The sequence below is a fragment of the Haemaphysalis longicornis genome, unplaced genomic scaffold (genome assembly GCF_048455015.1).
Source record: "Haemaphysalis longicornis isolate Haplotype H1 unplaced genomic scaffold, Haemaphysalis longicornis Haplotype H1 scaffold_216, whole genome shotgun sequence".
In the NCBI taxonomy this organism is placed as follows: Eukaryota; Metazoa; Arthropoda; class Arachnida; order Ixodida; family Ixodidae; genus Haemaphysalis; species Haemaphysalis longicornis.
Window position 1 is genome coordinate 79,627 of NW_027526301.1, and position 121,896 is coordinate 201,522.

At 46.9% G+C, this 121,896-nt stretch overlaps 1 long non-coding RNA gene and 1 other non-coding gene across 2 annotated transcripts; both read right to left on the reverse strand.

Annotated features, from left to right (window-relative positions):
- Positions 1-37,394: 37,394 nt before the first annotated feature.
- On the reverse strand, positions 37,395-37,553 carry LOC144172469 (U1 spliceosomal RNA). The gene has a single exon (XR_013323018.1). It is a non-coding gene; the product is annotated as a U1 spliceosomal RNA (small nuclear RNA).
- Positions 37,554-52,776: 15,223 nt separating this feature from the next.
- Positions 52,777-118,688, reverse strand: LOC144172464 (uncharacterized). Its single transcript, XR_013323014.1, has 4 exons — positions 118,528-118,688; positions 107,881-107,907; positions 73,368-73,429; positions 52,777-53,088 (listed from the first exon to the last, which is right to left on the reverse strand). It is a non-coding gene; the product is annotated as an uncharacterized LOC144172464 (long non-coding RNA).
- Between the last annotated feature and the right edge of the window lie 3,208 nt (positions 118,689-121,896).

Consider the following 121,896-nt stretch of genomic DNA (forward strand, 5'->3'; position numbering starts at 1 on the left):
GAGAACTGCGTCGCCTTTGGCTACGTGACAAGATCGCAGTGATACGTCATTTTCTGCAACTTTCTTTCACCCGGGTCCTTACCTTAATGCTCAAGTTGACCAAGCGCATAGGGTGAATTCAATACACTGATGTGCCAATAAATATTAAGTTTTATCTCTTCTGTTGTGAACAAAGAAGTGGAATACTGTACCTTCAAAGATCCATTATATTGCCAATCTGCCTTAATAACACACTTAGGAGAATGTGTTTTGTAGCCACCGTTGGCATTCGTAGTGTATTAAGTGCGTCGACATTGTTTATTGCTATTTTTGGAAATGTGTCCTGTTGCCTATGACAGGTCATTGTGTGGATCGTCACAGTGTTATCAGTATGGTTGCTTGTGTTATAGGCGACTTTGGAATTACTATTTTTCCCTTTCATGCTGTTACAATGATTCTATTGTAACTACATTGGTGCAACCTCCTTATGTAATGTTGTCTGGGAACGTATCTCTGAGAAACGACTATGGTATATAATTCCCTGACTTAACGCAGCATAAATGCGGTAACTGATCTCCATACACATGGATAACTGAGGGAAGATTAATGTTCTCCAGCGACAGACTTCGGGTGGTTTGTAGCCCAAGATGAAATCGAGACACACCGAATGGCCGACTGTACCTTAAAACGTCGTGCACACAGATATATTTTTATGCATGCTCATGTAAAATATATTTTTCATGCAAAATATGTAAAAGGGTATGTAAAATATTTTTGTGGATACCAGCCACTGACATCGTTCTGGTTTTTCTGTGCCACAATAAAGGATTCTACTTCCGACAGTAATCTTTTTTGAGTAATGGTGGCAACTTCGTCCTTCGTTAACTGAAATTCCTGTATCCGACCCGAAGCCGGAAGTAAATGATCTTTGCAGGAGATAGAAGGCAGTATGTTGAAGGGAAAACCGACGACTAACCCCAGTTTTAAGAAAAATAACAAAGGAACTTATACGATATTGAAACAGTTATGCTCACCAAGGAAATATTTTGGCAGATAGTTTTTCTGCCGAACAGATAAAAAAGAATTGCTTCTTTTTTTACACCGGAGTACAAGATATTTCTTAAGGGTGCCGAAAGAAGTGGTCTCCTAATCCGAGTCTAGAAGGGCCCTCCGGATAACGGAGGGAAATTTCTGCTCCCAGGTGTGGAACTACGTAAACACAAGGTTTTGCATTCACCCTTACACTAGCAGAAAAGCAGCTACTGTCAAGTATTTTTGCAGCTGCGGTCCTCTACGCAGCATTGGGGAGCTCCCCGCAACTGCGCCGTGAGGCATTGTTTTGTTGTTGCTTATTCGTGTGGGAGGAATGGAAAGGTTGGACGGAAGCCGCAACTTTCTTTTTCGCTGACGTAAAAAGATGTATCATGCCTAAAAGAAAGCACAATACTCGGCAAGCATTTCTTTTGGCATGTTTGTCATCGCCAAAAGAGAAAAGAGTGTGGGAAAACTCGAACTATCAATGTCAAACCGAAGTCTAAAAAAATTAGTAGTGGCTTACCAATGCTATGCCAGGATATAAGATTCAGCAATCCAGTCTAATCCAGTCCAGTCCAGTCCAGTCTAATTCAGTCTAATCCAGTCCAGTTCAGTCCAGTCCTGTCCAGTCACTGCTCCTCGCGCATGCTCAGTACGGCTCTTCAGGAGCCAACCAAAAGGGCTATCAAGCGGCTCCGGTGCAGCGTAAGACTTGGATACTGCGCAATTGAGGCACACACCTGGGCACGCGCCGGCACCAGTGCGTCTGCCGCGGCTATGACGCAACAAAATCTAACACAATCCACTTTAATTCAATCCAATCCGAAGCCAATCCAATCCAATACAATCTAATCTAATCCAAGCCAAGCCAAGCCAATTCAATCCAATGTCCCTTGCGCTTGCGCAGAACGGCCCTTCACAGCACCCGCGAAACAGCTCAACCTCGGCCAGTGTAGCTTACGCTACAAAACCACACAAACCTTTTAAAATACTACGAGTTCACACATTACGCGGGCCTCAAATAAGCGATTGTGTTTCGCAAACGTAAAAAACCCTATGCCATAGTAAACAATTTGTGCCCACCACAATTCATTCACTACGGAACTAAACAAGTGCTTTTAACTAGGTTTTAGGGTTTTTAATTGTTTCCTATTGATATTTGCTACATTTGTGTATAAAAGTCCACACCCTAGTAACTTGCAACTGAAAGGTATTTTCTCTGATATTGTACGTTAAAGTGCGTTTTCTAACGCAGTCGTGTTACATTGCGAACAAGAAGCTCTCGGGTTTCCACGTGTACTTACCTGAAGCGCGAGGTGTTTTATAGTGAGCTTCTTTCGAAAACGACTGTCTCGGAGTGTGCTATATTAGCCGCGCTCACCCAAAACCGCCCATCGTTCAAAACGTGATTTGGACGTAAAGCTTAAAGGTTTCATCACTTGCATATACATATTGAGTATTTTAATTATCAGTTGGTATCAATTTCAAAATCAGTAAATAAAAAAAAGTGTGTACGTGTGTGTACGCGCCTTTTTTAATAATGACCGCCCTCTACGATCACGACAAAAAAATTTTTTCTCGTCTTTCACCTAATTTTTTTGTCTCTTCAAGGTCGTGGGATAAAAAGCTTTCGTGGACATCCACCTAGTCAGCGTAGAATCACCCATATTTGCTTAATTTGGGCACATATTTTCATAGGCCGGAAATGTTGAATGACAGGTTCTCGACACTACCGGTATTGAGGAATTTTGGTTTCAAGTTCCACCACTTTATTTTTATTGTTTATGGTTGCCGAAAAAAACTCTGCTTGAACTGCTAAATGTGTTATCACTACTGTTTTGGTAACGGGTCAAAGTAAGCATTTACTAAGTGCTACTGAGTACTTTTTATCCCATAGCAGTGGATGGGGTAATTTGGCAAAATTTTCACGTCGACTCGCGTCGGTGTAACAACAGACTGAAAGCTACTGGAACACAGGGCGATGGAGAGGACAGAGCTCGGGGAATGAACTGTCATCGAATAAGGAGAACGCTACCTTCGGAACACTTGCAAACATCACAACGGTAACGCCATGTCACAGCGGCCCTCGCCACCAGCCTCTCCAAAGGACGCCAAAAAAGGATTCCCTACCAGGGCATGCTCAACGAGATGACCATTATGTTTGCCAACGACAGGGGTGAGATCCCCTGGTATTCTAAGATTCACCAATACACTTTCAGTTATATTTTTTCATCGAAACAGTTTATAGTATGTAGGCCTAACAAGAAACTGTATTCCCGATTCGTTTGCAAAGATTTTCATGTGAAGTACTCGTGACATTCAGCTTGATACTGTTGCGTCGTTCGCCATATCTTCCATCCTAAGCGCCTTTATGAGGAGTTAAACAGTATACCCGTCTTTCTGCCGGTCATCTTTATCGGTTGCCCTTTTATCGGATAAGAACGAGTGGCGCTTTGTTGTCCACACTTTGATTTTATACTCCTTAATTACCCCTGGAAAAAAAGTCTTACAATTGCAATTGTACATAGAAGTAGTGCTCACCTAAAACTGGCTACTATAGGGCTGAATAAGAATACATGGGTTTAGTGGGGCTCGTATTATAAATTCCCAGTGCTTGATATTTTCATACCGAATCACCCGTTTGCCTACAAATCTGCGTTTACCCACAGCAATTGTGTAAAGTCGACTTTAAATTTAAGGGGATCGGCGTACAGCTCTTAGAAATAGGGTGGTTTTTATCACAGTATTTGCTATAAGTTCGTATGACTGCTGTGGTTACATAAATGACCTACATTAGTGCTAATAATAAAGGCATTCGTAGCAACTCACCTGTGCATAGAAGCTGTGGGGCTGACTCTAAGTAGGTTTACTGTGTGGTGCACAATGAGGGATGCATGCCCACTTGGTAGATGTAATATTAGTAGGCTCTTAGTACCCCCTAGCGCCTTATTGTTTCAATGTAAGAGCGCCTTACTACCATAAAAAACGCATTTGCAGCAAAGAGTGTGCATGACAGTTAAGACAAAATTAAAGAACTCGAAGCAGGGGCGTAGCCAGGGGGTGTTTCAGTGCGGACTGTTATCCTATGTATAACCGTCTACAAGTAGACTGTTATCATTCTTCTTCTGTGATTTATACTGATGCATCTCAAAATGGCAACAACGCTGGAAATATTTTTGTGACAATCTCTAGATTGGAGTTATTTGCTACGAATCCGAGACTACACACCCATTTTTAAGGCGGAATTTTTAGCAATAGCCCTCGCACATGTACACTACCGCAGCATCTAACAGAAATCGTCGTATTTTTCGATTCGATGGCAGTTATACCCTAATTAACTTTCTGTTCAGATATTCCTTTGTAGCCGTATGGCTGCATTAAGGTGGATGTCATATTTTTATTCACAGAAGTCTGATTTTATGTTGTTCAATCGAAATAAATTAGTTTTTTCAGGTCCTCACGAATTTCAACAAGTGAGTTAGCCCTGACCAATCCCCCCTTGTGGGTACGTGTTAAAAACTTTGAGGGCATTATCATCATCATCAGCACCAGCAACAACAACAATAACAACGTGCGGAGATAGCACATTTCGGTATTAGAACAGCCTGGAAAAGTATTATCTCCACACGTTGGCAGCGCTAGAACAAATGTTTTGTCGAAGTAATCATCCCACTAAACTTTGTAAACAACCATGACATCCTCCGATTTTTATGCAGTGCATTTCTATACAATTTGCTAAAACATTGGCTAACCACCTGCAAAATGGGATTGAGCTCCTAGTTGAGGACCATCAGACAGGTGGCAATCGCGGCTAGTGAACATTGGCATTGCAAGGTCCATACCTGATTGGGTTTATATTACTTCAGCGCAAATGGACCGAGTAGAACTAGATTGGTAAAGGGCTATGGATCGTGGGTGTCACTAGTTCCTGTATTGTGCTATATTGTACAGCATGTGAACGTACAGCATGTGTCCTATATTGTACAGCATGTGAACCTAGGCTCATGGCTGAGCGATGGTATTATCCCACCCAATTCACCTTTTATCACTTCTCCAAATATTCCTTTTGCCGACAATCCGGTTTTGCTTATGCATTAAACCATTAAATATGCGTATTATGAGGAACAATATTTTCCGTGTTTTACGCAATCATCGAGATGAGAATCCTAGCATATACTGATGACGTAGCTTTATTTTGCACTGACAAGCCCAGGCTAGCAGAATGCTCATGCCATTAGACAAGAATTCCGCAAGCTTTCAAGTACTGCCTTAAAATGTCTGAACAGTTGTGGCTTTTAGTTTTGTGGAATTAGGAATGACAACCGATCATTTCGCAGGACTGCATTAGAATAGTGACCTGACGTATTCAGTCATTCCCGTCTTACAGTTTCGCAATACCGAGTGGCATTTGTTGGAGCACGCTGTGAAAGATACAGCGCCAACCGAATAATTGGCTCGGATAACAGCTGTTCATTTTTTCTCGTGCTCGGGCATGACATATTTTTTTGGCACCCGTCTTACTTAAGTCATACAAGCTTTGCATTGCGCTGGCATTGGGATACTGGCTTTTTACCGGATTTTCGCAACCTTCCTATGGTGTTCACGTAGTGAGCCCATGTTTTGTGATAACCTCTATTCTGGTTTTACGAGGGTGCATTAGGCTTGTTCATCTCTTTGTCAGGCAGCGCGTTTCTCGCTTATTGTACTTTCGAGATGTTGAGCCTCCCTTTAGAGAGTTGTACAGCAAACACGTCTTGCCACTTTCTGCCTGACATTGTGTCTTCGATGTCGGTGGAAGCCCCCCCGAATACCCCGACGATTTTTTAAACAAGAGGGGACACTTTTCGCTTCTTGAAGACTTGTTTTAGCCTTGAGTACATATTTAATCCTTCGTGTGAATCTATTGCGAGGCGGTAATATAGCCCGTATCCCATTTATTATAGCGCGTAACTAAACCATAAAATCGGGCTGATTGGTTCTGTATCAAATAGCGAGAAAACTCCTATAAACAAGGACCAAGAAAAAAAGCAAATACACAGACACTAGCGCTGGATAGCAACTAAAAGCACGGTGATGACTCAGTGGTTGCGCATGCACCTCCGACGATTGTATGCGTTTTTATTGTGTTTTTTCACTGACGCGGTGTTCCGTGATTTATGTCTCGCTTTATAATGCCTGGACAATAAAAAGTAGTCAGTGCTCGTGAATGTTTTTTTTTCTTGGTCCTTGCTTAGCGCAGTTTTTTCACCATATTTATATTGTTTCCCGTACTCCCATTGCTGACACCAGGACGTTCTTAATATAGTGTGCAATATGTGTGTTCCGCTAGGTGTTGAACATTTTTCTTGAAAACACACTGCTAGGCTTCCTGTAAAAACTTCGATGCAGTACCCTGGTATCTTATAGCTTGGTGGACCGAATCCCGCCTTTGTTCACGAGCAGAGACAATTGATCCCTGCTTTGTAGACTGCAGGGATATTGTCGGTTAGTTTCTGGTACCTGCTTAGGGGTACGGGCTGTCGGCGCCTCATGTCGTCGTCGTCTCATGCTGTATCATGTAGTCGCGGTTCTAAAAGTGCGGGGCACTCGCTTTGCAACGCCTGGCGCTAGAATGGAACTCGTACTCAACGAACACAACCGGACTAGTCGTTATCCATCGCCTCGACCTAGAACGCTTTGTGCTTCAAAGACACTAAACTTACACCAAAGCTGTATACCTCTACCTCTAACGGTTTCATCTCCATGGGCAAAAACGCCAAAGTGCACAGAATACACTTTTACGCTGCAGGCTTCGCCCGTCCCCAGGGTGAAAGTTAGAGGAGATGAACCGGGATTATTTGATAGAACGCACTCTTCCCGCGGACTCTACCCCTCCCAAATTTCACACTGTACTTAAGGAATAGTCGTTTCTACGGTTTTCTCTTTGGCGTCCAGCTTGTAAGTTCTAGGACAAAGTTCTATATCACAATATGTGCTTCAAAATGTCGACCATTTACATGTTTTTTTACATTGTCACGTGAACACTGTCAAAAATAGACCTTAACTGGGACAATAAAAAATGGCTCCAATCCACACTGTGAAGGTGGTTGGAAAGCAAAGCTTATAAGGACACCCACAACAATTACCCATGTGACATCAATTGAATTCACACACGTGGCTCGACATAGAGTGAAACCAGACATTCTCCCAGCCGTTACCTGGAATTCGCGGGGGCGGCGTCCCGAACCCAGCAGCAGCATCGGCCATGGCTGAAAGAAAACCTAGAGGAGCGTCTTTCGAACGGTGAGACAGCGGAACCTAGCCATCCTAATGTCCTAGTTAGGGGCTATACCACCGCGCTTCACAAGCGCAGACACTGAAACTCCGTTTTCAATTTTAAACTCTACGCGCGCGCAGTACTTCTATTAGAAGCGTTCCAAAACACGTCACTTCAGCCGAAGCAGCGCCTAGCGGGTGTCCCCACAACTGGTTGCTACTGCGGCGAACTTCCCGATGTGATGTTCACATGAATCGCTGTGCTTCTGTCGTCTCTCCTCAGTAGCCCTTTTACGTGCGGCCTTACGCGAGTGAGCAGCGCAATTTGTGCATCTTCCATGAATAACTGTTCACCCGCATTTTCGTAATGAAAGACGATTAGGAATCTCTGGGTACCCAAGAGAACAAGAGCAAACTCGAGCCAGTGAGACGCGAAGCGATACGCCATAGGCGGGTGGGCACGGGAGTTGCGCAACGGCGGATTTCGGCAGTTTGGCAGCGGACGTCATGGTATGCGGGCGTGTTTTGCGTTCGCTGTCTCGCGGCTGCAGCGGTTAGCGATCTTCGTCGGACACACGTCACTGCCGTGGGTGTTTATTGCAGGCGATGGGTGCTCTGCTGCGTCGGGCCGTCCAGCCGAGCACCCATCCCCCAGTCCCGTCCCCCAGTACACGCTTGTCCCCTTGTACCTGCATCCAGCAAACTCTGAAAGCTCGGTACTGTCACGGATACCTCTTCACACTTCAGCCTCGCCTCTACGCTTCACCAAACCCGTCGAGTTTTTTCTCCCGGACGCAGCGATGACGCCAGGATTGTGATTAGTTGTGGTTTGTGCCCTGTGGTCCCAGTCATAGTGGCAACCCCCATCTCGCTCCTGTCTATCCTTTCTTTACCTCTATCTACGTTTCTTTACCCTAACCTGTTCACCCACACTGTTTTCCCAAACTATTCGCCTGAATCTTCTTGAAATGGGCAGCCAGCCTCTTTGCAGGCTACCTATTGCCCTGTCCTACTAAGCAGACGACCCGATCGTCCACAATCGGTTTCTGGTACCCTTGAGTGTCGCCGTGGCAGAGAAGTTTGCGTCTCTTCTCCACCCCCCCCCCTCCTCGCGCACTGACTGCCGACCCATCGTCCCCAAAGCACGCATCTTCACCGGAAACCTCTGCCTGGCAGGCAGGCAGGTAGGCCGGCTGGTAGTTTACTGGCAAGCGGACAGTCTCTTTGGTTTGCATGAGAGTCTGCACCTGCCATCTTATTTAGTCTACGTACGCCCACGCGCACGCAACCGTATTTTCACACAATGAGGCAAAAAATGTCGAATTGGAAATAAATTGGTTAGTCAGCAACGCTTTCTTGCCCCCATAGTTTCAACGGCGTTTTACCTCTAACACGACATCATTAGCAGTGTTAGAAGTTGAAAACTGTCCTGCGTCAGCGTCAGCAACCACCTGTATAGCTGGCCGAGTTAGACCGAGTTTGTTCTGGTCATCCTCCATATGCTAATACACCGGTTAGAAGGAAGGAACGGCTATAATGATTCATTGAATACAGGGAAAAACCGGTGATAGCAACTTGCTAATGGCACTTCAGCGACAGCTGACAGCGATTGGGTTCTAGCGAAGATAATAGCTCTGTGAAGTCACAAGCAGCGCTAATGGTCACTCGTAGAGAGAGAGAAAATGAACTTTATTAAACTTGAGGAAAACTTTTAGAGAGGCGTCCTCATTCAAGGTTGCCTTGAGATCGGGCCAGTCGGCAGCCCCTTCCATCAATTCGAAGCTGGAGCAGGCCAAGGCTTTCTCCCAAATCTCTCTAGAATGGGTTTTTTTAGTTTTGGGAGGTGGGGTGGAATGTAAAAAGAATTGGCAGAATTGGAGGTTGGATGGATCTAGGGTAGACTTGTCGCAGTCGCCTACAAAGTACTCGGGCTCGGCTTCATCAGCGCTGGCTAAGTAGGTCAAATCTTAACCCACGAGGTTCGCGATCCTGTTTGCCGTTATGAGCTGAGGATACCGCTATGAGCTGGTGCCCATACAATCCTGACTGGTCTCGTTCCTGTCACTGATTGATTATTCGAATTGTTGTAACAAGCAATTAACCGTTGGAAAAGTTGCGCCCCGCCTGCTTAGAGTTTGTTACCATAGTTTAGGCGCCGCTTTGGCTAAGCGCACGTTCTATCGCCACTTCTTTGCCTTGGAAGGAACTGTGTACCGGGATTGAGATGCTACACCAGTCAAATGCTGCAGAATGATAGCACAAAGAGAAGGTATTAAAGAAAGCTACCGAATGTCTTTCGCATTAAACCAGTTGATAACCCCTGATTTTTTTTTCTTTCAGTTTAGTTGCTTCCTATAGTCTTACCGCATATATATACAAGTTTCGAAAATCCTTATAATAATATAAAATAGGCATTAGGCAATTAGTTATTGCTTCAGGGTGAGATGTCGATCTTACGCTAGAAACAACACAACAGCACAATACGTGCATAAAAAAGACATTTTATACCATTCCGGTGGTCACCACATTATTTCCTGATTGGTCGAGAAGGAGAGTGCTTCAAAATTTCCAAATCCCAAGGAGACCAAAAATATCTTGGCTGGTCCAAACCTCGAATTACCCTTAACCGTCTCGCTAATTCCTCTAAATCAAATAAATCAACACTCCAGTCCCACTAATTCGCATTAGCTCATCCACTCATCTCACTTGTCTACCTCAGTCTACCTGCTAATACACAATAATCGACTTTTATCCATGCAACGCATAATTTGGAGGTTGAGCAGATTCAAGATAACAGGAAAATGCTGTCTCATCTACTTCGAAAGTGAAAATGAGAAGGCCCCAGAATTTTTTGTGAATTCTCATGTTCTCTTTGAGCAGTCACCTAGGTACACAACGGCACTCTACGAGAAAAAGCGCCGGTGACGTAGAGAACTGGGAGTGTTTGTCTCACGGTTGTTTGTATATTAGTGTCCATTCAAACTAAAATAAGTGGAAGTTAAGGATTTATTGTTAATGGTGTCCCCGAAGGCCTTCACAAGGAGACCAGGATGCATTCAAATTAACAACACATTGAACAATTTAAACAATATTAAACACAATGTAAAATATTTTATGATTTGTTGCCTCGTTTTAATGTAACTTACTCTACATGTGATAGATAATTAGGGGGGGATCGGCAGTACCTAATGCAAAGGTTAGTATAAGAGGACACAGTAACATTAAACAAGGGTACTTATAAGAAGAGAACCTGAGGTGGTAGGGCACTGCAGACTGGGCAAAATATTTTGTGTTGCTATCCGGCGAGTGGTAAAAATATCTCCAGACGCAAGGTAAGACATCACAGTAGAAAACTGGAAAATACAGTTTTTCAAGCCCCGGTAATGGTTGGGAATGGTTCTTACCATTCGATCCGGTTCGAGTTCAATTACAAAATGGCCGAAAAGATACGGTTTCGGTTCAGTTCTGTTTCCGGGCGAAAATTCTGGTTCGGTTCCGGTTTTTGGTTCGGTTTTGCTTTCGGTTCGACACCCTTGCAGCAGGTTGACTGTGCCCACCGTGCCAGCCACAGCGGACTGAAGTAGGCCAGTTGCTCGCTACCCCCTCTCTGAGTATTGTATGTAGTGTTTTCTCCGCTTTTTCTTCCTGCCCGTTAACACTTGCTGCGAATATGATGCGTGTGTTTCTGTAGAAGCCGTAGCACAGCTGATTCTCCACGTGCTCCTGCCCATGCCTTCATAACAGTTTTCTGTCAACACAGTGGCATGAATGAGGAATCAAAAGTTTTTACCCGTGTGTAATCCTTTCAGTCAGTATACAGCCCTAGCTACCTCGCCTAGCCTCTTGTAAAAGACTGTAGAGACTGCAGCCAGCTACACATAGTTCCTGCACTGATAGTATGTTGAGGAGCTCACACTATTCATTGTAATGCATAAAAAGGTTTGTTCTAGCCTCTTACGTGTTCAGCCTTTGCTTCCCAAGTTGTCTTTTTTAGCAATGATTTAGACGCTTTGTACGCAATAAAGCAAAAGCAATCCCATTAAAAAAACCCGGTTCAGCTTGCAGACAGCTTTTAGTAGTTCTATTCAGCAATACTGAATTTGATTACGAGCAAGTTTAAAAGCAACGCTTTTTGAGGATCTTCTGTCAGTCTTTGAAGAGGTTGATTCTGCAACTTTATGGCTTGTGCACCGCTGGGTTTATTCTTAACCCGACAACATCAGCTAGCTTCCGCGTATGGTTTCCGTGGGGCCTGGCAAGGAAAGCGCGAAGGAGGGGGCTATCTCGCGAAGTTACAAGTGCTAACGCTCGTTGCCTCGGGGGGTCGGCGTGCTTGGGGGTCGGCGAAGTAAGCGATTTGCGGAGGGGGTGGGTAGTCAAGGAGATAACGGTAACAGGGATAATTCTAGTGACCTGTTACAGGAATAATTCAAAGTGAGAATAAACGCTTCAAAGAGCAGAAAAGACCATGTCCGGATGCATTGTCGGTACGAGTGCAAAAAGCTTCTAGAATGAAAGAAGGCACAATGCCTTACAAGGAATATAGTTTGATATCGGAAGTCTCATTTTTATCAATGCTATTAGGTCATTCAAAACGCTGCAACCACGCCATCATTAGAAGTCTATGATAGGCAAAGCGCATTTGAATCCCCACTGGTTCTAATACCTCATGTGGTCGTTGTTGCTAAACACGTTAATTTCGCATTTTTAAAGGAGCCATGAAGAGAAAATACAACTTCGTTTAATTTGAAAGAACTAGGATTCAGTATCTCACTCAGCACCATTAGAGCCACAAAAGATGTTTTTAACGAAAAAACAGCAAGAAGTATTTAAAAACTTTCAAATTTTGCGCCACAGTGACGTGTTATGAGCAAGAATGACGTCATACGGGCCAACAATAAAACATAATTTTCAGTGCGTTAACTGCAGGTTAGCATTGAAGTGATGCGGTCAAATGGAACTAGAGGCCCCATTACAGAAGTCCAGTCATGTGTCGTCACGACAGGTCAGTTAGGCGTCCGCCAATCGCGCAAACAAGGTTCCGTGACGTCATAGAAAAGTTGCGGGAAATTGGCTAGGGGGTCGCGACAGCTTCACACGTTTTCTTCAATATCTCTGTTATTTGTTCGAAGATTGCGATGATATTGGTATCATTGTTATCGGGACTAAGCAGTCTTTGTAATAAACCCAACTTGTATTTTGTCTTCATGGCTCCTTTAAGCCAATCAAAAATTGCTGTGATAGAATGAATCGTGCAGCGCTCCCTCTAACAATGACGATGGTTGAACACGATGCTTTCTTGTGAATGATTCTTTCGTTGTCATGTGAGTTTGAACTGGGTTTGCGCCATGTCGAAAAGGAAAGACGCGGGCTTCATAACGCGACAGACGCAGAGTTGATTCCGGCCGCTGAAGCATTCTTTTCTTTCACTTCACCCACAATCACTCATAATCATCGTCACAGAAAGTTGGCTTCCCTGCAGGGCGTCTTTGGTTTACAGACACCATCGGTGAGAACGCCAAAGTTCCGCTCTAAATGAAAAAAAAACACTAAAAATTTGAACAATTACCAAGAAGGTAATATTCTGTCGTTACACCACTGGCTTTGGCCGTGACAGGCTGTAGTTGTGAGTGTGTCACCTCCGCTTTACAAAAATGAAAACAATCTAAATTAAAAATACGAAGAAGGTAACGTTCTGTCGTTTCATCACAGGCTTCCGCCGTGACATGCTGTATTTTTGACAGTATGTCCGATTGGACAACCGGAGGAACGAGCGTCTGAGTCATCCATAAACTGGTTTGACGACCTCATATGGATGCACTCGCGCGGCCTTGCACCGGCTGCCTATATGGCGCAAGCTGGATTTAAGGCAGTTTTAACTTGAAGTGTAAAAGCATGGCGCTATACACGTAGTCAGGGGCTACCGCACAGGTAATTCTCTTGGTGATGCAAGGTTGGGCAAGGTATATAAATTTACTTAAAAAAAGCTTGGATTCTGGCTAGCTGGGATTCCTTGTTTCTTATATTTTTAGTTTCAGCGCACAAGAAAACACACGGACAAAAATAAACAGGGTAAGGTACTGGACTTTGTTGCATAAGGGTGAAATATACGACTAAAAAATTAGCTCAGCTTCTCTGACCTAACTTCGCGGGCGCTGATGTTCAGAGCCAAGCTGCCTGGCGCTCCCTAAATGCAAGGCTAATGCTAATGGAAGTCAAAGCAGGCAGACTGATCCTCGTTCACGGACCAACTATTGCTGGCGCTCCCGAGAAGCGGGTTCTTCATCTGGAGAGTATTCGACTTTACCCAATTTCGAATCATTCGAGAAACGACCGCCAAGCACAAATCCTCCGAACCATCTGTTGGGAGCGCATCCTATAACCTGTGTCCTCTTCGCTTGCAACCCGCTACCTCATTACCACTGTAATCCACTGTAATTTGCACTTGCTCTCCCCATCGACAGCTATAACCTCTCCACAACGCTGCGTCCATGTTACCACGCCCGGTACCATAAACCATCAGCCAAAAACCACTTCGCTGTAAAAGACAGCAGTCAAGAGACGTACATAACAAAGTTATATGGACAAACTTCGGCTACTTTATCTGCCCCACTGAAACATGCGCAGCTGTGCGAAGTCTCATATCCAGTCGAAAAACAAAAGACGGGCTGTAACGTGGGTTACCAAGAGATGTACGTCGGCAGTGATGATGGGGTTGCGTACGGTGTTCCGTTTACCTAAATAAGGATATACGTAAGACAGACAGTACGGTGCGTAGAATTGATTCTACGCGAGCACCAAAACAACGTGCACGAAATTAACATCGAGCACCTCTCTACACACTGCGGCAAATGCGATTACGTGCCATACTTTAGAAACTCCGCCTTATTGTTGCACGATTCAGATCAACGCATGCGCAGGAGCACGCTGGCGGCTGAAATGCAAATACGTGATTTCGAGATTTCAGTGCGCGACATCCCTTAGCCAAAACAGGCCATACGTTAATGTATTTTGAATCTTTTTATACATGTATTACTTTGAATTTATTTTGCAATATTTCGTCCGCATTTATTACGCATTTAGAATACTTTAATAATGTATTCTAAAGTTATCGCTTAATGCAGTAGGAGTGCCGAGGAAATATACATTCAATGAAATTTAAATTTATTGAAAATGCACAGAAAATGCCATGTTAAATACGTACAAAATCTACTAGTAACGCATTTTGAATGCTCAAAAGATACTGTTGCAAATATATTCAAAATGTCTTACTAGTGTTCGCATAGCACCACTGGAAACACATTGACAAAATTATATTGCAATATAATTCTGGATGATTCGTTAACTTCCACGCCAGGAAATTTTGTTTTGGTGTTTCCAAAATTTTAATAGGCTCAAGCCTACCGATATACTCAAATGTGTAAAGCTAAACCACCCCTTCAGTGATTGGGGCCAGCAAACGACTATGCACAAAGTGGAGCTTTGACATTTTTTTGGTGGACAATTTGGCCATTGAAATCAGCAACTTGGCATGAATGCTGTTTAGCCACCACTGTATCCAGCGTAGATGCAGCATTATGTAGTAGACTTCCCCGTGGTTCTGTGTCTCCCAAGCGGGGTATTTCGCCGGCACCGGGAGTAAAAAGAGAAGAAAAGAGAAAAAATATGACTGAAAGAGTGCTTTTTTAAGGCGAAATGCATGATAAATCAGTAAGGCTTTTCCCCTAGCTGGACCAATGTTTTTCAAGGATAAATATTTATTACTTGCCCATTCAAAAGAAAACACAAAAATTTGATACAAAAAAAAATACACCTTCGAAGGACGTAGAGAATGGATTTAGTGTCAAGCATATTTTATATTGCCATATGCCACTACTTCTTCAAGAGCTTAACAACAGCAGACGGCAGGTATGTTTACAGGTCATGCAGGGATGAAAATTAGCGCTAATTAGAAAAAAGGTGCCACTCGACAGTAATAGGAACGTTATCAAACATGCAACAGGATTCTTATTATTTTTGGGCACTTCAGTTATTATTTTGAAATAGCGGTAACTGTATTTTTTGAACTAACTTGGACAAACCTGGTATGTGAACCGACGCAGGCTAAGAAAATGACATTAGTAATAATAATAATAAATAATATTATTATTATGTGTTCCGTGTTTTGTCGTCGTTCTTTCAGAGATGACGTTCTGAAAAATATTTCGCAACACAACACTTTGAAATCTAAGGGGCAGGAAGGTTGTAGACGGCTTACATATAAATCAAGGATTGGTATGTCTTCTAAACAATGCCTTTTGAGGCGTTGACGGCACAGTCAAGGTGCTGTGGGTGGGGCGGTGGCGGCTACCACCGCGCGTTCTGTTCAGCTGCTGCCACCCACAGCACTATCTGTAGTGCAAAACACACTGTGGACAACCCACTGTGCCCACGCTGGCAGCAGGAGCGTCAAGTGGCAACGGTGCTTCTGCATTCAACGTAAAGGAGTGTAGGCTGGCAGTGCGTGCAAACATTCGGGCGAAGGAAGCTGTAACAGCCCATGATTGCAACAGCAAGCAACAGGTAAAGAAGAGGCTATGCTGATGCCGCCAAGCAACGCAGGATCCTTAAACCGCAGTCTATGAATGCCGAAAACCGGGGTACCGAGCCGACAATGGGCACCACTAATGCAAGCCAAGGCGTGGTTTCAACGTTTGCTGCCAGAAAGCGTTTTGTGTAAGCAGTGCCAATTATGCCAATAACCATCTTTAGTCTTCTATGGTTATCGTGTTGTAAACCGTCACCGATGAACAATGTTCAACAACAGACGATTTAGTGTTCGTCAAAAAACAAAGATACGCGGCAAAGACAAGCAGAAAAGGCCTTAAGCAAGTGTCCAAATTTTTAGCAGGTGCAAGGAAGCTGTTCTCTACCCTCAAGGTTATACGATTGTGATACGGCCACATCTGATTTAGAGTTCCTGGAATACTGTAGAAGCCAGGAATAAATTTGCTTTTCTCACAAAAGAATACAATTTCCTGCGTGAGCAATGATATATGGGGTGCGCAGGCTTACATTGTACCCATTTGCAAACTCCTGGAAGCTTTAATTGGTTGAAAATTGATTGGCTTGCTATTCCTGCAGATGACATAGGTATGATCAAAGCAATATTTTCTAGTTTTGTATCGCCACAAGACCACGAACTTAGGAATGAAGAGCGCATCATCCTGCAGTCACAATGGCACTGCAAGCTCAGTTCTACATAAAACGGATTTTCTTAAGACTACATTGGAAAAGGGGAGTGCATAAAAAATAGACTAGCACAATATACAGTCCTTAGGCTTAGCGTCCACTGAATGCAGACCGACGTTGACTTGTCGAAGCCCAACCACGCAGAACGTGGTTTAACCTAAGGGAACTACTTTTGCGTCGAACCACAAAAATCCTTTTCGGAGCTCTTAGGCTCCGTCGGATGAGTTGCTAGGTAGGTCCCACAGTGACCAGAAAATATTTCACCGAGTTGTACTTGTTTTCGTTCACTGCACATTAACGATTAGCTCGGGTCATCTCAGAAAGGTGTGCCGAACGTGAAGAAGTCGCTTCCTAACTAAGGAGGAGGAATTACTCTATTGAAAAAAAAAATTGTTTCTGTCAAGCGTAAAATACTGTAATAACGGCGAATTTTCGGTCTTCTGGACAAGTAGCCTTAGCAAGCTGAAACCGCCCACAAAAACAGGGCAGTAAATTTCTTGTTGTACGGTTTAACGCGCGGACGCAACGCAGGCGATCAGGCGCGCCGCATTGCAGGGCTCCAGATTAATTTTGGCCACAAGGGGATCTTTAACCCTTTGAGGGTCGAATTGTTTCTCCAAATTGAACCCTCCAGGGTCGATATGTTTTATTGCTGATTGAAATTCCTCGGATGAACCTATTTCGAGAAAAAATTATCGGAATTTTTTAGGTTGACCATAAAGTGACAAAAAATCGTTTGTGTTGTCACATATGTGGTTTATTCATGAGTAATACAAGAAAAATTCTAAATCAAAACGAAAGAGTAAGAAGCCGGCTTGTTTTCAGTGGTTAAAAATTAGATACACATCAGTTTCGTGGGCGAAAAAAGCGGGCAGCACCCGGAGTACTATACCAAAACCAGCCGCTACGCGCGCGCGTGCGCGCGCGGCTAGATCTGGTAGCGATAGACAGCGCACCGCTCATAAAATACAAAAAAGAAGAATAGAGCCCCATCCGTTTTGGCAGGCGACCTTGGTCTGTGGCAGGCGCAAGAAGCGAGAGGCGCGCAGGTGCCCGGTTGGCGATACCCAGCGCGCCCACTCGTTAGCGCAACGCAAGCGATAGCTGGCACGCCGCTGAAGTAACTCATAAAAAAAAGAGCCAATGGCGCAAGAAAAAATTTGACGTATTTCCGAAGTGTGGCAGCACATGTCAAGCAAGAGAAGATGGAGAAAAAGGCGCGCTTTTTAAAGGTACAAGCAATGCCCTACATGTACATCATTGACCATTTTGAAAGGGTTTGACGATGCCGTACATGTACAGCCATGACCGTCAAAAGGTTAACGCGTGCCTAAATCTCGCACACATGGGCGTTATGGGTTTTGGCCTTCATAAGAAAAGCGGCCGCCGTAGTTGGGAACCAAACTCGCGTCCTCGTGAGCAGCAGCACAACGCTTTGTTAAATGTGAACTAACGCACCAGAGCATTTCGATGTGGACAAAGACATTACCTTTGCTTGCACATGCCGCTTGTCACGAATGCGCGGGAGATATGTGGGCTATTATGCTTTTCAAAGCTGCCTTTTGGAAGCGTGGCAGGGCATAACAACCTCGTCCTTGCTTTCTAACAAATATACAATTCCTAACTGTCCACAAAGTAATTTAGTGTATTACGAGAAAACAAAGCGTTTACAGCTTTCTCTTTCGACATGAAAGAATTGTATTGCTGGGTAACCCCTCTCCGATATTGAACATACTTTTTACCAAAGGAGGCATTGACAACTATTGTGAAGGAAAAGTTTTATTTATATAATGGTGCCTGTCCAAGCATAGTCGATTGTCTGGCCGTGCAGTTCAATTCCCTTTTAACGCATTTGAATAGCAACAATATTTTGCAGAAAGAAAGCACGTCGATTTGGCCTTGTATGTGGTCAATCTAAAGCGTGTGTTTGGCCTTCGTAGACTACTATATAGTATACTATGTAACCCTAGGCGCTTTTCCTATAATTAGCATCTCCCGTAGCACCATGTGAAGGACCCACTGGCTACAATGACTTGCGTTTTGGAAACATAAAACTGCTCACAGACATATGCGCGAAATGGCAACGACGACGCTATTACAGGAGAATAACAACGTAGCAAAGAGACTAAATGCCCGGGTTTCGGCTTCCTGTGATTTGGCCGAACGGCATTAGTGAAGAACGTCGACAGCAGCATTGCCAATTTATATGGTGCTGGGCTGCTCATTCTGGACATTGCTGCTCGCAGCAGCATTTTTTCGTACGGCCTGGATCAAAGTACCTCCGTTGGCACGTCACGGTGAACTTTCTGTCTGCTACTGTGACGTTTCTGCAGTCACCAGTCGTGAATTGGATCACCGCCCCGCGCCAGGTGTATATAATCTCTGGACAATGGCTTCACCGGTTACTTGGCAGACCGGCAGCAGTGAAGAATGTCGACTGAAGCATTTTCAACTTATCTGGCGCAGGTTTGTGTAAAATTGCTGCATTACTTCCTGTCGATTGTGTTGCTGCTGCTGTTGATGCCAAAATTGAACTGTTTTTTGGTTGATGGGCCTTTTTTTGAACCATGGCCAAGGACCTGAGAGCCCCGTTTGATTAACTTAAGCGTGACCTTCTAGCTGATTTCAAGGAGGTAAGGGAATGGTTCGATCGGGACGTCCGTAAAAAACTGAGAGAAATAAATATATTCATAGCTTTTGCAAACAAACACTACGAAGAGAATAAGGCTGAAAACCAGGTAATCAAAAATCAAGCGCAAATCTTGAAGAACAGTGCGCAGAACGTGCACGACAATTTAAATACCACGAAGTGGGAATTCTTCAAGCCGAGCAGTACTCGCGTAGTGCGAATGTAAAAATAAAAGGATTTCCAGACAATGTTTCAGAGGACCTAACCGACCTACTCATCAGAATTGGTAAAAAAGTGGAAGTATCGCTTGCTGCAGCTGATTTAGAAGCTGTTCATAGAGTACCAACTGCAAAAAAAAAGACACCCAACAGACCATTGTGGTTAAGTTCGCACGACGACAGCAACGGGACAACTTTCTACAGAAAGCCCGGTTTGCTCGTCTGAAATGTTCCGACTTGGGACTTGGCTCAGAGGAACAGGTATTCGTAAATGCATATCTTTGCCCTGAACTGAAACGCCTGTTTGGCCAGGTTACTGCGCGTAAGTGGGAAACGGGCTGGAAGTATGTCTGGGTGCAGAATGGCAAGATTTGGCAAGCATCTTAGGTCATCTGCTATTTAATGCCTACATAAATGATATCATAATTATATATCAATCGACATATATATTATCTATGCTGACGTCTCCAGTATATTTTGTACCGGTAGTGAATGCAATGAACTGGTACAGAAAGCGAACCAAACATCACGTGAACTACACAAATGGGCCACCAAAATTCTCAACTCATAAGCAGCACAAAACCTAAGGCGATCTTTTTTTCGTGGTAAAACTAAAAATGTAAAATCTCGAGTAAACTTCACCTAATCAATGCTGAAATTCAGCTGTCCCAAACTGCTAAGACTTAAGGAGATGGTTTTCATGAATATATGCTATGAAACTCTCAAACCGAAGCTGCGTGCAGCAAATTAAGTAAGTCTCTGGGTATGCTGAGAAGGTGCCAGTCGCTTTTAGCAACTCCCCATAAACTTCTCCTTTTTTATAGGAATTTCACATCACATTTACGTTATTGCCAACTAATACGGGCATCCGTATCAGAGTCCTCAAAAAACAAAATATACATACTCCAAAAAAATGCTATGGGTGCTGTTACAATGCCCATACATCCCATTTATTCGCTAAATTTAAAGACCTAAGGTTTAACTCGGTTGATGAATGTCAGCTTTTATGTCCTTAAAATCTGAAATCCGCACAAACATTACTATACTGAAAATCTCAGCTCACCTGCAGCTAAAAGTTTCAGCTCGCTGTAATCGCCACAGCAAACTCTGGCACATACCTACACCGAGAACAAATTACGGCGTTCAAATGCTGAAATTTGCCATTCCGCATGTGCTAAATAAATATAAGCTTACACTAAAACAATTGCACTCACTTTCTGCAGGCGCTGTCTTTACTCTATTCAGTTGTGGACAGCAACCTATTCCTCCTTCAGTCATAGTCGTACAAAAACACGGACAATAGAAGACCTGTGTCTGTCACACACAGATTATAATATCATTTTGTCTGTCTGATATATTTTATGGTAAAATTAGTATTTTCCCATAAAAATTGTTTTACAAATTTAGTCTGCGGCCATAACAAAGTAGTGTTTTGAATGTGTTGTTATATGCAGAAACATGTGCATCTGATACAAACCGCGGAAGCCTTATTTGCTAAGAAATAATTGCATTGCTCACCTGCTGTCACCCTTCTTGTTTTGTTTTGGTGTTTTTTATTTTTCTTTTTTTTGGAAGGTGGGGCTTCGTCAAGCTGCATTTGCGCAGCTTTCTGCTCATTTTCACACCACTTTGCGTTGCTATTATCTTTGTAATTTCTTTGTATGCACACGCACTGCTTTGTGGTCAATTAAAGAAACTTCAACTTCAACTTCTTATAGATCGGCGGGGACGAACATTTAGTGCGCATTTCTGCACACGGCACACACACTGCCACCGATACTCCCCTTGAGGATGAAACGTTGCCCGCGAAGACTAATGGTTGTATTTTAGTCCCTATCTTAGTCATTTTTGCCTAAACATGTGTGTACTCTTTTTGTCACTTGTAGCGTAAGGAAAAAACCCTAGAGAAGCCACGCAAATGCTAGCTGTGAATTTGATTGTTTGGCCACCTAGGATAATTTGTTAGCAGTCAACGTCTCGAGGAGGGGATATGCAATTTTGGTAAAAGGGAGCTGTACCTAACGCACAGAATTTAATCGTCCTGACCACTAGAATGAATTTTACGATTGTTATTACGGATGTGTGCTCACGTTGAATACGTTTCAGTTCCGCCGGACCACCGCCCTCCTTAGGTCCGCTATGATGAGCAGAGTATGGCTAACAGATTATGCGGTTACAAACTGAAGTGGGATTGGACGCGTGAAGCACGAGTTGTAATTCTTTTGTGGCAATGCTTTTTAACTTGTTGACGGTACCATTTCCCGTCCAGAACCAGTAGCAGTAGCAGCAGAATAGCGAGATGAAATAGTATTTTAAAGTTCATCCTGCATACCTGAAACGGACAAAGCAGCACAACAAATGCGATGCATAAGCGTTTGGCAAATAGGATAGTGCGGGGCCGACCTGCTTTTCTGCATGTATGATCTACTTCTTTGTTGCCGTTTTTAATCCAAGAAATACCTACAGCCTGCTAAAACCGGGCATTCAGTTTCTAGCAACAGGAGAAAGTGCGTACCATATCATAACAGTTTTCTCTGCTGTATCTTCTATTATATTTGGATATTGTTAAGAATGCGGAGTTATAGGCTCCACGCGTCATAAAAAACTGGCTATTACAAAAGGCACCAATGTGCTCGCTACTTTCGCTCTGAGGGCGCGTTTAGATGCGTTAAACGGTGGACACACGAATGGATATCTATATATAGATTCTGCCTTTTGGTTTTTTGTGAATTCCATATTTGAGTGCAGCAAAATAGAGCCGATATTGTTTGTGTAGGAATTCGGAACAGCATATTGAAAACCACGTGCTGGGCCCTTTTTTGTTTTGTTTTCCCGGACGAACACACTAATGAAGAAATATTGGGGTGTTTGGTGTCCTGAAGCTACTCCACACCTTATATAGCCAGCCGGAAGAGAAATCTATACCCCCTTGGATTCCTTAAAATGCGTCGAAATGTTAGAACATAGAAGTCAGCATTTTTAGTTAGAAGTTTTAAGTTTTTGGTGCGTTATTCGAACCAGTATCCGTGTGGTCAGCACCCAATGGCTCTGCCAACGAACCACTTCGATCGTGATACTTGACAAGTGTTTACACCATCCATGTGTGCGACATTTGTTAATCAAATTAATAAATCCAACAAGCATGTACATTTCTATTGTGGACCTTCGGCATTGCGGGAGACTGAAATCATGATGCCCGATTATCACTACACAGACACAGCGAGTAAAGGACAACTGGGTAGGTCACGTCACCTGAAGGTTTACGAGAAAGCTATTCCGTTTGGTCAGCCTTGCACTCTGCTCACGCTACCAGCAGGAGCATTGGTGTGCGCGCCCCTCCTCCTGACGAGGCAACGACTACAGCGTTGATAGTGGTGTTACTGGTGTGAAAGGGAAAGTGGGTGAGAAGTTGTGAAGTTGATGGTTCGTGAAAGAAAAAAAGCTCCGAATCACGTTGACCGCGTATTATCAACAGCGAATGGTTGAAGCGTTTCCCCGTGAACCGGCAACCGTGATTTATTTTTTGGGTTGAGCTCCGGTCCGGGTCAGCAGCCTTAAAAAATGACGCTTCAGGTTCGGGTTCAGTTTTAGCAAAAATACCCTACCGGTTTTGAATTTCGGTTCAGTTTTGTTACGGTTCAACCTGTTGCTTTAAAGAGAATAGTGTGGGGATTCTTTAGCCATACACCTCGTACAGGCGTAGCATAAAAACTTTGTTTTGCGGTTGTTATTAATGAGAAGAAAACTTTTCCTCGTTCATTTGGTGCACCATTCAACAAGGCAGAAAAACCGATGTTGCCGTAGGGGTCTTTACAATATTTTAAGGATATCAAAATGGTGGCAGAGATGCAGAGAGAGTTGGTTAGCAATTAGAAAGGAGCATACAGAATACTTCTTTCAGTAAATTGATTCTAAAATATCGGTGGCCACTTAATCCAGCGTGGAAAAAATGTATATATCCTACCTCTCGCCTCAAGCAAATGTTCTTGGCCTGTTAAAGGCCGAAATGTATTTAAAATAACTCCCAACTTTTTCCCACTTTCTGAGCAAATAACCAAAGCATCTATTAAACATGGGATCAATTTCGTTCGTATAGCGAAGATAACTTGTAGTTAGTACTTTGTCACATAAAAATATATCAACAATTTTCTGTCCAGAAATTTCAAGTCTTCTTTTTGAGCTGCTGAAGCAGTTGACTTTTAATATAGTTCTCCAGGGTACCAAGGACTAACGCCGGGCAGTTTTGGCTTTCTGGTTTCGAAATAACCGTGAAAGAACATGGTTTTGTGGTCACCCTTGCCACTGAAAAAAAGTGCGACCATACATTATTTTCCGATTTGCATTCTTTCAGACGTCCGGAGAGAATGCCCAAACACCGTCACTTCAGGTGTTTTTTTTATTTTTTTTGGGGGGGGGACGCGGTGGTCGCTTTTTTTTTCGCTGACGCAAAGATTCTCTATGCCGAATTTTCAGTTTATATTTCTTGATGCATATTCTCCATGTAAATGAAACAACAGTTACGCGAAAATGTAATACTGCCGCGGAAAATGGAACACTTTTTCATAGTTGCAGATAAAAGAAGACGCGGCCAATCATGCATGTTCAAATTTAGATAATCTACCGAAGCAGTGGCAGCACTATTGTGTATGCGTCATGGAAGGCATCGAACAACGTCAGATAAATGGATGAGTGTAGCGTGCACGACATCTGTAAACGTGCCCATTTTGTTTTATTGCTCACCAGCACAAAAACCACCACCACGGTCACATAAAACCGACTAACTCGCGCTCAGTACGAGGGTTAAATTTAAAATTGGTGCTTATTGTTGCTTTTGCTTAATGTTTATTAATGAGCGCTACAGGATGTCACTAGTATTGACCGCTAAAGGAGAGATCTTGAAATGCGCGATCTTTGTCCACAACGAAGATTCTAAATTTTTTATATGTTTTGAAAGCTAAATGTCGTTCGCTTAGTTTTGCTGCTTAGCCTTCACAGCAGTTAGTTTTGGCTGTGCATAGAAAGTTCGATAGCAACAATGAAATCATTACGACATAGGGCACTAACTTTTTAGCGAAAGCACGTGACCTCGCTGATGGCGTAATTTTCGAATTAGTAAGCGCCTTCACATATTATTACGCAAGATGATGTTCGTAGATTTGTGAAACAAAGCAGCTTAAAAACTTCGCTGGAAGGGCCACAATTTTCGGTACACCTTTTTTGTGCAGGCTCTGCGGCGCTTTTGATAAGACAGACACTGAGAGAGAGAGAGAGAGAGAGAGAGAGAGAGAGAGAGAGAGAGAGAGAGAGAGAGAGAGAGAGAGAGAGAGAGAGAGAGAGAGAGAGAGAGAGAGAGAGAGAGAATTTTATGACTTCATGGTTTGCCCAGGATGACTTCAGCAGTAGGAAAGGCTTGGAGCCAATTCACCCTCTCTTCTGTCATTGCTCTCTGGCGGCGGCCTCGGCCACCCAGACAGCCCATAGCTGATACTCGGCGTCTGACCTGAGCAGTATCAGCTCTAATTGGTCTGGTTTATTTATCATTTTCCTTCCGTTGTCTTTGGCAGTGATAGCCGGGCAGGCCAAGGGCATGTGTTTTATCCTCAGCACTTCCTGGTCCCTTTGTACATTGTTCGCTGTGTAGTTCTGGATATCAGAGACTATACAGTACCGGGTGGGCGTACATTTCTGTCTGGTGTAGTCCGCAACGGGTTGTTATTGTCTGATGTTTTGTGTGGCTGTGGATATTTTGGCCTCGGCAATCGATAATGAGTTGTGACCCCTCTGTGTGTGACCGTACATTCACTGCTGGTTCTTCAGTTTGAGGGATGATTGGTAGTGCTTATTACACTAGCTCGACCAGTTAGTCGTCAACCTAGGTTGTGAGCGTACCAGAGAGGGCTGTTTCCGCAGGTGCAAATATTCGTAGTTTTCTGAGCCTTGCACCACTGTATCCCTTCTTGCTTTTTAGCTCTTCAGATGATATGCGTACCCCGCTAACTTTGCCGTCTCGGAATTACTCACATGTCTTGATTGGGTTGGTGATAGTGCAAAGGCAAATAGCGCTTACCCGCCGGGGTGGCTCAGTGGCAAAGGCGCTGTGCTGCTGATCTCAAGGAGGCGAGTTGGTTTCCCGGCCTCGGCAGGCGCTTCTCTGATGGAGGTGAAACGCGAGAACGCGCGAGTGTTCGAGATTTCAGCGCACGTTAAATATCCCCACTGAGTGAAAATTAATCTCCAGCCCTCTACTAAAGCGCACCTCATCACCTGTGTAGCGTCGGCGCGTTAAACCTCATATCATTCAAGCAATGGCAGCTTCTTGTACAGCCTCGTGTTTGGTTAGGTGAATTGAGCGTGAAGTAATTGGGTAGACGTGCTTGTCGACCGCAGTAATTATCATGGCTGTGCGCTCAATCAACCGGGTTTAACTCTGGATGCAGCTTCCCGCGTAAAGGATGAATGTGCATACGTGCTTGTGCATCGGGAAACATATCAGCTTTATTCCCTGGCCGCTAATGATATCCAAGGTTTAGGGATCTGGGCACGTATCTTCCAGCAAGAAATTTTGTCAGCCACACCATTTAAGAGACTGGGTGGGCTTGGAATACCTCGTCCAATGCATTGTGCACCCCAAACGCCCCAAATGTGTTGCTCGCCGTTGCCATGGGCATGCCTTAGGCTTGTCTGTATGCATTTCGAATCATGTGTTTTGTATTTGTCCTTTCGTCTCCTTGACTGAGAGAAAAGGTGCTACGCGCAACATTCTACTCTGTACAAAGACCGCGATCAACCTGAGTAGATTGGCTTCTGTGATTAATTGGTGTAAAATGGCTACTCTGAAAAGGAATGCGGTCCTTTGAAGTAGGCTTCGCTTTGAGAATTGCCATGGCTTTGGTGTTATGACCATTCGCTTGAATTTGCAGTGCCAGGACTTTGATGATCGGCACTATTGGTACGAGCCCACATTTTGCTTGTGGTTCGATTCCCAAAGATTTATAGGAGCATTTGCTTCTCTCCCTGTTGGCCTGATACACAAGTATTGCTGATTTTTTGGCGAGGACGGGAGAACCCTTTGTTTTGACGTAGGTCTCTATTATAATGTTTACTGCTTCTTGTAAGGTGTCTTGTTGCCCCATTACTGGTGCCGGTTACCCAGGGTCTGAGGTAATCTGCGTATAAGCTATCGTGTAGCCTTCTAATATTGTTACTTCTCCCCGAAGTCCCATCTCGGCTATATTGATCAAGAATGGGAGAGAACAGATCACTGCGATGTGACCCTGACTGGCAGTTTGAATTCTTTCGATTTATTTGTGCCTATTTAAAGTTTTCCTTTTCGCAGGGAAATCTTCTCACGTAACTATACGTTCGAGAGGGCATTTCGAGCATTCCGCGTTTTTCTAGGATGGCACTGAGGCGCACGATACCGAAGGCCTTTGTAAGGTTACTGCGGAGTATGGCTGTTTATCGATGTATTACCCTTTCTGCCTATGGTCTCACGTCTTAGTTGTAATAGGCCGTCTTGAGTTGATACCATCGGTATAAATTCGAAAATACTGGGAGGCTATAAATTCTTGCCTTCTGGGTATTCACTAATATTCTTCAGCTCTCTCTACGTGCTCCACGAGCTTTCCGATGAACAAAGGGAGGGAAATGTGTTTTTACGTTCTATAGCCGCTTCTTTTCTGGCTTGGGAATCATGATGGGGTCAACCCTTTCCCATTGTTTCGGTATGCTTTCCATTCCTAATATTGCATTAACATACTGTGCTAGTGCTCCTACGGTATAGCCATAAAGATTTCTTATACTTTTGTTTGTAATCCCAGCCTGGCGCGGTAAAGATTTGGTATACAGGTCCTGGATATGTGCCCGTACTTCCACTTTTATTATGGGAAGGTCTAGTTTGGGTTTTGGAGTTCCGGTGTATGCTTTGGGCTTTGTGTTCCGGTGCTTGTGTTCCTTTATGCTTTGTGTTCCGGTGTATGCTTTGTCCTGTCTTCCGGTTTGTGCTACTTTGAGTTTGGTACAAAGTACCCCTTTTGATTTCGTCTATAATAAACTTGTCTGATCTTGAATATTTATGTATGGTCTTCCTATTGTGTCTGTGTTTGGCCTTGCAGGGGGGGGGGGGTCTAGTAAGTAGCAAAGTGAACTTCGGGTTTTCAGAATCCTCATATATACACCTAATGTATTGCAAGCGCTTACCCATTCTTTCGGGTCAGTTTGTTTGCATACTCTTTTATTTTTCTGTTTCAGTAGATGATTTGCCTTCGTAGGTTGCGATTTATTCTGTAAGTGCTTAACCGCCTTTGAAGGCTCTGTTTTGCCTCTCGCATTCATAATAAGTGGCCATCTGCTTGTTTCAACTATGCTGATTCAGGTATCATCGTCATGGTTTTTTTTCTTTCCTAAGATTCTTGTCCCTGATCATATTTCCCGTTGGGCTGCCGTGATGTTTCGCATTTAATTCCATTCAGTATTTCCAATAAAAAACGAAGGGCACAAGGGTCAGCTTTTCCCAAGACTGATTAATGTATTGATAGTTTGCTTTTTTATATTTTAGCGACAGTTGCTTCGATTTTTGAAGAACCGTGAACGCTATGCGAAGTAAATGCTGTTTTGTTGGGTTGTAGGAGCTTGCTTGTGTTTGGCTGTACAGTACCTTGTCAAAATTTTGGAGGCCACCATGCCTATTGCCGCAGCGGGCGCGTGCCAAAGAAGGGTCACTGCTATTTTCTCTGTTGGCTGGGTGCGTGGATAAAGATGGCGAGAACTTTTGCTCCTGTCTTCGTAGTGCGGCTGGCGAAACAAGTGCTGCCCGAAGCTGGTTTCGCAACGAAATCACTTCATTGTAGGACGCGGCCAGGATGCTTCAGGTTGACTTCGGTATCTCGGTATTTCACACAATGCCGCTCGCTGCTCGAGCTTTTTTTTTGCCGCAGACGGTCCGCGCACAGTTGTTTGTGAATCCTGGGTTCAGAATTCTTGTAGTTTTTTCTATAGGCCCGACATACTCTTTGCAGCATCCGCCTGGAAATCTTTTTGCTCGGAACACACATTACAGAACAAGCGCGCATGCAAATTAATACAGCTAGTTGATACGCGGTCGTGCATACCCGTGTGCATTAGGTTAAAACATTTGCTGGGTATTTCACAGATTAGTCACCCGTATCGAAAGGACCATAGGTAAGGTCACCGGAGTAAATTGCTGGGCTACTGCTTAACTACTGGCGGTTGTGAAGACTCTCAGTAATGCTGCGAATAACTAATACTACTTATAAATTCTTACGCTTCACTGCCCTTTACAAAATGCGAAAAGGTTTTTACAACTTTGCCACTTCAAGATAGAAGAACGAAATAACTAGTGCGGTGTCTGTTGCGAGGAGGGAATATTTTATTAATACAAACCTTATGTGCTGATGCCCGGGCCTCCGCCTGGTGGAGGGTTTTCTCTAGTCCGGGATACTGTGGTCTGCGCTGGCCACGCCGACGCTGTCCTCCAGGCTACCCTGGGAAGCGAGGTCCTAGCTGGTTGGCCGTACGACCTCCTGTTCGTTTGTAGGTTGGCGATTAGGAGTAAGGGACGGGGATTGTTGACACCCCCGTACCAGATGGTGTAGAATGCCAGGTAGAAGGCAGTGTCTGCCACAGACGGGTAAACTGTAGGGCTACATGATAGGAAGTAAGCTATTTTGTGGTACGAGTTTTTCTGCAGTCATCGGAATGTGGTAGCTTGGGTTCTGGATAGCTGTTGCAGTCATCGGAAATGTGGTAGCTTGGGTTCTGGATAGGTGTTTGTTAGGAGCTTGGCTATGTTGGCACCCGTTCCGGTAGTTAGGGACTATTCCGACGTATTTTCGCAGGGGCATGGGCTCAAAGATGTCTTTAGGTTGTAAGTTTACTCCCTCTTGGGAAAGGGCCCGGTAGGAATGGGTGCGGGATTCGGCGTGCGCCCACTCATTTTCCTTGAGGTATTCGTACCCAGGTGACCAGAGAGTGTCTGTTTATGGAAGCTGATAATTTGCTTTAGAATAGGCAATGCATGTAAAGGTATTCCTCTGATCAAAAAATTGCAGAAAGCAGCTGTTGGAGCTTCAAATGTTTATTTTAAAAATATACTGCTCCTTTTGTGTCCTGCAATTTTAATCCTGCAGTTGACCTTTCTGAGCACAACTGGCAAAGCATGCTCTGCAATTTCCGACTGATTTGACTGAACAAGACCACGTCTTCTTCAAACCGCAGGTGGTGCAGATATTCCCAATTTATTCGCACCCTTGTTTTCCTCAACTTGGGCCTTCTGACCACGCCGCTCAGACAGGCTGTAAATAATTGTGAAAATAGTGTCCCTTTGCCGGACACCCTCTTCTGCGGCAAGCTTACGAGTTCTTTGATGGAGCCGCATAGTTCCCGTACATCCGTCGCAGATATCTATGAAGTGCGCAATGTATGATTTGTCGACCCCTGTCAGCACGCAACGCCTTAATTTACCCTGAAGTTGGCACTGGGTCTAATACTTTTTCGTAATCTTTAAATGCCATGTACAACGGTGTATTATAGTCTGAAGATCTTCCTATAACCTGATTGATAGCGTGAATATGGTCTAAAGTATAGAAACCTATGTGAAAACCGACATGTTCTTGTGGCGGTTGAAGGTCAACTGTCACACATATGCGGTTGAAAATGAAGATGTAAATACCTTGCCGGTAATTGAGAGCTGGTTGTTAGGCCTGTAGTTTTTAAGCGCTTTGGCATCACCTTTATTAGGTAGAAACACAAATTCACGTTGTTTTACGCATTAGCCACCTTGGAAATCCTCAGACACTCCGAGGATAGGTGTGCAAGCTTTGCTTGCAAAATGTCTCCACCAAGGTGCAATATGTCGGCCGTAATACCTTCATTGCCTGTAGCTTTGCTCTTGTTCTTTGCTTTCAGCGGCGTTGCTACTTGATCTCTGCTAACCAGCGGAACGTGCCCGACATCAGTAATCGCTAAAACTGTGTGTGAGTAATGCTCCCAAACTGGTTCTAGTACATGATCCATTGTGTTTGTTATTTTGTCGTTCTCAACCCGGAGTGCATACACTCTTGTTTTGCAATAGCGAGATTCCTATAAGTTGCTTTCAAACTTCCCCCGTGGTTCATTGTTGCGTCAACTGTTGCAACGTCGAATGGGCGGATGTCGGAAGTCACTTTTGTTGGTCAGTTAAAATTTCACAGTACCCATGTTACTCAAGGCATGGCAGAGGTTAGTGGTTGTCAACTGCCGGAGCGTTGGCGCTGTAACTACGCGATTCATTGATACCTTTTCAGTACCAACCAAGAACGAAGCTTTCAAACCACAGGCCAATAACGTATTTGGGGTACGTACTACTTTATGATATGTAGTAGCTTGCAGAACCACAAGCGCACACTGTCGGGCAACATCGGCTTAGGTCTAACGATTTGCGTTGTGGCCTTACTACATTAATCGGTGCCAGCACCTTAACCGTACTTCAAGTGCTTTAGCAAGTTGCACTCCTTGACGACGATAAACCCCACAGCATGACATTAGGGGTAACGTAATTTACTCTGCGAACTTATGTATGATACTGTGCAGGTTAATTTAATGATGTATAAAGCTGTGAGACCATGCTTCATTAACGCCTAACGTTTTCCTTGTATAGGTGTGATAAACACGCATTTTTCAGCTGTCATTGTACTCAGCTCTGGCATTTCGTTTGCTGTATGTGTTTAATTTTTTTCCCTTACTTGGATCACGGCTCCGATTTAAACACAAGGTGATATATGAATTTGGTTACATGATTTGATGTCTGATCAGTAAATATAGCACAGAAACAGTGCGTGTATTTAAAAAAGTCAAATATCTCAAAGTGAGTGTGTTTTTTTAATTTTAAATTTTATTTGCTTGGTGTTGAAGAAGTGCTGTTTGCCGACGTTGCATGACATATACCTGTGCAGAGGCTTTCTTCAAGTGAAGCAGTTCACTTTTCGTCCGGATCTAAAGCGTTGTAAGGATGCAAAGAAATATAACGAACCTAATTAGGGCGTACTGTAGAGAAATCTTCAACGTGGTCCTTGCTAAGGGCCAAGTAACGTCGGACGAATTTTACGTTTATCTGTGCACTTCTTATGCACGTTGTAGCTCAGAGCGTGACCATAGGCCTTACGACGGGTGGTCGCATGCCTGCGTAGCCTCCTCCGGTGGCATCTCATAGACCTTCCTGCAAGAAAGTTAAAAACTCAAAATTCTAGGAGGCTTCACACAGCAGATTCCCCTAAATAGGCTCCGAGAAAGCGGCTGCATGAATTAGGCTGCTCAAACGAGGCCTTATGACACAGGCTTCACACAGTTATCAAAAGAGCGACACGAGGAAAGCAGTCGCATTGTTCTTTCGTAATGAACTGAACACTTCCCCTTGACGATCCCCTTGCGGCAGTTGCCGAAAGCCGTCTTGGAATCTGTGACGATCGTATGCATGCCTCCGTGCGTAAGGGCGAGAGCGATGGCCAGCTCTTCTGCTTGGCTGGCGTCTGTCGTCCGTAATGACGCACTGGTCACCAGCTTGTCGATGGTCGTGACGGCGGCCACTGCTTTGCTGCTGTGCTGGGGAAGTGAGTTGTCCACGTAGAGGACCCGGAGTCTGCTTCCAGCTGTCGGGCGAGTGCCTGTGCCCCCGCGGCACGCCACTCGTCGTTCCTGCCTGCCTGCATATTGCGCGGCGGGGGCTTTGTCTTGAGCGCTTCCCTCCACGACGGAGGTAGAGGGTGCTTGGGTATCTGTGGTTCGATGGGCCAACCAATCTTCTGGAGGACTGCTCGGCCGTGCTCAGTCTGGCTCAGTCGCACTGTCTGGTTAGACCAGTGAGCCTCTTGAGCTCGTCTACCGTATTATGTACTCCCACGTCCAGCAGCTTCTGCGTAGACGAGTACTGGGGCAGGCCCATAGCCGTCTTGATGGCTTTCTTTACGATCCTGTCTAGCGTGTTGCTGTTCGCCTTCGTTAGCTAGAGATACGTATCCGAGTAGGTGATGCGAGACACGATGAACGCTGTGACCAGGCGGAAGGCGTCGTCTTTTTTACGTCCTCTTTTCCGGTTCGCAACGCGTCGGATCATTCCGGTGACCTGTTCGGAGGCCATCTTGATCTTAGCAATGGCCGCTGCAGCCTTGCCGTCTCGTTGTAACAAAAGACCGAGGATGCGCAGATGCTGCGTGGGCTTGATGTCTACGCCGTCGATTGTAACGAGCACATTCGGCTCGGCATTGTTCTTGCGTCTTCTGGGCGGCACGATGAGGAGCGGCGACTTCTGGGGTGCGCAGCAAAACCCGCAGGTCTTGGCGTATTCGAGGACCGACGTTGCCACCCTCTGCAGGACCTCCTCCGTCCAGGCTTCGGATCCCGCACGACTCGTCCACACCGTGATGTCTTCGGCGTAGATCGCGTGGTCCACGTCTTCGATCTGTTCGAGTAGATTTGGCAGCGAGAGGACGGCCAGGTTGAGTAGCAGGCGCGACAGGACGGAACTCTATGGGGTGCCGCAGTCCCCAGTTCTATCGGGTCCGACTTCTCTCCTCCAATCTGTATGATCGCCATGCGCTTGCTCAGGATATCCTTAACGTAGCCGAACGTGCGTTAGTCACACCACGAGGGCCAGTATTCCGAGCGGCGAACTCCGAGTGGCTTTCTTCATCACAAGCTCCTGCAGTTGCCCCAGGACGTTATGCATGCCGAGGTGCTGCAGGAAGCCGTACATCGTTTCGGGCATTTGGTTGGTATCTTCTGGGTAGGTTTGGAGTCTACGGAGCACCATGCGCTCCATTACCTTCACTACGCACGACGTGAGGGAGATGAGTCGCATCTTCTCAATTGTGAGGGCTTTGCTCGGCTTGGGGATGAACCGTGCGCCTCTTTCCATTCCATCGGCAGCAGCGAGGTCTCCCAGGTCCTGTTGATATGGCCGAGGAGCCTCTTGGCCGCCCCGTCGCTCAGTCATCTTCGACAGGCCTTGGTTTGCGATGACTTGGAGGCGGAATTTACTCGATGGGCGTCAAGGACAAAGTGTTGTGCTGCGATTTTACGCGACAGGGGGCTTCGACGAAGCGCTGGTAGTGGCCTCACCACTAAACGCCGCCAATCGACAGTCAGCCGGTGTGTGCGCAGTATGATCGCTGGAAACGTGTTTCCCTGACCTAGCCGGACAAATATTCTGCGGGTTCTAGCGCTCCTCTACCCGTCTGCAGCAGGAGTGTGTTCATCAGTTATCGTCTACTCGCAAAACAGTTTCGAACGAGGGGTTGCATGACCATGCTTTCATTTATCGTCATCGTGGGAGACAGTTGCGCTTCAGGCGGTGCGTGGAGCACACTTCTTGTGAATAGATTAGAGGCGCGATAGCTTACACGTACGTACCTATACAAGACACGGCGCGTGTTTATTTTCAGAGGTGATATCCACACAATTAACAGGTATTTTTCAGAGTCACCCTCGTATGGCTGGAAGCAGAGCATGGAAAGCGAGTAAAGGGGAGAATGGCGGAATAAAGTACCTTGTGACACCAGATGAAGGGTAAGCGAGACCGGGAACGGCGCGAAGGAAGAGAGGGGAGTGAGGGATTGAACTCAATGAAAATAAATTCAAGGAAGTTCATATTAACGCGTAAGACTTGAAGGTAGCGAAGTTGTACGCAACGTTCACGGGAATCACGACTATTTAACTCCACGATTTCAGCCGATTTGGCCCTTCTTCGCTGCCGCAAATGCTTTACTTTTTATCCTTTACTATAGGAAAGCTTACTGTAACGCATAACGTATTACGATTGAACAATGAACGTTCTGTATACCATAGGACTTTTCACCACACTGACCCCGTTGAGTCACGGGTGCGTTCATAACCATCATCAAGTGTAGGTGAGTACTGTTCGTCTCTATTGAAGACTTTAACTAACGCCTCTTCTTCTCCCTCGGTTACCACTTTCAAAGCCTGTGGTGGGGGTGGTAGATTCAATATTGGAAGTACATCGTCGTGTTGGGTATCATTACAGGTAGGCGTTCTCTTCATCTTCACTAGTAGTGCGTTGTGTTGGATATGGTAGACAAGCTCTGGCTGACATATTTTGATCAATTTGAGACGTGCCGAAGTTCGCAAAAAAAAACAGATCGATGCAAGTTCCACGAACCGTAGTAGGTATATTACCCCACTTCTTGCTAAGGCAAGTCATGCGGAATGTATCCATCATGTAGTCATCCTGCCGCACCTCCTGCTGGTCGTTCACGCTAAAGGATCCATGAAGACAAAATACAAGTTTGTGTTATTTGAAAGATTTCGTCTTTCATATATCCCCCAGTGCTTGTCCGAATGCAAACGATGCTTTATTAACTGAGAAATTATTTCATCTAAGTTGAATTTTTGATTTCCCCACTAAATTCTGCGTTTTCTAGGCCTGAAATGACATCGCCGGAACCGACCGCTGTGCAGCCGATTGGTAAACCTTGTTTACCGTTAGTGAACCCAGACAGCGACACCATACCGTGGCAAGCCGTTTTATGACTTTGCTTTGTTTTTGACCGTATTTAAACCTGACTTGTTTTTCATCAGAGAGAAAATAACCGTTTCGTGAAACATAGCGCTCACAGACAAATATGGTCACGTAAGACACCGTTGCATGCTTCAATCGGCCAGTGTCCTCTGAGACAACCCCAAAGCCCCGCAGTCCTGTGCAGATAAACCAAGCATAGTGCGGGCATTGCCAACAGCAGTACGCATCGTCACTTCTATGTTTACGTGTGCTTTCGGAACTTCCATTGTTTGTCCCACAATTCTTACGGCTTTAAAGAGAATGTGCTGTAAATTTAAGCGCAAATATCTCGTTCGGCAAGCTTATAAGCTCTGCCTAATTTGCGTATGCTTTTGCCGCCCTCCGCCAATGGCAGAGCTAGTTGGTATGACATCGTAGGCTCTGTTGCGGAAAATGAGATAGGGGATCGCATGGCCATTCCCTTTTTTCATAATTATGTAGCTTATTTGAGCGAAGTTTACGCTACGAGTGATCTTAATATAATTCTAACAATACAATCTTTTTGAATGAGCTAAACTTTAAACTTGTGTTTTCTCTTCATGGCTCCTTTAAGGTTTCCCAATACCAGAAAAGGTCTGCGTTCCTGTTCGTACATACATTTAGGTGTCAATCGAATGAATCCCTTGAAATTCTATTGAGTAGCGTTATGTGCGACGTACAGTATGACCACTCTAAAGCTGCCGACATTCCAGTTCATTGCCCAAGCTTCGCCTGGCTCGAAGAAGCCGGCTCTTCGTAGGTTCACTTTTTGTTGTTCCAGTAGAAGGGCTTCGGTCGTTTTTACGTAGACGCTCACTCCTCCCGCGTTTCTGTGCATGTTCGTGTCGTACCCGACGCAAGTGCAATCATTGATGTGAATTCGTGCATCGTTCCGGGTTTCCGTGAAGCATATCACGTGTGCCTTGCATAGGAGTTCGTAGTGATTGATGTGTGTTGCGCGACACTGAAGTGATGGAGCTGTTAGCATGGTCGCGGGAATTAGTCTTTTATGAGACGGACTTTTGTACTACCTCCTAGCGCATGCGAAGGACGGAAGCACAGCCATATATTGAGGGCAGAGCCATAACTATCGAGTGACGTAAGCAGTGTGATTGCGATAGCGAAACTGTTGCCACAACTGCAGTGAACGCTGAAGCTTTTGTCATTCTTGGCCAATCTCGTTAATCAGTTATGCGGGGCTTGGAAAACGTGCGCCGGGGACACTGGGCGGTCGCCATGTGGCAGGCACACACCAGCTTTTGGCGTTTTCTTGTTTTTTTAACTGCCTGGGGTTCACCGCAAGGCAAGCGGTCATGTGCTCTTCCCATTTTGCATCGTACGTTTATCTGCAAATAGAGAAGATAATGATTTTCTTAATAGCTGCGCAGTTAAAACGAATGTGGATCAGTTCGTCGAACAAGAGCGTAAAAAAAACCACAAAAACGTACAAATAATTTATTAACAACGTATATGAGGTGCGCGCCTCAAAAAAGACAGAATTTCCAGCTAGAAGTTCAGTTTCTAGCTCATTTGTAGCTGGATTGAGATTTTTTTCTGCCTGGCAGCTATTCCTTCAAGTCAGTCCAGCCGGAAGAAATGTCGTTTCAAATCGCGCGCCATCAGCCGCGAAGGGTTCGCACAACATTCGACAGATGGCGACGAGTGTACTGGCCAGTAGGAAGACGCAGTGAAACATCCCCCTCGCGAGGGGCACGATCAAATGCAGAGCATTTCCGGGGGCGCACGACGTTAAGTAGTTTGCGTTACGTTAATGTTTTTGCACTTGTGGCCACTGCTGACAAAAGAGCGCTCTTCAGCAGTAATTTGAATGAGTCAAGGATATCAGGCGCGTTAGTAGCGTCCCATTCTGTGTCGGCTTTGTGGCGCAGTGGGAAGAGTACCATGTACATTGCGTTCCGTCCGCAGGGTCGAGGGATCGAAACCTGGCGCCGGATAGTATTCTTTTTTATATAGTAAGGGCAACGACGGTGCGGACTACGGACGTCAACGGGGGTGACATCGTGAGTTACTGAAGTGCTCTGCATTTAAAAGGGAAATAAAACCAACAAATCGGGAAAGTTGTGGCTGTTTTTGCTCTTTCTTTCGTAGCACATGGTCACTTGTAGGACAGGCCCGCTTTTGGGAGCTTTGAACAGCTAATGTTCCCGGTTCACAAAATTCATACCACTGTGAAACTCAAAAGTAATATTTGTAGAATAGTGCATGCCGCGTGACACCCTAGTGTGGTGTCACGGGAGTAGGACAGGTGTATACATCCTCGCAGAATCCCGATTCTAGGGAGGCTGTGGTGTGTTCCAATCTGCGTGCTGACGTAATTAAACCACTAAGATGTAGAAATGAAAGCGACCAAAAAAAGAAACCCTGGAAATCTCCACAAAGGTGAAACCTGGGGAGGAGCGAAGCATGCAGTGTGTAAAGGTATTCAAAGATTGTGAGTCTCCCTCTTGCCACAAATTGCGCGCTTGCTGAGGGGGTGGCACCCCCGTCTTGCGCACAACCGGAGTTTAGCAAATTGCTTGCTCCATCTTATCCCATTTGGAGTAGTGGCAGGGGTCAACGCGACCGCAGCGCAATACCCACGCCTCACCCTGGGTGCTCGTCTTGAGTGATCAACGAGACTCCGGAACCAGGTAAGTGTGCCTTTTCTTGGTTCAACCGACCACCTGACCCGATCAGGCCTAGCGTCGAAAGCCGGTCAGTTTTGAGTGTAGCACAAATTACAATCCGTCTACAAAGAGCGTCTGCTTGTGCTTGACGATTGCGGAAGTGGACAGGGAGCGTTCGACAAATCTTTAAATAACATTACTTTGTTTTGAAGCGGTGTTATCCATTATATAATTTTACTACGCGTTACGTTCTAGCGCAAAGCGTGGAAAAACGAGTGTCAAGGTGTTTTAGTACCGTGACTACATGATACTATGACGACGACAGGAGGCTCCGACTGCCCAAGCGCTTGTAATCACTGCCCAAGGGGCGAAGCTTGCAGTGCCTAAGTGTACTCGTGGCACCTTGGTGTATTTGCCCATGGAGATGACACCTTTCAGGGGTAGAGGCATACAGCTTTGCTGCAAAAGTCTCGTGCCTTTTAAGCACGAAGCGTTCTAGAGCGAAGCGTTGGAAAACAAGCGTTCCAGTGCGTTCTCTTAGTACGCGTTACGTTCCAGCACGATGCGTTTGAAAAAGAGTGTCCCGGTATTTTATCACCGTGACTAAAAGAGAAGACTACGACGACAGGAGACGCCGACAGCCCGAGCCCACCAGGACCTTGGCTCTGAAAAGCGCAAGTGCAAGTTATTTTTAAAGAAATTATTATTAATTATTGCCAGGCTTTCGCCCTCAAAGCAAGTAAGCAAAGTTCAGTGCTCCGAGGAAAGTTTGTATCAAAAAGCGGACGCAGGGTTTCCATAACGGTACACCAAACATCAACTACTAAAAATATGGCGCTCTTCCATCACCCCCTTTATTTTATTGCCAGTTGGGCGCCGTCACGTGATTGCATTTTTTTTGCCACCAACGGGAGAAAGTTCTTCTTAGAACAAAACATTTCTGAACACCAGGAATAAAATGTAAACTTTGCATTGAAACACATATTAATGCACATTAGTAAAAGCACAATAAAGTAAAGTTGCTTGATTTGATTGCCCCAGTAGCCACTGGCGCTGCAGTGGCGCGAGAGAACGCAATGAAAAATGCGAAACGCCCTCTTCGTTCGTCCTTGGAGCGTGCTGCCCTGGACCGGTAAAGTCACCTTAATGTTATCCAAATAGCATGAACAGCATTTTTATGGCGTTTTAACCTCATCTCATAATACTATGTTGACCTTATCGTTATTAGCGCAGCTCTTCTCTGCCCCAGCTGTTTATAAGCTCGGGCATCCTGGAGTAGCACCCCAGAACACGAAAAAGCGTCCAAGAAGCGTGCTTTACAACATTGTAACCTTTCTAGTCAGGTAGCAAAAATCTATACTCGGTGACAACTTAAGAACGGCACCGGAAGTTGCCGCTGTGCCTTATCACCGTAGCCGGATGTTTCTCCGCGCGGAGCAAGTAGAGCGTTACTGGGAATATTTTGAACATGGCGTGAGCCGTTGCCGTGATTTTTTGGACTTAATATGCTTATAAATGAATCCAGTGGCGACAAACAAACTGCGTGAGACAAGGCAGACGATATCACGCATTCATAGCAAACCCATTTCAAAACCCGCGCGCACTGATGTCACGGGTCCGGCGCTTTGGCGGAGTGATACACTACATGAGGTGGTGCCGTTGTTGAGTTGTAACCCAGTATAGGTAAATGTGAGGCGTTGACCGTAGTGGGTGTGTTAGTAATTCCATTCGCTACCTTATTTGCGACTGATGCCCTAGATAACTGACACGACAGCGTTATTCACCAAACCTGCCTTCAATGTCGCTATAATAAGACCTGATTATAGCTCCACGTAAAAGACGGGTTTGAATGTTTCAAAATATATCTTTGCGCTCGTTACAATTCAGAAATTGTATAGTGTATTCCCAAAGCGAAAAAAAGAATATTGCACGTTCTTATAAAAATTGTGGGATCAGCGAAGCCCTCTTACCTTTCCAGGGCATCCAACAAATGCAGTTATCCTTCGTGTTAACATTAAAAGCGACCAAAACTGCTTTCGTATACTGGATTTCCTAGATTGGGGCTTCCTTATTTTGCCCGTTTCTATTTTTATTCAGTGCTCAATGTAATGCTCGGGAAACCGCGTACTAAAAACCACGGCATACAGGTTCCGTCTCGTTGTTTTCACCGGTCAGTGATTCCCGGCGCGTCGCCGCTTTTTCAGCGTCGCAAAGAAAATTTATTGCCGCTGTTATTCAATATGTTGAACGCTGAATACCCAAACTTCAGCATACCACCGTTATCTACACGTTTCAGTTACACATACGGCGGAAATTGGGCACGAAACGAGACCACAGCGTGCATTCTCCCGCTACAGCTCCGCGGAGCGAGCTTCAAGAAAGGCTGAAGAAGAAGAAGCTTCAAGAGAACAGGCGATGTGTCTGTCAGCGTGGTCGTTGGTCTGAGTTGGTGACCCCCTGGCATACCTAGGCGGGAAGGTGCATTTCGTGGCAAGAGGTGGACAAATACCCTCCCCCGTGGGGGGTATGTTCAAGAAGAGCACGGAATTGTAGTAGAGTGTTGGGAAGTATTATAAACAGGGTGGGCAGGGACTAAAACGGGAATATATCAACCCGGGCTGGCCACTCAGGAGGGCACAATTACAATTGAGTACCTATTGGTGTTTTAGTGCTCTTATAACAAAAATAGAAGACCAAGTAAAAAGATGCACACAGGAAATTAGGAAGGGTTACAAAGGGGATAGGAAAAAAAATATTGTGAAAGGTTACAACTGTATATGTACAGTAAGGTCTAAGGAACAGAGGAAGAGATGTAGTGGCCGCACCCGCTTGAAAATATCTGAGGTTAGGTGGCAGATATAATCGCGTAACGGGGTGCAAGAAATCATATATTACTGAAAATGAGCGATAAAGACGACATAAGACCAATAGGGTGAAATAAAGTAGGCAGTACAAATTATAAAGTGAGTATAAGTTGAAGGAGTGGGAAGCAGTGGAAGTCTAACAAATTTTCGTAAAAAACGAGTTGCAACAACAATCAAGATAGCTCAGGTAGGGATATCAGTAACAGAAACAAGGTGAAACCACAACCAAGATAGTTCAGGTTGGAACATCAGTAACAGCAAGATTCAATATGATGTAAAGGGGATGAAAAATACGGGGAAGGGGGGTCGGGGGAAGTAATCAGTTTCTGAGTTTTACAGAAGGGCTACCAGGACACAAGGGACAGCAGGACAGGGGAAGATGAAGATCGGATCACGGCAGAGAACGAAGACGGCAGATCAAGACAGAAGATCAAGAAGAGTCAACGTTGAGCATGAAATTTCACCATCGAGGAAGCACTTAAACTGCAGTGGTGTTTGCATATCAAGATCACATGTATGAAGACCGACATGTTGACCCATGACCTAGCTTCCACATAATAGTTTAAAAATACCACTGATTGCCTCCCGTCCCCTCCCTTGACTTGGTTTCGCGTGATAGATCTCTCTTCTTTTTTCTTTCTTTCTTCTTTTCCTCTCGTAAAAACACTCTTTGACTTCGGTCCAGTTTGTTTATTTTTAATTGGCGTCACCCATGAGACGTATGTGGTACGGGTTGGGCTTTTATTTTATTTTATAGCCCTTTATTTTGTCTGTCTGTCTGTCTGTCAGTGTGGTCGCTTGCTTCTGAGCTGCTTGGTTTTTCACTTTCCTGGTTCAGGTGATCGGCCAACTTCAGGCGGATTAGCGGTTGTTTCCCGTCATTCTTTTGGTCTTTTCTTTTCTTCCAGGTTGCTGGTTTCCGCGCCTGGATGTCATTTGAGTCTCCTGGACGGGGGAGTTCCCCCTGGGCGGCCTCTATTTGTCCGCAGGACGTTCAATTGGAAGCCGTAAAGCGCAGTGGGGTGGGCAGCATCCCCGTGGCCCTGGTGCCAGTAAGTGGCGGATTCATCCGGCTGAAAAACCCGCGGGCTGTACAGGCGGCACTTCGAGCGGCTACTGAGAAGTTCGAGCACATTACGGAGGCTCGCCCGTTTGGCAAAGGTGGAGTCTTGTGCCGATCGTCAGACGAGACCTGTGTCGCTGACCTCTTGAAATGTAGAATGTTTACCTCTGTTCGGGTGAGTGCATTTATCCCCCCTCACCTTGCTTGCGTGAAGGGCATCCTTCGAGGTGTTGATGTTCAGATGACACCTCATGAGGTACTAGAGAAGTTTTCGGTAGCGGGAGTCACCTCAGTTTACCGTTGCAGCCGTGTTGCAGGGAAAAACAGGGTGCCAACAGAATCTGTCATTGCTACATTTGTTGGGACGCAATGTCCATCGGAGATTAAAGTATGGCCACTCATTTGCGTGTGGAACCTGTCTCTCCCCGGCCTCTTCAGTGCCACAGCTGTTGGCGATTTGGCCACACATCCAAGGCATGCAAATCGTCTCCCCGGTGTCGCGCATGCGGTGAGAGCCATTTTGTCGAGCTATGCACTGCCCAAGATGCCAAATGTTGTTTGTGTGGAGCGGCACACACAGCTTACTATTCTAATTGCCCTGCGAGAGCTGAAGAAGTCCAAGTTGTCGAGGTCATGGGTAAGCGTCGCTGCTCGCGCGGGGATGCTGTTACAATTGTCAAAGAAAGGACACATGGTTACCCTAGAATTACGGCCAAACAGTCTCCATCACTCGCTGATGCAGCCGTTGTGAGTAGCATTGTTGCAGCGGTTGAAGAAGCCGTTGCCAAGCTCCAACAGCCTTCCCTCGCTGACCCAGCTTTTGCTTCCGTCATAGCCGCGGCTGTTGAGAAGGGTGTCTCTTCAGTAATCACCCAGTTAACTTCCACCATAATCGAGTGCGTGTCTCGCACATTGGTGACTCAGCTGGCACCACATTTGCAGCCCGCTTCCCTTTTGTGTACCTCTTCTCCCCAAGTGATACAGCAAGTTTCCACCGCCCCTGAAGGTCCGCAGCTCTCAGCAGCTAATATTTCCTCGAATTTTGTTAAAGGCTCGTCTACTCTCGCTACTTCGGTGCGTGGATTGGAACATCCTAGTTACGCTGAGGCTGGTACTTCGTCTGTTCGTGGTCCTACGGCCGACACAGAGTATTTGCCTCCCCTTTCGCCCTCTTCAGACTCGGACATGGAGCTTCAGGCTTGGCCTATGGAGACTGTTCATCAGTATAGTAAACGTTCCGGATCACCTAGTATCGAAACTCTGGAAGTGCAGCCAAAAGCAAAATCCAAGAAAGGTAAATCTGTTTGAAAGCCCAAGGATCAGATATTAGAGGCTGCAGTTGCTGCAGCTGGTCTCTCTAAATCATAGGGGTTCTAAACGTAATTCAGTGGAATTGTCGCTCTGTTTCGGCAGGCTTTGCGGATTTACTTTGTTTGCGCTCCCAATTTTCCCCAGACGTAATTTTGCTACAGGAAACCTGGCTTAATAGCAACAAAAAATTTGGTCTTTATAATTACCGCACCTTTCGAATAGACAGGCCAACCCGAGGTGGCGGTATGTTAAGTTCGATATCAACAAAGTTTGCCCACAACGCGAAGGTGTTCTTCCAACTTCAACGCCCAGACTGTGAAATTTTAGTGCTGGAGTTGAAGCTACCTGGTTGCCTCCCCTTCTCATTGGCCAACGTGTACTTTTCTAGTGGCGTCGTTGATTCCGAACCACTTGATTTGGCTATTGCTTCGGCTGTACCTCCTATTATCTTTGCAAGAGACTTTAATTCACACCACGTTACTTGGGGCTTCCGGACGGATTCTTGCGGTAATCGCTTGTTGGATTGGATTACAGATAGCAACTTAACATGCATAAATTTGAATTCTCCAACCTACCATAAAGGACCAACGCAATCTGTTTTGGATTTAACTATATCTTCTCGAGGTGTTTCAGTTTCTTCTTGGTCGACCGTTGATGGCGGGTCGAGTAGTGACCACATCCCAATAGTTTTTGACATCGGGTATCCCATCTGTTTAGTTAACCGCCAGAGCCGTTCTTTTGTTAGCTATCAAAGTTTTCAAACCTCTCTGAAGGAGTACCTGTCCTCCATGGTCACACAAAATGAAGCTGAATGTGCGACAGGCCTTTGTTCCGCCCTTTCACTTCAGCTCAGTCGTCATTATTTGAAGTGAGTCGAAGAAGTCAGTATTGCCTAGTCCCTGGTGGGACGAAGAATGTTCGCGCAGCTTTAGACGTAGAAAGGCGGCCTGGAAGAAACTTTGCCAGAACCTATCCCCGCTTAACTGGTGCAAGTACAAATATTTTTCAGCGGTATTCAAACGCGCTGTTTCTAATGATAAGCAGACTTATGACGCAGATCGATCTTTGTGTCTCTCCAAGCCTAACAATAAGCTAGCGCTTTTTCGCTTTCTTCGATCACGGAAAGCAGTACCCTCTCCAGATAATACAGACTCTGTGGTGCTATCTTCAGGTGAACTCTCAGAGTCCTTAGAGTCGATAGCTGATGTGCTTCAAGCTCATTTGTCGTCTTCCTTAGCGATGTCATTTACTCCGCCAGACGTGGTAGACGACTTCATAGAGGTAACGCTCTCAGAGCTCGCTGACGTCATGACTAAATTGACTGCTGCAGCTCCTGGCCCAGATGGCATTACAACTGAAATGCTGAAATTATTATTTGACGAGGCTCCCAATCATTTACTTAACATGATCAATTATTCTGTTAGACATGCATGGATCCTCGAGGTCTGGCGTCTCGCCAAAATACTTCCGGTACTTAAGAATGCTGGTCAGAGCCTCTTGATTGAAAACGTCAGGCCTATTGCGTTGACATCTAACGTGGTTAAATTAATCGAGCGGATTTTGCAGCAGCGCATAATGCAATTGGTGTCCAGTTCTAGAATCTTTAGCCCAAGACAAATTGGTTTCCGCCCTGGGTGTTCGATTTGGAGTGGCATATGGACCTTGAAAGCGGATTAAACTAGCCCGTCGCACTAACCAGTTTTCGGCCCTAGTTGCCCTAGATGTAGCAAAAGCTTTTGATAGCGTTGAATACCCTGTGTTGTTGTCGCGGTTACAACTCTTAAACTTCCCAAGGTACATCATAGCTTAGATTTGTGAATTTTTGAGAGACAGGCAGTTCAGTTGTGTAAAATTTAATGTTACCTCCTCACAGCGGCCACCGTCTAGGGGCGTACCGTAAGGGGCGGTCCTTTCCCCTGTTCTTTTTAACATCCTTGTAAGCGCTATTCTGGTGGTTTCTGGTGTCTCTACATATGTATATGCCGACGATATTGCGTTTTTTGCCTCACCACCTGACATTCAATCTCTTTACGAATTATTGCAGTCTTATCTTAACATTATTGCCTCCTGGTTGGACAGTATCTGTCTCTGTATGAATGTGAATAAATGTTCCTTATTAGTTTTTCCAATCTCAGGTCCTGTTAACATTACTCTCAGTTACGAACAGTGCATAATTCCTCAGGTTTCTTCATTAAAGTACCTCGGGAATATTTACACCAGTGAACTTGACTGGATCTCACATATAGCCCTCATTGAGGCCAAAGGTGCACGTGCTGTTGGGATGTTGAGAAGTCTCAGTCATAGAAAGAAGGGCATGCGCAGAGAGACCCTTCTTATGATATACAGAATGTACTTTCGCCCCATTTTAGAGTTTGGGTGCGTGTTATTCTTTGGGTGAGCCGCGTATAAGCTTCATCGTCTGGTTATTCTGGAGCGCCAGGCTCTTCGCTGCTGCTTAGGGTTGCCTAAGAATGCAGCAAATGCAGTAGTTTACTTGGAAGCGCGCGTTCCTCCTCTGCTTAATAGGTTCCGGATACTGACTGTTGAAACTTTTCTGAGAGCTTATAGGTCTGAGGTGAACAGGGAGCAGTTTATCTTTATTGCAGAACCAAGTGCGTTTATGGTGCACCAATGGCCTAGGTCCTTATGTCCACAAAGCACTTTGGTACAGAGCTTCCTTTCTCCATTGGGTGTAGCAATAAATCAGATTATTCCATATACTCACAGAAGTTCATCTCTTTCTATCAATTTCCGGAACATTTTCCCCAAAAATGCTAAACTTTTGCCAGCCCAGCTGCTCAATCGTCTTCTCGAAGATTATTTGGCCTCCATGCAGCCAGGTGCTATAATATATACAGATGCCTCTCAACGAGAAGAAAAATCCGGTATAAGAATTTTCTCTTTCTCTTAACTGGACCTTTTCGGTTCGTCTGGATGATTTTATCCCCATATTCTTTGCGGAATTCCTGGTAATTGTCCTGGCGCTACGAAAGCTGCATGTATCAATTACATTAACAATGATAATTTCCCATTCTTTTTCTGTATGCTTAGCCCTTTCTTCCCCTAAAGACACTACCCTTCTGAGGACGTTTCGGTCACTCCTGCCACTTCACTTCACTGAAATTTACCTTCTTTGGGTTCCTGGTCATGCAGGGATCACATTCAAATAGACAGCCGACTCTGTAGCAGGGATAGCACTTTCTGGGCCTGTAGTAGACGTCGTAGAGCCGACACCTTTAATAACAGCAGCTAGGTACCGTAGGATGCTGAAACTCCAAGTACAGCAAGAATCGGTTTTATTATCATTGAGAGATTTTAATCGTCTTAAATTCTCATGGATACCTGAATGGTGCCCTTCACGTAACTTAGAGGTGGTTATTACAGCCTTACGTTGTCGAGTACCCAAGTAAATAGGTATTTACACAGGTCTCGTCTGGCGCCAACAGCTCTGTGCAGCTATTGCAACGAAGACGAGTCTGTCGAACACTACCTTTTGATATGCCGACGTTTTTCCCGACTGAGACGTCACTCCCTGGAGGGGCCGCTTTACAGTTTGGGGATATCCCTAACAGTGCCGGCTATACTATCGTTCGGGGCATCCGACACGGAGTTCTGCCGCCGGGATGTATGCTCTGCCCTCCTGCGCTACATTGAAAATTCAAAACGATTCTCTTTATGATTGCGATTGGTCACCCTCGCTTTGATTTTTCAAGATTTTTATTTTATTTTTTTCCTTTTTCTCAAAACTTTTTCCAACCGGTCTAAATTATCTTTCCTAAGCGTCTCGTGATTAGATTAGAATTCCTTTTATTTTAACCAACCTCTGTTGATTGGCCGATCCCCTGATTGGGTATGTGCCATACCTAAAGGCGCAACAACAACAACAACAGGCGTGTATCATATAAGCTTCTCGGATTTCTGCCCAAGTGGACGGAAATTCTTGGTTTTCGGCAGCGATGACAAGAAGAAGGTTTTTGCGAAGCGGCAAGGATCACGCAGAATCAATTCTGAAGTTCGTGAGTGCATTATTTGCCGTTTAACAACGATTTGAAAATCCGAAGCGGACGCAGCCGATCTAACCCTAACCCCCGTGGTCGGCGCCTACTACGGGTATGGAGCGCGGAGCTGCAACGGGCGCGGCAGCAGAAGCTGTCAGCTCCATCCCCGGTGAGGACAGGACCCAAGACGACGAGATTGAGACGCAAGACCGCTGCGACGGAGGAGAGAATTCCAATTACGATGAAAGGTGGGAAAGCGGATGCAAGTAATGAGCAAGTCGGAGAGACGATGAAACAAGGCGAACACTTCGGCTGCTCAGCAACCGCTGAACCCAATCCCAAAGAAGTAAACCTTGAAACCACGGCGGGAAGAGTCTAGACCTAAACCGCCGCCACTGCCGGAGGAAGACTACAAGCTGGTGATGCGACCAAAGAACGGGCTCGGCCTCGGCTCGGTCAGTCCGGCACTTCTGGCCGAGAGCATCCTCAACGCGGCCCGCCTGTCATGGAGGGACGCTGAAATTCTTGTCCGCATTGACGCAACGCAGAACATCCCCACCGTCAGCACTCCACACGAACAAGCAGCGAGAGCCCTCAGCCAAATTACTCAGCTTAACGTCCAAGGAACGGTCCACCCGGTGAATCTCTACGGACTCTCACCTTACGACTCGTGCAAAGGAGTTATTCATGGCATCTCGACGCATTACACGATAGAGCAAGTGTTGGAGGACATTTGGCTACCAGAATATGGATTCCTAAGCTGCCGCCGCCTGGGAATGTCAGGCTCTGTTCTCGTTACGATACAAGGTCACAAGGTACCCTTCTACATTTATTATAAGGGCGTTGAGATTAAATGTTTCATCTATAAGAAGACCATCTCATGCTGCACAAACTGCCACTGTACGGGACACAGGCCTGACGTCTGCGTGAACGTCGGAATCCGCGCCTGTGAAAGGTGCCGCGTGAGAGACCCAGCGCCGGACCACCCATGCGCCCCGAAATGCGACCTCTGGAATGGCAAGCACATCACGGCATGTAGAGAATGCCCAAAACGTTTCCGGGAACCGTACATCATCCGCCGCAAGGCTTGGGAGAAAAGTACGGAACACTCAAGTGGCAGAATAGAACCATCCAAGGACAGATTGAACCGCTCGGCTAAACACTTCATCTCGTGGGACGACGGGTCAAGACGAAAACGATCATCCCGCTCCAATTCCTGCAGCCGCTGGCTATCTCTACAGAGATGTACGGGGGCAGCTGCGAGGCGATCCACGTCCCGCTCCAGATCGCGAACCGACCTGAGACCTAATGGCTCAGAATCGGAAGCCAAATGCGAAACCCGAGCTCGTTTCAAGTCCCGCTCCAGACCCAGCTACCGGTTCGGACTAGGTGCGGACGGCAACAGCGGCGGAGGCAAAGTGACGACCCCGTCTTCCGCGGCGCCACAGGTGAGCTGGCCTCAAGTTCTCCTTCCCACTGCTCAACCCCCTAAACATCAATGCGAGGAATGCAACAAGCTGCAATTGCAGATCGAAGACCTAAAGAAAGAAATGGCCATCCTGAGATTTACAATAGCGCAGGTTGCCTCGCAGGCTAAGCTAAACCCTCAGCAAACGAACAGGGAAACGGAGAAACGGCGTAAAATAAACGATCAAAATGAGCAGACTGACTCCCCAAGGTGTACTGAGGCCCTAGAGTTGCGGACAAAGGAGGCAGATGACAAGCTGACGGAACAGCTAAATGTAATGGCGCAAAACATGACGGCTGGCATAGCTCAACTCCAACAGTCTGTCACCCTTATGTTAGGCAGACTCGATGCACTCGAAAGGCAAAATGCGGCAGCTGGCAGAACACCACGTAGAGACAAGCCATGCCTTGGGCCGTCCTCTCTAGATAACCACGACCAGGCAGACCCCACCCGAGCTGACCATGGCTAGCCGCGGGGGGAAGCAAGAGAAAAAGCTAATAGTGTGGCAATGGAACGCAAGAGGCGTCAAAGGGAAACTTGGGTCACTCTCACAATATATTGATTCATACACGGACACACCGGATGTACTCGCGCTTCAGGAGGTAAACTCCTATGCACGACTACCAGGCTACATCACACAAGGTGACCCGGAATGCGGAGACACTACCACGCTCATCAGCAAGAGAGTAACGGTAGTGCAACACACGCTACAGCTACTTAGAACAGAAGGGACTCTCACAGAGCTTATACCTCGGAAACCTGGGAAAGGAAAGAGCGTTTTTATCCTTAACGTGTACTGCAGGCCTAAAAGGAAGCAGTCGGAATTAAGGAGTCCGATACAGCAAGCAGTACAGGTGGCTGATGCCTGTCCCTTGCTTGTGTTGGGTGATTTCAATGCGGCCCACCTCGTATGGGGATACCATTGCTCAAATATGCGAGGAAACGAACTAAGGGCTCCCTCTGAAGAGCACGAGCTCACGCTCCTCACCGACTGGACGGCACCGACCAGAATGGGAAATAGTGTTTCCAGAGACACGTGCCCGGATCTCACGTTCGGGCGAAACATCTCTCAAGCCACGTGGGAAAACACCGGGGAATATCTAGGTAGCGACCACGCTGATATAGCTACCACTATCGTTGGGGAGGAGTGCAGAGCACATACTGGCGTAGCCCGCATCGTGGACTTGGCTACGTTCCGAGAGCAGCAAGAGATCAAGTCCGCCGCAGAAATCAACGACATTAGTGACTGGGCTTCCTCGATACTAACAGACACCAAGTCGGCAACACAAGAAGTCAAGACCACTGTTCAGACTCCAAGTGTCGATCCCAAGCTGTTACACCTGTGGGAGGCTCGCCGCAGCCTCATCAGGAGGTGGAAGCGTCAGCGCCACAACAGAAAACTCAAGAAGAGAATAGCCAAACTCTCTGAGCAGTCTGCAAAATACGCAGCAGAGCTCTGCAGTCAGAACTGGCTCCAGCTCTGCGACGGGCTCCGCGGTACCCTCAGCGCATCCTAAAAATGGAAACTGCTCAGATACCTCAATGATCCGAGAAATTACAAAAGCGCAGCCTGCAAGAAAATTAACACCATTATTCACAAGTTTGAGGAATCCCAAGAAGATCTGCTCAGGAAACTGCGTCAGAAATACCTGCCCATGCACCCACCTTATGCGGTCCCTGACTACAAGGGAGATCCAAACCCGAAATTGGATGCACCCATTACCACGGCTGAGGTGAAAGCTTCGCTTCAGAAGATCCGCCGAAATACCGCGCCAGGTCAGGACCAAATCACAAACAAAGCATTGGCCAACCTTGACGAACCCTCTATAGCATCCCTCACAAGCTACTACAATCAGTGCTGGGAGAGTGGAGCCATACCACTTGAATGGAAATCCGCTGAGGTGCGCCTAATACCTAAACCAAACAAACACCTCGGCATCGAAAACCTACGGCCGATATCCCTCACGTCATGTATCGGGAAGCTGCTCGAACACGTCAACATCTCGGCATCGAAAACCTACGGCCAATATCCCTCACGTCGTGTATCGGGAAGCTGCTCAAACACGTCGTGCACAACCGCCTGCAGCACTTCCTCGAAGACACAAAGCAGTTCCCACCGACCATGTACGGGTTCCGACAGCACCTGTCGATGCAAGATGTGTTGTTGCAACTGGAAGAGGACATCATAGAACGGCCCAACACCCACACACCTAAGGCCATCCTGGCTCTAGATTTAAAAGGGGCCTTTGACAACATCAGCCATGAAGCCATACTCACTAATCTGAACGAACTCGGGTGTGGCAGTCGCACATACACCTACGTCAGAGACTTTCTCTCCTGGCGCCAAGCCACCCTCAAGATTGGAGACAGTTAAACACAACCCACTCGCACCGACGGACGCGGCACGCCACAAGGAGCGGTCCTGTCCCCCCTCCTATTCAACATTGCCCTCATCGGCCTGTCTTAACAACTGGCGTCAATTCCGGGCTTACACCACGGGCTTTACGCCGACGATATCACGGTGTGGACCAGTATGGGCTCGGTCGGGGAGATGCAGGACCATCTCCAATTGGCGGCTGATACCGTGAAAGAGTATGCCAAGAACTGTGGACTCTCGTGCACCCCAGAAAAATCTGAGCTGCTTCTAGTGCGCAGAAAGGGCGGTAGGCAAACAGATGTCCCTTCGATGGAGATCACGCTGCACGGTGCTACTATCACTCCGACTCCGCAAGTGAAGATTCTAGGTATGATACTTCAAGCAGATTGCTCAAACACCACTATGATAAGGAGATTGGAACACACGACTTGTCAGATTGCCCACATGCTCCGTCGGATCACGACCAAGGGAAGAGGTATGAAGGAGGCGGATACGCTTCGCCTCGTCCAGGCGTTCGTCATGTCGAGAATCTGCTATGTGATACCCTATGCACTACTAAACAAGGCAGAGAAGAACAAGTTAGATACGCTCTTGTGAAAGGCGTATAAACAAGCCCTGGGTCTGCCCCCCTACACCTCCACGGATCGTATCCTCAAGCTTGAGGTGCACAATACTGTGGACGAGCTGATTGAGGGCCACCTGCTCAGTCAGCGCTACCGGCTAGCAGAGACGGATGCAGGCAGGGTCCTTCTGCTAAGACTGGGCATAAACATCCCTGATCGCCCTCTTAAAACCACAGTAGACATCCCTCGCGAACTACTCCAAAACATCAGAATGGCCCCGTTGCCCAGAAACATGCACCCACAGTTCCACGAGGGTCGGAGAGAGGCGCCAGTTAGAGCCCTGGAGAAAAACTACGGCTCAAACGATATGGTTGATTATACGGACGCCGCAGATTATGCAAGACGAGGAGCCATGGCAGCGACTTTAACGAAGAAGGATAGCCCTCCACGAGCCTCACTCTCAACAAAGTCTCGACGCTACAGGCCGAAGACGTAGCTATTGCGCTGGCAATAACGCAGACCCCAGCGGAAGTGATAATCACGGATTCACAGTCAGCGTGTAGGAGCTACCTCCAAGGCCGCATCTCGTGCGTCGCCATGAAGATCCTCGGCCAGAACCCGCCGAACAAAAGGGTGTCCATTGTCTGGACACCAGCTCACGCTTACCTCTGCGGTAATGTCTTTGCTCATGAGACTGCTCGAGGTCTAACCAGCCGAGCGCAGCGAGAAAGTTGGCTAGAGACAGCGACCCCCGTAACTTCATACCAGGAGGTGACCCAATTCTACAAGCTCACCAGGCTTATGCTACCCGCTGGCCACCCCTCCCTCAACAAGGCAGAGGAGCGCTCCTGGCGTCTCCTCTAAACCAACACGTACCCCCACCCGACCACACTCCACTTATTCTGGCCAACAATATACTACTCACAGTGCCAATTCTGCAACGCGCCCTGCACCCTGTATCACATGGTGTGGGAGTGCCAGCTTAACCCCTCACTTTCCCCGATATCTAATCCCTCGATTGAGCAGTGGGAGGAAGTGCTGGCCAGCTCAAGCCTCGAAGAGCAGCTTCGGCTGATCCACCGGACTGAGGCGGCTGGACACTCCAACGGGGTCCTGAACTGAGGAAACCGCCCGCTTGACTCCTCTCATTAAATAAAGTTTATTCTCTCTCTCCACACTACCAGAGCTTCGATTCCCGGCCATGGCGGCCACTTTTCTGATGGAGGCAAAAGCAAAAACGCCCGCCTGTTTGTGATGTCGGCACCGGTTAGAGATCCCCAGATTGTCAAAAGTCATCCTAATCTCCCCACTGCGGCGCGCCTCATCGACTGTGTAGCGCCGGCGCGTTAAACCCCACAATCAATCAATCAATCAATCAATCAATCAATCAATCAATCAATCAATCAATCAATCAATCAATCAATCAATCAATCAATCAATAAATAAATCAAAAAATCAATCGATCTATCTATTTATCAATCAATCAATCAAATAATCAATCAATCACACTGCAGCGCGATGAGTTCGCCACCTATGCGCAGAACTCGCGACCAATAAGAATCTCTTTTTCTTTTAATGATATGCCACCCAAGAAATCAACATATTTAATTCTTTTGGAATTTTCTGCACTAGCAAGAGCTGCTATTGATATGGGTGGTACGTTTTATTCGAAGTCACTCTAATCATTTGGTATAGACCGGGCAGTATGTACACTTTGCCTTCTGTTTTATTTGGAGCATAGTTTGCGCTTGCTGTATTCATTTTTATAATTTTGTATCGTTGGTTCGGTTCTCAAACCGACGTTTTAAAAATAACATCGAAATTTTAACAAGGCACTACGCAGTAACTATTCCGCTCTGTTGCTGCTCATAACCTTGACGAATGGGTTGACGCATCCGCAGTACTGTCTTGCCTTCCAATGACCTGTAATACGGAAGAAAATTAAATCACGGTTGGTAAATTTTACTGTACACGTTACCACTCATAGCGAGAATAAAGTCACACAAATAATTCTTTGCGTGCATAACCATAACTCATTTTTACGAAGGGTTCTTATATTAGTTGGCGAGGTTCCTCCGATGGTCACCAAAGGAGGGAAATAATAGATAAGAAATCACAGAACTATTTATTTATTTATTTGAAGTGCTCACCAACAGCACAGGGCCTTCTCGGGTGATGCACCGCATACATAGGTACAAAGAATACGAACAGGCAACATACATGGATACAAGGAATACAAACAAGGAATACAAAGGAATACATGGATACAAGGAATACAAACAGTACAAATATGGGCAGCGTATAAATCAGAAATTGGTAAATGTGGAAGTGCAGATAGATATATACAAAAGTGTAGTGTTATCGAAAGGAGACGCAAACATTTTCAACGGTAAAGGCTCGGAGGATGTGCCTGGAGTATGCACAGGATAACGTACGAACATGGCAAGGAACGTACGAACACGTACGAAGATAGGCAAGGTAGTGCTGTATGTGAGGAAACACGAGAGCAGGGAGAGAAGTGCAGGAGAGACCTCTCCACAGCATGCGTATTCAAAATATCATACATTTCAGAGAGCGCTTAAATAGTACCAAATCGCTGCAAAAAACGTCTATGGGAGATGGAAACAGAGTGTTATAGGTGAGCTGGCACCGGCTGGCTGGTACCAAACTCATTGATCTGTCTACATCAAAGCATCCATGCGGCCGTAGTGGTCTGCTTGGCACTCGCAGATGGACAGAGCTTACGAGGCAAGGGCCGTCGAACTTCGAGTGAATACAATTAAACAGAAAAGCCAGGTCGCGCCTGGAGCGCCTCGCTGATAGCTCAATTAAATTCAGGATCTTCAGAAGCCCACCATGCTCATATCGGCTCATAGGTGAGTGGCGAGAAAACACGGTTCTAATAGTAAAGCGCTTCTGAATCCTTTCTTGTCGAAGGGAGGACGAAGGGCTTAAACAATTCCAAATTGCACTAGCAAAGTCGAGCTTGGGCAAAATGAGAGCGCGATACACTGAAACAAAGCATGAACGGTCGGTGAAATCCCTGGTCGCGCGGGAAATTACGCCAAGCGTACGGAGACAGGAGTTGGTCAGATAGTTCACATGCGCGTTAAAGAGCAGTTTCGCATCCATCATTACGCCCAAATCGCGCACTACGGTAGCGCGTTTTACAGGTTCACCAAGCAGCAAGTACGTAAAAGTGAGCGGGGAAGACTTGCGAGTGTATGAAATTACGATGGTTTTCGAGAGGTTAAGTTTTAGATAGTTGCAGTCACACCATGCAAAAACTGCGTTGATATCATTTTGCAGCAGTACATGATCGTAAGGTGAAGAAATAGTGCGATAGAGCTTCATATCGTCGGCATACTGGTAGAGCGAACAGTGCTTAATAGCGGGGTGTATGTCATTAACAAAAATGTTAAAAAGGAGAGGGCCCAGTGTCGAGCCTTGAGGTACCCCTGAGGTCATCGGGAAGGGCCGGGAAGTAGCGCCTTCGTAACTAACACAATTGCACCTGCCTTTTAAGTAGCTGCCGAAACACTGGCATAACTCAAGGGAAAGACCGTATGCGGACAATTTGCGAAGTAGTAGATCGTGATTAACAATGTCGAAGGCCTTGCTACAGTCAAAATATACTGTATCTACCTGTTGGCGAGACAGTACTGGAGGGCCGATGTCGTTTAGAAAACAGGCAAGATTTGAATCTACCGACGTTCCGGGCATGAAGCCGTGTTGGTTGAAATGAATTAGTGGATGCATAGCTGATAAAAGGTATCGATGCAAGACCTTTTCGAAGACTTTGGAAAATGAGGACAGAAGAGAGATTGGCCTATAGTTTGCTGGGATTGTGGCACTTCCGGATTTGTGCAAAGGGAAGATGGAACCAATTTTCCAGTCAGTTCGAAAATGTTGCTCAACCAGTGACATACGTATGATGTGACAGAGCAAAGGGGCAAAAACAGCACAACAGCCCTTCACGATGAAGCAAGGGATGCTGTCACAACCTGCCGACTTTTTCGATGGGAGTTTGCGGATGGCGGACACAACATCATTTTCGGTTACGTTGGGGATTGGCAATACAGGACCGTGAGAATCGAAATCCAATTCGCTGCCGCTGTCGTGAGAGGTCAAGTATGTCGAAGAAAAATGACGTGCGAAAAGTTCACACACGCCTTCAGGGTCGGACACAATCTTGTCACCATCCTGAAGGGTTATGCTTTCGCGTGCATGACGTGTGCGGAATTTGACGTTGCGTTGCGTTCTCACATTTCTACTTGTTGCTGTTTGAAACCAAGTAAGTATATTTGATATAAGTAGAAGAATATTTTTCACAGGCTTCGAACGCCTGTGGCAACAAAAGAGATGTATAGAAGTGTTGGTGTTGTCTTTTATATGCAAAGTAGTATTTGACCTGGGAATTAAGGCTTTCCAACGTAATGATGTCACTATAGTTTTATATACTTGCAGGATGTTACTATAAAATGAAGGACACGTTATGGTTTACAGTAAGTTAACCGAGTTGGGACAATTGTTTACAACTGTTAACCACGCTTCTTGTTTTTACAGCAGTATAGCTGCGAAGGATTGCAATGCAGTCATGTGTGACTGCTACGACACCTATACTCGTTGTAGTTCACAAACAACTCAGTATGCGGCTCGCTGGGCCATGCGTTTTGCGCATGGTTGAAACGATGGTTTTATTATAGAGGATTGGGCGCTAAGGCTTTAAGAGGCAGGGTCAAGAAACAGTCCTCAGTGACACTAACGCAGCGCATGGTAACTGGAGGAGCGCGTGGTAGCCGATGGTACAGCGGGGCTTATGAAATGATCGACCTGGCCGAAGCGATCTGCACACCGCCACTGTCCGTAATTAACTGTCTTTATTCGTAAGCCGATTATGCCGGTACTTCTAATGAGCAGGTCCTCTTCTTCTTGCTGGGCAATAATGTTGCCTCAAATGAGATCAGTGTTCTTTGGCTTTCAAGAATTTTTGCAGAAATTCAGAGAAGTGTCGATTAATGCGTAGCATTCTTATGCCGCTTGTCAAGATGTAAGCCACATTTGGCTCTGAGTAGCAAAAGACGTTGGATAATTTTATTCGTCTTAAGTTTTGTTTTATTCCTTTTCGCCGATGATGTAAATTTATGACATTACATCGTATAAATGTATTTACTTTGTTAATTACGTTTTTCTTCGAAGATGGAAGGGGTACTGCGGGGATGGTCGTTTTTAGCTATATTTTATTCATATTTTTAAGATTGTATTGTTGAATTTTTTTGCACAGTATTAGGTTTATGGGGGAGATGGATAACATGCATATTTTTGATATCGCCAAGTCCCTATTGGGAAACCTTTATTTCGCAGTTTATCTCGTTTTCTGGTTTTTTAAGGCCAATGATATCCATTTAGTCTAGCGTAAGATTTAAAGGCATTACTTCCGCCAAATCTGCATTTTTGTGGAAATGCATGGGGTTACGTGGTTCACCCATTTTCGATAGTGTTATGCGTAGGTTGAACTTTTTTCACTATTTTTTTGTTTTTGGTTTAGGGGCAGATGTAAAAGATGCCTTTTTTTGGTTTTGTCACGCCATTTTTGTGAAAATTATAATTTTATATTTCGGTTTATCTTTGGTTTTTCAAACTTCTGCTCCACCAATTACCTCCGTTAACCCTAAAATAATAATTGAAGGTGCTACTTGCGCCTATTTGTACTTTTATGGAAATGCAAGGTGTTACAAGCCACGCTCGCTTTCTACATTTTTTCGTATTTCGAACGTGTTTTTGTGAACTTTATTTATTTAGTCTTGAGTTCTTTGAACAGATGTATCAGATGCATGTTATAATTTTGTCAACTCGCTTTTGTAAAAGTATTATCCTTTATTTTTCTTGATTTTTCCAAACTTCTGTTCGACCAGTTATACATATTAACGCAATTGCAACAAATAAAGTTGTTGCTTTTCCAAATTCCTATTGTGCAAATGCAGGCCTTTTTGATGCAAGAAACGTCGGACTTGGAGCCGTTCCCATACAGCTACAGGACGGCGTCGAGAGAGCGGTTTCTTCCGCAAGTAGGTGTCGGTCCCATGCGGAGATAAACTATTCAACAACTGAGAAAGTATGTCTATCCGTTGTTTGGGCCACAAGCAAATTCCGTTCAAACATATACGGCCGGCCATTCAGTGTTGTGAGCGATCACAACTCGCACAGCTGCCTAGGAAATTTGAAAAACCCTTGTGGACGTCTCGCACGCTGGAGTCTGAGGGTGCAAGAATTGGACATGGTTATTCAATACCAATCTGGAATGCAGCACAGCGATGCTCACTGTCTGTCACGAGCCCCCGTTGAGCCTGCACGTGGAGAAGACGATTCATTTGTGCGTGAAGTAAAGGCGACAACCGTTGCAGAGCAACAGCGGCATAACCAAGAACTGTGGCCGCTCATTGATTTCTTGGAGGGACACACTTCCACTTCCCCTAGGGTATTCTCCAGGGGGCTTTCCTCCTTTTGCTTGAATAAAATGTATTAAACACGAAACACTTTACCCCGAACGGTAGAAGCATCTTGCTTGTAGTTCCCACTCCCCTGTGAGAAGACGTTTTGCCGGCCTGCCATGACGAACCCTCGGCCGGTCACTTTGGCTACACTCGAACACTAGCAAGGGCCGAACGAATCAATACTGGCCTAGACTGTCCAGTGTTGTCAGAGAGTACGTCCGTACCTGCAGGGATTGCCAGCGACGCAAAATGCCACCGATCCGACGTGCCGGCTTGCTCCAGCCCAATCAAATACCTTCTAGACCATTAGAACAATTTGGAATAGATCTGCTGGGCCCCTTCCCAACAACTTTGCAAGGTAACAAATGTATTATCGTGGCTACAGATTATTTGACCCCGTCTGCGGCAACAAAGGCAGTCTCGAGGGGAAGTAGCAGTAGAAGTAGCCCAATTTTTTATTGAAAACATCGTGCTTCGACACCGTGCTCCTGCTTGCGTTATCACAGATAGAGAAACAGCCTTTACAGACAAGCTGGTGAATACCATCATGACGCTGAGTGGCGCACCTCACCGACGAACGACTGCCTACCACCCTTAAACCAACGGGCTTACGGAGCGCAAAACTAAAACAATTGCTGACATGCTAAGCATGTACGTCGATGACGAACACAAGATATTGGACGTCGTTCTACCTTACGTCACGTTCACCTACAACAAGGCACAACAGGAAACGACGCGGATGACACCTTGCCGACTTCACCCAGTGCACCGATGAAGTACCACAGCTTGCGCGTCAGAGGATGAGCAACAACAGCTACTTTGACGCTGCATGTTACAATCTCAGGTATAGACACGTGGAGTTTGGAGAAGGCGACAGTCTGGATATGGACGCTGTTTCGTAGAACGGGCCTATCGGAAAAGCTCCTCCTGCAATTTTTGGGGCATTATACAATGCAGAGGAACTTAAGCAACGTGTCTTATCAAGTTGTTCCGTCCTGCCCTTTTTCTCTAGCACGCCGCCAGCCGCAACCTGAAGTAGTTCACGTCGTACGCGTGAAGCCGTACTTTTCGCGATGACGACTTTCGGGAACTCAGCGCGAAGTAACCCCGCCATTTACGCTGCATACCATTTGGTGACTACGCATCGGGGCGATGCTTTCTTAGGAGGGGGCAAATGCCGCGTACTCCCCCGAAGTTTGAAGAAGACGGCGAAGTAGGGAACGCCTCCAGCCACTTCTCTTCAGTGCGTGCTGATGGACTGACGACGCGGACGACTAGGAGAGTGTCTCGGGCAGTTGTGCGGGAGAGCACGTGCAGCGAGCTGTGGGAGCAAGAACGCCAGTCTCACGCGTGGCGAGCGAGAGCAAGGAACTGCTTCGCCGAGTTGTTTGAGGAACAAGTTCACCTTAATAGCTTACAGTGACTGACCCGGACTACTTACTCCTCATTTTTGCCATGTGGCAGTATAGAAAAAGACTGGTGTTGAAGAAAGTTTCGGGTAAATTCACACACTTTCTGGGAGGCGAAAGCAACTTAGGATTTGTAATATTGCGGCGTGGCTAACGTTGTCATACCCCTTGCATATGTCCATGGCTAGTACAGTTCTCACACGGCGAAAACAGCCTCCCACCAAAACCATAAATGACAGGTGTTGCAAGCCATCCTCAGTACCAAGATGAGGCTTGAATCCAACTTACGCCGGGTGATACCATTTAAATGTATGACGCCACCACTGAAGACGTGGGGCAAGCATCTACTCCAACAGCTTGCACAGTGCGGCTGTCAAAGCGATTGGACGCAAGTTGCGAAGTTCGTTTGGTAGTTTCCTGGGCTTTTGTATCGGAACAATATCCGCCCGAAGCCAGGACTCAGGGAGTTAACCAGACAGCCACACCTGATTTACGGGGTCCAGATGCACCGAGAGAGCTGCGTCCTCAGTATTTTTGTATACCTCATAAGTAATGGCATGGGGACCCGGAGCAGTCCGCAGTTTAGCTCGATCGATCGCGGCCAAGAATTTAGCCATTGTGAGTGGTAACTGAATTCCAGAAATGGCTTCATGACTTGGCGGTAAGCCCACACTGCTCGGAAGGGGGAACGGAACAAGCATTGCCATCAGCACAGTATCAAAGGCAGGATACAAGGCCCAAGAAACGTCAAGGGCGAATTGTGCCGGATCCTTGTTTGAAGCAAGGCACGCACTGGCTGCTGCTTCCGGGGGCGACTGCAGGATTCCATGGCCCGAAAGGTGCGCGAGACGGACACCGTAGAAGATGACGGACGAAGAGAAGCGCAACAGTCAATCCAGCGCTGCCTGGACAGTCTTCCCTGGTGCCGTTTAGGAGCAGCGGTGAGGCGCTGATTTATGCAGCTTGGCAGGTATCGACGGAGGGTTCATGGTGACAATTACTTCAGTTTTCTAATGTTCGGCCCAGAGCTGCAGGAGCCGGAGATCAGGCTTTGGGCGGGTCTCCTTCACCCACGTATGCTGGGAGGCATCCGCAAGGACACGGCGAAGCAGATCGGCGGGGTCTGAGATGGTCGCTGAGATGTATGCGTTGAAGGTAGATCGGAAGGTATCCCAGTTCACCAATGTGCCCCTGCGACAAAGGCGACCAGTTCACGCGGGGATGAGACCGATGTGAATTTGGGGGGTGATCGCTGCCCCAACAGTCCGCTTCGCATTGCCAAAGGACCATTTGCGTACCCAGCCACCTCGACAAGTCAGGTGAACAGGGGGGCATCTGTACGTGCGTACACAGGCGTGTTGGGCTAGTAATGTAATTCAGAAGTGTAAAGCTGGCATCGGTGAAGTGCTCTAAGCGACTCGACCACGCTCACTTAAAAACGGGTATCCCCAGTCACTGTGCGGAGCATTGAAGTCCCCCGATACCAGAATCTGGCACTCAGGGTTACTTCGCCGTATTTGGGAAAGCCAACGCAGACGCAGGCGGGGAGCACGACCACTATAAGGGCGCACGTAGCACGACACCAATATTGCCATACAACGCGTAAGCTGCCCTTTTACCACCACCACTTCCTGCCAGTCTGTACACCACAAGTTTAGAGGGATGGAGCTTTGAGGAAACCGAAATAGAATATAAATGGCCGCCTTGTCTGGAGGAGTAAAACTTGAGCTGCACCGCCGAGCGGGAATGGGCGCTCCACCTTTTGCCGTAAATTGAAGCAAGCGGTGGAGGGAGTTCATCTCCTCAAGCAAGAAAGCCCAGACATGGAGCTTTTTTAGACGTAGCGTTTCACGCACCTCTCCACATTTTGTAGAGAGACCCCGACAGTTTCACTGAACAATATATTGTTGTGGTTCAGCCATGGTAGCGGACTGGTTAGCGAAGTTCTGCGGCGAGTACCGGTACCAGTGTCTGTAGCTGATGCACCACAAACTGTAGAATCTCCTTGTGGGTCAGAGTAGACAAGGCAGGCTGTGAGGCAAGGTCAGTCGTAGACGGGGCGTGATGATGACACTTGGATAAAGGACAAGGTGGACGGGGTGGGTCTTGAATCGACTGATGCAAATTCTGCCCCCTGCGTGTTAATTCATACCTTCGTGTGTTGAGGTTCTTAATTTCAACATGCAGCAACGCCAGCTGTTGGTCTATGGCCACAAGCTCATCCTCCGCAGAAAACAAGGGCTTCTCAGAAGCAGCTTTCTGGCGACGGCGGAAACCACGAACAGCGTCTCGATATGTTGGCTGTGAGGGAGGCTCTGTAGCTTCCTCCTCCTCCACTGCATCCTCATCCTTTTCCGCCAAACAGTGAAAACAGTCAAACGTTGAGGTTGGGTCTGGCTGGGAACGTGCCTGCCATGCACGGCGCTCTGCACACACTGCCTTGCCCTTGGTGGGGCAGCCTTTATCTGTTATCGTATGGTCGTTAAACTTTGGCTGTCGAGGTAGAGTGGTTTTGACATGACTAGAATTCGGTGTTTGGCATGGACATGAAGAGCTCTTATGGCCACGGCGAAATTAATGGTAGCAGTGCACTATTCCTGCTAAGAATGGACGGGGATGAGGACACAACCATAAAAAACCACCGGTTTGAGGGCTCCAGCGGGCCCCATAGCGTCCCGATACAGGTGCTGCGGATCCCGTATACCCCACGAAAAGCCCTTGTCGTCAGAGCGACAAAGGCCACACTTAAACTTTGGCTATCGAGGTAGAGTGGTTTTGACATGACTGGAATTCGGTGTTTGGCATGGACATGAAGAGCTCTTATGGCCACGGCGAAATTAACGGTAGCAGTGCACTATTCCTACTACGAATGGACGGGGATGAGGACACAACCATAAAAAACCGCCGTTTTGAGGGCTCCAGCGGGCCGCATAGCGTCCCGATACAGGTGCGGCCGGATCCCGTATACCCCACGAAAAGCCCTTGTCGTCAGAGCGACAAAGGCCACACTTTAACTTTGGCTGTCGAGGTAGAGTGGTTTTGACATGACTGGAATTCGGTGTTTGGCATGGACATGAAGAGCTCTTATGGCCACGGCGAAATTAACGGTAGCAGTGCACTATTCCTACTACGAATGGACGGGGATGAGGACACAACCATAAAAAACCGCCGTTTTGAGGGCTCCAGCGGGCCGCATAGCGTCCCGATACAGGTGCGGCCGGATCCCGTATACCCCACGAAAAGCCCTTGTCGTCAGAGCGACTAAGGCCACACTTTAACTTTGGTTGTCGAGGTAGAGTGGTTTTGACATGACTGGAATTCGGTGTTTTGTATGGACATGAAGAGCTCTAATGGCCACGGCGAAATTAACGGTAGCAGTGCACTATTCCTGCTAAGAATGGACGGGGATGAGGACACAACCATAAAAAACCGCCGGTTTGAGGGCTCCAGCGGGCCGCATAGCGTCCCGATACAGGTGCGGCCGAATCCCGTACACCCCACGAAAAGCCCTTGTCGTCAGAGCGACAAAGGCCACACTTTAACTTTGGCTGTCGAGGTAGAGTGGTTTTGACATGACTGGAATTCGGTGTTTGGCATGGACATGAAGAGCTCTTATGGCCACGGCGAAATTAACGGTAGCAGTGCACTATTCCTACTAAGAATGGACGGGGATGAGGACACAACCATAAAAAACCGCCGGTTTGAGGGCTCCAGCGGGCCGCATAGCGTCCCGATACAGGTGCGGCCGGATCCCGTATACCCCACGAAAAGCCCTTGTCGTCAGAGCGACTAAGGCCACACTAACTTTGGCTGTCGAGGTAGAGTGGTTTTGACATGACTGGAATTCGGTGTTTGGTATGGACATGAAGAGCTCTAATGGCCACGGCGAAATTAACGGTAGCAGTGCACTATTCCTGCTAAGAATGGACGGGGATGAGGACACAACCATAAAAAACCGCCGGTTTGAGGGCTCCAGCGGGCCGCATAGCGTCCCGATACAGGTGCGGCCGGATCCCGTATACCCCACGAAAAGCCCTTGTCGTCAGAGCGACTAAGGCCACTCTTTAACTTTGGCTGTCGAGGTAGAGTGGTTTTGACATGACTGGAATTCGGTGTTTGGCATGGACATGAAGAGCTCTTATGGCCACGGTGAAATTAACGGTAGCAGTGCACTATTCCTACTAAGAATGGACGGGGATGAGGACACAACCATAAAAAACCGCCGGTTTGAGGGCTCCAGCGGGCCGCATAGCGTTCCGATACAGGTGCGGCCGGATCCCGTATACCCCACGAAAAGCCCTTGTCGTCAGAGCGACTAAGGCCACACTTTAACTTTGGCTGTCGAGGTAGAGTGGTTTTGACATGACTGGAATTCGGTGTTTGGCATGGACATGAAGAGCTCTTATGGCCACGGCGAAATTAACGGTAGCAGTGCACTATTCCTGCTAAGAATGGACGGGGATGAGGACACAACCATAAAAAACCGCCGGTTTGAGGGCTCCAGCGGGCCGCATAGCGTCCCGATACAGGTGCGGCCGGATCCCGTATACCCCACAAAAAGCCCTTGTCGTCAGAGCGACTAAGGCCACACTTTAACTTTGGCTGTCGAGGTAGAGTGGTTTTGACATGACTGGAATTCGGTGTTTGACATGGACATGAAGAGCTCTTATGGCCACGGCGAAATTAACGGTAGCAGTGCACTATTCCTGCTAAGAATGGACGGGGATGAGGAAACAACCATAAAAAACCACCGGTTTGAGGGCTCCAGCGGGCCGCATAGCGTCCCGATACAGGTGCGGCCGGATCCCGTATACCACACGAAAAGCCCTTTATGCGTGTCACACCTGACGTTGTCACAAAGGTAGTATGGATGTTCTACGGGATCCATACCTGGGACAACATAACTGCGATTGCCAATTCCTGATACCAGGTACGCTTGCACCTTAAGAATTGTGTCAGCAGAAAAAGCTATGTGCTGCAGAGAGCAGAACTTAGCCACAGCATTTAGAGATGTCACCCACACTGACACAGGGTTCATAGCTCGGTCATAAGCGTATCCATTAAATCAAGTTGTTTCAAAACGGTCATTAAGCAATTTGTGCAAAGTCGTCGTGGGTAGACTCATTATGTTAAAGTGCTGCCGAGGCTTGATGAAAACTCTGTACCTGGCGTGTGGCTAGGGGCTTCAGAGGGTAGGGGTCACAGGAGCTTTCGCGAGAGTCGGAACCGAAGCAGAAGTTTGGGTGTGCCAGCTGCACAAGCCCGCTTTGCTCCAGGTGGTGAAGTCCCTCCGTCCTTAATACCAGTATGGGGTCGTCTGCAGATCGCTTCGTGGCCGGGTCGGCGGTTACCTTCATCCGTGAAGGAAAGTCATCACAGGTTCCGGCAGCAACATAATCCGCAGCAGACGCTCCAGGTAGCTGCGTTTTTTTTCGGTCGGTGATATTGTGTCCAGCCCGTTTGCCATGGCAGGGCCATGTCTTGATTGCAAGGAGTTCAGATGATGCTGGGCTAAGCCCGGCGGCCAGCGGTAGGAATCCGAGCTTGCGGACGACCCCCGGGGGTCATCCTTGAACTTGCCGTTTTGTCACATCGGTGCCAGGTAGAGTTCCTGTATATAGCTCAACTAAGCGATATACAGGAACTCTAGTGCCAGGAATCGTGCAGCGACGTTAGAAACGAGGTACTCGATGTCGAGCAATGGCCAGCGGAGCTCGTAGAGATTCCGGTGTCCTGTGAGGCTCAGCCGTCTTATAAAACTGGGCAGCACGGATCTAATGTAGCCCTAAAAGACGGAAAGGAGAACGATAACACGCTGAAGTGTTTGCTTGCCGAGGGTGTAGCTAAAAGGCGATAGACGACAGGAGAGGCATAGCTTCCGTGTATACTGGCACCGCATCTTCCCGTGTGAACACGCCGAGTGGCAGCGCTGTACGCTGGCGTTGCGTCGTGCCTCCGAGGTGTACGAATTGCAGGCGCCCTGCTCGCGCGGTAGAAACTAGGGCAGTTTTCTCAGCGCGCCACAGATGCGTCTCGGAAAATGAACGATGTCCTCTCAACCGGTCGCCGCAGTCTTCATAAAACAGCCGCACCTAAGGTGTTTTACACCAAAGCTGTAAATGGCTAGGATGCAGCAGATCGTCTCCGCTCCCGGAGCGATGTAGACAGGAATCGCTAGCGAGCGTAGCGCCACGTTGCGGAGCCCACTCAAATCCCCGAAATCGTAAAACTTCACACCCCACCCCCGGGGCATGGAAAAAATCATACAAAATTAAAAAGGTCCTAGGGCCTTCATAGAGCATGCGCCGTGATTACCATACCCGCGCTATAATAAATTTCTACCCACGATTCCTGTGTGTTTTGTAGCGTAAGCTACACTGGCCGAGGTTGAGCAGTTACGCGTGTGCCGTGAAGGGCCGTTCTGCTCAAGCGCGAGGGGCATTGAATTGGATCGATTCGATTGGCTTGCCTTGGCTTGGCTTGGATTGTATCTGATTTGGATTGGATTGGATTAAAGTGGGTTGTGTTGCGTCATAGCCGCGGCACACGCACTAGTGCCGGCGCGTGCCCAGGTGTGGCCCTCAATTGCGCTGTATCCAAGTCTGACGCGCTTGATAGCCGTTTCACGTGGCTCGTGAAGAGGCGTGCTGAGCATGAGCGAGGAGCAGTGATTCGACAGGGCTGGACTTTCAGTTAATAACCAGGAACAATGCTCACTCGCAAATTACAAAAAAACGGTTTTTGCTTCATGCACCCCTTGGACTACGACCCAGGCAAACCTCACGTGGGAGCTGGGCACCGCAGCTTTGCTGGCCAGCCCTCTTCACGGGGTGGAAGGGCTCTGAATTTTTCAAAAAGGTTAAAGCACAGGCAAATTCTGAGACCTCAAGTCCAAGCTCTAGTAGGATTCACTGCATTAAAAACCATACATTACTAGATAATAGAACCCTACTGTTTTATAGAGATGTCTCTAGCACTGGCAGAATCATACCTGTCAGTTTGCCAATAACCTGCCTTTACAATCAGGTTTTGCTGTTTAGAGCCAATAAGCGTGGTTTACCTCCAGGAAGTATCCTAAGGCCGTTTTTAATAGCGACTGTACCAACATTCACGACACTTCAATACAGTTTATTCAATGGAACTACACGGATAGTAGGTATAGTTAATTCGGTTGTGAACAGACTATATACATGGGGTATATTTAATTGCAAACATCTTCGATACAACAATGTATGGTTCGACAGTCCATAGGTTTCCGAAAAAGTCTCAATAAACAGCCTTGGTTGCATATTTGCTTCTTTTTCGAGTTTAACCGAACCAGACAGGGTTCAGACGAAACTCAGCCAAGAAGCAGCAGCGCCGGAAAAACGTTATGTCAGCGTCCGCCGGAGCATACTATCCTTCAAGAACCATCTCACCTTTACCAAGACCTGCTATTACTTGGACGTAGCACCATCGACCCTCCAGCTCAAGCGCCTGCTGCACACTCCTGAAGGAAACATCGTAGCGCCAACTGAACGGCGTTTGCTGGGCGTCAGAATCAACGAGTGCCAAGTAATGCTAAGAAGCAAGGAATTGGACTCTTTCTTTCGGCACAGAAAACTGGAGCATCTTATGTAACGCAAGTTTGACTTATTCGATTGCTTTCTAAAACGTGGCGCTTCGTCGGCATCTGCGAAACATCCGGCATCCCAATGAAGTGAACTTGTAGTGCCAAAGAAAAAAAAATTCATAGCCCTTACACCCCGTGAAGAGGGCTGGCCAGAAAAGCTGCGGTGCCCAGCTTCCACGTGAGGTTTGACTGGGTCGTAGTACAAATGATGCATGAAGCAAAAAACGTTTGTTTGTAATTTGCAATTGAGCATTGTTCCTGGTTACTAACTGAACAGGTTACTAACCTGGTTATTCAACAATGGACCATATTCACACGATCAATCAGGTGATAGAGAAATGCGCTAAGTACACTCAACCCCTATATATAGCCTTCATAGATTATGAGAAAGCATTTGACTCGGTCGAAACCCTAGCAGTCATTCAGGCATTACGGAACCAGGGGGTAGATGAGCATTATGTAAGAATACTAGAGGATATCTATAATGGGTCTACAGCTACCATCATCCTCCATAGGGACAGCAGTAAAATACCTATAAGGAAGGGTGTCAGACAAGGAGACACAATCTCTCCAATGTTATTCACAGCATGCTTACAAGAAGTATTCAGAACGTTGGATTGGGAACAGGTGGGAGTAAGGGTTAATGGAGAATACCCCAGTAACCTCACATTCGCTGATGACGTTGCCTTGCTAAGTAACTCTGGGGACGAATTGCAAAGCATGCTTTCCGCAATGGGGGAACAGAGTAGAACCGTGGGCCTGAAAATTAATATGCAGAAAACTAAACTAATGTTCAATAACCTCGGGACAGCACAGCAGTTTGAGATAGATGGCGAGGCAGTGGAAGTGGTAAGCGAATATATATACGTAGGCAAAGTTGTGACCCCAGATCCCAACCATGAGGCAGAGATAATTAGAAGGATCAGAATGGGGTGGGGTGCATATGGCAGACATTCTCAGATAATGAATAGCAGCCTACCATTGTCGTTGAAGAAGAAAGTGTATGACAGCTGCATCTTACCGGTCTGCATCTTAGCTGCATCTTACATCTTAACTCTGGGGACGAATTGCAAAGCATGCTTTCCGCAATGGGGGAACAGAGTAGAACCGTGGGCCTGAAAATTAATATGCAGAAAACTAAACTAATGTTCAATAACCTCGGGACAGCACAGCAGTTTGAGATAGATGGCGAGGCAGTGGAAGTGGTAAGCGAATATATATACGTAGGCAAAGTTGTGACCCCAGATCCCAACCATGAGGCAGAGATAATTAGAAGGATCAGAATGGGGTGGGGTGCATATGGCAGACATTCTCAGATAATGAATAGCAGCCTACCATTGTCGTTGAAGAAGAAAGTGTATGACAGCTGCATCTTACCGGTACTCACCTACGGGGCAGAAACTTGGAGGCTCACTAAGAGGGTTCAACTGAAATTGAGAACGACTCAGCGGGCAATGGAGCGGAAAATGGTAGGTGTAACATTAAGGGACAAGAAGAGAGCGGAGTGGGTCAGGGAGCAAACTGGTGTTAAAGACATATTAGTAGAAATTAAGAAGAAGATATGGACGTGGGCAGGGCATGTAATGCGAAGGCAAGATATCCGCTGGTCATTAAGGGTAACAGAGTGGATCTCTAGAGAAGGCAAGCGCTGTAGGGGGCGGCAGAAAGTTAGATGGGCAGATGAGATCAAGAAGTTTGCGGGGATAAATTGGTCACAGTTGGCACAGGACCGAGGTAATTGGAGAATAATGGGAGAGGCCTTTGCCCTGCAGTGGGCGTAGATAGGCTGGTGATGATGATGATGACTAACTGAAAGTCCAGTCCTGTCCAATCACTGCTCCTCGCGCATGCTCAACACACCTCTTCACGAGCCACGTGAAACGGCTATCAAGCGGCGCCGACACAGCGTCGGACTTGGCTACTGCACAATTGAGGGGCACACCTGGGCACGCGCAGGCGCCAGTGCGTCTGCCGCGACTATGAGGCAACACAATCAACTTTAATCCAATCCAATCAAAATCCAAATCCAATCCAATCCATTCCAATACAATCTAAACCAAGCCAAGCCAATCGAGTCGATCCAATCCAATGCCCCTCGCGCTTGAGCAGAACGGCCCTTCACGGCACACGCGAAACTGCTAAACCTCGGCCAGTGTAGCTTACGCTACAAAACACACAGGAATCGTGCGTATAAATTTATTATATCGCCGGTATGGTAATCACGGCGCACGCTCTATAAAAGCCGTAGGACCCTGTTAATTTTGTATGATTTTTTCTATGCACCGGGGGTGGGGCGCGCAGTTTTACGATTCCGGGGATTTGAGTAGGCTCCGCAACGTGGCAATCTCGCTAGCGATTCCTGTCTACATCGCTCTGGGACTGGAGCCGATCTTCTGGATCCTAGCGATTTACATCTTTGCTGTAAGAGAAGCCAAATCCGCGGACTGTGCAAGCTTTCTTGTTAATTTATCATTGAGACCACTATCTCCTTCCGAACGGGCGTTTTAGCAAAAGTCATGGTTTTAATTTAACAAAAACCTGGCCCTCTCTGCCAAAAATGGTCACGGCCAGCGGGTATGAGATGATGCGCCTTGACGCCGTCATCTGTGGGGAAGTCTGAATCGAGGCAATTGGCGCTCTATTAAACACTCCCCGAAAGTGCCAACATTCCTTCAAACCAGATGAAGCCGCAGATATCCTTGGCCTACGGGAGGATGATAACATAGTTATCTTTCCTGCTGACGAAAGAAATATTACAAACGTAAGTGACCAGCAAGCGTACGAAAACAAACTTCACAACCTTCCCGATTGCTCAACGTACGAAAAACTGAAGAATGACCCACCCACGCAAGTTCAGATGGATCTAAACAAACTATCAGGCAACATTTTCAAGAAACACCCTGATTTCAGAAGCTTGTACTGTCGACTCATTTGCAGTAATGGCTGAGCGACCGATTTTTATGGGCAGCTCAAAATTCATAGGTCCGATGTTCCGCTTTGCGAATTGCGGTCTTTACGACTTGAACACTGCGGGAAATGTTCAGCTTGCCTTATCAGACTATGTTCCATCTCGTCGGCCAAACCTCCACCCATACCAAGAACGCCAGCAACTTCGTCGAAATTGTTTCAGAAGTAGTGATCGACCCAGACGACAGACTCGTCTCTTTCAACGTCTTCTCGCTCTTCACCCGCGTTCCGGCTTGAACTGGCCGCCGCAACAGCCGCAACCACCCTGGAAAATGACGACCGCCTGAGCTTGAGGACCTGCCTCAGCATAGGTGAAATAGCGGTTATTCTTCAGTTCGGCCGACAGAGCGCATTTTTTGGCGCAAGCAGAAATATTTCAAGAAAGCGAGCGGAACGGTGATTCAGGCTGCTATTTCCGTAACTACAGTGAATCTGGTAATGGTGGACGTTGAAAGAACCGCTATCAATAATTTATCCAGAAAATCCAAAGTGTTTCTCCGTCACGTGGACGACTGTTTTTGTATCCCCAAAGAAACAATAGCAGAAAACTTTCTGTTGCAGCTAAATTCTATCGAACCAGTCACCCAGTTCACCATGGAAAGGGAACTAGACAACATCTTACTATTCCCTCGCGCTTTGGTCAAAAGACAGCCAGATCAACTCAACTTGACAGTGTACAGGAAACCTACACATAACAAACGCTACCCACACTTCTATTCTTACGAACCAATATCCCACACGTGTTCTTAGTGTCAGCTCTCTTACTTAAGGGATTCGAACATTTTGGTGGACGACATTCCGGTGTAGTACGTTCTGGTGCCGACATTTTCGGGCACGGACAGTTTGTGGCATGTATATTTCGGTGCGGTACATCACCCTGCAGACATTTGTAGACACAGAATGTCCCTTGCATTCTTATAACATTTTAGCATTTGTATTTCAAAATTCGTTAGACGATATGATTTTAACATTCGCGGGTAGTGTGTGGGCTGCAGTTCGAGGAAACGAACAGGTAATGTAGCGGGAATTCAGCGCACAAGACTCCATTATGATGGTAGATGTTAAAAACTTACGCGATTAATTTATTTCCAGTCAACTTCTACAAATTTTGTTGTTCATGTGAACAGCCCCGGACTTTTAATCTAAAGGTTACTAAAACGCTCTGATTAACCTTGACGCTGCTTCTCATAGTCAAATCGTGAATTCTCGTGCCCCGACGCTTAAACCGTGCCGAAAAAAACAAAAAGGAAAGAAACGAGCCAACTTTGGCAAGTGGGCATTCGCTTTCATGATTTTTTCTATCATCCTCGTCGTCATTGCGTTCGGTGGCGGTTGTACTTAATAAAAACAGCGATGGCACTTATAGTGGCATCACTAGGGTCTCTGACATTTCGTTGCGGACATCGCGGTGTACGGACATATCGGTGCACATACGTTACGGTGCGCAGACATTTCGGTACACAACATTTTCGGCGAACGTGTGCTTGCTTCTTTGAAACAAGCGTTATATTTTTATTTCTGCAATCGTGGGGTATGGACAAAAACCTAGCGCAGTGATTTCATTTTTCGATTGATTCCGTGTTTGATTTATTCAAGGTATTTTTAATAATTGAGAATTTTTATGTATTTGCTAATACGTTTTTTCGGGAACACCTGTTGTGCAGCCAAGTAATTCAGTTCTTGTGCTGAGGTTTTTTTTATTTATGAGAAGACGTTAATTTATATTCGCTCTTTTTTGCAGATCCCCTATTACAACTAGCCGGCTTTTAGGATGCTATAACGCATTCTTCAAATAATGTTTTTAAACTGCATACTACCATTACCCAAAAGTTTGCGAACAATTAATTGCCACCCATTCCCCTAAATGCACAGAAGCTACTGAACAATGTTATATAGGCTGCGCCGCCATTCCAAAATGAATTTGCGAACACTGTTCTCACCAGCTTTTTTTGCGTACAAGTCTACAATATTCTTGTGGCGGAAGAACGTGCCTTTTTCAAAACAGCGTCAGCTTCTGTATGTCCTCAATGCTGATAAAGCGCGGACGAGTTGTGCGTACAAATACCCCCTCCCCCCCATTATGTTCCGGCAAATCATCTTTCATTTTATGTTACATGCTTACTTTCATCTCATTTTAATTCTTTATCCCAGCCGCCCGCCCCTTCCCCACCCCCGGCTTTACGTTTCAATCTCCCACACGTTTGTTTTTCAATCACATTATTTTCGGTTTCCCCTGAAAACCTTCCCCTGAAACCTGGCCACACGGTGTCTGCCACTGAGGGAGACACCGGTCTGCCATTGCCGCCACGGACTGTTGTACAAAGATAGCTACGCCTCAAAAAGCCTGCTGAAGCACGGAGAGCGGACCTAACGGCTCCACCGGCCAGACACGCTCGCGCTGCTCGAAGTTCAATTTCCACGCGCTGCGGCAGGCTGTGGGGATTCAGTTACAGCAGATGCCGGCTATGCTTTCTCGTTTTCATCGCCGGTGCTCCCTTTGAGATATAGAGGTGCAGTCGTCGCTACAGACTAATTAAGTTGCCGGAAGGCGCCAGCAATCGTGACACCAGCATCTAAAAATCTCCATTCCATTCCCATTCCATTACGGGCAAAAGGTGCTTAATTCCATTCCCATTCCATTCCTCCAAGTGTTGTCCTCATTCCATTCCCATTCCGTTTCGGCATCTCTAACATGCGCAATGAATCCGGAGTCATTCGAATGCCGGAATGGTAATTCCGCAACACTGCGCCCCACTGTGTCTCATAACTGATAAAAAAAAGCTTATTAGTCCCTTTCCTAAAGTATAATTTAAAACACGCGGATCCTGAAATTAAACAGCCAGTGTTGGCCTCCTCTTCCGCCTGACGAATTACGGGGACCGCCTGCCACTCACGAGCACTTTCATGATCACGCTCACGAGCGCGCGCCCGCATTACCGCCTGCTCTATACGGACGAACGAATCACCCGTGTCTACCCATTTTTGCCTACGACATATTGAAAGAGACAGCTCTACGTTTGTCCGCTAGGATCGAGCTTGGGTCTTTCCGAATAGCATCATTGTGAATAACTAGGAAGTATGCTAGGAAGTATATGCTCAGTCGTAAATTACGAACAAACGTGTTTTGCTTCGTGCACTCCGTGGAGGGCGTGCAGCTTCGAAGGTCATCCTTTTTTACAGGTGGAATGGCACTAAATGTTTTATCAGCAATAACGATGTTACACCTCATCTTGTATCCAAAATGATCCCAACCTGGCCCTTTACACTAGCCAACCTCACTGTCTTTAATTGATTTTACTTCGGTCCTTGCAACCAATTTTAGTAGTCGCCTTTTTATCTCAGTTATCTAATCACTCATTTCATGGCGCTCTTTGCTCCAGCTCGCCTTGCGCCACTAACATCCAAACATCATCGTCATCATCAGCCTTAGCTGTACCATGTTTTAAACTCATATTCTTGTTGACAACTCAGATGTTTTCAGTGTGCTTCAAGGAGGAAGGACAAATTTTTTGTTGCGACAAGGAGGAAACAAACAAGACAGACGCCTAAATACGTCATATAAAGATATTGATGTAGCTTTAGGAGACGTAAAGTTTGCCACATACCAGTGCAATGCCTCATGCATCCATAGCAGGTTTTATAATTGTTGTCGTTGCCGCCACATCCCCCGTATATGAACGGTAAACAAAGACCAAATTTGCCGTCAAAGTACCACCTTACATGGATTGCCCTGCAGGGGCCAGCTTCCGGACGACCTTTGCATCCATGGGGCAGAGAAGTACCTAAAAAAAAAAACACGAGGAAATGCCGTTAGGTACTGCCAAATACAAATAAAGGGAACTTTCCTACGTTAAGATATTGCTCTGATTACCGAACGAGGTGAAATATGCGATTCTTTCCTAATTAGCATTAATATTACTTTTTGTCCTTAGGGCGATTTCTCGTGTGGACCAAGAATTGGCAATCGGCAATGAAGGAAAAGATTCTTGCAGAAAATGTGGAATGAGATACATTTATCTGAAAAAATTCACAACAGTTCAATAAGATAGTGCCCACATAATATAGGATTGTATAAAGTAGCACCTTATAAGGATTAGGCTTGCACAATAGATGTGACAATACATTTAGCGGTGTTTTGTGGATTACACGTAGCAGGTTACACTTCAGCAAACTGTGTTCGAAATACTCATAAATTCAGATAATTGTCTGCTAAGACGCAGCATTCTTGCGCTGCCTTTTTTACTGTGATGTGTAGAGCCAGGTTTCACTGTGAAATGCAACACAAAAAGCTTGGTTTTAGTTAATTTGAAGGTTTAGTTTTTTTTTACCTCTAATACGCTGAAATATGCCTTTCTGTATCAAATGCCATATTTTTTTACGCAGATGCAAGGCAGAGTGCACGGTTAGTCTGTTTCACAAGATTTTATTTGAGTTGTTTTTGTTCTTCCTTGGGATTACCAATTTTCTCCGTCGTTTTTTGGAAGGTCGTTTAGATGCAGATTGCTTGATTTCTGTAGTTCATTGTGCAACCCTCTATTTTTTCTCTTGAATCTTGAACTTCCTGTTCACCCATTTATCTAAATTTCCGCTATTATACCAATAACAAATTTTACTCCAAAAATAGTACGTTTATTTGCAAAAGCAGTCCGATTCAGTGCTGGCCCACTTCCGCCATTTATCTATTCATGTCTCCAACGGTCTTTCCCAGGAATTCCTCATTATATTCTTTGTTTTTGGATACACGCATGTAATACATTTCTATATTGCTAGATAATTTTTGTACAATCCTTATGTTTTTGCTTTTTTCCATGGCATCGTTTTTTATATAAATCTTCGTTCTTTCTTTTGTCTGATGCTTTTCTGACAAATAATTTTGTTGGTTTCTGGAATTCTGTATTTCGAAGTAAGTACAATGACTTGTGGGGCTGGCTCATTTTTGTTACTCTTTAGTTCTCACTTCCAATGTTCCTTTTTTTGGATATTTTTTCTGTAGTCTCTGCTTTTTTTTTGAAAAAAGGTAAAGATGCATTTTCATGCAGCTCATATTTCCAAAACTGTTCTTGCCCCTTTCGTTTTATTTAAATTCTCCTCAACCAGTTGTCTACAGAAGCTACAATACCGACTCCATTTTACTTCCGCAAGCTGTGCGTTTCTGTGCGTATTCTGGGCATTAAGCAGTGGCCACCTTTTCAGCACTTTACATCCTGCATACCTAACCACTGTTTTGGCGCTCTTTGACCTAGATGGATTTGCGCCATAAACATTCAACCATCATCATCATCACCTTTTCAACACTTTTATGCATGTTTTTATTTTAATCCAAGCTTTTCACCTCCAGCCCTCAAGGTTTATATCGCGACCATTGGTGTCAACAGAACACTCCCGCGAGCAAATAAAAAAAGTTACTTGCACTGCCTGGAATCGAACCTTGAATAAATAGAGATACGGAGTGAGAGCCCTTTATCTTACCGATTGAACTAAGCGCCCACGCGGACACCGGTGAAACGGGCGGTGCACTCATCGAGCACATCTGCGGGTTCACCCCGTGCGTTCTGGCTGAATGGCGGCACGTGGTAGCATTCCGCGACCTCTGGCACTGCTGTGCGCTCCGCCCACGGCGCGTGTAGCGCCCGTGTGCGTGCTTTGCGCATGCGCTAGGAGATAGTAAAAAAGTGCTGGGCCGTCTGCACGGACGTGAAACCTGGGGTGGGGCGCAGAATGCAGTGTATAACTGCATTCTTGGCGCCTTGCCGTTTTTTCCAACGGAGATGAAACCATTTGGGGGTAAAGGAACACAGCGTTGCTGTAAAAGCCTTGGATCTTTTAGGCTGAATTGAGTATTGATTAGAGGCTGTGGCCATTACTACACCACGGTGGCCAATCCTGCTCCAGTGAGGGAGTGCGTTGGCGGCAATCGTCACCGGGATCCGGCCGCATCCGGGCCTCCTCCAATTCCAGGAAAAAGGCCGCTAGGGGGCCAAGCGATGCATACGCGTGTGACATCGGCTCCGTGTTCGACCCTTCTGTTCAGCGGCTAAAACCATCTACCGCTGGCCTGACCAGCGCCACGGGATCCGCGACGTTCCAGGGAACCTCGCGATACCACCTTCATCGGTTTTGGCGCACCGCAAGGTCAGTTACCAATCGTTGAACGTTTCCCCCCGCCGAACTCTTGGCCAAGCCTACCTAGGCTTGCCACGCCGGCGATCAGCCGCCGGCGGCCGACCAGCACGTGCTCCTCTCGCCGGTTACAAGACTGCACGTGACCGCGCGCCGGCTCTGGCGCACCGCTCTGGATAATACCCCGACATGGAGTACGCCGTTCAAGGAGAGGAAATTTCTCCTGAAGAATTGCAAGAACCCGGATGGGCCGCCGTTCGACGACGACAAGCCGCTCTGCACGCCACCACTGGATCAGCCGAACCTGCCGGCTCACTGAATCGGAAAAAAAGTCAACGCCCCTTCCACCGGCAACCACCTGCCCTTCCGTTGCCAAGCACTGACATCAAGATCGTTCTTCGCCCTCATGGCGGACTCGACCTCAAGTCTGTCTCCCAAGTTACTCTGGCCGACACCGTGATGCATCAAGCGGGTATTGCGCCAAACCCCATGGACCAAATCCGCATTCATCACGTATCGAACTATGTTCTGGTAAGCACCCCTTCGGAAGAACGAGCCCACAAGTACGCTGCAATTAATTTCCTTGCGCTCCGAGGGAAGCGCTACGAAGTCGCAGCCCACGTTTCAGCGCCTGCTAACACGGTCACAGGCGTAATATTCAACATTCCGGAAGAAGACACGCCCGAGCAAATATTCGACAGTGTCCACAACTACAACCCCGACTTGAAGATCCTCAGTGCTAAACGTCTAAACACTTCAAACATTGTGCAAATCTTGTTTGATGGCCAGAAAGTTCCTTTTTGGGTCCGCTATCGTTCTGCCGTCTACCGATGCAAGCCTTTCCGTCGTAAAACAGAAGCGTGCTCCCTCTGCTGACAAGCCGGTCACAGGCCGGATGTGTGTCCCAGTTCCCAGTCAACCACCCGGTGTTCCACGTGCGGTACTGTGAACCCGCCAGACCCCCACGAGTGTTTCCCTCGCTGCATTGTGTGTGAGGGTCCGCACCTGACGGGCTCAGCAGACTGTCCTCGCCGTTTCCAACCGCGCAAACGGAATCCCACCTACGCCCAGATGGCAGCAAAAGACCAGGGCCACGGACCCACCGGCAGCAGCAAACCCGCTACCCCTCCGAACTCCCGACAAGAGGGGCTCGCAGACACCCCTCGATCACAACCCCGAGAGGTTCGGGACTCGACCTACAGCCCGCCTGGGAGCTCCAAGGTCCGGAAACAGCCACCACCAGAGCAAGCGAACTCCGACAAAGAACTCAAGAAGCTGAGCTACTCTAGCGCACTCTCTCAGAGCTCGTCACAATCAGCCTTCCCGCCCCTTGCCCCCTCTACCGATATACTAAAGGAACTTGCTGCCATACGTGCAGAAATCACCATACTCCGCCAGGAAAATGCGGCGCTTCGCCGAGAAAATGCATCCCTCCGACTTAAGCTCGACACTAACGCCGCTGAATCCTCAATCAGTAACCCACCGCCGCCGAAACGCAAGGCGACAACGGAAGAATCTCATTCCGCCCCTGCGATCCCTCGCCAAGACGAGCAAATAGATGCCCGATTTGAAGCTATCGAGAATTCTTGCAGGGCGGCGTTACTCGAGCAAAAAACTGAGTACACCAATATCTGTCAAACCCTCCAGACCAGCTTCTCGACGCTGCAGGCGAACATCGAAGAAATGCGCTCATACATTCGCGGGATGGTCACTGGAGTTAATAATCCAATTCCGTATGCCCCCGTTGTCGCCCAGCAGTATGACGAGACCCTTCAATAACACCACAGAGTCCCTACGCGTCTGGCAGTGGAACTGCAGGGGCTATAAACAAAAGCGCAGTACCTTGCAAATGCATTCCCAAACGCTAGAGAAACCCCCAGACATCATAGCATTGCAGGAAACCGGCACGAACGTTAAACTACCCGGGTACAAAGCTTTTCAAAGCTCTCATGACCCTAAAACGGCAGTTTTAATTCAACGAAATATCCCAGCCGAAAGGCTTGAATTCGAGAGTATTAATATCCCTCATGATTTTGTTGTTCTGTACCCCACTAAGCGTTCCGCAACCAGAGTTTACATACTGAACGTATACAGCAATCCTAAGGCCCACAGCCACAATTTTAATCTCCTATTTTCCCTTGCTAAAAAAGAATCTCAAAAACATATGCTCCTAATCGTGGGTGATTTCAACGCGCCTCATACTGCATGGGGATACTCGCACTGCACCAAGAAAGGCCGCCTCTTGTGGGATCAAGTACAAGCGCATCGTCTCACTCTAGAAACGGATCCCCTCGTCCCGACCAGGGTCGGAAACAGCGTCCAACGCGATTCCACTCCTGACCTCACCTTCACTCATCACGTCACCAATGTTAATTGGCACTGCACGGACCATTCGCTTGGTAGTGATCATTATATTATTCAGATTGAGCTCACTCTCGCTCAGCGTATGAAGCCGCACCCCAAGCAGTCATATATCACCGACTGGGATGAATTCAGGCATATTCGCACTCAAGATCAGAATACCGTACTTGAAATAGATACTAATAACCTCGAAGGCTGGGTTCACCAGTTACTGACGGACGCGCGCAATGCCAGCAAACAGGTGGATCCTGACCTTCCATCAGACGCTGTGGACTCCCGTCTGCAACACTTGTGGGCGGCATACGGAAGCATACAGCGCCGGTGGAAAGCAAGAAAGCACAATCGCAAACTTCGCCGCAAATTGGCAGAATTAGATAACAAAATCCGCGATCACGCTGACCGTCTCGCCCGCGATCAGTGGGGACAAGTATGTGACCAAATGAGAGGGAACCTAGGCATGAAGAGAACATGGGCCCTACTTAAACACCTGCTTGACCCCGGTCGTTCTAAAACAGAACAAAATCACCGCCTCACCACAATCATCCACAACTTTCCCGGCACGGATGAGGAACTCGTAGACAAAATTTGTTCCCTATACGTACCTACCGGTCAAAAACAGCCCCTACCAGAGTATAAAGGTCTCACCAATGACAGTCTGGACTCTGATATTACTGAGTCGGAGGTGCGGGGGGCTCTCCTCCAACTCAGACCCGGCTCGGCACCGGGGCCGGACTGTATCACTAATAAAATGCTTCGCAACCTTGACGATAGTTCAATTTCGGCCCTTACAGCGTACTTTAATCATTGCTGGAAGCAGGGAACCCTGCCTCGGGATTGGAAGCATGCTAAAATCACCCTCATCCCCAAGCCAGGAAAGCCACTTTCCATCGAACATCTCCGGCCCATTTCCCTTACCTCCTGTTTGGGAAAAGTCCTCGAACACGTCATCCTCACGCGTCTCACCAATCATCTCACTTCCACAGACGCGCTTCCGCATTCTATGATTGGATTTCGCCCCGGCTTATCCCCACAGGACGTCCTCTTTCAGCTATCCCGCGAGGTGATAACTCCCCCCAGTAGGCTCGATTCGGCCGCCATCCTGGCCTTGGATCTCACTAAGGCTTTTGATAGAGTTTCGCACACCGCCATTCTGCGCGGATTAGAATCTGTAAACCCGGGACAGCGCACATACAACTACGTTCGCAGCTTTCTCACGGAACGCACGGCAATCCTCCAAATCGGACACATCACATCAGACACCTTGAATTTGCCATCGATAGGTACGCCGCAAGGGGCTGTGTTATCACCCATACTCTTTAATCTGGCCTTGCTAAATATCCCCAAAGAATTACAGAAAGTTCCCCGTCTACGCTTCAGTATGTACGCCGATGACATCACTCTCTGGGTGACAGGTGGCAGTGATGCGCACATTGAAGAGACCTTACAAATAGGTGCAAATATTGTAGTTAAACAAGCAGAGTTAGCAGGCCTTACATGTTCTCCTAACAAGTCCGAGCTGCTCGTTCTGCCACCCAAAAGAGCAGCCCGCACAACGTCAGATATCTCTATCTCTATTAGTGGTTATTCGGTCCCGGAAGTTCAAACACTAAAAGTTCTCGGGCTCCTTATACAACGGAATCGATCCAATACACAATTCGTTACCCAGTTAACTAAGCATGTTGTCCAAACAATTGGTCTCATAAAAAGGATTGCCAACCGCCGGCATGGGCTCTGTGAGAGTGAGAGATCGCGACTCATTCAGGCCTTCGTGATCAGCAGAATAACATACTCCCTCCCCTACCTTCATGCCAGTGATGCTGAGTTTCAAAAAATCAATTGCCTTATCAGAAAAGCCTACAAAGCGGCACTTCAAATACCCCTGTACTCTTCCACTGCCAGATTAGACCGTCTGGGTATCCATAATAATGCCGAGGAGCTTGTGGAGGCGCACCTGACAGGACAAATAGCCCGCCTATCCACTACCTCAACCGGGCTGCACATCCTAGACCGACTCGGGATTCGTGCCCCTACTTTGCCCGCTCATAAATACCCCATTCCTCGCGCTATTCACGCTCGACTTGTAGTCCGTCCTGTACCACGCAACATGCACCCCGCGTATCATGCGGGACGCAGAATGCAACGAGCGCAGGCTCTTCAGCGACGCCTCCCTGGAAGACCAGATATTTTATACGTGGACGCGGCAGAATACCGTCACCGCGATGCTTATGCTCTGGCCATTGTGAATCGGCCGGACGACCCCCCGTTATGCTCCCTTACAGTTCGCACCCCTTGCCCTGCCACGGCGGAGGAGGCGGCAATTGCGCTCGCCCTGTCACAAAGGCCGACCCCCACGATTGTAATCTCTGATTCAAAGACGGCCGTTCAAAATTTCGCCCGTGGTCTCATTTCGCCACTGGCACTCAAAATTATCTCTCAAAATCCTCCAACTTCCCCGGTAGAACTGCTATGGACCCCGGCACACTCGGGACTCGGGGGGAACGAGGCGGCCCATGACGCGGCTCGAGGATTCACAATCCGAGCGGGAGCCAGCCTAGTTCCTTACCACGGGGCCCGATCCGCCAGAGACCGCCTAATTGCGTATCATGACATACTCACACATTACCGCCTCGCCCGCCGAAAATACCCCCCTGCGCATCCCCAGCTCAGCAATGAGCAAGCGCGTACCTGGCGACTTCTGCAGGTTCAATCCTTTCCCTGTAGGGCGGTGCTCCATCACATCCACCCTTCCCTCTACCCCTCACCTCATTGCCCCGCATGTGGCCAGCGCGCCACACTTCCCCACTCTATGTGGGCCTGTCCATCCAATCCCTTCCCTTTAATCACCCGTGACGAGCAATGGGAGGGTGCGCTGGGTAGCTCCGACCCAGGCGTTCAGATCGCCTTGGTGGAACGAGCTGCCATCGTCGCCGCCGACCTCCAACCGGCGGCCACCACGCTTCCCTAACCCCAGTCGCTCAATAAAAGTTTTTCTCTCTCTCTCTCTCTCCTCCAATTCCATCAACACGCGGATTTTTTTAATCGCGTGGGAATTGTGCACCACAAGGATTCGAACCACGTTCCTTCTGCACGTGAGGAAGATGCTCTAGCTCTACGCAACCGCTGTAGGAAGATGCTCTAGCTCTACGCAACCCCAGAAGTAGAAAGTGTATGACAGCTGAATATTACCCGTACTCACCTGCGGGGCAGAAACTTAAGGCTCACTAAAAGGATTCAACTTTAAATGAGGAGGAGTCAGCGACCAATGGAACAGTAGGTGATAGGTGTAACATTAAGGGACAAAAAGAGAGCGGAGTGCATGAGGCAACAAACGCGTGTTATGGACATTTTAGTAGAAATTAAGAAGAAGAAATGGGCTTGGGCCGGGCGTGTAATTAGAACCCAAGATAACCGTTGGTCCTTAAACGTAACAGAGTGGATCCCTAGAGAAGGCAAGCGAAGCAGGGGGCGGCGACTGTTAGATGAGCCGATGAGATCAAGAGGTTTGCGGGTAAAATTGGTCGCAGTTAGCACAGGACCGGGATAATTGGAGTGGGAGAGAGAGATATATCACTTTATTTTCAATGCAAGTTGTCTAGGAACGCCTGGTGGTTGCCGGCCGAAGGCTGGCGGTGACGGTGGCGGTTCGGTCAACCAGAACTAGCAGCACCCCCGGTTGTGAGCTGCCCAGCGCCTACTCCCACTGCTCGACGCTGGAGATTGGGGGGAATGGGTTAATAGGACAGGCCCACATGGCATGGGTTAGGGTGTCCAGGGAGTCACAGAGGGGACAGTTGGGTGAAGGGAACTGAGAGGGATAGATCTTATGAAGGAGGGATCGACTGGCGAGTGTGTTGGTCTGAAGGAGTCGCCAGAGGCACTCCTGAGCATTGGTGATGGATGTGTGGGCAGAGGGATAGCGGTGGCGGGAGAGGCGGTAATGCTCCGTGACTTCTTTGTACGAGAGCAGTCGATCGCGGGCGACCGAGCACCGTGGTAAGGAGCAGGAGCAAGCCCAGCACGGATGGTGAGTCCTCGTGCTGCTTTGTGGGCCGCCTCGTTGCCTCCCACCCCAGTGTGGGCCAGGGTCCAGACGATGTCGACTGGTTGAGTAGCGGGATTTTGGAACATAATTTTGAGAGCCCTAGCCGAAATGCTGCCACGAATGAAGTTTTGAACGGCCGTCTTCGAATCAGTGATTATAATGCGTGGTTGCGGCCTAGTGATAAGGGCCAGGGCTATTCGTTGTAGGGTAAGATGTCCGTACGGGGAGAGAAGTGAAGGGTGGAGAGTTGGAGTGAGTGATCACTGCGACAGCAAATTCTTCCGCGTGTCGGTTCTCCGCGGCGTCGACATAAGTGGTGGCATGGAGATGGGGTATTTATCTGTAAGGGCACGGGCGCGCTGCCACCTGCGCTCCGCGTGATGTACTCTGTGCATGTTGCGCTGGAGTGGACGTCTGCGGAGGCAGTCTCAGATGTTTCGAGGCAACGAAGCTTCGTTCTCTACCATTGCCGGGATGCCAGTTAGATTGGGGATAATTGGAGATTCAAGGCAGAGGCCTTTACCCTGAGGAGGGCGTAGATAGGCTACTGCTAATGAGGATGATAATTATGATCTTTGAAGCACGAAGAGTTCTAGTGAGAGGCATGCACGTGTGTCTCGGTGCTTTTAATATGCGTTATGAAGCATTCCAGTGCGAGGCGTAAACGAGTGTAACCATGTTTTTTTAGTACGCATTGTGTTCCATCGCGAGGCGTAAACGACTGCCCGGGTGTTTTGATACTGTTACTACATGAGACGACGATTATTACGATGAAGGCAGGAGACGCAAAAATTCCTAGCCCCGAAGGGCCTTTGCCCCTAAAATATAAAGGGAGCTCACACCAACGCATGACATCTGCCCTCTTCAGTTTCTGCCGCCCATATTGTCCCCTCCAGGGGATGCGGCAGAGACGGAGGAAAAGTGAGATTGTCTAATACCGGGTTTGAGCTCACTTTCATTTTACAAGCAAGAAGTTTCCACTCATTTGCTTTACCAATACATCCAAACCGACCACATGCATGGATCACGCATTGAGGTCACCTTAGTAAAGAATATGTCTTTGAACAAATACAGTGTGTGATTCAGTGCATCTCGCTTGTATCTGGTTTCACTCTTTGTAGAGCCACGTGTGTGAATTCAAGTGGCGTCGCATGGGTACTCGTTGTGGGTTTCGTTTACAGCTTAGCTTTCCAACCACCTTCAAAGGGTGGATTGGCGCCTACTTTTGTTCTCTTTGAGCTTTTATATTTCGTTTGTTATTTTTGGAAACATGTAAGATTCGTTTTTGTTCTTCTTTTTCCATTTTCGCTCTTCTGGTATTTTTTTATCCTGCTCCACCAGTTGCTGATTGATTATGAAGGTAAACGCACCGACACTACACAGGCGATGCGGCGCGCCTTAGTGAAGGGCTCCGGAATAATTTTGACCACGCGTGGATGTTTTATTCGATTAATTGTCTTCAGTTACGCTACTAGAACGATGACACGTGTTACTTCCACAAATTGTGAACTTTGGTTTCAATGCAGTGCGCTAATGTGTTGGCTTATTTTTTGGGAATTTTTTGTTCGTGTTTTCTATGTTTTTCGTTTCTGGGCTTTGTTATTGTAGTCTTCGGTTTTGGGCCGGCTTGAGCGGAGCCCTTTCTTTCTTATTTTTTATTTAGTTATGGTACGTTTGTTTCTTTTATTATATATATTTTTGTGTTTTGAAGGACGGCTGGGCAGATGATACGAATTGCGGCATTAACATGATTATAAGAGAATGATTTGGTAGCTGGGCTAGTTCGTTTTTAAAAATTATTTCTTTTCAAACAATATATTTTTGCATTTTTTAAATTCTGCTCACCAATTACCAAAATACCGGTATAATAAGAATAAAGAGAAAAATGTCCGACGATCCCGCATTTTTTTGGAAATACAGTGTGTAATACGGCTAACTCCTGTCTGGTGGTTCCAACATCTTTTTGAGGGCTTATTTTTGCCGTACGTTCTAAATGAGGTGTAAAAAGTTTGAATTTTGTACCCTTGAAAACGTTTTTTATTTTGCAATATACCACTCTGAGAATTGTTGCTCATTTACTTTATCACAACGATTAACTAATACTTTCTTTATTATGCATTTTTGTGCGAATGCAAGGCTTTTCAAGGTTAGGACGGTTACTTCTATAACATTTTGTTATTTAAAAAATTGGCTCCAATCCATGCTGTGAAGGTGATTGGAAAGCAAAGCTTTCAACGACACCCACAACATTTACCCATGCGATGTCACTTGAATTCTCACACGTGTCTCTACAAAGAGTGAAACCAGAGATTCTGCCAGCCGTTGCCAGTAATTTACGGGGTCGGTATCTAGAACGCAGCAGCTGCGTCGGCCACGGCCGGGCTACAGCGATAGACGCCACCGCTGTAGCCCGGCCGTGAATCGGGAGAAAGAAAGCGGAGAGGAGCGTCTTTTGAAGGGTGAGACAACGGAACCTAGCCATCTCGATGTGCTAGCTTGGAGTTACACCTCCGCGCGACACAAGCGCAGACATAGAAGCAATTCGGCATATGAGCTTAGTCGTTCCCATTTATGGCGATTAAAACTAGTTAGTTTAGTAAAGTTGAGAATTACGAGAAAGCTGAGGGGACGTTTATAATCGCTATTTATCAGAACCAGTTGCTCCTTCCGGTTTTGTAATACCTCTCGAATTGGTATTTACCAATTTGAAATAACGGAGACCCATTCGTGGAAGCAGTGCGCAAAAATTTGCATTTCTCTAGCGGCCGTATGTTTGTATGCGGTCTCTACATTTTGTTTTCCCGCCCTGCAAACGAATCCTTAACGTGTCTTTGCCGTACGGCCACTTCATTCCGTCGAGTGCGCGTTACCCAGGACATGCTGTCTACAAAGTTAATCAAGCCGTGCGACGGAAGCGCCCAATGGACGCGAAGCTGCGCCAAAACAGGCCGAAGACAACCATCGCTAAAATAGACGAGAAAGCCCTACCGCCGACGCTCACTTCGGCGACCAGGCACCTCCGTGCGGAGAACGTTGGGGAAATTCGCCGCGCCATCTACAGTGGGCTCCGAGCGTGAACCAACCACCCCCACCCACCTCTTCCGCCGCCGCCTTCGTCGCGTAGGGAGTTTATTGTACCCCACACCGCAACAGAACCGTTGGCTGGTAGACGTGGAAAGCTTTGCTTTAAAACTGTTTTCGGCGAATAATATCTTTTACGGCAATACACCGGTGTGTCTTAGTAAGGAGTATCAGTATAGCGTTTGTTGGCTTTGCGTTGGTTAACCGCTAAATATTTGCGTCACGCTACGTCAACACAGCGAGAAACATGTTATTTGAGCGTCTCATCAGTTTTTCGTAGCGACACGCTAACGCTTACTCTGCCATCCCTTGAGTGAATTGCGAAACGATTTGCCGGCTGATCTGCCAGTGGAGTGACGAAGTGCCTGAGCATTTTACGACTACGCGAACAAGTACAAACAGGTGCTTTCGCGTTAGTATTGAATCAAAACGTCGATAACATGACTGTTAGGGGAGGTTCCCGTTCTGATGACGACAACGACGACAACCTCTCGGGAACATACCAACGCAGTACTCGTGCAGGGAATGCCCTTAGTGTGGTTGCGGGAAGAAGTTGCCAGCCACACGAGGGGCAGACGTTGGCCGATGGGAAGTGGCCACAAGGGAGGAGCTGGGGAGGCCGCGCGAGAAAATGGGAGAACGCCGGGAGGAGTAGACGGACCAGGTTAGAGGAGCGCGACGTCCAGGTTGAAGACTCGATGCCCGTCGGGTTTTCGGGATCCGAGCCCGAAACGGGGCTACCTGGCGCCTTGGAATCCTGAGGCCGAGGCGCGACTGACTAGGGGAGGCGCGCAACGTTCGAGTGCTCCGTTCTTCCACAACCCATTGCCTGCTGCCCGTCGTCGTTCGTCAGTGGCCGGTTTCCTCCCAACTGCTGCTACGGGACGCCCGATCTTGAGCGGGTGCCGGGCAGACCATTGTCGACGAGGACAACGGTGCCTGTTCCTCGTCAACGTTCCGGCGTGTGCGACGCCTTCGTCATAGCCCTGCACCGCCACACCCGGCACCGTCACCAGCACCCACGAAACCCTGCGGACAACGCCTTATCGCCCAGAAGAGTTGAGGGGGAAGTCTCTGTGGGTTTTTTAGATGCGACGCATCTCTTGCTCGGGGGTATGTCCTTCCTGCGTCGGCGTTGTCCGCACGCTGACTGCACATCGCAACTCTCCTCCGTTCTTCTCTCCGACAGCTGTGCGCGACACTCTCACTCCGTCTCATTATCATAACAACAGTTGCGCGTGTGCGCTTCGCTGCTCTGGGTGCGCGGATGGGTGCACTCTCACTCCGTCTCATTATCATAACAACAGCTGCGCGTGTGCGCTTCGCTGCTCTGGGTGCGCGCATGTGTGCGCATGTGCGCGACTCTCCCCTCCGCCCGCCCCCCCCCCCCCGGCTCCTCTCCTTTCAAAAGCGGGAATATAAGCGGGGAAGCGCACGGCACCGGATCAGTCCAGCGCTCGCTCTCGCACTTGACTTGACTTTGCTTGACGATACCGGCGTGCAAGATCTTCCGATGAAGACGTGATGGAAGCGACAGTCCCTTCAGCGAGTGGACTGACGCAATCCAATACCAGCGTCAGTCCAAACGCTCCCCCCTGATGCGTCGCATCACATCAGGGTTCCCTCGCGGGAAGATGGGCGTAATTTTGTAGATTTGGTATTTGTTAGATTTATGTACAGGTAGTTTATTAGCTGTGAGTCGTTATTGCCTGCCCTGCGCGTGTATTTGGTTTACGAATATGTTTTTGTGCCGTCGTGAAGCGCCCTCGTTTAATTATTGGCACTGTGGCAGGTCCCAGTCGCCTAAGAATACCCGAAAACAAACTGAGAGGAAGTTTCCCCTCACCACAATGGCACTGAGTAGACTACATAAAGGAAGCGTTGATGCCTCGTGGCAGTTTTGTGCAATCGCACACAACGGCCCCGAACCAAACTTCTGGGATTTGAAGCGTACATTTTATTCAACTTCAAAACAGTCCAGAGATGAGTTTAGGACGAACAAAACGACACGGCATACGTTGCAAGTGGGAACCGCGACTACCAGACGTCCGATGGCCTTCTGGCCGACGTAAATTCAGTAATAAACTTTTGCGGTTTGCGGGGACGAACAGCTTAAAAGCTTAAACTTGCTTACGGTGCGCAAGCCGAGAGGGCTTTTAGCCCCTAACACTGTAAATACCCGATGCGAGGTTGAGTCGTACGATGCTAGAGAAAGATAATCCCGGGCATGGTAAGCGCATTAAAGCCGCAGAAGTACAACGTCGCATTTCATCGCGAAGCGAACGCGTCCACAACACCTTAGGTCGCCGGCCAGCCTGGTCGCAGCTTCGTTCGAACAGTCGGTGATGTCACAGTGATACAGCGCTGCGCGACGGTGACGTGCAAACCACGCAACGTACTTAACAGCACAGGAGGAAAGAACTTACTCCATCAGAGGCAAATTATTGTTCACAGAGGAGCGGACCTGTTGAGAGTCATCGCGCTATTTGCCGCCATGTTAGAAACACAAAAATACGCCGCCTCGCATCGGCACGCCATTTTGCTGAAATGGCATCCGCTAGTCTTGGATCCGCTAAACCCAATACTGGCTAAGCGTACGGCGTATGCGCAGTGTGAACGACGCAAAGGAACAGCACTTGCTAACTTTTGCGTATGGCGGCGTACCCTATTGTATAACTGTAGTTGTTTCGGCGAACTATGCACTTTGTGCAAATAAAATGCATTGTATGGTTGGCCCGTTGTTGCTATTTATTCGTGTTTCCGACTGTCTTTCCCGGCTTCTCTATTTCAGTCTTTGTTCCTGGAGGTGTTCCAGATAATTTATAATTAAATGCGAAGCAGTATAGCTCTGCCGGCCAAGGGTACTGTCGAGACCGTCGGCGTCAACAGAAAACTCCTACGAACAAACAAAAGAAATTGCTGGCACTGCAAGGAATCGAGCCTGCGTCCGAACAGAGAAGCGGTGCGACAGCCCGTCGTCTTGGCGACTAAGCTACGCCCACACGAGGAGGCGGGGAGACAGATGGCGCACTGAGCGAGCACAGTGTAAGGTCCCTAAAATGACTAAGGTAGCGCCATCTTTAGATCTCGCCGCCTTTCGCTCTCACCCGCGCTCCTTTCCTACTTCGTTTTTTGCATGGAGGAAAAAAAAGCTTAGGAGAGGCCCCCAGCTATCCCCGCGCATTGGCAAAAGTGTGGAGGAAGTCACGTGTTTTCGGCGGCCATTGGAAGTCGCGTTAGCAACGGCGTCCTAGCAACAGCCCGCCCGCCGTTCGCCAGTCATGGAGGAAAGGCAGCGCCTGCCTTGTCGTCCGATTGCGAAGATTGCTGCTTCGCTTTGCTGCGCTGTGGTCTTGCGGAACTCGAAAAGGATGCTGCGAGTTGCGACAGCTGCGCCGATGTGAATATGTCATTTAATTAAGTGCACCTTGTACGGCGTCAAGCTATTGCTCCGGTCGCGATCACGACGCGCCTATTGAAGTGCAGATATCGTGAACGCGCCGTCCCGTCGTACGCGCGGACACCCGTCTGGTAGATTTTCGGGAAGTGATACACGGTGTGCAGTACGTAGGCGACTTGCAACCGAACGATTCGCAACTCAATTTTTTGGTTATCGCCGCTGCAATATTGCTAGGCCGGCAAAGCGCGGCAGTGCTTTTGCAACTGTTACAAGGTAGATTCCCAGTTGATATAATTCCATCGTCCTATTACCTTAGTAGGTGTCCGTCTGTTGACTGGAAGAGTGCTGGATCTGAAATCTGGATCTTTTTGTGGTCTCGCTCTGGATTTCGCTTTTCAACGCTTCATACTGCGAGGTTAGTGTATGAACGTTTTCAACTGATATCACCTTGAATTTATTGACACTGAGACAAGTTGAAACTTGGCGAAAAAAAGTTTATTGACGCCACCCACCCTCTCATTTTTTTTTACTCAATAAAACGTTTTGCCTCCTCCTCCTGCTCCTCCTCCTCCTCCTTCGCAAAAAATTCTATCGAAGGCACGCGAACAACGGTAAAAACATTCCACAATTTTTTAGCGTGAAATCTGCATGAAGTACTGCTTACCTATATATATAGAACGGCCGTTTAATTGACTAGTCATCTCTGGAATTGCCAGTGAAACTGCAACGCAAACTTGGGCACTTTCCAGTCCGGTATCCGCACGGCGTTCGCCCACTGTTTGCGGCGTTCTCCATCGCTTGGGAACCTATAAACGGCGGCGATTGCAAACAAAGGATGAATGCACACCAATGTACAGCAATACTTGTCAGCGGAATGATGCACTAACCGGTGGAAAGTGACGCCCAATTCCTTGGGTACCGATCGCGACTTGCAGCCTGGCACCGAGCATTGCGGCATTGTTAGAGCGAGCCGCTTCGCAAACCTGCTGCGGCCACACTGAAGACGTGTAACAGTGTAACCGCGCGTTTAGGTTCACGGTCGCGCGCTGCAAAACGGCCTTCTACCTGCCTATCAGCTGATTTCCGCCGGCTCGGCGCTGGCAGATGCAGACGACAAGAGAGGCGATACAGGACGGAGGAGGCGGAGAAGGTGCACCGAGAGAGAGAGGCAAAAAGAGTCCGCCAATGGCATGGAGGGCCAATGGTCCGCCATTCGACTTACAGAAATGGCGTTTCCGGCTGCGCTGGGTGTGACGTCAGGGCCTCTCCTAAGCTTTTCTTTCCTCCATGGTTTTTTGCCATTTTCTTTTTCGCCGGCGAATGCCGCGCGCCATTGGCCAACAGAAAAGTCACATGTTTTTTTTTTTTTTTTTGCACCGCCGCCGGGTCGCCTCGCCGATGCCTCGCCGGCTGGGACATTGCGCAACGCCGCCGCTGCGACGCCATTGCTGGCTTCCGAGCCACGGAGCTTCAGTACCGGCATTATCGTAGGCGCCTGCTAATAGCAAAGTAAGAAATAGCTGCTCGTTTCGAAAAAGTGTCGCACCGGTGTCGTTTTATGTTGCTTCTCGGTGCCGATGTGTTGTGCCTTAGGCAGCTCGAATATCGTCAGGGAGGGCACAAGACTGCTCGTTTCGAAAAAGTGTCGCACCGGTGTCGTTTTATGTTGCTTCTCGGTGCCGATGTGTTGTGCCTTAGGCAGCTCGAATATCGTCAGGGAGGGCACAAGACTTCGTTATTCCGTCCGGGAAACGCGACGTAGAAAGGAGAAGTTTGGTTGCATAGATTTGAACGGGCATACTTCAGGCCGACGCTGCCATCACTCTTTAGCGAGGTAAGTTTCTGAATGCTTGTTCTTGCTCTGTTAAATTCTCGCGCGAGCTTGAGCGGTCACTTACGAAGAAATGCCCTCCGCGACCGTCATCCACGCTTTGTTCTGAGTAGGCATTGCGCGCAGCGCCGAGTTCGTCCCGTCGTAAGCTTTGCTTTGGATAAGAGGCCGTGTATTTGTCATGTGTGCGCTTAACTTCCAGCATCATTATCAGCGGCGTAGCATGTTCAGTCAGTTGTCGTAAGGTTTTCGTGACGCGAGAATTGTTTACCTGAATTCATGCTTGCTTTAGCCGACGGCAGCTCGCGTCTGACCATGTATCGTGTGCGTTCCGAGTGCGTGTACGCTCTTTTTGGCGTGAAGTCATGTTTTGTGTGTTAGCGACCCGGGTGGTTTTTATAATCCCATTGTTATGACATTGGAGTGATTTGCTGCGCAGTATTGGCTTGGTCGGTGCGGCGCAAATTAAGGCTGTTGCGAGAAAAAAAATACGGCTAGGTAAAACAATTTAAGGCCAGGAAATATAGTACCCGCGCCGTTGACGTACGTTTGATTCGCAATTGTTGTTATCGCTTTGTTAAATTCGCGCACGTTTGAATGGGCACTTCAAATGCATATTCGCACCGTAACGGCTGTACGCCCTTTCTTCCGTGTATGCACAGAGGAACGTTAATTACAACTTACGTTTGCATTACACGTGATGCCGTACATTTGCAGTGTGCGCGCTTATTTCATCTTAGTAGTCAACGGCGCAGCATATCCAGTCATTGCGATTTGAACCAAAACACACTGGACGACTATATTATTTTCAGCAGACCTATTTTTGTCCAGCAAAGCGCTTGCTAAACGGGTTTAGTGTAGCGAGTTGAGCGGACGCGGCACTGAGCAGATGCGCGAACACGAATTTGACCATGCTACGGTAGAACGGTCACTATATCTCTTCTGCAATGCATTATTGCCTATATTTGCGGAGTGTGGATGGCACATCTCAAAGTAGGTGGCGACATTTTTTTCCCTTCTCAATAGGATTATTTCACGGATCAATTTGAGCAACGGATATTGGAGAAGCTTGGCGTTAAAAAAAAATAAACCCAAATGCCACTCCCAACATTTTTTCTCACGGGAAGCCACGTCAGCAGCACAAGCCACCTGCACGACGTCATTACGGACGTTTTTTCCAATAAAATATCTATTTGGTGGCACCAATTCATTTTTGTGATTTATTGTGTTCTCTTGATAATCATCGTGACATTGCTCCTCTTTCGAATTTCTTTCGGGTGTATCCCTGTGTTAGTGCAATGTACAATTATGCCAGAATATATCCCAGCACAAAACAATTCGGTCCAGGCGCCTCCATTAATAACGGCTGTAAACGACCGCGCCCGGTGAAAAGACGTATTGCATGATTAATTAACTGCAGTAACTAGTTACATAATTTGTACCTAGAGGGATTCGATCTCTGGTTCGTATGAGAAATAAGAGGCCACAAATCTGTAATTTCAGTTTACCCGATCGATTGATCGCAGTCTTCTCTTGCGCGTATTCCCAGAATTACAAGTCTGCGTTTTTCACTCGGTTCGCGCATGAACGTACGGCCGCGAGTGCAGTTTAGTGTATCCGGCTGCGAAGTCGGGGAAGCAGGGGCTTTTCACGTCACTGTACGTGCACACACGCACAACAGCATGTGTATGTTTTTAATCTACTCACAGCAGCCTATAACGACATGAAGGTGAAGGAAACATTTCTACAAAAACGGCAAAGCACTCTAAACTGCGCGGAATTAAGGTAGGATGTAGGTCGTTAGTAAAAGCGGGCGCAGAGTGAACGCCGCTGAGGATTCACAATTATCGCAAGAAAGGCGAGTGCAAGGACGCCAGCGCAGCGCTCGAACGACGGCATTTGCGAATGAAGCGCTCTGTATACTGCCGCGAACAGTGATTGCACGACCACAGTCACGCGAATGCAAGAACGGAACTACCGTAACAGAGCAGTTTGAAATGTCCACGCTCGATCCTTTCGCATTCACGAGCTATCCTGAGATGTTACAGAATGCCGCACACGTAAACAAAAACCGCGCTGTGCGTATGCGCCAGCGGCATCCGCCCCGCAAATATCCCCTTGTAGACAAAAATATAAAACAAAACAGTATCACTCAGTGCGTGTTGGTAAAACGGGGCTCTAGAAATCCTATAAACGCTACCAAAGAGCGATTTCGGCGCGAAAACAAGAACAAACTGCAGCGAGTGCCCTGAAGCGTAGCGAGGGCGTCTGCTCTCAAGTGGCCAACAAATATGGCGGCACCGGCACGGAGTTAAAGGGACCGCGGCGCCGCGGGTGAGGGGAAAGAAAAAAGAGGAGGGCAGCGGAGGAGGAGGGAGCAGTTGGCGCTACCTTAGTAATTTTAGGGACCTTAGCACAGTGGCGGCTCTACCCCCTGAACTCATTTAATTACCTTGTGTGAGGTGAAAGCGCATAATGTCGGATAACAATGTTCACGTGGTTTGTATTAGCGGCGAACGGAACTGCGTCTGGGGAGGGTGAGGGCGGTGAAGGCGCTCCGTGGCAGCCGCAAATGAAACAAGAGTGAGGGGGGGTGGGGGGAGTGAGAGAGACGACGCAATAGCTGCGCGTGCCGCCCTCCTCCACCTGCTCCTCCGTCGCCAGACGCTTGGCTCCAGTTTCTTTCGCCTGTTGCTGTTGCCTTCGGTAGTTTCCGGTTTCGCTATTTGTAGGGCTATGTGTGTGAATTCAAGTGACGTCGCATGGGCAGTTGTTGTCGGTGTCGTTTAAAGCTTAGCGGTCTAACCACCTTCGAAGCGTGGGTTGGAGCCAATTGTTCGTTTTGGTATTTTCGGTAGTTTGTGGTTTTTCCGAATTCCTTTCGAAACATTATTTCCTTTAGGGCATTACAACGTATAGACATCTTACTTGTGCCACCTATGCATTGTTTTGCGAAAGCATGACGTTGCACTATTGTACCGTTTTCGTAAATTTTTATTCACGCTGAAAAATTTATTTCTTTTTTCTAATTTTGTTTCTTTTAGAGGAAATGCATAGTTTGCATTTGTGAGTTGGTTTTTGTAAAATGCTTTAAAAAATTCCGTTTAACCACTTCACTCCAGTTACATTTCTCTAGAGAGAGAGAACAATTTTATTGAGCCAAACAAAATTGCGGTGACTACGTGCCGGATGTGGTGGTTCCCCCTACACGGGACCCATATGCTTCCTCGGCTGCCTTGCCGCTGGAGATCAGGAACAGCTGGTCTTCCAAGGCGGGGCTGGTTAGCAAGGTTTCCCATCCCTCGTTAAGGGGTGTGGGAAGGGTGGTGGAGGGTTGAATAAGGGGTGGGGGATTGCCTCGGTGAACTCGCACTCTCCGATGACGTGCCTGAACGTGCCCAATTGCCCACAGAAGCCACACTCTTTCTGGTATCTCTCGGGGTACATTCTGCTTTGGAGATAGGGGTGCGGGAAGGATCCTGCTTGTATTTGCCTATAGGTCGTTTCCTGCTCTCTGCTGAGCGATTTGTGCGGTTCAGGGTACCGCCGTCAGCCTTCCCTGTAGTGGCTGGTGATGTCCTTGTAAGTCGTCATGGCCTGCGGCTCGTGCTCGTCTGCCTGGTGTTCAAGTTCTCGGGCGAGCTGGTGGGCGAGTTCGTTGCCCTGCACGCCCTTAGTGAACCGGTGTCCATATAAGTTCGACTTTCTGCTCGGGTATGCGGCATATTCTTCCCTCTAGTATTCCGAGTGCCGTCAGAGACACCTGCCCTTTTCTATACGCCTCGAGCTTCGCGATCGCTGCGCCGCCTGCCGCCGCTTCTCCGCGGCGTTGACGGGATTTGCGCTGCGTGGCTGATAGGGGCTCGTGCAGTGTTTCGGTTCTATTTCGCTTCTTTTCGCCTTTCCGTGCCCTTAAAAAAACTTGTTATGGTGACGACTATAGGCAAAGAGTACGTTTAGGTCACTTAAAAAGCAGCTGCGTCTTCGTAGAGTGCGCGATCGCCTGCAAGAGCTACCCGGGGACGCGGTTCTGCGCGCTTCGTCGCCGCTCATCCGGGCGTCGGCGACGGCAGCAGCATATCACCCATGTCACCTCCAAAACATCAGGCACAAATGAATTCTACTGACGCCTAATTTATACCTGATACTGGCACAATGAGAGGTTGGCTTCATTTTGCAGCGTGGACAACGAATGCGGCTTCGTTTCGCATATATACGCCGCAGAAAAATATGTTTCGGGGATGTGATTACCCAATGCCGGACAATAACTTATGCCTTTTATAAGAATATAAACTATGCGAAAATGTATAGTATATTCTAGCCTGTGCGTCGTTAAATATGTGCCCACACGCGATATAGCAAGAACCAAGGAAATGAAACCACGGAAAAATAAATGCTGTGCCAATGCGGAATTTAGAAACATATATTAGCTCGAACGGAAGTGAAAAAAAAAAAACAGTGCAGCTTCTGGCATGCTAAAGACATTCGTCTAAACTTAAGCCAGGTAGGTTTCACTAGACCAACTGTACGCGAAATGCACTGCTATTTCGTGAGACATCGGTGGGGGAGGGGGGGGGGGGGGAAGAGGGACGCCGTGTACAAATGCGGAGCGGAATCAAGCAATGAACGTTTTAGTAATCCCACACATAAATCTCGCGTTCACTTTCCCTTTGTTTTTCTACTTCAACGAAGAGCTGATCGAACGGCGGACGCATTTTTGGAAGTATACAGGGTAGGCTGTACAACAAGCGATGAAAGGTGTCGTTGGAAAAGTGTGGTATGTGATAAGGCCCTCTGATTTCAGTTTCTGCTTTATTCTGCAGGCTCCCTGTGCCATATGACGATATTTCGAAGAAGCATTTAGTCGCGGACGCGGATTATATTGTAAACCCGTCTCCGCGCTGCTCGCAGAGGGCATATGTAGCAGATGAAGGTCTGCGGGCGCTCACCTCACTACAAGACGACCCTGTCGTGTGCTGATCCCCGAGTATAATTATGCATTGTCCATCGTACTTTTGTTGAATATTCCCGAAATTAACACAGACTGGCTTGTAAATGGTGGTGATCAATATCTGAGGTATAATATTGGCAAACGTAACTGGTGTGCTGTCAGTTATGAGTGCTCCGCTGATTATGTAAACGCACAAAACCGATTTAAATAGTAGTGTATAGCCGTAGCATGAACATCTGAGGAACCGGTGGTTACGAAGACACGGCTAGTAAATTCATGCCAGTGTAACTACAATCGGCTCCATCATACGCCGGTTTTGCGACGCTGGCCTGTGACACACACCTGGCGCTTATACAGACCGAAAATACCACACTAAGATCGCGTCGGAAACATTTACACTCTCGTAAACACACCCCATTTGCGAAAAGAGTGACTGCTCCACACAAACATGGATTTCAAACGCCCACAAACGGTAAATCTCAGTCGTGAACGTGCCGCAAAAGCAGCGGCGGCACTGGGGAGCGGGGCGCGGACTCCCGCGCCTGCTTTCGAAACGGGCCGCTAGGGGGATTTCAGTGGCGCCCCTACAGGCCGCGCTCGAGGCGTATAGTTTCCATACGCTGTTTGCGAGTTCGTGAATATTTTTCTCACGTTAGGCAGAGTGAGCGCCAAGGCTATTTCCGCCTCTTCCGGTTCCTCCAGGAATGCCATTTTCACAGAGGCGCATGTCACCAGTGCGTCTTGCGTCGGAACCGATATCGCGGCTTGCGTCGAAAACTTGGATAAACAGTCGCCCGTGTAGAGGGTGGCCCTCGTTGCGTCTTGTTGTTCTTCCGCTTGTCTTAGCGTTTCGATGAGGGCCTTGACACTGGCCGCTCTGAACCCGTCGTTACGACCGGGTCTCATGTTTCTGGGCAGGGATATGCTTTCGATTTTCTGAGCCCAAAGCTTGGGTAAAGGTCCCATTGCCTTGTGGTCAGCCTCTTGCCAGCCCAGCTTGGCCAGTACTATTCGGCCCGGCGAGGTTTGGCTGAGCCGCACTCTCTGGGTAGGCAAGTGGGTCCTACCAACTCTTCCACCGTATTGCGTTTGGCCATGCCTAGCAGCTTCTCGGTGGACGATGGGCGCGGGATACCTAGCGCCACCTTTGTTGCTTTGCGTGGGATCCCGTTCAGTTATCTGTCTTTCTTCAGTAGCTGTAGGTACGGCGCCGCGTATACGATGCGCGACGTCGCAAAGGCCTGGACCAGCATGAGCGCGTCGCCTTCCTTAAGTCCTCTTCGCCTGTTCGTGACCCTACGGATCGTGTTTGTGACGTGTTCCGTGGTGGTGGTGATCTTGCTCTGCGCCGCTGCCGCCTTGCCGTTGTTCTGGAAGATCACTCCCAAGAATCGGGCTTGCGTGGTCGGCGTTATGTTCGTCCCGTCTATGGTAATACGCACCTTCTCTCGCCCTTCTTCATTTCGTCGGGGCTTTATGAGTAGGAGTTCTGACTTTTGTGCCGAACAGTCGAGACCGCATGTGTTTGCACAGTCGTGTACGGTGTCGGCCGCTCTTTAAGGCTCTCTTGATCCTACTCCGACCCCGCTCTAGATGTCCACATGGTGATGCCTTCCGCGTAGAGACCGTGGTCAATGCCCTCTATGCCTTAGATCAGGGCTGGGAGCGGGAATAGCGTCAAGTTAAAGAGCAGGGCCGATAAAACCGACCCTTGCGGGGTGTCCCTGTATCTAGCAAATACAATTGCTGCGTGCGCTATCATGCATGTTTGCTAAATATTGGGGGTAAATCTGCCCTAGCTCTGGTGTACCCGGCAAAGACTGTTATACAAGAAACGTTGACATATCATATCAACATCTGCGCTTTGACTGTCACGATCTTCACAAATCGTGAGCTTCAACTTTTACACTTTTAGTGACAGGGTAAGTTAACTAACTACAGCTCAAGTTAACTCCAGAAAAAAGTTAATATTTTTGTTGCTTTACAGGCCGATTGTATACTGGGCTATGATATGTGCCATAACAGAGGTAAGCGGATTATTCTTCGCTACTCAAAGATCTTGGGCGTGCGCCGAAATATTCAACTATGTATGTTTTAATTGGCTCTTACTGCGAAACGTTGCCGTAGCAGAAAATAAACAAGCCGTCTTCGGCTCAACAGAACACCATGTTTTCCTATGGGCCAAGGAAGCGTGTGTACGTGCGATTCTTATAGGAACGAAAATTTTCAAAAAAAAATTTATGTTTAACAAGCTTTAAATAGAAGGCTTACAGATTGAGAGGAAATGGGATGATTAAAAGTGAACATATATGGCAGCCGATGTTTTTTTTTATATAAACAGTTTATTCGCCATTTTCAATAGCTTATTTTTTTGGATTGCAGGACGGACGTTTCCGCCGGAGGCTAGTCGTTTGAGGGGTTCGATGACGCACAATATTTGGAAAGCGAACACTTTCTAGTATGGTTGAATTTGTTTCGTGTTTTTTCCATCCTACCAGGCAGTATAACATATCAGGTGGTACTATAGTGTGCTGTATCTATAAGAGTCTAGAGTGTGAGTAAATCATCCACGCAATAAAGGTTATCAAGCTCGTTGAACGGAGTCCGTGAGATGAAGAGAACAGCGCCCTTCACTAATCAAGTGCATGTTAAAAATACCAGTCGTTACTAAGAGCACCTGAGATCATGAGAGATATGATTTTTGCATACAATAGGGTACATGAAAAAGTGCGGAACCTCAGCCCGACCTGCTGCTGGTGCAACCAACGCCGAAGGCATGTGATGCGTCTATGAATACAGACGCAAGTAGGGAGCTTTTAAGAGAAGATAAAATTCCCTGCCATTGAAAACCGGTAGGTGTTTTTAGCTGCGGTGGTCAATACCTCAACGGCTGCCAGGTGCACGCATAAAAAAAGACTTTTTCGGCACTCTTTGGATGCGGCAGCATACATTTCAGTCACACTCTCAGGGCTACGCAGCAAGGAGCGGTCATCTAGGGGCACCTTTTGGCATATTGTAGTGAATCTAGTTGAGCCGCCAGCCTCTCTAGAGTGGTATGGTGGTCAATACGTATCACCTTTGTGCCAGCGTTTTCCACATTTAATATATTGCTGCCATTTATATTTGGTTTAATTTACAAACAGTACGGTGGCTTACTGGCTGAACAAATAATTTTAGCACACTGAAAGAACATACTATCGTTTGAATTGCACAATTCAGTGTTTGGAGTGCCTTAATACGGCTGGTATAATACTATAGTGCTGCTCCACACCGAAGCGGATATCCTCTTCCAAGAACACAACATTCTCTGCTCAAGAACTGCAAACTTCAGTCTTCTTTACCCACCCTTTACCCCTTACAGGCCTATTTGCTTTCCTTCGTGAATTAAAGGTTTCCAAAAACAACGCAGGTCGTATTTCTCGATCGAGATAGGGTATGTTTGATTTCTGTTTCTTGCATCATAAGTAGCTTTCACGGTGCGATGACAATTTAAAAGTAGTCTGATATTTACACTCATTACTGTTTGCTCCCGCTGGGCTTGTGCGGGGGCTGAGTCCGCGCTGCCAATAAGTTTTGCTTGCGGCTGTTTGTGAAAGACGATTTAATTATTCGGACCATATGCAGTTTAAATATTTGCACTCCTTCGTCCAACTAAGTTTTCCCACGATTACAACTGTTTTCGAGATACTTAGGTAACAATATTCTGGGTGCTCACCCCAGGTAGAGGGTCTAAAAAATAGAGCTGTGTAAGGCATCCACGAAGCTGCCCACACTTTTCAATAAACGGGACATAACAAGTACACGGACCTCCACTCTCCCTTCAATGCAACAGCATAGCTTAAAACAATTCATAATTAGTTCGTTAGTGTCATAAGGTCCACCGAAGTAAGTGTCACGACACTCTCAGCATGCACAAACTCCGTAGTCTTGGACCTATACACCCATATGATGCAACTAGAGGCATTGCATCAATTAACGGACACCTGGCCTTTTTCTCGCATGCATTCCCGAACTTTTGGTAATGCAATCCGGCGTCCTCCCGACTCTGCTAGCAGCGTGTTTAAACTGATGGATATCGAAGGAATGCATAGGCTACCCCTTCTGAAAATGGCGACTGAATCTATGACGCGCGCCTACGCAACTAAGCTACACAACCACTGACGACAGGCCCCCTCTCGGCTATACGGTGGGGCCGCTACACAATTAGGTTTCTTCTCCACGTTAACACAGTGTGCTATAAACATTAATTGGTCAGCTGCTGTCCGAAAGTTTTGCTCCTCTTCCAGTTTTTTATTTAAAATTAAGTACTTAAAGGGGGAGTAAAGGACATACTGAACTCTTAGCCGTGCCCTGTGAACTTGATAAAGCCCTAGCACAACAAACACCTTTGATGGAAGTTCCCCATTCAAGTACACACTCCCTGAGAGCGCAATAATCCGCCCCTCTTGCAACTTTTTCCGTAGTCATTCACAGCACGAGGGTACGATGAGGTGTTGGCAGTGATGGGAAGAAGACCGGCATCAAATCCATCCAAATGATGGTGCAGAACGCGCGCTCGAGGTAGCGGTACCGAGTGAAAGGGGGTAGAAAGTGCAGTTCGCGTAATACCAGCAATAATTGTATTATCCACAATTGAGAATGTTCTATAAATGGTACTTTCTGACGCTCCCAGCAAGCAAGAGTTCAGTATGTCCTTTACTCCGGCTCATTTAGGCAAGGGGCTAGATTACTCTAAGCTCACTTCTGGCTCATTGTACTAGGAAAGGTCGCAGCAATTGCTACATTGAGTGCTGCCCAAGAGTATGTTAGCGGCAAAGGTGGCATTGGTTTTGAAACAAACTTTCGATGATCGTTCTGGGAATGTGTTGCCGCCCTTACTGTATATCAGTTGTGTTGCCATCCTGAACACCAGAAAAGCAGTAAATTATCATCCGTCATCATCAAGCCAAACCACGTTTAGCGATCATCATGCAGCCGTAAATGCGGGGATCGAAAAAAAGGACATAGACGAACTGTGACCGGCAGCTCCGGAGCCATTGCTTCTCTCTGATATAATAGTACCAAATCAACCCCTTTCTTCACCTCCTACTGTCGTGTTCACAGGACTGTCCGTGACAATATTATTGGGTGGGTTAGAAAGGTTTCATGAGACACCATTTTTTACTAAACCGCACTGTTTAAATCGTAAATTACTATCAATGAACAGATATACTCGAGGCTATACCCTGAATCCCTTTTTGTTTATTACGCTTCCTTATAAGGTTTCATTTGTAGCTGGAAAAGTTGTATATTTGCGCGCTGATGACCGAAATTTTTGACCAAAAAATTTATATGCCTTACTTCAGGTCCTCACAGCTTTATGTCCGGATATTAGAATCATGTATGCATGGCCCGTGCCTACGCTTAAATATTCCTGAATATGCACGGATGTGCCCTTTCAGTATTCTCATAGGAGACTTGAGTTGGCGCTTTGTGACAGCAATCTTTGAGGCATAATCACGAGGAGAGTTGTTCCGCAGCATGCAAATGATAAAATTTCAATCGTGCTATATACAGAAATTGCGACTTCTCCGGCAGATGGCTTTTTCAGGTGAGACGTGAAATAATGGATGGTAGATCGATAACACTGTCCAAGGTAACAAGGGGTCGTTGTAACGCGACAAAAGCCCATGCACAAATCGTTTTCTCAAATGAGTGTAAAGGCAGACTAAATCACCCGTGCAACGAATAGAGCGTAGAGGCGACCGTCAGAGCTTTGCTTGAAATGGTACTTAAAATGTAGGGTACGCAAGGGAAATAACTGGCTCGACTTCGTCCAGGCAGGGGGTCCTAGAACCAACACCTCGCGTAAATCTAATGGTAGAATGTCTAAAGGAGTACATTGTCTACGTGCGAATACATGGTAGAAGGAACTTTATATAGTAGTCTCATGATTGGCAATGTTATACGCGTCGAGTAGACGGCGTAGCATTTAATCCTGGTTTGTATGACCAAGGAAGATGTACCTTAAATCATTTTAAGGATCGTGTGATTCGTTCATTTAACAATCCCTTTAGTGAGAAGAAGGTAGGGTTTAGCATTCCGGATTTGCAATATACAAAGGCGAAATATTTGTTTGCTAACATCCTATTGGAACTGGAAGCCAGAAGCAGTAATATGCGGGAGAGAATCGCCACGTTTAAATAAAGGCTAATAATAATTAAAAAAAGATACGGAGGCCCCCGCACCTGTCGGTACAGCTGCAGTTTCTGCGTAACGTTTTACACCCTCGAAATAGTAAATAATCTTGGGGGCAAGAGCCAACATTCACAAAAGTGGGCTAACTGCATCAATTCCCACCCGCTCAGAAGGGCCTGTGGGCGTTGAACATGCCGAAGTTGGCAGGTGATGTAGTTGCAGAACGCTTGTAGCGCTCCCACATTATACAACTGGCGACGTACTTCTGAGCCATATGTGGCATGTCACGCCGGTTGAATTATTCTTGGGGTTGGTGTAACGTGCAAGTAAAACCAAGGTTTGTTGACCAAACGTCATGCATAGAATGAAGCACGCAAGGACGCAGCCGCTTCGGTACAACCCGTAGAGAGCTTCAGCCAGCTGCGAAATAGTTTGTTTCGCTGAGACGCCACCCGAATAGCGAACGATTAAAGGTGTGGACTCATGTTCAGCAACCAAGAGCGAACTATGTTACAACAACCCTGCTGCTGTTCTGAAAGGGTTTCATTTCCGGGAACACCTCAACGACTGCTAGGTCGTGAAAGACGCCAAGGGAGCCAGTGTGACGGCGACCACTTTCGTAGGAAAAAGTGAGGAGATGTGCTTAAATTCTAGGGGCCCAGCGAGCAACTCACGAAAATGGATCGCAGAGCCAAACGAGCCAACACAGAAGTGCATGTTCTTTGACAACTGTGAAAGTTTGTTTTATTTGAAAGCGAAAACTTGTGCACAGTGAAGGTATCAGCTAAACAATCTTGCTTAGACCGTGTACAATCTTTTGGCACTTTCTGAGTGTACAGCTTGCATAGGCGATGACGTGTTCTGTCCAAAGATGTCTCTACGCAAGTACCACGACAATCTCAATGCCGCAGGCATCAGTCTACACGTCGGGTGAAGCGGAAAAGTCTAAGTGGCGGAGTATTGGTCTAGAAGTGTGCAGAAAGTCAGTTAGATAAATCAGCCCTCGCACCCTAGTGTTCAGTTGAAGCGCACATTCTTGCGCAAAAGCCACGACAAGAGCGAAGCTGGCTTTACGATTTTCGGCGCAAATCGACAAAAGTAAACTCATAGGCCCATAATGGTCCCGTTGCACATTGTCTGCAAGTGCGTGAACGTGTTCATAGTTGATATTTTTTGCGGGCCAGGTGCCCGAAAATAAATGGTCAGGCGCTAGCCCAAGCACAATTTCTTTGAATTGAGCGCACTTGCATATTTTTGTAGGCAGTTCAGGGCAATTTTAGGGCATGCGTTGGGTTTTCCAAAATTTTGGCTAAGAATACTACACTGTAGAAGTAACACGAGCAAATACCCACTGTAACCCTCCAAGTTCTGTTAACCATATATACAGGGTGTCCCAACTCTCAAGCACCAACATTAAAAAAGCAGCAACGGCGTTACACGAAGAAAATCAAATGCATAATATGTAGTGGAAAGCGTTCACCTGTAATGATTTCGTTAAGTTATTTAATTAGGTATTTGTAAAGAACTGTCTTATTGGAGAGGTACTCTCCCAATCAGTAAAGTGTCAATGAGATACTCGTAGGTTGCACGAGAGGCTTCTAATTGTGGTTCTTTCCACGACGGACTAATTGCGTACTCACTTATTTTGGTGGATGAATACACCCCACGAAAAATGAAAAAGGCCACTATATGGCGCTCCTACCTGCATCATAAACCAGCGGCCTAAAGTAAGCAGATTGACAGACACTGCTTTGCCTGTCACTGCCCAGAGCTGAATGGGCATCCCATTGGTAATGGCAATGAAAGATGAAGTATAGGAGGTGAAAAAAAATTATTTCAATGAAGGGCTGCTAAGTGGGTGAGGCCCTTGGTCCAGGACTCCGTTCATTCTACACGCTGTCTTCGCCATTTCGGTCAGCCATAGCTGCCTATTCGGATCCGGGCTGGCAGGTTCACTCTCCGACCACTTGTAGGTAGAAATGAGAATTCGATACAAGCATGAGTTATCCTCGCACTCCCAGACCTTGTGATACAGAGTGGCACGTTGGTCGCAATATTTGCAGAGGGGGTATAGAGTGTAGGGTGGGCGGCGTGTAGTCTCGTGAGGTGTGAGAACGTGCGAGCTTGGAGTCGACGGAGGTTGATTTTGTGTTTTTTTTAAAGAGGGTCAGGCTGTTGCAAGTGAGTGCGTTGGAATAGCCTGTACGCTGGCGCGATGTTACTAAATGTAGTGAGAGGGTGATCTCTCCGGTCATCATACTCCAACGGTTCCTGTTCTGCAAGAACTCAGGCGCGTACATGGGCTACTTGATTGCCGCGTAGTATCGAATGGGTAGTCCTCCAAATTTTCATAGATTTTTTTTCGGAATTCTGGGCTGGACCCAGCAATAATTTTTTGGGTATTCTTACCGTCGTGTATGCACGACACGCCGCTCGAATGTCAGTGATGATGGTAGTAGGTTGAGTCTTTGCAATTGCTAATGAAAGCGCTGATTCTTCCGCTTGGAGCGTACTCCTTACATTAGGCTGATGCTTTTGATGAGGACTGGGAGCGGGGGTAGTGACAACTTCAGTTTTGGTGTTCACGCTCGCGTAGACCGCTCCATCCGTATACCCCGTGTGGGTACCACATGGGGTCCCATGACTGCCGTGCAGCTTTGTTAAGGCTAACTACCCGGCGCCACCCGCACAAGGATGCTGCCTCGAAGAAAGCACCCCGACTGGGACACAGTGCCAAAACTACAGCGTGTCACGGCCCAAACCAGTGAACAAACGATAGCACGTTTACCTTCTTGGTATTATTTTTATTTTTACCGTTCTTCTTTGTTACATTCTTTAATAGCAGCCTTATATTGGCACAAAAATATTAACAAAACGTGTTCGAGAACAACAAACGTTCGTCGGCCAAGCGAGCATGCGCAGCGCCCGCTTCCCTATTGGCAATGACGGCTCACGAAGGGCCACCCTTCTGGCGGCTGGCTCCTCCGCCGCCACACTCTTCTCCCTATAGAGACCCTTCTCTTCCAACTGATTTGACGACGAAACACTGGGTATTCTGCTTAAGGCTTTTTTGCGGAGGTCGAGAACCATGCGGGTCGGACAAGGGAACAGATGTTGATCAGCCCCGAGACGAAGCGAGTGCCCCACTACGGGACATACCGAGTCAGTGGTCACGGACGGCTTGACGATCCTGTAGAGGCTTTGTCTCCCTCCAAAGCTTGGGAAAGCCTGTCCGGTGCATTTTTCCTATTTTGAAAGAGCAATAAAGCGTGTTTGTTGACATCGTCTGCCTCTTAGTGCATCATTGACACCTCCTGGTGAGCCTAACGAGCCCACAGCGGTGTCCCGGCGACGTCGCGGTGGGGATACACTTATACTCTGCATGCTTCACCACTCCCAAGGTTTGAAATTAGCGAAGACGGCCAAGGATTTTTTTAACGCTTAGGCTGGAGTTTGCCTTCTCCCTTCATGGTGTTGAGGGTTCATATTCCGTTGAAGGGGCAGAGCGGTGTAGGTTATTTGAGAAAAGATGAATGCTTGGACCCAACGCACCATGTTTTGATATTTCATGCCGTGTTTTTGATTAGCAGTCCTTTGGAGCATCGTTAATATTTCTGCAATGGTTGCTTCTAGCTTTGGGAAGAGGCGGTTGTTCCTGTAATTTTTTTGGTAATGAATGCCCAGGATCCTAAGATTGTGGAAGGAAGGAACTATAGCTGTTAGCGCTATGTCCTTGGCTGTGTCTTTCCGCCTCTTATGCAAAAAAGGGCTCGAATTTCAGGTGGTGAAGATTGCAGCTGGATCCATATGGTGGATCCACCTCCAACTGTGGTTACATGCTGTTAATCCACCTAAACTTTGTGGATCCAAATTGTGGTTGTCAGGGGTGTACATCACTTTATCAATACCTGTGATTACACCCAGCTTTAAGAGCAGATGAACAAGGGCTGTGTTGAAGAATACGTGAAAAAAGATCGCTCTTTGCGCAGTTCTCATGCTTCCACACAAAAGCATTTCGAAGCAGAGGTCACCACTGTAATGACGGCTGTACTGTCTCCCAGGAAGTCTTATCATACCTTCGTTCCCGGATGCCGATATCGCTGGTGTTGTTGAGATTGGAAGTGTGGGATACATTGTCAAAGGCACCTTTTGGGGCCAGCGCTTTGGGTGTGGTCTTCCTGGCAGCCTCGAATAAGCCACTTTTTAGTTGCGGGAGGATGTCTTGTGATGAGTACTGCGGGCGGAAACTAAATGTGTGTGAAACATTTCCAGTTGTTTCTGGATAGTCAGATAGTCAGTAGTCAGATGAGTACAAAGTGTTCCTTTAGTTTTCCGGGGCATGAAGTACGGAAAATCTGTCCACGGTTGTCACTGTTTAGAGCCTTGCCTTGCAAATGCAGCAGTCTAACCTCGGTTTCCTTCCATGGGATCTGGAGGATACCATAGGTGCAGCACTCATTCATAAAAACCGTCAGCGCTATGATTGAGCTTTCCTCCAGATTTGAGAATACCTTGTTCGTGACCTTATCAATGGCTGGAGATGTATTCTGGCAGAATTGAACCAGGGTCGCCCGCACTTCAGCGGGGGTTCGTCACTAGCATACTTGAATGTGGCCACGTTTAGATTGGCTATGCGTATTCTGAATTTTCTATTGTGGCTCTGTTGCTTCCCTCTTCGGAGTCAACTGCACTTGATCTACAAGTTGTCAAGTAGATGGTTATCCACTGCTTGGATTTGGTCACATGCTTGAAATATGTTTGTGTGCTGTGTTACTTCTGTTGTAAGGTCTTGTACCCATTTTTCCGTATCCACTGTTGATAAGTGCGGATCATTACTTCCTTTTTTCGGACCGCATCCCAGTTTGGTAACATCGCCTCTCCGAGATTTCATCTATAGTGGCGCCCCTGGACTGTGGTCACCGTGATCATGTGATCACTCGAAGTTATCCTCGCGGTTCCGCCAGCTTGTACGTGGGGAATTAGCTCAAAGAATTAGGTTCACATATGTTTCCCTTGTTACGCCCTCGCCGCTTCGCATTCGTATGTTAAAATGTGACAAGAGTAAAGTTTCCTTCTTCCATGATTTCTGAATGATCCCTGCCTCGTTTGTTTATGTAGTTGTAGCACCACGCTTGAATTGACGTATCAAAGTCCCCCATTATGATAAACTGGTTCATGCCTGCTAAACGTTTCGCTTGCCAGAGAATGTTGGCTAAACCAGAAGCCTTGTTTTGGGGGCCGCAGTAGGTTTTGAGCACAAATAAACTCTTGTACTTTGTTTTCTCGGGGGCCAGCTCGGAGAGAATGTGATCATGCGTAGTCATCGGGTATGTACGTTGGATTGCTAGGATAGTTCTTCAGATGAGGGCACATACGGGCCTTTCTTTATCCACCGAGTGCGCTGCATATCTGGGGATTTTGGCCATGTGGTTGGCTTCTTGTTGAGCTGTGATGTCCGGGGGTATTGTTTCAGATGTTGCGTACTGCAGGAGGTCACCTTTCTTATGTTTGAAATTGCGACAAATTCATTTCCAGATAACAAGTGTGGGCTGCGTGTTTGGAGGTGTGTTACCATTCATTGTTGCTTGTGGAGTTTTGCATGGGTCGTCTCAGTTTAACCGTGGACGAAGCTGCGGCTTTTCTTCTCACAAATTACGTCGTTCTCTTGTTGGCTGTTGAAGCGCGAGGCGCTCGATTCTGTTTTGCGTGTTTTGCATTTGCGATGATAGCTATGTCACTTCACGAGACACCCGCCGCGGTGACAGAGTGGCTCTTTGCAATTCATACAGCCGTTTGTCTCACCTCATTGCACTTATATCACATCCCATGTGCGCACTTAGGATAATTTACAATAGAAAAAGTATTCTGTCCTTTCAAATTCAGATGAATAGAGACAAACAAAAGTACGCGGAAGAAGCTTTTTGCAGGGGACCAGAATATCTTACTGTTATTGTTACTTAGACGTTAATTTATTGAAAATGTTCACAATACAGAGTTCATAAAACAATTTTTGTTTGTTTCATTTAAATGACTGTACATCAAGTAAGCTATGTTAGTTGTAATATTTGAGAACGGTTCTTTATCCGCACTGCATAGAGGTATTTAAGTACGCAAGCAAGTATATTCAATAAACTATCATGCTACGTAGCATTACGCTGAAAAATATTTGTACTATTTGTTTCTCCTAATTGCTCGAGTGATAGACCCAGTGGCGTACATGGTAAACTTGTTTCACACGTTTTAAATAAAAGAGGATTCAAAATGACAGACCTTGATTATTATTTGTTGCTTTGGAAGCTGAAAAAGAAATACGGAGAGTCGTTAGGATTAAAGCAAATTTTACTTTAGGCAAAATTTGCAAACGCGATTCTAATTGTGAAGTTTTTATATGTTCGGTTGTCTGGGGCTCTAACACTGAGAATGCGATGCAGCATTTGCATAATTAGGATAGCGATTAACACCCTGGCAAGGTTCGCAAACAAACGCTAAATGTTGGAATTGCATTAACGCATTTTGGGGATTCATCTTACCGTAGCCCATGGCGCATCGTCATTACAGAACTGAAGCGGCAATAAAGAGTACGTCCTGTCAAAGTCCTGTACGTGACAATGGCGACGAAAGGTAATGCGTGATGTGAATGTACTTGTTGTTTTATTAAATGCGTTTCGCAGTACTCTATGAACAAGTCCTGCGTAACTTTGGATGCAAAAAATGTCCGCTTTAGCCCAACAAAAGGTAAAGATAGTTGTCTGACGCGATCTACTTGAATATTTAACTTAAGGCTGTTGAATTTCGGCAGTTGTCGTGATAAATGTTTCAAATGTTCACCTGAAAAGAATATGCTTGCGGTTCAGTCGCTGTGAGCTAATAAGTTGCAGAGCTAAGTTTCTAATTAGTTGTAGAGAAGTTACGCCAAATCAAATTTCATGAATCCTTTACCAGCTTATATAACAGAAATTCTGCTAACGAGCACCACTATGTAACTGAGTAGCAACTGCTTCGGTTTTATTTGTTAGGGGGGAGAGAGCGTATTTTTATAGTTGGTAATGTTCTTTTTAAAGCACATCATTCTTAAAGCATTAGAAAATCATCGCATTTTCACACTGCAAGCGATTAAACCACAGCTAGCCGAATCCGGCTTTAAACAACAAAGTTACATTCCCGGCAACAGATGTTCGGTTGCCTAAGGTGCGGAGCTTGAAATATGGCCGCCTACAACACAAAAATAGGACTTTAACATGAAGCTTGTGAAGGGGTAAACCTTATTTTCAACCGTGATATGTCGCTCCCTAAATATCTCAGTACGCCGCACGTATCACCTTCATAATGATGATCATTTATTCACCATTAATGGTTTTTCCAGGGTATTGCATAAGTGGGGAGGGTCAAGCAAGGATACGCAAAGGCTATTGCAGACCAAGGACATCAAGCAGGATACAATTAAAAAATTTGAATTACAATACGGGAATATTAATAAAACTCGTCACACAACCAATAGCACAATTCAAAAGGGCAAAAAAGTACAATACAAAAACAACTGGTTACACATTGTGAAATGTGTTTCGAGTACTTTTTTAAACTTTAGAGAATTACGATCATTGGCCACTGCATTTGGAGGCCGATTCCCATCCTCAATCGCTAACGGAAGAAAACATTTGTCAAAAGCGTAAGTCGAGCCTTTTAAGTTTTGAACACTCAACGAACTGACAAGACGACGGGAAGTTGGAATTGGTGGAAGAATCAGGAAGCCTTGCACATTAACAAAATTGAAATACAGTTTGTAAACAAGAAAATCCATTGATTTGATGGACAGTGATAATTTTCCAGTTGTAACACTCGTGCAGAAATTGTACTGGGAAGTTGTGAAGCGAGCCGCGCTATTTTGAATTGCTTCATTGGCGTCGATTAAGTTAATTTGGAGTGGATTCCAAATATGAGCCGCATATTCGACTTTACTATGGCACCGTTTTAACTTCTTGCACCGTATGAACTTCAATGGTCGAAACCATGAAAATTGCATCTAGAATAATAATTTTATTTGGCACAGTGTGATTCCCAAAGGAAGCTGTTCCATAAGCAATATGTATATTTAGGAAGGCCAACTGTATCCCCTAGCTTCCTCCTAAAAGTTTGGTCACATACTAAGTACTCCGCCTTCGCTTACTCGTAAAAAAAACAGATTTAGGGATGTCGTGGAACACTTCGTGTCGTTTGCCTTCTTAAAAAATTGGCCGCGTATCTCCTCTCTTCGTTGCAACTGTCGACAATAGACGATAGTCTTTGTCGACATTGGCTAAGTAAATGCCTCTCTTTGCTTTCGCGGTCACCTCTCATGCTGTTCCTTTTCCGTTGCGCTCCTCTCAAGGTAAACACACTAAAGTTTTGCTGAAGTAAATTTAAATTTACTGCGTCCCACTGCTCCAGGCCGGGTGCCTCGATGCCAGAGCGGCCGCATAGCGGAGATGAGCGTGATTCGAGGCGCCCTACCTCAACGTTTATAGAACCACGTTGCCCTACTGCACGTGCGTTCCAAGCAGAATGTGAAACCTATTTATAGGAGCCTTTCGTAACTGTTGCCGATTGATTTCTTAACTCTTTGGGGGTCAAGTGTTTTCGGTAAATGAGACCACCCTGGGTCGATCTTTTTATTGCTGATGTATATTTTTCGGATGAATCTATTTCGAGAAAAAAATATTCGTAATTTTTTATGACGACCATAAAGTGACCAAAATCGTTTGTGTTGTTCCATACATGTGGCTTATTCATGCGTAACACAAGGAAAATGCTCAATGAAAACGAGAGAGTAACAAGCCAGCAACGTTTGAGTGAATCGAAATCAGATAGACATCAGATTCGCGGGCGCAAAAAGGGGGAGGCGCCTGGAGGACGATACCAAAACCAGCCGCCACGTGCGGGCGCGCGGCAAGATGAGCGAGCAGTAGACGGCGCGCCGCTCCTATAAAATACAAAAAACGAAGAAAAGAGGCTCATCAGTTTCGCAGGCGCCCTTGGTCTGCGGTAGGCACAAGAAGCGAGAGACGCCTGGTGGGCGATACTACAGCGATACCCAGTGCGCCCCCTTGTTAACGGATGCGCAAGCGATGGCCGGCCCACCGCCGAAGTAAATCGCCGAAAAATAAAAGGGGCCGTCCGCGCAAAAAAATCATTTGGCGTATTTCCGCAGTGTGCAGCACATGCCAAGAAAGAGAAGTTGGCGAAAAAGGCGCTCATTTTATACATACAAGCGATGACGTACATATACGTCATTGACCATTTGGAAGGTGTTCGCGGAGGACGTATATGTACTTCCGTTACCCTGAAAGGGGGTTAAACTGCCGCCAGAAGCTATAGTGGCGCGGTGACAGCAGACGCCGCGGTGGATTTTTTTCTTCTGCAGTGGATGTAGCATTTCATTTCGTAGAAATCAAGTATCCATAATTTTTTTTCTAAATGAACACGGTGAATATCGTTCATGTAGTAATTTTCTGTCTTGTATTTGGGTAATATCTTGTTTCTGTTCAAGAATGTTTACAAGTATGAACCTCGACACCGGACGAGGGCATTTATGCTTGGATGACTGATACACTTTGACTGATACACTTTGCACGTGGTAAGACTGATACACTTTGCACGTGGTAAGACTATTCTGCAGATGGTGCTTCACTTTGGCCAGGTGGCTGATGCGAGTCACAGACACAGACAGACACACCAAAATGTCTGGGTTTGAGTAGCCCAAAAGGAATATCGTCGTTAAAAACCGAAACCTTTATCACCAGAATGCGCACAAATCCTGCATAAAGATATGAGTACCACGTGCAAAGTGTACCGTCAGTGGGCACCAGAGACATGTTTTCACAATAATTTGTCCCATAGTTATAGTCAGATTTTGTTTGACGAAACCCTGCATACTAATATGCAAACTGGACCATTATTACAAACACAAGGTGGTGACATGCGCACCCTAATAAACACGCATTGTTTGGATAAGTACGTTTCTAAGGGCGAGAAAAAAAGTAGAGCATAGCAACGTGAAAATATACAGTACAACCCCTTGTATATGACTTTCTCGGTACAGTTGGAAATATACAAGGAAGCTTGCATTTACGCATACGATTTTAATGGTGAAGCTCTTGCAGGTGAGCATTGCCTGCCACGTAGATAAATTTCGGCGGAATTGCTTATTTGCATGGTTACGGTGGTAGTAATCGTCGTAATATGCATCGAGCAGGTTGTCGACTTCCTCGCAGCGAGTGGTGGATGCAAATTCATCCTGAGGATTGTATACTTCCACCAGCTCTTCTTCATCGGCTTAAGCCAGCGATTTCAGGATCTGCAAGACGTCTCAGGAAGGATTGGCGCACTCGTAACCATGTCTGTCATTATTCATCATGCTGTTATATGAACGCGGTTGCTGCGGTGACCTCTCTCAAGCAGGTTATCTTTTAGACGCCGCCGCATTCGAGCGCTATTCTACGGTACCGAGCACATGCGCAAGCCTACACGAGGACGAACTAACGAGGGGCCCACGCTTTGACGTGTCTTTGTTGTCGGAGCATGTGCTGTCACGATTGCGACGAACGCTGGAGGTCTTTTTTTGCTAAAGCCACTGCGCTTTCCGGGGACTCGGCGGTCGCCGCGAAATACGCGCTCAGGAGCGCTCGAAATTCGCTCGTTGCTATGGGCTTTCGCATCTTTTTTTAGTATAGTTCCTGCGATTGTGAAGCCGCCCCTTTCCATAGGGGAGATTTCCCGCGCAAGCCTGTTGAACTTCCCAAGCGTTGTAGTCCCACACAAAGGCCGAGCGCCAGGCCGGGGAGTCGCTGGTACGTATTTTACCGGTAGGTGCCAGGCACCACCAAGGCACACTAATTCACATAATGCTTTCCACGTCCACGGTGTACGTTGAACACGTAACCACTGTGGCTGGACATGCCGTAAGACTCTTTAACCCCCCCCCCCCCCACCCAATCGCGCAACGTGGCATGATGGCCGGGGTTCCCACCAGATGGAGAAGGGTCAGGGGCCCTCGCAAGAGTAAAGGCAGCTTTCCAGACGGTGATTTCCTTTTCAATGGTCCGCAGTCGCCCAGGGACGCCTGCACCCATTAAAGAAACAGGTGGGTGCCTGGGGGTACATGGATTTGAACCCAGTACCTCCCGCATACGAGGCGAGTGCTCCACCTCTGAGCCATCGGACTGGTTGTCAAAGTTACGACCCCTGCCACTGGGGCATTTCCCGACGAAGTCGGGTAACTTCCCAAGCAGTGGATCCACTGCCCAGGGGGTGCTTGTAAAATATTTTATACTGGTTGGTGCCCAGCGGTACCGAAGTACCTACCACATTCTTGTAACCAATGATACGGTCCGACGTGGTATTACGGTTTCCAGGGACCCCACGTGGTAGGCACCTGCTCTCATATTAGATCTGGTGGGTGGCCAGCGGATGAAATCGCGGAGCAGCATCCTCCCACGTATGTCGCAGTGGTAGACCGGGTCTAAGTCCTTCATCCAGTGCCAAGGCAGTACAGTGGATGCTTGTACCCTTTTGACTGGTGGGTGCCCAGCGGTTCCTGACCCCGCCCGGAGGGGTTCGAGGGACCTCCCATGTCACATCTCACGGCTGCTTGCGGTCAAGCTCCAAGCGTTTATTTCCACGTCCAAGGCGTCCAGAGGCTCCGGGGATGCTTGTGCTGTTTAAAGAAACCGGTGGGTATGCGGCGGCTCAGGATTCCAACCACGTACCTTCCGCTTACGATACGAGTGTTTTACCACTCGACCATCGCCATCGATCAAATGTTACGACCTCTTTCACTGGGGCATTTCCCGACGAAGGTTACCTTCCCAATCACTGGATTCCCTGTTGAGAGAGTGCCTGTACCAATTTTTATACTTGTTGATGCCCAGCGGTACCGCCGTACATCCCCAATTCTCGTCCCCATGGTACAAATCGAAGTGATGGAAGGGTTCCCAGTACACTGGATCCCCCGTACGGGGGGGGGGGCGCCTGTACTCATTTTTATTCGGGTGGGTGACCAGCGGCTATGGAGGAACCTACCATGTCTGCCGCAGTGGTGGTACGTGTTCAAGGCCTTTATCCCCTGCCGAGAGAGCGGGTGCTTGTACCCTTCGAACTGGTGCGTGCCTAGCGGTCCCAGACCCCGCATGAAGGGGTTCGAGGGACCTACCACATGACCCCCATGCATGCTTGTGGTCAAGCACCAAGCGTTTGTTCCACCGTCGAGACAAGCTACGGTACGGGGATGCTTGTACCCTTCAAAGAAACCGGTGGGCATCCGGCGGCCCTAGATTGGAGCCTGGTACCACCCGCTTACGAGACGAGTATTTTACCACTCGACCATCGCGGTCAGCACGCGCCAAGCGTCCTCGGCGCGTGCTAAGGACCCTCGGCGGTCGCAACGAGGCCCGCGGTCACAAGTGCTAGGCATTTTCTTCGTATTTTTTTCTCTGCAACTCTAAACTCTGCCAGTAACGGCTCCACTGCTAAAAATTCGTCGTAAACTTACGGGCATTGTAAATTCCGAACAACGAAATTTAACGCGCTTGAGGAACGGATTCGCTGGAAAATTTATTCAGACTACCAAATAATGCGTTATACGGCTGTGATACTCAAATCACTAAAACATTTCTGGGAAGCTTCCACCCCCACGCAAGACTTGAATGGCGAAGGTGTTACAGGAAATCACTGAGGGACTCAAATTTGAGTATCAATATGGTTGTGGCCTTGTGCTGGACGTAGGTCGCGTGGCATTTCAATGACCTTATGTTAAGCAAGAACAGCCTGAGCTCGTACTTTTGTCTACGTTTTCGTATGCCGCTCTGCAAGCGCGGCTTATCTTCTCTAGCGTATGCTTTGCACGCCGAGCCTCTATTAGGGCGTCCACTCCTTCGGCCGTGCGAACTATTCACGGCCGGACCATGCGGAGTCGATGATCACCTACACCAGCTTCAACACTGAAGTCGCGGTTGTTCAACGGTACAGAGCGTATGCGCATGGCGACACGAGGAAGAACGAGCGATGGGTGTACGCTATGACGTGTCTTTCTTGTTCCGAGCAAGTGTTGCCAGGACACGGTGAACGCTGGAGTTTTTTGTGTATTCGGTGAGTACTCGGTACTCACTCGGTGAGTGTACTCGGTGAGTACTCGGTGAGTCCCCCTTCCATCTCCGCATAGGCTCGTAGCTCAGTCGGTAAGACAACATGCTCTCGCTCTGTTTCTCTATTCGTTCCAGGTTCGATTCCTGGCGCTGCCAGTAACCTCTTTTATTTGGTCGCCGGAGTTTTGTTGACATGAACGGTCGCCACAAAACCCTTGGAAGGTAGAGGTAACAAGCTTCGCTTTAATATAGGGTGGAGAAGAAAGTGGTGCCTTAGAAAACCGATCGAGTGGGCTCAAGATGCGCGCAGCAGGCACGCAGCGCTTTCATTTTCTCCCACGCAGGTAACGCCCTTTGCGCGGGTCGTCGGATATCGCGCACCACGCATGAACCCGTGCCGGATCCCCGACGCTTTAAACGCGTTGTTTTTACGGCGACTTCGCCGGTTCTCGACCAGTCCGTTATAAAACTGAGGTTCTACTGCATACCGCCGATTGAAAGCCCGCGTAAGGTTTTGTGTATCTCCAGTTCTGAAAGAAATAGCTGATCTGAGAATAATGCCGATCAATAATTTGCAGGCGAAAATGCCGAAATGTGGTTCACTAGATGCATCACAAATTGAACTATGCTTGGCGGGTACCATTCATCATTTGTTTGTATCTGGAATATGACAAAATGGTGTATCAGCAGAACGAGGACTCGCACCACGGTGAATGTGAAAATTGCAGCAACTCGAATTTTTACCAGTCCCACAAAGAGGGGACAGCGCACAAAGCCAGTGTGAGAATATGACGCCAGATGCCTAGAAACAGTTGAGTACGACATTTTTTGCCCAGGAACTTGATGGTCATTACTGCACTACACAGTGCGAAGGCATGCATTGGTTACTAAGGTGGTGTTGTGTGATTACGTAATTGGTGCGGTATTAAAAGCAATTCAGTGTAACGTGCACACGCGACAAAGTGAACTTACTAATTGCACGCGAAACCGTTGCGCAGAACAAGCCACTAAGCTCATATCAGTATTCGGTTTCCAAAAGTTCGAACGCAGATCAATAGGTGTAACGTCACGCTAATATGTGGCCTAATTATTTCAGCGCAAAAAAAAAACGAAGCGTAAACGAGAAAGAACGGAGAGGACAGCGCTGCACTCTCAACTAAATTATTTCTGAAAGAAAAGGCAGTTAACCTTCGTATTCTACTCACCCACGGGACGCCTAGCATCTGGCGATTTACCGCCTTCCGGGTGACTGAAATATAAATATAAGCTGTATGTCTAGGCTGCAGCGCTGTCCTGTCCATTTTTTCCCTTTTGTGTATGGTTTCTTTTTTGCGCCTATTATTAATGATGCATATTCACGAACTCGCCCAACTCGCCCCATTTAATCTCTTTGGCATAATATACGGTATACACGTTTGCAATCTGTATATATGTTGGCGACTTTGCTTGGAATCGACGTGAACATTGCACCCCATGCGACTGTTAGAATATCCGCTTTTGCTGAAATACTCGTCCTCTGCTCGGCTCCCACCAGTCCTGTAGTACTGAGGTAATTAATGTTGCGATATAAATTTTGTAAACCACATCGGACGGAGGTTTTTCTTTTGTTCAAACTTGTCCGATTTTTTCTTTGTGGAATAGGTACAGTGCCTTCATTTGCCCGCGCAGCTACGCAATGTCGTAGAACAGTTTTTTGCTGGACCAGTTGGTACATACTTTTAACAACTTCGAACGACGTTACCAAACCTTTAAGGCACGTACGCTATACTGCAGTGTCTGTTGTCATGCTCTGTCATTGTGTACGAGTCTTCAAGACTGAGATTACGTCGTTCGCCGTTCTTGAAAGTACGCAATGTCCTCGTGACACCGTTCTGGTTCTGTGTGCTCTCCCAGGAATGGAAACGGGTTGATGGCGTACATGTCACGTCTGACCTTTGATAAGGCGGAAACGTTGAGTGCCATATTGGCGGTTTTTGGCGATGTTTTGGGCAGTTTTCGTTATTTTGATTTTGATTGTGGTTGTAAGATGATTTTGAATTTTTAAAGGTAATAGCTTTGCAGTTTTTTTTTGGGGGGGGGGGGGAGAGGTGTCAGGAGTAACACTAGCGTGTTTTGTCGTAATTTATGTTATTAAGGGAAGGAATATAGTGCCAGTCGAAGAATTACTCTAGAAACACAGCTTGGTGGTGTTTGTAGCGTAACCCGATGGCACTACATCTATAAAATGGATGTAGTGCTTACGGACGGCCCTTTATATGCAGATTTTTACACCGAAAGGTTTCTTTGTGGGACTGATGGTGTTCTTTGAAAACACTAATGCATTTCCCGTAGATGTGTTGGTCGACCTAAAAGCTTTGACAAGATTACCGGACGCAAAGCGCATGCGTGAAACAGATCTTTTATTACGTCAAAAAGGTTACTTGAAAATCGCAAAACATGAATCATTCTAGATAGGAAAATAAACTGACCGATGATCAAGGAGCACGACAGTATACCTTTATCTCATGAACGACGTATCGATATACATATAGACCGTTGGTTGATGCGCTTACTGGGTGCGCGAAAATAAATTCTTCGTAAGGGTTCGTTATTCGTTTGCGATTTAGGTTTTTGAAGTTTTGAGTGTTCATTGAACGCACTTTTAGCGAATGTTGGGCACACTTTCAGCTTTCGCGCCTCTTTCTGCTTTCCTTAGCAATGGATGGTACACTTTTTATGTAGGATGGTACAGTTCCCATTTCCATTGCTTAACGGTATGTTAAGGAGGGCACTCAGCTAATATTGTGAAATATTTACATTGCAATACTGTGCCATTACGGGCGCTGACATCTGTGTTCTAGCAGTTGCCATACAGAGCCATAGTCGGGAACACGCTATTTTCCTACAGAGTTAGGTCAAAGTCGGTGATACGCAATTGATTATTTAGATGTGTTTCTCTCTCACAGCAGTTGAGTATTTTCTAATTTTATAAGCGGTTTCCTAATGTCCGTTTGTTCTATGCCAAAATAGCTGTATTTTCCCTAGAGAAATACTAGGAGTATAATTTATGATATGTGGTACAAGTTATTGAAGCCGTTTGGCAACAGTAAACCCTCGACCCCACACCTATTTTCCGGAACCTCAATACTGCTCCTGTGGTCATCTAGTTGTTCTTGCTGCGATAACGTTTCAGATGGTTACACTAACATCTGAGTGTCACTACCTACCCAATTTGGCATATACCAGTTCGCAAGGTGCTTGCTTCAGCAACTCTAGACCTTGGTTATGGATTGGGCTATATAACAATTGGTAAGTTGTTTCAAGTGTTGCTTTTTTTGGAGCTGCATATAGGATATCAGGCACCAATATTTCTTTCAGGGTTGCTCTATGAGGCGTGTTACTTAAAGAATGAGCAGAACATCAGGAAGGAACATCAATCCCCAGTGAAAAGGGAGCAATCAAAAAGGACAAACTAACTCGCGAGTCTTCGTATCTTGGAATTTCACTTTGATTAGATGGAACTGTCGTCTCACTTAAAAAATACATTTAGATAAGAAGTATTTTCAATTTCCTTTTAAACAAAAAAAGACGGGAATAGTAACATCAAAGTGGCACACTTTCCTTATCAAAACAAGATTGCCGTTGAACAGCACAAAACAGAAGGAAACGCGTGCGGCCCTGAAAACTTAAGACCGCTGAGCATGGCGTGGCCCTGTTAACAAAACAATATAAACGAATTAAAAAGACAGATTTTCCGGGGATGCAGTATAATATCATGCAACCTGTAATGAGAACAGAATTAATGAGGGAAGGAACAGCTTACCATGCATGGCTACTGCGAACAGCACCAGAGCAAAAAAACAATGATTTGCCGCCATGAAATGTTTCAAATGTTTTACTCGTAGATCACAACCAGCCAATTTACCGATGAAGATGCAAACTTGCAAGTTACCTAGTTGTTGCCTGCGTCCTTGTTTATGTAGCATAAGGGTTCAACTTTCCCTTCCCTCGGTTGTCTCACTTCATAATTCTAGCTCTATAGGCGACCGTATTGTCCCTTCTGGTTCCCTTGCCATTGGCTTTCCAAGTGACATCACTGCATTGTTCGCCCGAGCTGGAGTTCGTGAAAAAATTGTGCCGCTCATGCATGGCCAGTTCCAGATTCTCTTGTTAAGTATCCACAGCAAATACCGTTTTCTATTATAAGCTTGTCTTGCTACTGGTAGGGCGTCTTCTGCATAATGCGCATTCTTCATTGTGTAAAATGGAATAAAATGGTGGACGCGTTCAGCTGAAAAACGATATGAAAAATTTGCACATTTGAGCCTTTCTCCCTAATCGGAATGCTTATCAGAAGACTGCTGCGCTGGGAACGCTTCTGCTGAAATTTTTCGCCTCTAGATAGGTTGTACGGCGTAGAGAGCTCCTAATGTTCTTGACGGAACATGGTTGTTGGCACTGTTCAAATTTTTGCATTAAAACCACAGAAAGAACACCAGCATATTTTAAGGAAAGCCCAAGTTACGCGAAATACTGACAACATTATCCTTTGCGTTTTTTCTGGCCGTGTGATACAAACAAGCGCCAAAATGATGCAATAGTCTGTCTGCATATAATCTGTTAACTTGCTCTATATAAAAAGGCATTTAGACTATTTTCATTCAAACTTTGTTTCATAAACAGGTTACAGTTTCCTCAATTAACTTGTTGTGCTGGCATTCTGAACTAATGATTGCCCCAATTTTCCCAGGTCGAAGAGGCTCATAGCAAAAATTGAAAGCATCCTAAATAAATTGCTGTTTCCAGAAAAAAGCGGCGAAATTTTCTAACACACTCAAGTGATTTTTATGCTGATGAGACTAGTTTCCCATTGTTTCTGTACAACTGCCGACATAAATTTTCGAAGGAACTTTTTTTGCAGTCAACAAGAGTTTAGAAAGGCGCGCAGAATATTGGTGCGGAATAAGTTGGGCATAGTAATTTTACCACGCAAAAGTATTTTCCAAGCAGTCTTAGAGGTTTTTACCATACTACAGAGCCTAAATACGTCGCACGTAAGGTGTTTTTTCGGGCGTAGGTACGGGCAATTCAGCAGGAGGAGAAAATTGAAAAGGACGTTCATCGAGAGGTATTTTTTTTCGATTATTTTATATTCTAGGCTACTACAACGCACTAGAGAATCTAAAGGTCGGACTATAGCATATTTCTAACTTTTTAAGCAAAGCAATATATACCCGAAAACTAAGGTCTCGGAACGTATAAATTAACCAAACTATAAAAACTCAGACCGGAGACATGATCGAACTTCGTTCAGGCAAGTGTGATGTTATTGCTGTTTGTGAGGAGGTTGGAAACATCGATTAGTGTTTTGCGTTCTTTGACGCACTGAAAATAACATTAGAGGTTTCTAAAACCACTAGACAGCTGAATAATAAATTACAGAAATTTATGTGTACGTGCAGAAACAAAACTTCGAGAAGTTCGCTTGAAGGTCATATAAGGAATAACATAACAAATGGTCACGGTCCAGCCCTAGGAGAGTCAATGTCCAGCGAAGTTGTAAACCACTACATGTGCTCACGTGGGACGGTATGAAATGCTGCTCGTCGTCCCAGCAGGGTTGCCACTCGCACTCGGCTTCTCTGACCGCAAAGCCTGACGTATGCATTCACTTTAGAATGACGTCCGCCCTCCTTTTTGCGAGCAGCTGGAAAGCTTGCCTTTACAAAGCACGCATAGGCGGGTCCCTTCTTTCACAGGCGCCTTATCATCTATCGTGCGGTTTTGATGCTTGTTTTGTATTTTGCAAACAATGCTGAACTCTATGTTGCATGCTTGATTGCAAAGAAAGATTACGGTGGGCTTGCCTGGTGGCAAATGATGGGTACTGCCTAGCTTGACAAATGCGCCCGGCGTCTTGGGTGAGAACTGCTAGATCTTGCCTGGGTTTTTAGGGGTGAAGCTTCTTAGGGGCTCGCGCGGTCTGCCAATCAGATCGTCTTCGTCATAACCATCGTCTCATGTACTCACGGTACTGAAACACCAGGACACTCTTTACGCCTCGCACTGGAACGCTTCATAACGCTTACTAAAAGAATAGCGGTACGCTCGTTTACTCCTCGGGCTAGAAGGCTTCGTGCTTCAAAAACACAAGACTTTTACAGCAAAGCTGTATTCCTCTACCCCAGGCCGTTTCATCTCCATTGGCTAAAAGGCTGAGGCACCAAGAATACAATTATTAGCTGCAGGCTTTCCCCCTGGCCAGTTTTCACGTTAGTGGAGATGGCCCGGGATTTTTTTGTTTGCGACGCAACATTTTCCAACCAACGAGAGGCTAATAGCTTTGCTGTTAAGAAGCACAGAGAAAGGGGTTCAATAACGTAGAAGGGCCCATTAAAACCGCCACTCATAAAAAGAGTGAACACCTAGGGAAATATGCACGATAAACAGCCCCTCTCACAAATTGCTATGTTGATTTACCCCTACGATTTGAGCATCTGCCGGTGACAAGCTGGGTAAGCGACGATACGCCGTGCCTGAGGGGGAAAAGACAATACCTGATTTATACCTGATTTCAGGCAGTGTCCAATATAATGCATTTCATTTTTAAACGATTGAACAGCACCGGACAAGGGTCGAGTGCAAGCACTGTGGCTTTTTTCGCATCCCACGCTCGTCGTACATATCAAGACTCAGTTAAACTCCAAACTCAAGCTGAAGGAAATTCGCGTTAAATAAAGGAGGTGGTGCCAAGTCTTGTTAGCAGCATCTGTTCTTCGGCACCTTCCTAGCGACCAGGATGGCGGTGAAGCTAGATATTGGGTGAGAGGATACGCTGATGTGAGGAGATAGGAAACATCTGTATGAGGTTCGTAATCACCTCATTATATAGCGCAATCACTTAGCTGAGAGTGCTAGCCGAGTAGAGAACCGGTACTGCTGAATATACGGCGCACAGATGGAGAATCTGCAGATCTGCAGAACCGGCCTCGCTCTAACCGGACTGTGCTGCAAACAGATGAATACACAATCAGTCGGAGGGCATAAACACGGTGCACACTGGAAGCAACTATTGCTTCATGCGCTGCAGTAACACCCACGTCATTAAGAACATAAAATAGGGCCGTATTAAAAGCAGCCAAAATACAATGTCATGGAAAGACAAAACGATGAAGCCCAAGATAATACAAAA